The 124,078-nt window shown below is 37.4% G+C and overlaps 2 protein-coding genes, 1 long non-coding RNA gene and 1 pseudogene across 11 annotated transcripts in view; 1 reads left to right on the top strand and 3 right to left on the bottom strand.

The window, feature by feature from the left end:
* Positions 1 to 11,853: 11,853 nt before the first annotated feature.
* LOC129525041 (cofilin-1-like) lies at positions 11,854 to 15,378 on the bottom strand (annotated as a pseudogene).
* A 649-nt stretch (positions 15,379 to 16,027) lies between these two features.
* ATAD1 (ATPase family AAA domain containing 1) lies at positions 16,028 to 104,546 on the top strand. Of its 8 annotated transcripts, XM_019035318.4 has the most exons (11): positions 16,028 to 16,194; positions 32,517 to 32,665; positions 42,794 to 42,968; positions 64,628 to 64,726; positions 66,946 to 67,066; positions 72,694 to 72,894; positions 80,934 to 81,040; positions 86,611 to 86,700; positions 89,931 to 89,981; positions 100,739 to 100,872; positions 102,860 to 104,546. In XM_019035318.4, exons 3-11 carry the CDS (start codon positions 42,807 to 42,809, stop codon positions 102,978 to 102,980), a joined length of 1,086 nt encoding a protein of 361 aa, XP_018890863.1. In that variant the 5' UTR covers positions 16,028 to 16,194; positions 32,517 to 32,665; positions 42,794 to 42,806; the 3' UTR covers positions 102,981 to 104,546. The 8 variants fall into 8 exon arrangements, with proteins under 8 accessions (XP_018890863.1, XP_018890862.1, XP_055209188.1 ...); XM_019035317.4 differs by lacking the exon at positions 32,517 to 32,665 and having other exon boundaries at positions 16,029 to 16,194; XM_055353213.2 differs by lacking the exons at positions 16,028 to 16,194; positions 32,517 to 32,665 and adding an exon at positions 38,340 to 38,452.
* On the bottom strand, positions 32,080 to 39,136 carry LOC129525043 (uncharacterized). Of its 2 annotated transcripts, none has more exons than XR_010135091.1 (2): positions 38,976 to 39,136; positions 32,080 to 38,491 (listed from the first exon to the last, which is right to left on the bottom strand). It is a non-coding gene; the product is annotated as an uncharacterized lncRNA (long non-coding RNA). The 2 variants fall into 2 exon arrangements; XR_008669062.2 differs by having other exon boundaries at positions 38,679 to 39,120.
* A 5,393-nt stretch (positions 104,547 to 109,939) lies between the features above and the next one.
* Positions 109,940 to 124,078, bottom strand: part of PAPSS2 (3'-phosphoadenosine 5'-phosphosulfate synthase 2) — an 88,148-nt gene continuing 74,009 nt past the window's right edge. The window contains exons 9-12 of the mRNA XM_004049734.5: positions 116,292 to 116,427; positions 114,022 to 114,290; positions 112,429 to 112,658; positions 109,940 to 111,828 (exon numbers count right to left, since the gene is read on the bottom strand). Coding sequence (XP_004049782.1) covers positions 111,690 to 111,828; positions 112,429 to 112,658; positions 114,022 to 114,290; positions 116,292 to 116,427 — 774 coding nt within the window. The 3' untranslated portion in view covers positions 109,940 to 111,689. The remainder of the gene's footprint in view (positions 111,829 to 112,428; positions 112,659 to 114,021; positions 114,291 to 116,291; positions 116,428 to 124,078) is intronic.

Raw genomic sequence — 124,078 nt, 5'->3', positions numbered from 1 at the left:
GGGCACAGCTGGACAGGTAGGCTCCCCAGTGACATTAGCTAGGGTCAGACGTGCTTTATTCAGCTGTGAATTTGGCTGAGTCTGGAATGTCCAAGATAGCTTACCACATGTCTGGGACCTCAGCTAGAGTAGCTAAAAATGGTTAGGAGCCTCCTTTCTTTGTGTGGTTGCTCATTATTCAGTGGTCCAACCCAGGCTTCTTTATACAGTGCCTGGATCCCAAGAGGAAGACAGCAGAAAATACAGGGTCTCTTAAATCCTGGGTTCAGAAGTCCCAGAATGTCACTTCCACTGCATTCTCTTGGCCAAGCAAGTCACGAGGACAGCCCAGATTCAAAAGGAAGGGAAGGATACTCCTTGATGGAAGTAGCAGCTGGGATGAGAAATTGTTGCCAGTCAATTTGGGAAATAGTCTATCATGATCCATCCTCCAGCTACAACAGTATACATATGCACATATATGCACACACACACACACACACACACATGACATACAGAATACACTCACTCCCTTTCTCCAAAACTATTATTCTATATAGCATCAGTGTTAAACTTCAGGATCTAGTAATCTATACTAGGCCTAGATGTGGATGAGGCATTTCAGATGCAGCTTTTCTTCATCTGGAGACCTGTTAACTAAAAGACAAGTTACATACACAACATACAATGCTGAAAAAGGGATAGGATAACTGCAGTAGACACGCCTGTTTGAAAATGGCGGAAATGGAAGGCATATAGCAGTCATTAGTCCATAGCAATTCTGAAATCCAGCCAAGCACTGTTACCAGTCCTCTGAGGATCAAGTTCTCCATTAGTGCCTAGGTTGGCCTCCCTCAGAATAGTTTCCCAATGCATTGTTCTCAAGAGCTCTTAGTTCCACCCTCTGGGGTCTAGACTAGGAACTCTGAATCAATTTTCCTTTTTCATAAGAAACTGCCTTCCTTGAACAGAGGCTTCAGAAATAACACCACACATCTACAACCATCTGATCTTTGACAAACCTGACAAAAACAAGAAATGGGGAAAAGATTCCCTATTTAATAAATGGTGCTGGGAAAATTGGCTAGCCATATGTAGAAAGCTGAAACTGGATCCTTTCCTTACAACTTATACAAAAATTAATTCAATATGGATTAAAGACTTAAATGTTAGACATAAAAACTATAAAAACCCTAGAAGAAAACCTAGGCAATACCATTCAGGACATAGGCATGGGCAAGGACTTCATGACTAAAACACCAAAAGCAATGGCAACAAAAGCCAAAATAGACAAATGGGATCTAATTAAACTAAAGAGCTTCTGCACAGCAAAAGAAACTACCATCAGAGTGAACAGACAACCTACAGAATGGGAGAAAATTTTTACAATCTACCCATCTGACAAAGGGCTAATATCCAGAATCTAAAAAGAACTTAAACAAATTTACAAGAAAAAATAAAGCAACCCCATCAAAAAGTGGGCAAAGGATATGAACAGACACTTTCCAAAAGAAGACATTTATAGACATTTATGCAGTCAACAGACACATGAAAAAATGCTCATTGTCGCTGGTCGTCAGAGAAATGCAAATCAAAACCACTATGAGATACCATCTCACACCAGTTAGAATGGTGATAATTAAAAAATCAGGAAACGACAGATGCTGGAGAGGATGTGGAGAATAGCTTTTACACTGTTGGTGGGACTGTAAACTAGTTCAACCATTGTGGAAGACAGTGTGGCGATTCCTCAAGGATCTAGAACTGGAAATACCATTTGACCCAGCAATCCCATTACTGGGTATATACCCAAAGGATTATAAATCATGCTACTATAAAAACACATGCACACGTATGTTTATTGAGGTACTATTCACAATAGCAAAGACTTGGAACCAACATAAAATGTCCATCAATGATAGACTGGATTTAGAAAATGTGGCACGTACACACCATGGAATACTATGCAGCCATAAAAAAGGATGAGCTTCATGTCCTTTGTAGGGACATGGATGAAGTTAGAAATCATCATTCTGAGCAAACTATCACAAGGATAGAAAACCAGACACCACATGTTCTCACTCATAGGTGGGAATTGAACAATGAGAACACTTGGACACATGGCGGGGGATGTCACACAACAGGGCCTGTCGTGGGGGGGGATGGGGGAGGGATAGCATTAGGAGAAATACCTAATATAAATAACCAAGTTAATGGGTACAGCAAACCAACACAGCACATGTATACATATGTAACAAACCTGCACGTTGTGCACATGTACCCTAGAACTTAAGTATAATAAAAAAACAAAAACAAAAAAGTAGGTATAAATATAAGCGCAGAACTGCTTTTGAGCAGCTACGCCGGGCACATCGCTTGTGGGTTAGCCTGCTCTGCAGGGAGCAGTACCTCTGCTGCTGCACACTGCCGCTTCAATAAAAGTTACTAACACCACCAAAAAAAAAAAGAAAAGAAACTGCCTTCCTTCCTTTTACAGTTAAATAACTCTCTCAGCCTGCTTCCTGCCCGTAGGAAGTTGGGGGCTTGGAAGGTTTTTTCATTTTGAACTGTCTCTTCCTTAGTCCAAGCTGGTGCAATTTTATCCATATAACTCTCTTTAAAATTTTGTGACTCTTATTGGGGTTCACTTCTTGCCCGCAAAGCAACATCTATAATTCTTTCAAAAACAAACCTCTCTGCCTGTAGTCCTAGCACTTTGGGAGGCCAAGGTGGGAGGATTGCTTGAGGCCAGCAGTTTGAGACCAGCCTAGGAAACATAGCGAGACTCTGTCTCTGAAAAAAATTAAAAATTTAAATTAAAAATTTTAAAAACCTCTCTCTACTGTGGACCTGTAGAGGTGACTACTGTGGGACAACACGTAAGATTCTTAGAAGACCTTTTGTCTAGATGAGGGGCAATATCTTAAATATTTTAGAGGTCTTAGCACCAAGTCTCGATAAGATCTTTAACTTGAGGCCAATTCTACAGGCAGGCCCTTGAGGCCATTTCTTACTTTGAGAGTCTTTCTGGCATAAAGAGACTCTGCTTAAAAATGGGATAGTTCCTTTTTTAACACATCTCTGTCTCTTGTGATATCATCATACATCACTTGTGTATCTTCGTACATCCCTAAAAGAAGCCAACTGTCACTCTGAACATTCAGCCTGAATGTTGCCAAATCCACAAGTTTATTAGGTACACTTTCTGTCTTCTATGTTTTACCATACATCTGACCACAAGGGTTGTCAAACATCTTGCCACTACTAACACCATTTCTCCAACATTCAACAGCAATTTTCTCACTGCTCTTCCAGCTCTGTTAGAAGTCTTTTCCCCAGACTAAGGAGACATATCAACTAAGAGCAAGTAAGGGAACCTGGATTAAATCTTGGAACAGAAGAAGAACATCACTACAAAAACAAGTGAATTTCATATAAGGTTCGTACCTTGTACTAATTTCCTGGTTTTGATAATCGTTCTGTGGCTATTAATAAGTTATTGGCCAGGAACAGTGGCTCATGCCTGTAATTCTGACACTTTAGGAGGCTGAAGTGGGAGGATGGCTTGAACCCAGGAGTTCGAGACCAACCTGGGCAACATAGTGAGACCCCGTCTCTTGAAAGCAGGGAATTTTTTTTTTTTTTTTTTGAGGCAGAATCTCACTCTGTCAGCCAGGTTGGAGTGCAGTGGTGCAATCTCAGCTCACGGCAACCTTCACCTCCTGGGTTCAAGCGATTCTGTTACCTTGGCCTCCCAAGTAGCTGGGATTATGGGCGCATGCCACCACACACAGCTAATTTTTGTATTTTTAGTAGAGATGGGGTTTCACCATGTTGGCCGGGCTGGTCTTGAACTCCTAGCCTCAAGCGATCCGCCCACCTCGGCCTCCCAAAGTTCTGGGATTATAGGCGTCAGCCACTGTGCCTGGCCAAGACCCCCATCTCTTTAAAAAAAAAAAAAGTTATCAATACTAGGGCTGCTGGATAACAAGTATACGTAAACTCCACACCAGGCCAGGCATGGTGGCTCACTCCTGTCATCTTAGCACTTTGGGAGGCCAGGTGGGTAGATTGCTTGAGCTCAGGAGGTTGAGACCAGCCTGGGCAAAATGGAAAAACCATGTCTCTACAAAAAATACAAAAATTAGCTGGGCATGGTGGTGTGTGCCTATAGTCCCAGCTACTTGGGAGGCTGAGGTGGGAAGATCACCTGAGCCCCAGGAGGTCAAAGTTGCAGTGAGCAGTGATCGCACCACTGTACTCCAGCCTGGTGACAGTGAAACCCTGTGTCAAAAAAAAAAAAAAACCATACCATTTTTGCAACTTTTTTCTAAGTCTAGAATTTTTTCCAGGCCACACACGATGGCCCACGCTTGTAATCCCAGCACTTTGGGAGGCCAAAGCAGGCGGATCACTTGAGGTCAGGGGTTTGAGACCAGACTGGCCAATGTGGTGAAACCCCATCTCTAATAAAAATACAAAAATTAGCCGGGAGTGGTGGCGCACGCTTGTAATCCTAGCTATTTGGGAGGCTGGAGCAGGAGAATCGCTTGAACTCGGGAGGTGGAGGTTGCAGTGAGCCGAAATCGCACCACTGCACTCTAGTCTGGGCAACAGAGTGAGACTCTGCCTCAAAAAAAAATTCTTTTAAAATAAAATATTTAAAAACCAAATTAGCTAGGCATGGTGGCTCATACCTATAATCCCAGCATTTTGGGAGGCTGAGAGGGAAGAATCGCCTGAGGCCAGGACAACATAGCAAGACCCCAGTCTCTACAAAAAAATAATAATTAGCTGGGCATGGTGGCATGTGCCTGTAGTTCTAGCTACTGGGGAAGCTGAAAAAAGATTCAAGGGAGGGGAAACAGACTCCATCTCCTTTTGGTGGGAAGGGTGGCATGCGTGTAGAGGCATGGAGGAATTGTTGGTGGCCATCTTCCACAATGACCCTAGTCCTATCCCCTATAAATAACCCCCAAAACAGACCATTTTACATAGTCCTTCTCTCAGGTCAGTTCTGCCTAGAATATCTGTCATTTAAGAATCCTATCAGCTGACAATTTGATTAGCAACTGAATGTTTTCAGTTGTTTTCTATTTTGCTCCTTAATCTTCTAGTTTCTTAATGTGCTTACTCATCTATTTTACAGCATAATTCTACTCTAGGACTAATGTATTTCCCAAAAGATTCATTAAAATTCAATGAAATAAAACAAAAGTGATAATACATATATATATACATGTGTTTGCATAAATACATACAAATTATCTGGAAGAATAAACAAGAGATGAGATAACACATTCTCTCTGAGGGCAGGATAGAGAGGGAAGGCTTCCAAGGGAGATAAATTTCTCTTTTTATTTATTGCTTTTTATATGGTTCAAAGGTTCTTTACAATGATTATTATATTTATAAGGTAGAAAGGTGATTTCATCCATTAGAATTAAAACTAAAAATATATGTCTATTATCAAGAGAATATTAAATAACCAGGAAAGAAGCTCGATTCTAATTTTATTTTAAAATAAATGAGCACCCTAAAGAATTTCCAGAATTTAAGCATAAGGGTCTGTTTGGTGTTTGCTGGACAATAGAAATACATGGGAATATCTGCCATAAATGGTACATAGTAGAGATGTGTGGTAGACAGGCTGTATCTTATCCTGAATACCCTCTCTTCCCCAGATCAATGGTCTTGACCAGATCTATTTTTTACTCTTTGTACTATTTAATAACTTTTGCTGCTCAAAGAAAATGTCCTTGAAAAATAATCATATGACAGCACAGTACCCCCATCTTCTTCCATTCAAGAGAGTGGCAGACTGCTTTATCATCCAGTGCATAAGAGCTAGAAAAAACTTCATAGAGCCGCTAGTTTACCAATCTCATTTTACAAGTGAAGAAACTGAGGCCCAAAGGGTTTACATGCCCCAGATTACATAGCAACTCAGTGAGGGATCCTCAGTTGGAGCCTGGAGAATTCCCTGATATACCCTATCAGTGAATAAAGATGGTAAGAAAGTCTAGCTTGTATAGAAACCTAAATGAGTTAGTCAGAAATTTGACTAGAGATGGTTTTTAATGACATTTTCAAGGCTTGGAAAGGAGTGAACAAAGAAAACAAGGAGACTGCTTAAATAGAGATGATAAATAGGGTTTGGGATGGAGAAAAACAAAGGTAAGTGAATGAATGATTCCTGATGTTCACTCTCTAACCTTAAATGCCTTGAAATTAGCCCATGATGCTTAATACCTTAAGGATCAAACATCAAAACATGAATAGCCACATGTTGCAAATTTGTTTCTCCTCCTTAGTTCCTAAGATTACTGGGAGAGTGTCTTTCAGACAAGAATATAAAGGAGGCAGCCGTTACCTGTGGACCGCAGACAGAAAAGGGACTGTGAGGCCCGTGCTCTTTTGAAAGGTAGGAAACACCAAACCCACATGGAGCAAGGAGAACGCTGCCACCTGCCGAAGAGTTGGAGTCAATGAAAATGCTGCCATGCAGTTACTGTCAGCACCTTCATCATGGCTCAAAACCAGTTAGAAAACCTCTTTGCAGTCTGAGGCAGGTCAGTGCTGAGAGAAAGCTTAATTCTAGATTTCATCAGGCCAATGTGTGCTGGAGAAAGGTTAGTTTGTCTCTGGTAAGAGGTGGTAGAGGTCTGCATATCTGCTTCTCTTTCTTGCACAAATATTTATGCTTATTAGCTTTGAATTTTTTCCCAAAAGCTAAATCTCAAAATACTAACATATTCTTGGATGAGTCTAGATAAAAATGATATCAGAAAAGGCAATACAAGGAACTTTATTCAAGTAATGCATGCACTAAGTTAAAAATTCTCCAGGGCTCACCACTATCCTTCCCCAGATAAGTGGCTTCCCCCCACCCCCACCAGCTTTCCATTTCTTCCTCTTCTATTCATGTACAAATATACACACACACACCAAGGACAACTGCAAGAGAGGGCTGGGAGAAAGTTGCCAATCCTTTGTATAAGGCCTCAGTCTTTCCCTTTTCGTCCATCGTTCCACTCTCCTTTCTCCTGCCCTCTCTTGCCATTCTTTCTTCCGATCCCTATTTTTCTCCTCTTGACCTCTATCTTTCAAGATTCCCCTTATTAATATACAAGAAACTGATATGGCTGAGAGATCCCGTGGGAAGGTGATATATACAGGACTGCCAAGTTACACAACTGCAAGGGCCACAAGTGATATCATATGTGACGCTGTTGTTTTGTACCTTTTGATTTTTCAACCACATAAATGTGTAGTAGCTTTAATTTATATTTAATCTTTTTGAATCTGACCTTGGTCCCCAATGGTAGACCACTGTTTAATTTCATGGTTACACTAAATAATAAAATAAAGCAGTTCTAGGCCCTGCCCAGTTATAAGTCTCTTATTAAACAATGTTTTAAGATCAATAGAATACATTCAAAAAATACTCCTATTGTGATTTAGATTTTTCTCTCTTGTAGGAACTTCAGAAAGAATACCATAGAAAAACCTAATGTCAGAACTAGCTTAGGAGGGAAATTTTATCTTTTCTAAATATAATAGAACAGTTCCCTTTTGTAGATTTTTGTTACTTAATTGTACTAAATGTACTACTTTTTTTTTTTCTTTTTTGAGACGGAGTGCCCAGACTGGAGTGCAGTGGGGCAGTCTTGGTTCACTGTAACCTCTGCCTCCCGGGTTCAAGCGATTCTACTGCCTCAGCCTCCCAAGTAGCTGGGACTACAGGCACACACCACTATGCCAGGCTAATTTTTGTATTTATAGTAGAGACAGGGCTTCACCATATTGGCCAGGCTGGTCTTGAACTCTGAACCTCAAGTAATCCACCTGCCTCAGCTTCCCAAAGTGCTGGGACTACAGGTGTGAGCCACCTCACGCGGCTTAAATATTTACATTTATTAAAGAAGGTACAGGTTTGCATTGCAGGGAACCCTAAAGAAAAATGAAGTCTCTAAGTAAAGTCATGGTACTTGAAAATTAATCTGGGAATATTTCAAATCCTTAACATAAATTTTATGAAGTCAGGGAACTGGGAGAAAGCTAATGGATAGAAACCGACCATTTTCAGAGAAAAAAAAAAAACCTCATTTACATACATGGCTCTGAGCCATAAGTCATTTCTGAAATTTCTTTTCTGGACATGGCATCTTTGTCTTGGCTAGCTCCCAGGGTGCAGCCGCAGGCCATTGGCTGCTGCCACTCATGGGACCACTGTTTTCCTACATCACCTGTTGAAACAAGTAAGAGGGAGGACTTAATTAAGATGTGCTTTATTCTTGTGTTCTTGTAGACTTGTTCATTGTAAAATAGGGTTTTCTGCATTTCAGATCTTGTTTATTTTACAATGTTGTGGCATTTGTCCTATTAACTGGTCAACTTTTCCTTATGACTTGAATTTGGCACATTAAATGTTCTCACTCTTTTCAAGTAGAATTAAACTGAGTCCTGCTTGAGAATGGCCATTACTCTGTTTTTGAAATGTACTGTCCTTTGCAACTACATCCAGAAATCTGCAAACCAGAAAATGTTTGCCCTTATTCTTTTTTGTCCTTTACCTTATTCAGGGCAAACATTTTCTGGTTTGCAGATTTCTGGATGTAGTTACCTTAGTGGTTTAGTGGGCTTGAGTTTGTTTCAGAAGCTGAGTCAAGGAATCCTGACCCCTAGTTCTCCCAAACTGCATAAATTATTTCTAATAACCTTCTCCAGTAGACATCTGTTTATTTTGCAATTAATAGAGAGTAAAGAAGGCCTTAAAGGCATTTGTGCTTTAGGGCACTCAATGTAAATGAATTACGATGCTGTCTTTGTATAACATCTTGGTTGATGGTAGACTAATGATGCCCTTTAAAGAAAGAAATGTGGGAATCATGAATAAAAATACTTCCAGAAGTTGTCAAAAGCCACATTATAGAAAGAAATTTGGTGTCTCATAGAACACTGATGGATTACTACTCATTGCTCACCAGTTATTTAAATAAGGCGACCAAGGGATTTTTCCCAAATTTAGAAGATTGCTATGACTTACATATATGGACCTTCAGAGGGACTGTTCCTGAGTCCTTGAGAGGCACAGCAATGTCCTCAGTGATCTGACTTCAGTGAAACAGTTACACAGCTTAGGAGACTCCAACACAAGCAATTCCACTTTTGGGTATAAACATCAGAGTAGTGGTCTTCAAATAGGAGAAATAAGGTTCTTAGTTTCAAGAGAATCAATTCCATAACTTCCATATACACTTTCTCCTAAATCTGATGTGCCTCAGAACTAGTGTAGTCAAGTGGACCTAGTAGTTCCTTGTCCCCATTTCCCCTTTCACAGTGCCCTTTATCCCAATTTAAAAGAGAATGGAATACCCCTCTCCATCTGAATGCTGAAACGATGTACTGCCTGAAAGTGTAAAAACCTGCAAGGAGCTAAAGAGATCATCTGCAATAATGATATTGCTGCTAAGTAGCTGAATAATTTTACCAACAAACCCTTTTAAAAGTTAACCTGTTTAACATTAATTTTTTTTTTCTGGTAAATTGAAGGAGAACCTATTGAAACTATTCATTGAAAAATCATTAAAAATAAGATCACTAAGTGATGTATGACATATAATTTGGGAAGCTTTCAAATAAATGAGTAACACTGCTAAAACAATTCCTTTCACTCACCATCTACTTATGTGAATAATATTACTCAGTGTTTACAACATAAAAGCAAAAACTAGGGATAAATGATCTAATGCTGAACTTGTCTCCTTCTAGGAATATATAAAATTCATTTATGATATATAAACCAATTTTTTAAGCCCAGTTGATTTTTTTATATTTAATAATTATCAAAATTTAAAAGTATTTATTTGATTATACAAAAATATTAATGATAATTTGGAATAGTTTTTAACCCTGAGGAGCATTATGGTCCAGAAAATTTAACACAATTTAAATTTTTATAAAATTTGTGGCATGGAAATATGATACAGTCATCATCAATAAAAGATATTCACACATAATATATATTACATCCAAATAAAAATCTGTATCAGAATTGGAAAAAAAATTCAAGTTCAAAGAGAAAAAAGAATGATGTAAAATTTCCCATTGTAAAAAATGCTTGTTCGTTTTTTTAATGTTTTGATGGGCAATGGCAACAAATTACTATGGTATTTATGAATATTGGATACACTTAAGAATTCTACTTTAAATGTTACATAGGCCAGGCATGGTGGCTCACGCCTGTACTCCCAACACTTTGGGAGGCCGAGGCGGGTGGATCACCTGAGGTCAGGAGTTCAAGACCAGCCTGGCCAACATGGTGAAAACCCGTCTCTACTAAAAATACAGGTGAAACCCTGTCTCTACTAAAAATACAAAAAAAAAAAATTAGCAGGGCGTGGTGGCGGGTGTTTGTAATCCTAGCTACTCGGGAGACTGAGGCAGGAGAGAATCGCATGAACCCGGGAGGTGGAGGTTGCAGTGAGCCGAGATTGCGCCATTGTACTCCAGCCTGGGCAACAAGAGCAAAAACTCTGTCTCCAAAAAAAAAAAAAAAAAGTTACATAACTAGGAAATTACTTCCTTTTCACCTACTTAAACTTAGAATAAAAAAGTTCAATTCTAACTCTACCATGTGTATAGAGAAAAAGTTTTTCCAAATTGTTTGTGGGATAAGCTAACAAAAAAGTTTAAAGACCCCTACTCTAGCAAAACTTTCATATATTGAAAGCAGAAACATGTATAGGGAAATTCATGGAAATATTATTTAAAACAGCAAAAAATTAGAATCTAAATGTTCCATAGAGATAAATCAAATGTGATATTTTCATATGATAAAACATTATACAGCAGGTTAAACAAATAAATTAGATCAACTTATCAACATGGAAATTTTGCAAGCTTTATCAGACACTAGTTAAATCTGATTCTCAGAATTACATTGGGCTCATCCTTCTTTCATTTCCCATTCCTCTCACGACAGAGAAACACATCCAAAAAGTACAATAGGTGTGACATTGCCCAAACTTTGGCCCTGAAGCAGAGAACCCTGAGTGGGTATGTAAGATCATCATATCGCAGTTCTAATCATGAAGCCTCCATAGTTATGTAAGGTATTTTAATGACTACACTTGCTGGGAGTGGAAGGGAGATTAAACAGCTCAAATAACCAATTAGGAGGAAAAGGATTCCCTCATTATCTAGTGTTGCGTGACATAATGACGTTTCTGTCAACAACAGCCCGCATATACCAAGGCAGTCCCATGATTATAATGGAGCTGAAAAATTCCTATCGCCTTGTGAACCTAGCCATCCTAACGTCATGGAGTAATGCATTACTCACAGTTTGCGGTGATGCTGGTGCAAGCAAACTTACTGCACTACCAGTCATATAAAAGTATAGCACATTCAATTATGTACACTATGTAATACTTGATAATGATAATAAACAACTCTTACCACTGTATGTATTTACTATACCATATTTTTAATTGTTATTTTAGAGTGTACTCCTTCTACTTATTTTTTTTTAGTTAACTGTAAAACAGCCTCAGGCAGGTTCTTCAGGAGGTATTCCAGAAAACAGCTTCAATATGACAGCAGACGACAGCTCCGTGTATGTTACTAACTCTGAAGAGCTTCCAGTGGACAAAAGGTGGATGTGGAAGACACCGATACTGATGATCCTCACCGTGTGTAGGCCTGTGCTTACATGGGTGTTTGTGTCTTAGTTTTTAACAAAATAAGTTTAAAAAATTTTAAGAAATTAATTTAAAAATAGAAAAAAGCTTATAGGATATAAAGAAAATATTGTTGATATGTAATAATAATTTATTATTATTCACAACTTTATGTTATTTAATAGCTTATTATTGAAGAAATTTTTTTATAAATTGTAGCCTAGTGTGCAGTGTTTATGCAGTTTACAGTAGTGTACAATAATGTCCTAGGCTTTCACAGTGACTCACCACTCACTCATTGACTCACCCAGAGCAACTTCCAGTCCTGCAAGCTCTATTCATGGTAAATGCCTTATACAGGTATACCATTTATCTTTTATACCATGTTTTTACTGTACCTTTTCTATATTTAGGTATGTTTAGATACACAAATACTGACCATTATGTTACACTTGCCTACAGTACTCAGTATAGTAACATGCTGTACATGTTTGTAGCCTAGAAGCAACAGTCTATACCACATAGCTTAGCTGTGTAGTGGGCTACACCATCTAGGTTTGCGCAAGTACACTTTATCATGTTTGCACAAAGACAAAATTGTCTATGGATTCATTTATCAGAACAAATCCCTGTTATGTGACACATGGCTATATTTGGAACCTCTACTTGCCTGGAAAGAGGAAGTAAGGTACATATTTACTTACATATGAATGGTGGATAAAAGAAATATTAGTGATTTCGCAAATATCCAATGGCGAGATAAGCGAAAATGACTCTTAGCAAGCAATTAATTCTATACTAATAAAATCAGTTGTGGAGTTATTTTCTGTAGGAAAGCAAAATCCATAACATAATGCCCAGTAGTAACAATTAAATTGTTTGCTTATTCATATGAATTCTATTCTACTCTGTTTTGGGAAATCTGCTTAAACATTTGCGTATTATTTTATTGTATTTTCTTTTTTTAAAAATTAAAGGTCGCTTACTAGTCTGGTTTCCATTAGCGGCCATAACCAAGGGAGAGGAACCAGCTGGCATGGGAAGGGGCCATCTCCACAACATTCCATTTATACACAGAACTAAACAGACAAGCACAGAGTCACTGTTGTAGTTAGAAGTTGTAGCATGGGAAGGTGGAGGAACAGGTGGAGAGTGGGGTTGTTTTTAAAATATATATATAGGCCTTCCCCAACTGGGGTTCCTGGGAGAACTTGGTCTGCTTCAACCCAAGAGGAATCAGAAGATCCAAGCAGTTTGGGAAGGCCAGAACTGTCAGGGATGGAGAGAGGAGGAAAATCCAAGGAGTTGGGGGGCTGTTTGGCAATTGGGGTGAAGGGAGTGCCTTCCCTCTGCTGGGATTCCCCCAGCCCCTCCAGTCTGGCAGGAAGGGGGCAGCCTGCAATCCCTGAGGGCAGGTCTGGGACTAGTAGATTCTCCAGGAAGGGGGCTGGAGGGGATCACAGAGTTTGCCCTCCAAGAAGACGACAGTGCTGACCCCTAGCTGCTTCTTGATGACATCCTTGCAGCTGGCATAGATCATTTTGCTCTTAATGGATGCAGACTCAGAGGCCCAGAAGATAAACACCAGGTCCTTCTTCTTGCTGTCTTTGGTGGCGTCATAGGGGGCGTAGCAGCAGTCCTTACTGTCAGCATCTTGACAAAGGTGGCATAGGGATCATCAATGGTTTGGTCCACATTACTTACCAGGATCTTCTTGGCCTCCGCAAGGATGATGTACTTCTTATACTCACTCAGGCAGAAGAGCAGCAACTTCTTGCGCTTCTTCGCCTTTTCTAGTGTTGAAGACTTGCACACTTTCATGTCACTGAACACCTTGATGACATCATCAAAGACAGCCACATGGGAGCCCATGTTTCCAGAAGTGAAAAGGAGATGGCAAGGAGAGCCGCTGCAGCTGCTGCCAGGTCTGACTAGACATTTGAATATTTTGAGAATGAAGTCTTATTTTCTCACTGACCCCATTAAAAAATCAGTAATAACATAAAATGAGGCTGTAATAAGAACAATAATGATAATAACTATATTTATTATTACTAACATTTGTTGATAACACTTAATGGAGTCATTAAAGGGTATGTATGGTCTTATGAAGCCCTCTGGCATGTTTGCATTTTCTCCCCAGGTCTCTGCAAATATGTTTCTATAAAGGACAGTGTGGGGTGAGCACTGTCACACAAGTAATAATGAATATTTATTGATTGCATACTACTACTAAATGACCTACAGGCATGATCCACTTAAATACCTCTCATATATCTCTTAAAATTTGCTGCTACACTGCTTCTCTACCAAAAGTACTAAAGCTATCCTTCTCCTATAGCAGCTGAGGCTTTATTATAATTTCTGCAATTTTCTACCTTCAGGAGGAGTTTTCTCCCTAAGGTTTCCAGTATTCTGAAAGTACTTTCCTAGCAGACTCCTCCCATTGCTCACTAGACATGCCTAGACAAGTTCTAACCTCAATTGTGAATGCAGCCTTTATGTGAGTACTCTACCAGAGGAGGGAGAAAGGGAGAAAAGAAATGTTATCACAATAATTGTATTCATTAACCTTCATAATATATATGTGAAAGGAGGATGTAGTGGAATAAGGGTTGTGGCCATGCACATAACATTAAACTGGATTGCCATCTGTTCATAAAGATTTCCAATTTCTTGCTACATTTATTTTTATTTACTTTTTATTATTTTTTTAAGAGATGGGGTCTCACTATGTTGCCCAGGCTGGTCTTGAACTCCTGGGCTCAAGTGATCCTCCTGTCTCAGCCTCCCAAAATGCTGGGATTACAGGTGTGAGCTACTGCAGTGGCATCTTGCTACATTTAATACTTCACATTACTCCATTCTTTTCTTTGGAGCAGACTGAAGCATTCCTTTTTTTCTTCTTTTTCTTTTTTTTTTTTTTTTGAGACAGAGTCTCACTCTATTGCCTAGGATGGAGTGCAGTGGCACAATCACAGCTTACTGCAGCCTCAACCTCCCAGGCTCAAGTGATTCTCCCAACTCTCAGCCTCCCAAGTAGCTGGAACTACAGGCATGCGCCACAAAGCCCACCTAATTTTGGTATTTTCTGTAAAGAGAGGGTTTTGTCATGTTGTGCAGGCTGGTCTTGAACTTGGGCTCCAGTGATCCTCCTGTGTCAGCCTTCCAAAGTGCTGGGATTACAGGCATACACCCCTGGCCTCTGAAGCATTCCTTGAGTCAGATATGCTTGGTGTTGTTTACTCAACCTGAGTCACCTTTTGCTTCCCTGTTCACCATTACCTACTGCCTTACCCTGAAAGGGGAGGTACTTAGTATGTATACTTAGATCATAAATTCCTCAGGAAGCTATCATAAGGTTAAAAGGACAGTTTCTGGAACCAGATTGTTTGTTTTCAAATTTTGCTCTGCCACTTACCAGTTGTGAGATCTTTGGCAAGTTACTTAATCTCTATGTACCCATGTCCTCATCCGTAAAATGGGGATGATAATAGTAGCCACCTCATTGGGTTTTTAATTTTTTTTTTTTTTTTTTTGAGATAGAGTCTCACTCTGTTGCTCAGGCTGGAGTGTGGCGGCACGATCTCAGCACACTGCAACATCCACCTACCAGGTTCAAGTGATTTTCCTGTCTCAGCCTCTTGAGTAGCTAGGATTACAGGCACCTGCCACCATGCTTGGCTAATTTTTGTATTTTTAGTAGAGATGAGGTTTCACCATGTTGGCCAGGGTGATCTCGAACTCCTGACCTCAAGTGATCTGCCTGCCTCAGCCTCCCAAAGTTGCTGGGATTACAGGTATGAGCCACCGCACCTGGCCTCTCAGTGGGTTTTTATAAGGATTGAGTGAGGGAGTGTGTGTGTGTGTGTGTGTGTGTGTGTAAAATCACTTAGGACAAGCCTGGCACGCAGAAAGCACTATATAAGTGTTAGCTGTTATTGAGTGCAGGTACTCTATCTAACTCAATTGTACTCTCTTTGCTGCCCTCTCTGACACCTGGCATATTGTTTGATACATGATAAGCTTTCAGTAAAGGCTGATGAGCAATGAAGAGCTATTAACAGCTATTAACAAATAAAAGATAGGAGATAAGAAAATAAACATTTTCTTAGTCCTTTGAGATGTCCCAATAAAACAGTACTTTTGAAATAACTGTATATCTTTTATTAATTATAATTTTATGTCATACCAATGTTTTGGTTAAGAGTCTAAGAAGGCTGCATTTGCCTCTGAATCACTCTATGGTCAAGGCCTTGTATTGTGAGAACAGCCCAATCATATTGACCTGGCACATGCTTCTCTGAAGTCACATGTCCAGCATTGTGACATGAGCAAGAATGCAGGCAACCTCTTGATTCCACTCGTTCAGAGTTCTCTGTGGGGACTAGGTTCAGAAGATGTCATCTCCCCCACAGACTAGCTTCCCAGAGAATGTCGCCTGCAAACTAGAATGATGCTAGTCTCAGCTTAACTGTGCAAAGAGAAAACCAGAACGGGCTCCCCAGGAACCAGGTTCAGTTGTCAGAAGGTACAGTAACACTTAGAATCAAAACTTCATATAGGCTCTAGTGTAAAGCTTGACAACTCCTAACTATATCTTAGCTTTCACTACAGTGGAAGCAGTCCTGCTTCCACTGAAGTTTCTTAGAGATTAAAAAAAAAAATTACTAGGTAAATCTTTGTACCTTTGTACTTCTCATGCTAGCAGTTTTTTTACGTATCAGAGAGATGCTCAGTTAAGTACTCATAAGCTCCGTGACTAAAAGACTACATACTTTTTCAATTATAAACAAACATACAAATACAACTTATGAGCTGGATATAATATAGCCCTGAGATAAAAATATTATCATATATTACTTTACATTATCATGTCATGTTATGTTCTTTCTACGCTTTGGTGTGGGACATTATGTATGTTCTTTCTACACTTTGGTATGGGACATTATCTGGAAAGACCTTAATCACTATTTATATTTTATGTTTTCCAAAGGGAACATCAACAGAGGAAATGTCAGACTTAAGAAATATTCTGTTCCCTGAAGGGGGGAAAAAAGGGCTATGAGGCCTAGTTAATTACAAATCAAACATAGTAATATACCTGTTTCCTCAGTTGCAGTAGAAATAACGAAAATTCCCTCCAATGTGCACTCCTAATTTTGTTCAAGAAACTAATGTTTCTCCTTCAAACAAGTTCTGATGAAATTATCATTTTCTTTTTTCTTTTTCAGAGATAGGGTCTCACTCTGTCACCTAGGCTGGAGTGCAATGGTGCAATCATGGCTCACTGCAGCCTCAACCTCCTGGGCTCAAGTGATCCTCCCACCTCAGCCTTCAAGTAGCTAGAACTACAGGGGCACAGCACAACACTAGGCTAATTTTTTACTTTTATTTTTAGAGACAGGGTCTCACTATGTTGCCCAGGCTCATCTCAAACCTTTGGTTTCAAGCAATCTTCCCGCCTTGTCATCATGAAGTGTTGGGATTATAGGCATGAGCCACTGCATCCAGCCTGAAATTATCATTTTCTAATATTTTTCTTTTAATTTTCTCTAAGATGGAAGTAGCCAAACCACAATTAAGGTTTAATTTCACAGAGTATCCTGATTAACTCTGGAACAATGTAACATTTTAGTAAAATTATAGTGTGGGAGAGAAAAACTACAGTATTTTTATTCTAGAATTGAGGTCAGTAATAATCTTTTTATTCCTAAATGACTCAAACAGAGTTAATTCATGTCTCTGGCCACCACTGGCAGGGCTAAAGCCTGGCCATGAAGTGAAGGACAATATGGAAAGGTGGAACAGGAATAGGAAGGCAGCATACAAGGAAAAGATGGGAGGTGTTGACAGATTTTTAAAGAGGATCAAGATCAGCAGCTTTTTACAATCCCACTACTTCTTTAAATCTACTAATTCATCCAGGTTCACAGATATAAAAACTGTGAGGAAGAGAAAAAGAAGAAGGAATGGATGAGATGGAGAAGATTACTGGGGGTGGGGTGGGGGGGGGGAAGAAAGAAAGAGGCCCATTTGGTGGAAAGCAATAGAGCATAACATGAAATTGCCTTAGGTACAAAGCTCACTGATCTAGAGTCTTCGTCCCACTTGAGACAATAGCCTAGTTCTAGTCCAGTTCCACTCCAATTATAAGGACTTGTCCTTCTTTTTTGATGGTCAAGAATTACTCATGTTCTGTTTACTATTAGATAAAAATTTATTTAAAACTACTATCTGCAGAAGACAAGCAAATTGCTTTATCTTCCTTCTACTCATTTATATTCATTCAATACGATCCTCATTTCTTATAGTTTAACAGGATGTATGTGAAAGAAATGGACTGTTGGCTCCTAACCATAAGTTATCTTTGAGGCAAGCTTCTCAGAGATAAAAATAAAAATAATTGGCCCAAACAGGACCTAGGTCACCTAGCCTTGAGATTATTTACAGAGAAACATCAGGCAAATTTAGTCAAGCTGACTGAAGACCAAACAATTAAGCAATAAATTAATTCAAAAAAGACATACCAAAATCTATATATTTGAAGTGTTACAACTACATGGCACAAAATTATTGGATCTCTAAAGCTATCCATCTAGTGTTGGGGGATTTGTTTCTATTTCTGTCTAGAAATTCAGCTAAGTATAATTTGCTATAAATCTTGCAGAAAACATGTACAGGTAGAATTATAAAGAAAAGTAGTGACTGAATTGGGAAGAACGAGGCAATATGTAGCGCCAAGAATTTTTTCATGAATATGTTGGCAATTGTATTTGTCTGCTCAAGGTGCCAAAACAAAATACCATAGACTGGATGGTGAAAACAGCAGCAATCTACTTTCTCACAGTTTGAGAGGCTGGGAAGTCCCGAATCAAGGTGCCAGCTGATTTAACTCCTGGTGAGGCCTCTCTTTCTGGCTTGCAGACAGCTGCCTTCTTGCTATGTCCTCACAAAAAGGAGAGAGAGAGAGAGAGAGAGAATATGAATGAGCTCTTTGGTGTCTCCTCTTACAAGGGCACTAATCCCATCATGATGCCCCACTCTCATGACCTCATCTAATCCTAATTACCTCTCAAAGGCCTCATTGCTAAATACCATAACTTTCAGGGTTAGAGCTTCAACTTGTGCATTTTGAGGATACAAAAACATTCAATCCATAACAGCCATTTAAAGACAATGTTCCATTCCAGCCCTAGGTAAGATGGAGTAAGCACACTCCACCCTGTCTTTTTTTTTTTTTTTTTGAGATAGAGTCTCACTCTGTCACCCAGGTTGGACTGCAGTGGCACAATCTGAGGTTACAGGTGTGCACCACCACGCCCAGCTAATTGTTGTATTTTTAGTCGAGACTGGGTTTCAACATGTTGGCCAGGCTGGTCTTGAACTCCTGACCTCAGGTGATCCGACCACCTCAGCCTTCTAAATTGTTGGGATTACGGGCGTGAGCCACCGCGCCCAGCCCACCCTGTCTTTTTCATTAAATATAGTTATAAAACCTAGATAGAATGCATGAAACAGCTACTTGGGGACACTGAAAGATAAAAAGTACCAAGTGAATTGGGGAAAAAGACTAGAATTTAAAGTACTACTGAACAAGCAGTGAGTTTTCTGTTTTTGTTTTTTCCCTGTCAGAACCTCAGTCTAGAAATAAGGCAGTCTGAAACTCAGAATAGGCACAGACAGACAGAGCCCCAGGAGAAGCCCTCTAGTTCTGGCTCAAGGAGCAGGAAAAGCATCTCCTAATACTCAGAGAGTGTGGGAGAAATCTGCCAATTTCTTCTCTTTTGTTCTCCATTCTCTAGTGCCCCAGGCTCCTAGAAATCCTGCCAACCAAGCAGTGGTAATGACTGCAATGTCAGCAGGTGGTGACAAGCTCCAATATCTCTGAGGGAGGGGAACCTTCTTCCATGGAGAAGTTGGGGCCTCAGGAGGGTGGGATAAACACCAGTTGATTTTTTTCTTCTCTGTCCTTCCACTGCTGATCCCTGGACATAGTGTAGCCCCAGAAAGTACATACCACAGCAGGGTAACTAAAGCACTAGATTTCTGGCTGTGGGACTGAAAGAGGAAGTCCCAGGAATAAGAAAGTACTAGAGACCATGAAGAGGGAGGAACTCAGGGAAGTAGTAGTTAAGTTGATTATAACCTCCTAGACTCACCTTCAAGTTGCACAAGGATGGATCTGATCACAAACAGCATATGTACCAAAAAGACTTTGAGACTGAACTAAAGGAGAGTCTACCACACAAGTCCACCACCCTACCACTACTGACTGGTAGTACACATAGAGGATAGATCCAAATAGCATGGAAAGCAAAATATTCTTTTTGAAAACAGAATTGACATTGAAACTACAACTGACAGAAGGTTGCTTGGAACTTTTGACTTGAACCAAAACAGATCTATTACCTGCCAAAACAAAAATATCAGTATTCTCCATATGATTTAAACAAAACCCAGAGTCTTATAATATATTAAATGTCTGGGATACAATTCAAAACTAGTCAGCATACAAGAACCAGGAAAATCTCAGCTCACCTAGGAAAAGACAATAGAGGACAATGCCAGGATGCTATAGATGCTGGAATTAGCTGACTATAGCTTTAAAACAGTTATTAGAAAAGTGTACCAGAATGTAAGATTAAAAAGTTCCTGAAAGAAATGCAAAAAATAATAAAAAAATGAAATTGAAATTCAGAACTAAAAAATATAATAACAAAAATAAAGAACTAATTGTATAGGTTCAATTACAGAATGGAGATGAGAGAGGAAACAGTCAGTGAATTTGAAGATGAGGCAACAGAAATTATCCAATGTGAACAATGGAGAGAAAAAGTATTGGGGGAAAAAAGCTGTGCCTGAGGGACTGGTGGGACAACACCAAAATATCTAACATTTATGATATCGGAGATCCAGAAGAAGAGAGGAAAGAATACAATGTAGTACCAAATATTTGAAAGAATAACTAAAAATTTCTTAAATTTGGTAAAAAACATAAACTTACAGATTCAAGAAACTCAGACACCAAACAAGGTATAACCAAAGAAACTCATACCCAAACATATCATAATCAAACTGCTAAAAACCGAAACAAGAAAAATTCTTGAAAACTGGTAGAAAAAAAATGATACATTATTTACAGGGGAAAAACAGTGTGAATGACTGCAGATTTCTCATCAGAAACCATGGAGGCTAGAATGAAGTAGAACAACTTAAAGGGCTAAAAGTAAAAACCTGTCAACCCAGAATTCTATATTTAGCACAAATATCCTTCATGATTAAATTTGAAATAAACACATTCTTGGGGGAGGAAAACAAAGATAATTAGTTGTCAGCATACCTTGGTCTAAAGAATTACTAATGGAAGTTCTTCAGACAGACAGAAATGACATCATAGGGTAACCTGAAACACCAAGAATAAAGGAGGAGCCAGGCATGGTGGTAGTCTTAGCGACTCGGAAGCTGAGGTGGGAGGATCACTTTTAGCCCAGGAGTTTGAGGTTACAGTGGGCTATGATTGTGCCACTGCTCTCCAGCCTTGGTGACAGAGCAAGACCCTGACTCTAAAAAAACAAAACAAAACAAAACAAAAACAAGGAATAAAGAAGGAAAAACAGAAATGGTAAATATCTAGGTAAATAAAATAAACAATTCACCTCTTAAGTTCCTTAAAATTTGTTTCATGTTTTAAAGCAAAACTGATAACATTAATGGGGTTTTCAGTGTATGTAAATGCAATACATAAGACAACTGCAACATAAAGAGGGAAGGTAATAGGATCTAAATGATTATAACATTTCTATATCCCCCTTGAAGTGTTAAAATATTGATTCTAAGTAGGTTGTGTAAAATTAAATATTTATATTTTGATCCCAATCATTAAAAACTTTTTTTAACAAGGACACATAGTCAAAAACTAACAAAAACATGGAATTTTAAAAAATATACAAATGCCCCAAAAGAAGGTAGAAAAGAGAAAACAGATACATGAAAGAAAATAAAGGAAACAAATAGAAAACAAATAAATAAAATGGTAGGCCTAAATCTGAATATATCAATTATTACATTAAATGGAAAAACACCTAAATATGCCCACTGAAACAGGTTGGTAAAATGTACGCAAAAACATGACTGAGCTACGTATGTGTTGTAAAAAAGAACTCAATTCAAAATACATTTATATAGGTATGTTGAAAATAGAAAAATATATGCCATGTGAACACTAACCAAAAGGAAGCGAGAATAGTTATATTACTATCAGACAAAGTAGACTTCAGAGCAAAGAAAATTACTGGAGATAAAGAAGAGCATCATAAAATGTGTGAATCATAACCTGATAGAATTGAAAAGAGAAACAGACAAATCTACAATTATATTTGGAAACATCAATACTTCTCTCTCAGTGATGGATGGAAGTAGTAAAAAGAAAATCAGCAAAAATATAGAAAAATTGAACCATACCATCAACCCAACTGTACCTAACAGGTATTTATAAAATACTCCACCCAACAATAGCAGAATACATACTCTTTTAAATGTACATGGCACAGCACATTCATCAAAACATAATCCAGCCTAAAAAAAGAGTTGAAATCATATAAAATATGCTCTCTAATCATAATAGAATAAACTTAGAAATAAATAAAAGTAAAATCTCCAAACATTTATAAACATTATACTTCTAAGTAATCCATGGGTCAAAGAGGAAGCCAAAAGGAAAAAATACTTTGAACTGAATGAAAATGAAAACACAACATATGAAAATTTGTGGAATAGGATTCAGCTAAAGCAATCCTTAGAGGGAAATTTATATTTATAACATGAAATATTGACATTAAAAAAGAAGAAAGTTCTCACGTCATTGATCTTTAAGAAGCTAAAAAGTTAATAATAATAAAATAAACCCAAATCAAGCAGAAGGAAGAAAATTTTTAAAAGCTAGGAGCAGAAATGAATGAAATTGAAAACAGAAATCAATAGAGAAAAATTAATGAAACAAAAAACTGGTTCTTTAAGACCAATGAAATTCACAAATCTCTTGCAAGATTATGAAGAAAAGACACAATTTACCATATCAGGAATGAAAGAGAAGATATCACTACAAATGCAATGGTATTCTAAAAATAAGCAAATACTATGAACAACTCAACACACATAAGTATGACAACCTATGTGAAATAGACTAATTCCTCAAAACCAAACCATCAAAACTCACATAAGCAAATTTAAATAACCTGAAGAATCCTATACCTGTAAAGAAATTAAATTCATAGTTTAAAACCTGTCAAAAAATTTTCCAAGCCCAGATGGTTACACTGTCAAATTCTATCAATCATTTTAAGGTGAATTAATACCAATTCTACACAAATTCTTTCCAGAAAATAGAAGAGGAGAGAACATTTACCAATTTATTTTTATAAAATCAGCATTATTGATACCAAAGCCAGACAAAGACAGGACAAGAAAAAACCATACACCAATATCTGCCTTGGAACTTGACACAAAAATCTTCAACAAAATATTAACAAACTGAATCCAGCAGTATATAAAAATATTATACACCATGCCAAAATGAGGTTTATCTTGAAAATGAAAAGCTGGATCAATATTCAAAAGATCAATCAATGTAATCCACCATATTACTACAGTAAAGAGGAAAAGCTACATGACCATGCCACTTGATACAGAAAAAGCATTTAAGAGGCTGGGTTTGGTGGCTCATGCTTGTAATCTCAGCACTTTGGGAGGCTAAGGCAGGCAGATCACCTGAGGTCAGGAGTTCGAGAGCAGCCTGGCAAACATGGTGAAACCCTATCTCTACAAAAATTAGCCGGGTGTGGTGGCACATGCCTGTAGTCCCAGCTACTCAGAAGGATGAAGCAGAATTGCTTGAACCTAGGAGGCGGAGGTGGCAGTGAGCTGAGATTGTGCCACTGCACTCCAGCCTGGGCTACAGAGCAAGACTCCATCAAAAAAAAAAAAAAAAGGAAAGAAAGAAAGAGAGAGAGAAAGAACACTTGACAGACTTCAACATCCATTCAGTTTTAAAAAAAAAAATTCTCAGCAGACGAGGGTAGAAGGGGATTTCCACAACCTCATAAAGGTCATGTACAAAAAGCCAACATCTAATATATTATGTGGTGAAAGACTGAATTCTACCCCTTAAGGTCAGGAACAAGGTAAGAATGTCTTCACTCACCATTGCTATTTGACATTATATTGGAATTTCATTCAGTGTAATAAGGCAAAAAGATAAAAGACATACAGATAGGGAAAGAAGACACAAAAATGTCTCTATTTGCAGATGACATGATTGTTTACATAGGAAACCAAATAAGTGATTTAAAAAAAAACTCCTAGAACTGACTTTAGTAAGGTCAGAGGACAAAAGGTAAACACACATTCAAAATTTTACATCCATATACCAGCAATGAACAACTGGAAACTAACATTTTTTAAACAATACCATTTACAATAGCTCCAAAAATACTGAAATACTAAGGTATGAATTTAACAAAACATGAATAGAATATGTATGCTGAAAACTACAAAACATTAATGAAAGCAATCAAAGAAGATCTAACTATAAATAAATGGAGAGATATACTATGTTCAGAACTGGAAGAATACCAGGTACTCAGGAGTCTGAGGGAGGAGAAGTGCTTGAGCCCAGGAGCTCTGGGCTGTAGTTCACTATGCAGCTTGGGTGTTGGCACTAAGTTTGGCATCAATATGGTGACCTCCTAGGGGTGGGGTACTCCAGGTTGCCTAAGGAGGGGTGGACCAGCCCAGGTAGAAAAGGGAGCAGGTCACAATTCTCATGCTGATAGTAGCACAATCATGCCTGTGAATAGCCACTGCATTCTAGCCTGGGTAACATAGCAAGACTCTCATCTCTGGAAAGAAAGAAAACTGAAGACTCAACCCATGACACTATAGTTTAATTCAATTCCACTAAATATCTCAACAGAACTCACAAAACAAATTTGTAAAATATAGCAAGCTGATCCTAAAATTAATACAATTTTAAATTGTATTTTAAATTTTATATAAATTATAATTTAAAAATTTAAAATATAGCAAGCTTATTCTAAAATATAGAAATTTAAAATCATTAGAAAAGTCAAAATAAGTTTGAAAAAGAAAAATAAGGTTGAAGAATCAAACTACCTGATTTTAGGTTGTACTATAAAGCTAGATTAATCAACATAATCTAGTATTGGTGAAAGGGTAGACACTTAAGATCAGTGGAACAGAATAAACAGCCCAGAAACAGTCCCACACAAACACGGCCCACTGCAGCCATATATATTTTTTTTTTCTGAGATAGGATCTCACTCTGTTGCCCAGGCTGGAGTGCAATGGTACAGTTATGGCCCACTGCAGCCTCAAACTCCTGGGCTCAAGCGATCATCCCACCTCAGCTTCCCAAGTAGCTGGGACTACATGCATGGGTCACCATACTCTGATAATTCCTTTTTAATTTTTTGTAGACATGGGGGTCTTGTTATGTTGCCTGGTGTGGGGGTGCTGAAGCAGGAGGATCACTTGAGCCTAGGAGGTGGAGGCTGCAGTGGTCACTGTCACTGTACTCCAGTCTGGGTGAGAGAGCAAGACCCTGTCAAAAAAAAAAAAAAAAGCCATAACAATCTATGTAACAGAAAAATTTGGGAACAGAGCATAATGAGTACGAATACAGGTTCTAGAATTAGATAGCCCAGGTACAATCCTGGCTTTAGTACTTACTATTTGACCTTGAATGAGTTACTTAACTTCTCTGTGCCTCAGTTTCCTTATCTGAGAATAATTATAGTACTTACTACAGGTTTATGAGAATTACGTGAGTTGATACATGCAAAGCACCTAGAACAGTAGCTGGTATATATTAAATACTATATAAAGTGTTTGTTAAATAAAATGCACCAGGTTCTTAACCACTTGTCAGTCACAGTAACTTATGGGTATGCCATACGACATTATAACTGATTAAATAGCCAAATTACATTTGTTGTATCATAGGGAATTTAACATTTATTGATAAATATGCTACAAGTTAAATTGTAAGGCCCTGCACTTGAGTCTCTCCCTCAAAATTGTGACTGGTACAGCATGCAGGACCCAAACTCTAGTGAAGAATAGGCTTTATGAACAACAAATTCAGTAGGTATCAAAAGGGTGGTTACTAGCAAAAGGAAGATAGTTTGATCCTAAATTGTGATGAGAAATCTATAGTATCTACACTGGTCACACCACTCTTGAAGCATATATTCCATTCTAGTTTCACACTTAATTTAGTTACGTAGACTTAATCTGTGCAGCCTCACTGGCAAGAATGAGAATTGTGGATAAAAGTTCTAGGGGAAAATATTTAGGCTCAGTAAAGGGAAGACGTAACACTGAAGGGTTCTCTGAACATGGGGTGACAACTGAAGCAGTTAGTGAATCCTGTGTCACCAGAATGTTTAAATAAGTTCAATGACCACTTGGTGAGATAATTATGATGACAACAAACACAGTCATTTCTAAAATGTTTATGGTATCTATCCTAGTTCCTTTACGTAGCTTATCTCCAATCCTCTCCCCAACTCTATAATGTAGACACTATCCCTTTTTTATACATGAGAAAACCAAGGCTCAGAGAGGTTAAATAAATCACCCAAAATGTGCTGTCATTAAGTGGTAACGCTGTGATTTGATCCAGGACATCTAATTCCACAGCAAACATTCTTTCTAATCCAAATTGCCTTTGGTCAAAGACTCAATAACATTCAGTATTCCTTTTAATCCTGAGAGTCTGTGATTTATTGAAATTATATCTTTCTAAATATAGATATAGATCTTCCCTAGCCATTTCTATTCACTGGAACAAGTGTCTTTCTCAAGAAAAAAGAGGCATCATTCTTAAATTTGAAGTTGGTTTGTTACTTCCATGGGGGAAGTGTTACAAGCCAACACACTATTTACTATGTTAATAGACAATGGAATTAACAATAAATTGGATTATGCTGAATAGGTAAGGAGTTTCTTACTCCTGAATTTACTTTCTAGAGAGTGGTATTTAAAAACCAACAAAAAAGAGGTAAAATGTTATTATTCTTGATAAAAGTAGTAAATGAAAACACAAATAGAGATAAATCTATGTCCTTACTGCTCTACTCTCCCCTTAGCTAATTCTCAGTTAAACATGATTCATTCAGCACCAAAAGACGGGGAAAAAAAAAAACATGATTCATAAGAATCTATGTGAGTGTTTCAGAATTTGTTACAGTAATCTCTCACCAACTGAGAGTGGGGATGATTACATTCCTAAAAGGTGCCATGTTAGATAAAACCTCCATTGGCAAAATTCAAGAAAATATGGAACTTGTAAGATAGTAAAGCAAGAAAGTTGGTCATAAAGCAGAAAAGAATCTTCTCCTTCAGCTGTTCATGAGCTCATATTCTGAAAAATCATGATTGGTGTGAAAGATAGGATGTATTTATATTAACCACACTTCCTTTCTCAGCTTTTGATCTGGCCGTTACTATACTGCTATTTCATGCTGCTTGCATTTGCTTTCCCACTGGTATATCACATTTGCAAGCCTTGGCAACATTCTTAATGGTCAGCTGATCCTTCCACAAATGAAGGGCATGATTTTTCTTTAGGCCCAGTGTCCTACTGTTACTCCCCACTCATCATATGTGGAGGGTTGGGGGTAGAGGCAACATTTGACCCTTCCTTTCATAAAATATTTATCTGCAGTATGTGATGCTGTTTGATAGCATTTTACCCACAGCAGAACTTCTTTCAAGATTGCAGTAAATTTTCTCAAACACTGCCACTGCTTTATCAACTAATATTCTAAATCCTTTGTTATTTCAACAATGTTCACATTATCTTCACCAGGTGTAGATTCCATCTCAAGGAACCACTTTCTTTGCTCATTCATGAGAAGTAGCTCATCAAGTTTTATCAGGGGATAGCGGCAATTGAGTCACATCTTCAGACTCCACTTCTAATTTTAGTTCTCTTGCTGTTTATACCACATCTGCAGTGACTTCTCCACTCAAGTCTTGAACTCCTAGAAATCATGTACGAGGGTTGGACCAATTTCTTCCAAACACTTGTTAATGTTAATATTTTGACCTCCCATGAATTTTGAATATTCTCAATGGCATTTAGAATGGTGAATCCTGGCCGGGCGAGGTGGCTCATGCCTGTAATCCCAGCACTTTGGGAGGCTGAGGTCGGCAGATCATGAGGTCAGGAGATCGAGACCATCCTGGCCAACATGGTGAAACCCTGTCTCTACTAAACTACAAAAAATTAGCCCGGCATGATGGTGTGCGCCTGTAGTCCCAGCTACTCGGGAGGCTGAGGCAGGGGAATTGCTTGAACCCGGGAGGCAGAGGTTGCAGTGAACCGAGATCATGCCACTGCACTCCAGCCTGGGAGACAGAGTGAGACTCCATCTCAAAATAAATAAATAAATAAATAAATAAATAAATAAATAAATAATAAATAAAATAATGAATCCCTTCCAGAAGTTTCTCAATTTACTTTCCCCAGATTCCCCATCAGCAGAATCACTATCTATGGTAGCTATAGCCTTATAAAATGTATTTCTCTAGTAATAAGACTTGAAAGTTGAAGTTACTCTTTGATCCATGGACTGCAGAATGGATGATGTGTTAGTAGGCATGTAAACAAGATTCTGCTGTACATCTCCATCAGAGCTCTTGAGTGACCAGGTGCATTGTCAATGAGCAGTTAACATCTTGAAATGAATCATTTATTTCTGAACAGTAGGTCTCAATAGTGAACTTAAAATATTCAGAAAACCATGCTGTAAAAAGATGTGCTGTCATCCCAGCTTTGTTGTTCCATTTGTAAAGCACAGGCAGAGTAGATACAGAGTAACTCTTAAGTCCCTAGGATTTTCAGAATGACCAATGAGCATTGGTTTCAACTTAAAGTCATCAGTTGCATTAGCTCCTAACAAGAGAGTCAGCCTGTTTTTGAAGCTTTAAAGCCAGGCATCAACTTTTCTTCACTAGCTATAAAAGTCCCAGATGGCATTTTCTTCCAATAAAAGGCTGTTTTGTCTACATTGAAAATCTGTGTTTAGTGTAGCCACCTTCATCAATGATCTTAGCTAGATCTTCTGGGTAAATTACTGCAGCTTCTCCATTAGCACTTGCTGCTTCACCTTGCACTTACATGTTATGAAGATAGCTTCCTTCCTTAAACCTCATGAACTAACCTCTGCTAGCTTCAAATCCTTCTTCTGCAGCTTCCTTGCCTCTCTTAACCTTCACAGAATTGAAGAGAGGGATTTGCTCTGAATTAGGCTGTAGGAATGTGGTTGGTTAGATCTTCTACCCAGACCATCTAAAACTTTCTCCATGTCAGCCATTAGGATGTTTTTGCTTTCTTATTATGCATGTATTCACTGGAGTAACACTTTGAATTTCCTTTAAGAACTTTTCTAGGCCAGACACTGTTGCTGATGCGTGTAATTCCAACATTTTGGGAGGCCAATATGGGAGGATGCTTGAGACCAGGAGTTTGAAACCAGCCTGGGGAATAAAATGAGACCCCATCTCTGCAAAAAATTAAAAAAAAAAAAAATTAGCCAGGCTCAGTGGTGTGCGCCTGTAGTCCAAGCTACTTGGGAGGTTGAGGTGGGATTATTGCTTGAGCCTGGGAGTTTGAGGCCGCAGTGAGCTATGATCATGCCACTGCCCTCAAGCCTGGGCAACAGAGTAAGACCCCGTCTCTTAAAACCAATAAACGAACAACCAAAAAAACCCCACTTTTCCTTTGCATTCACCACTTGGCTAATTGTCTGACTCAAGAGGCCTAGCTTTTGGTCTATTTCAGCTTTCAACATACCTTTTTTCACTAAGCTTAATCATTTCTAGCTTTTGATTTAAAGTGAGAGATGTGTGACTCTTCCTTTCACTTAAACATTTAAAGGCCACTGTAGGGTTATTAATTGGCCTAATTTCAATATTGTTGTGTCTCAGGGAAAAGCAAGCCCTGAGGAGAGGGATAGGGACAGGAGAATGACTGGTTGGTAGAGCAGTCAGAACACAACATTTATTAATTTCACTGCCTTACATGGCTGTGGTCTGTGGTGCCCAGAACAATCACAATAGTAACATCAAAGATCCACTGATCACAGATCACCATAACAGATATAATAATTTAAATGTTTGAAATATTGCAAGAATTACCAAAATGAGACAGAGACACAAAGTGAGTACATGCTGTTGGAAAAATGGCACTGACACACTAGCTAGATGCAGGGTTGCCACACACCTTCCATTTGTAAAAATCATAATATCTGCAAAGCACAATAAAGGGAAGCATAATAAAATGAGGTATGCCTGTATTTTCATTTCAGAGGAGGAAACCCAGAAAGGCTACCTGACGTGTGACAGGCCACGGAGCTGGTACCTCTCATTGAGTACTGCCATAATTTAGAATTTCTCAAATACTGCATAAATACTGAAACAGAATTTTATTAAATTATTAAATATTTAGCATTATGACATTATATAAATAGTATCCTGATATTTAGTAACAGTAAATAATGGTATATTAAATACTGAATAAAACAGCCATAATCTCCATCCTGCATGCTTCAAACTACTTTGGCAGAGACTATATTTGTTCTTCACCTACCTGGCACTCTATGCTTGATAAATTTCCTGTGTTGGGTTCAGAAACAGATTTTGAGAATGATAATTAAAATGAAGTATCATGGACCCCATCTTCCTGTAGAATGAGGAAGAAATGGGGTACCACTAGAGAGACTTTTAGTTGTCTTCTCTTTTTGGCCTATGAGTGTGTGTTCAGGTGCTGCAAATCCTTATGATTGATTCAACTGAAGAAATATGATTAGTCATCAAAAATAAGACAAAATATGATCACTGTATTTCATGGCTTTAGACATCATTCATTTAAACTCTTTCACCTGTTTATTTCCAAGAGTCCCAAGGAAGGGGTGAGAGAGGGACAGAAGAGGTTTCTTAAATACTAGCCTGTGAGGACACTATGATGACTATATATGGAAAGCTAGTTTATGTAACATAAGTAGGATTAAGTGATGGAGGGACTGTAATGTGGAAGGTGGCACACGGTCCAGCCAGAGGTTCAAGAATATCTGGACAGAATTCTAAAGCTGCTTTTAGCCAGCCAAGAATTATTAGCATTTCTTCAGCTTTTTACAAAACACTATAGAAGAAGAAAACATGATTGGGGAGTTAGCCTCTTTGTCTACTCTCCTTTACTCTCCCCTTTTCTGATCTCTCATTCACCTGAGAACTCAGAAGGCACAAAGAAATGGGTAGGGGCATGCCTCTGGCACTGGGCCTTACTTGGGCATTCAAAGGTTTCAGAATTGCTGATATTTCAACTGAATAAGCAGCAGGCTAGAAAGTAGAAAGGTTTGTGAAAATCTATCAGGTATACTATTTTGAAGTTGAATGAGACTTTCATCCCTGCCAATTTAGTATACTTAGTTTCCTGTACTTCTATAAAACAAGTTATAGGCTTTGCTTTTTTTTCCCCCTTTGTTGTTGTTGTTGCTGCTGCTGTTTTCTGGTTCCAGAAACAATGACAACAAAAGGGGAAGATGGGAGATTTTTAACATCAGCTTGCCAGTGAACTGCTGCTGGGCCCCTCTAGGTGAAAGAAGGCCTAGTAGATATTTCATCCTTAAACACGTAAAATCAGCCAGCTTTGCCCTGGCCTTTGGAAGAAGTGCATTCAGTGTCTGGACAGGATATATCATTTCTTCTGCTCAGTAAAGCTCCCTCAACTTTGGGAATGTTTCTATGAATTACCCATAGTAAATTAAAAAAAAAATGTGTTGTACTTGGCTGGGCATGGTGGCTCCTGCCTGTAATCCCAGTGCTCTGGGAGGCCAAGCTGGGAGGATTGCTTAAGCCGAGGAGTTTGAGGCTGCAGTGAGCTATGATCCAGTCACTGCACTCCAACCTGGGCAACAGAGCGAGACCCTGTCTCTAAAAGTTAAAAAAAAGAAGTGTTGTGCTCAAATGAATTAAATTTTATATGTAGAATAACAGCTCTGATGCTGTGGTTGTCCCTGAGGTTAATAGGAAGGTTAGGATTTGTGGCCAGGCGCGGTGGCTCATGCCTGTAATCCCAGTACTTTGGGAGGCTGAGGTGGGCGGTTCATGAGGTCAGGAGATCGAGACCATCCTGGCTAACACGGTGAAACCCTGTCTCTACTAAAAATACAAAAAATTAGCCGGGTGTGGTGGCGGGCGCCTGTAGTCTCAGCTACTCGGGAGGCTGAAGCAGGAGAATGGCGTGAACCTGGGAGGTGGAGGTTGCGGTGAGCCGAGATTGCGCCACTGCACTCCAGCCTGGGCGACTGAGCAAGACTCCATCTCAAAAAAAAAAAAAAAAAAAGGTTAAGATTTGCAGAGAAAAGATAAGACATGCAAAGTATTGACTTCTCAAATCTCAAGGCTTGTTCAGCGTCTCACTTTCATCTACTAAATTAATTTATTTTTCTTGTGCAAAATCCACTCAGCAGTCTAAGTAAGGAAAAGTAAGCAAACCTCTAACTTAAAATCAACAGCTGTAGGAGGACTTGCATTTTTATAAGATGTTTCAATCTTTAGAAATTCATAAAAGCAAAGAATGTATACTCAATAAATGATTGTTACTTGACAGATGGGAATAACAGCCAATATTAATGATGGTCTTTGAACTGAGAAATATCCATACAGTTATTTTCATGGATCGATAAATACTTTAAACTTTATTACCTTTGGGTCATAGGGATGAAATCTTACAGGTTTTATATAACTATCATAAATGTTTTATAGACTACTGATCAGTAAGACTCAGCCAGAGGGGTGTATTAAGAATGGGAATGTGAGAACCAAGAGGTCAGCAGGACAGCGAGGCACAGCCTCTTCACAAGTCAGAGAAGATAAACATTTCAGACAAGATGCCATGGTTGAAAACTGAAGAGGTAAGGTCCTCATGCAAACACAGAGGAGATATGAAAAGATCATTGTCCTTACAGAATCTAAGAATGAGAGAATATCACCTCATCGTATAATGAAAATAACATCTGAGGTATTACACCAGCATGTTTACTGAGCACTTGCTAAGTGCCAGGCATTAAGCTCAGCACTGTACATGTATTGTCTCATTTAATTCTTAGTGCAAGTCCATGGCATGTGTACTGTTACTGTTCCCATATTAAATATAAGGAAACTGAGGCTTGAGAACATAAGTAACTTGTCCAAATTAACAGAGTCAGTATACAGTAGATCTTAAATTCAAACCCAGGTCTGTCAAGTCCACGTTCTTACACCCTATAGATACCAAGACTCCCCGATTGGACTAGTTTCTAATGGACACATCAGAATAGGGCAATCATATAATTATCATCAGTAAAATGGTTTGAATCATATGTCATACCTTTGGACCACTTGTCTTTTCTCCCCCCTTCCCTTTTTTATCCTCTTTAATCAGGTTAAATCTATACCTCTCCTACGTCCTAGGCATCCTCTTTTCTCTCTAGTCAGGTTAAATCTTGTTAAGCCTCTCCTATGTTCTAGGCATCCTCTTTTTTCAAGATGATAATATATTATAGGAGAATAAAGACTTCAACTATAATTCTGTGAGCTGAGTACTATGCCAGTGCTAAGCAAAGTGAATTACGGGAACTAACAGAATGGACACAGAGTTTAGTGTACTTGTGCTTAGAAGATAAAAGATCTCAAATTATTCTTGATCATTTTAGTTTCACATACGCTTCAAGGTTATCAGTTATTCTGGCTATTAGAGAAACGGGTGGGAGGAGGAAGGTTTTATGCGATCTTAATTTTTAAAATATTAAGTACCAGTACCTATTATTTTCTAAATACTTTCAAGGGCATTTTCCTAGAATCAGGTAAATGAGAGAAGGCAAATGACCTACTTACAGCAAAAATTGCTCTAGGTTATAAAGGATGGGAAGCCAAGTGCATCCTGAAAACCACAGCATCTGGTCTTGTTTTATGCCTCATCTATCAATCTGTTGTTACAGGAATTGAGAATTAACATTTCAACTATTGTTTCTTCTATTTTAACTAATGCATTTGTATCTTTGTTATTCTTACTCAATCTTTCCCTCCTCCTCCCCATTTAAGAAACCATAGGCAGGGGCATTATGAAGGTCCCAATTTAATCCTAGGGGGATCACTCTTTCATCTACGCCTTAAAACTTCTGCTAATGAGGCTACAGTAGGGTTAGACATCTGAAGCAATTCTGGTTTTGTTCAATCCTGATTTTTCACAGATAGTATCATTTGAACAGTACTGTATTAAAGCTAAATAAAATATTGTAGGTTGTAAATTTCCAAGTTCTAGAAAACATTTTTTGGTAGAAGTTTTTAAAAAGTACACTTGGCAATGCTGCTTGAGAAAAAGGTTACGTAGAAATGCAGATTGTGCCTTAGTATTACCCTGATAACACAAGAAAATTATATATAACTTCTTTTTATATACACTCATTTAAAATTATGTGTAAAGTTTAAAAACATAAAAGCATGGAAAGTAGATTTACAGCAATATGTTCTTTGAACTTTGCTGTTGTCTTTTTTTTTTTTTAGTTCTCTTCTTTTTACAGAATGGAGTTATCAATTCATCTTTCTACTTCTTCCAATCTTTTGAAATTTTAAATTTCCATTATTTTTTCCTTGATTCTATCTTATTCTTTCTTATTTTTATTTTTTAGTTTAGCTTTTTTTTCATTTTTTAAAAAAGTTTATGGGTACATAGTAGGTGTGTGTATCTATGGATTACATGATATATGCTGATACAGGCATACAATGTGTTATAATCACATCAGGGTAAATGAGGTATCCATTACCTCAAGCATTTATCATTTCTTTGTTACAGACATTCCAATTATACTCTTTTAGTTATTTAAAAATGCACAATAAATTACTGTTGACTGTAGTCACCTTGCTGTGTTATCAAATACTAGATCTTATTTTTTCTAACTGTATTTTTGTACCCATTACCATTCTCACTTCCCTCCTACCCCCCACCACTATTCTTCCCAGCCTCTGATAACCATCATTCTACCCTCTATCTCCATGAGTTCAACTGTTTTAATTTTTAGCTCCCACAAATGAGTGAGAACATGCAAAGTTTGTCTTTCTGTGCCCGGCTTATTTCACTCAACATCATGTCCTACAGTTCTGTCCATGTTGTTGCAAATGACAGGATCTCATTTTTTTAAATGGCTGAATAGTACTCCATTGTGTTCTATATTATCTTTCTATTGGAGCTTCAAGTACAGCTTCAGGTATAGCTTCATATTCTTGCTTTACTTTTCTTTCTCCATCCATTCTACTTAATTTACCTTGTCAAAATAATGGTTCATATGATTCAGAAGACATGATTTAAAAAATTAAAAAATAATGATTGAAATTATCCTTTTATGATATTTTTAAAACAACAAAGGTAACCAAGTGAATTATACTGGCATAATTACTGTTACATAATTTTACCTATTTGTTGAAGTTCTATTCTTTCTAAATCATTGTCAAGTGAATTATTTCTAATGAGCAATGAATAGAGTCAGGTTTACTGTGTTTACTTATTCAAAGATTTCAGATTTGTTTTTCCTTCCAAAGGCGTTCTATCCTGAATCTCATCATGAGGCTTCCTTGCCTTGATTTCTTGATGTATTCCAGCTGGATTAATGGTTCAGCTGACCAGATAGGCCTTTTAGGCTAAGGTAGTAGAGATTTTTGCAAAAATACATCTACAGTCTTCATTCACTAGGGCAGAGTTTCTCAAAATAGAGTCCAAAACTACCTATATCCCAATCAGCTCAGATGTTTGTTTACTGATTTACTGATAGGCTTAAACAACAGAAATTTATTTCTCCCAGTTCTGGAGGGTGGGAAATCCAATATACTGGCATATACTCTGTCTGGTGAGGGTATCCTTCCTGGCTTGCAGACAGACACCTTCTTGCATCCTCACATGGCAGAGAGCCCAGATGCTTACTGTAAAATGCAGATTTCTAGGCCAAAACCTACAGTAGTTGAACGGGAGTCTCTGAAGACTGGGAGCCAGGAATCTGCATTTTGCCAAGTTGTCCAAGTTAATCTATATACAATGAAATCTTAGAACACCTAATTTTTTTTTTTTGAGATGGAATCTCACTCTGTTGTCCAGGCTGGAGTGCAGTGGCATGATCTTGGCTCACTGCAACCTCTGCCTCCTGGATTCAAGTGATTCTCCTGCCTCAGCCTCCCAAGTAACTGGGATTACAGGTGCCCGCCACCACACCCAGCTAATTTTTGTATTTTTTTTTTTTGTAGAAACAAGGTTTCACCATGTTGGCCAGGCTGGTCTTGAACTCCTCACCTCAGGTGATCCACCTGCCTCGGCTTCCCAAAGTGCTGGGATTACAAGCGTGAGCCACTGCTCCCAGCCAAGAACACCTAATTTAAGGAATCCTTTCTTCCCACCAGGTGTCTAGTGCATTAACCTTGGTTGCAGAGCAAACTAGCTACACTCCATTTAATAACAAAAGTGGAAAATTCAGCACCTTGGGGGAGAACTGCCATAACTATTTTAAGAGTTACTGATACAGAAAACACACACACACAAAACCCAAAAACTTTCTAGAATAAAGTAATAATTATTTTTAATATCTTGATTCTAACAAAGAGCAAAGGCCCAGAAAGTCTGCAATCTGCTCTAATTTCTTGATTAATATTATATATATTGAATTATTTATTGAGCCCCTACTGTGGGCCAAATATGGTATTTTGTGTTGCCAGGGATTATATAAAGCTATCCTGGAATGAAAAGCATATGTTCACTCTGCTGTATTCTGGAAGAATCTCATTGATTTGATGATTTCTGAAAATGAATGTACTTGATGTCTTAGGCCCAGACATGGAAGGTTTCTTACGGATTTGCTAAATGAAAATATTAGGTCCAAAACATATAGGTGTAGGCATTTGGTTTCCAGTGGCTGAACCACTGGAAAGGGAGTGGGGTGTAGCACTTTTCGAGCTTGTAGACTCTTTATGGTCAGCCTCGATGACTTTATTCAACAGTTTCCCTTCCTGTGCAATCATCCCTCAGATATTAGGCAGATGAATTGAGACTAGATGTAACCATATTGGGAACTCCATTTCATTGTAGGATTCATTTAGGATGTCTCTAGTAGAGTGACTCATGATTTGCCTGAGACTTTGTCAGCCAGTTTTATATCCCAGCAAACCTTTTAGTCTCATGCAAACTGAAACTGGGTAGGCTGGTCACCCTGGTCCTTAGAAGAGGGCAGGTGAGGCTCTTAGTTGAACCAATTTCACTCAGTAAATGAATGAAAATCCATTACTATCTTGAATTTCTCAGCTCATTTTCCTTACCAGTGGATATAATTACCCTATTGGAGCACAAAACCTGTTTCTTTCCTTTAGTGACTCTCCCCCTTTTAGCCCTGCCAAACCATGTGTCCATTAGCCTCCCAAGCAATGATTCAACTTGGGATCATCCAAGGACCCAGTGGAGAGTCTCTTGAAATTCTGCTGAGCACTGATAGCCTCTGTTTGTTGTTGTTGTTGTTGTTGTTGTTGTTGTTTGTTTTTAATGAACATTGTCCTTGTCTCATAATCTTTCTGTTCTTCTCAAAGGTCTATCTCTGTAAATAGTCTAGTAATCCCAAACCTAGCTTCACATCAATTTTTTTTTTAAATTAGGAATGTAGGCATGCACATATATAAAGCCTTGAATACTAAACAGGCATGGGTGTATTAAATTCCATTCTGATTCCTGTCCATGAACTTAATCATAGTTTTCAACATTCATGCATCCCTTTCATCCCACCCTTTAAAGCCTTGTGATTTTGGCATTTCATGGTCTTACTTTCAACTAGATTTTAAAGTTTAGCTGGTATTAAATTACCATCTCAAAGAGAAAACGTAAAGTACAAGGTATGAATTAGACAGACCTATGTTCCAATGAAATTGTTGCCTTTATTTCCCAAGTATACGAACTTAGAAAAGTTTCTCTAAGGTTTAAGCTTTAAAATTTGCTCATTTGTAAAAACGGAGAAAATGATAGCTATTTTAGAGGATTTTGGGGGAGATATTTAGGTTATGCATGTAAAGCACATAGAAGCTTATTGCCCCACCCCAGCAGACATTATTAACTAGGTATTATCTTCACCACATTATTACAAGTTTGTAACTAGTAACATTCGTTAACAATCAGGCTGCAAAATTGTTATTATTATTGAGACAGGGGCTTGCTCTGTCGCCCAGGCTGGAGTGGAGTGGCTTGATCACTGCAGCCGTGATCTCCCACGCTCAAGCGATTCTCCCACCTCAGCCTCCCAAGTAGCTGGGACTACAGACATGCGCCACCAAATCCAGCTGATTTTTAGCTGGTTTTTTTTTTTTTTTTTTTTTTTTGTAGAGACGATTTCTCATTATGTTGTCCAGGCTGGTCTCGAATTCCTGACCTCAAGTGATCCTCTCGCTTCGGCCTCCCAAAGTGTTGGGATTACAGGCGTAAGCCACCGCGCTGGCCAAGCTGCAGAATTCTTTAGCCATCAAAGATCATGCCTCAAATAGAAAGGCACAAACTGCCTTCCTGAGGAACACAGGGAGAACTCTCATTACATCATAGTCTCACCGACTCTGTCTGAAGGAAGTGATGCTTCTCGTATCTCACGAGTGTCTAATGTCATCTGGCCCACCGGCAGTCTGTGTATTCAGGAGGCTCTGGCTTTCAGGTTTGCTCCCTTGGGACCTCTTGTGTCACGTCGCTCGTTCTGGAAAGGAAAAGGGGTAAAAGAAAAAGGGAAATCACCAAAATGCAAAATCTGTTACCAGATGCCCTATTCCGTCCTAACTACCGAGTCTGGTGGCGTGGGCTGCTAAATCTTTTCGCGGAAAGATTGTCAGGCGCCACCCCGAGGTGTTTGTCAGCACAGAGATGGGGGAGAAGGGTGAGCTCACCCGAGAATTGAAAGGCAGGTGGTGAGGGATGAGGGGTGAGGAGTGGAGGGTGGCCATAAGCTTCTGCGTTTTGGCTAAAGTACAGACACAAAGCCGCGGCGTGAGGGTTTGCACAGAGTGGTGGGAAGGAGAGAATGTATTTGCTGGGTACGCAGAGCATTTCTGCACTCTCAAGAAGGCTGCCCGATTTGTCAGGGTTGCGCCCCGAGCCCGCGAGAAGGGCAGGGACTTTTTGTGATAAGCGCCTTCCCAAATGTAGTGTCTGTTAAACGCAGAGCCTTAGCGAGTGCTGCTCACAGACACGCCGGCTTCGCAGAAAGTCTCAGTCCAGCAGGTAGCTTAAGAAAACATCAGGTGCGCGAATTTGCTCTCCCTCACTGTTTCTAAGTCTGGGAGCACGCCCCCTCCTCGCCGGCGACCGCGGGTCGCGCATGCTCCGTGGGAGGGAGTGCGCCGCGCCTCCCGCCGGAAGCGTTCTCTCCCAGGTTGCGTTTCCTTCCTGTGTGAGGCCGGCTGAGGGCACTTGCTCTTGCTGTTTCTGCCCGTGGGTGAGTAGCTGGTTCCCGTGGGGCCTCATGGGATGGTTGTCGTATCCTTCTGAGGTCCTTTAAGGACCGTCTTGGACCTGGGAACCCCCGGAGGAAAGGTCACCCCGGTCTTCTCCCACGCCCTACTTCAGTGCCGCCCCCAGGCGCCCCGCAGCCCTTCGTATCTAGAGGATTAACCTCCAAGGGCGTCCCGGGCCTCGCCTTGGCGTCCGGCCCGGCCTGGGCCCTTAGGGTCTGCTTAGCTGTTCCCCAAGACTCGTGCCATTCCCGAGGGAATCTTTGTCGGCATCCTGGTCACTGTGGGGGTTTGAGGTCGTCCCGGAAGACTTCAGAACCAGGCGAACCTAGACGAAGGCGGCTGGAATGAACCAGGTCTGATTGTCGCACAGGCGCGGCCACCACCTTGTGCAAAATCGAAGGTGGTTCTTCAGGGCCGGGCACGCTTTCACAAAAGATGGTGATGTTAATAATAACCTGCCCTCTTTGTGAAGATTGGCAGGCCTTCATTGTCATAGGCTGTATTCGTAGGGCCTTTATGGCTGCAAAACTGGGACTTTTGAGTTTGAGAAACGATTTGTGAAATACTGCAATGAATTAGGAGAGAAATACTACAGTGAATGCTATGCTATGAATGCTATACATGTCAATAAATTGCTCATAGATGAGGTAGTACGATTTCACGGTTTTCCACTCGGAAATGGAGAACTTAAAATGAAACGACCTGATACCATATTTGCCTAACAAATAACTCTAGGTTATAGTGTTTTAGGATGTTTCTTAGTTGCATACAGCACTATCATCGTATATGTACATATTTGTGTATTCATTTTGTTGAACCTAATGTTTATACAGGATTGAAATACACTCCCTGTTGTTGTATGCACATGCAGCTTTTATTGTATGTTCGCTGTGATGGTATTGCTGCTGTAACAGCCTTACATTTTAGGTATATCAATACCAAATGAATGATACGTGAGTGTACAATAAAGTATATATAGTTACAGTCTACAAAACAAGTTTCAGTTTCATTGAAGGATTTTGAAGTAATTTAAAAAGGTAGACTACTATTTTACAAGTGGCCTTAGTAGACCTAAATCTTTATTACATTAAAAATTTCAGAATTGGGAAGGATATAAACGGGTTTTGTGTCTTGACCTTTTATGGGATTAAAAGTTGTTACTATCTTGATGACTGGGATGTGTTCATAACAGCCCTAATTTGTTCATGTAGTTCAATGAATATCCAATAGATGACAGTTTTATCACTACCAACTCTAAAACGAAAACGTTTTACTGGAATGCCACTGCTTTTCACAGATTAGGTTAATAAAACCCTTATCTTGTCTAAATTATTTTCCTCTGTGAGTATACCCCACGTAGTGATATAACACGTTTCAACTGCATTTTCAACTTTGTGGAATAAAGACTAGAAAAGTCAGTTTTTTACTTCCTATGAGAAGTGAAATATTGTGTAACCCATTTTTTTTGGAATCCATGCTGATGGAAGATAGCACACTTTGATTTGTTCCATGAGGAGAGATTTCAGTTAGGTGCCTTCTCCTTTTTGGCTTCTTTTGCTTTCTTTATAATTAATATAATAGCCGGACAGTGTGTTCTTTGAATAAAGTGGTGATATCTTAACAATTATTGTATATCCAGTATGTAGTGGGCGTCATATATAGATGTTCAGTACATGCAAATTGAATGAATTAAGTCACTTACCATCCCTAGGCCAAAGTTTCTTCCTCCAAAATGAAGGCTTTCAGTTATTTAGTTGTTAAGTTTAAATTAAATCTAATTATTGTGAAGTGAATGGCTCCTAGTGGAGAAATGTGGAACCTTTTGGAAATCCTTCAGAAGTGACTGTTGCAATGATTGAATGGGAGATTTCCTTCAGTTACAATTTATCTGTTGAACAGATAATTTTTGAATAGCTTCTGTTTTGTGTGTGGCAATTATAAACGTCTGTTTTGTGTGTGTGACAGTTATAAAGGTAGATAAGATATACATCTTGTTTATAAGGATTTAAACTCTAGTCGAGTAGATATCTCAAAAGGTCAATAATAATTAAAAGCAAGACATTTTTTAAGATAGTGTAATAGGGCGAAATGAATAATACAGAAGAGTCATGTGATTTGAAAGGCTTTATGGAGCAAATAAAGTTGATTTTTGAAGTTAGGATAGAATTTGACTAATCCTAGGTGAATGAGGGTAAATGGCCCATGCAGGGTACTAGACAGATACACTGAAGGGAAAATATATGTGGGATTTTCAGATGGTAGTGACTCCAGCTATTTATAGAGTCCCTTTGAAAAGAGGTGAAAGAGAAAATGCTTACAATTGACTCTGGAGCTAGATTCTAGATTAGAATAGTTTTGAATGCTTGGGAAATGTATAAAGGAAATACTTTGGGGTCTTTTGATTAGAGAGAAGGAGTATATATCCTTGAGTGGAGGTGAGGTGTATAAAAGGAAATAAAAAATTTTTGGAGCTATTCTAGAGGGAGGAAGGTGAAGAGGCTCTTTAATTTAATAGTAGTGAGAGGAGAATTTTAGAGCTGGAAGGACCGTGGATATTAATCTATGCAGTACCTAACTTTTATCTGCTGAGCCATACAAATTCTGTTTTTTTCATGTTTATGTGAGTACAAATATATATTCTCTTTTTCTTATATATCCCATAGCATTCAGCACCCTCCTGTGCTGAGAGTATAATGGCGTATTTGAAGCTGAGATCCTATCTCCCAAAATGTGATAGTCATATCATCCCTAACAAGCTTATTCTTCTGGGTAGTTATTGCCTTTGACAGAGGAGTGTATGTCTTCTGTAAGCCTAGCTTTGATTGATGTAGCTGTTCAGGGATATATGCAAAAATAGGCACATTTATCTCATTTTTTTTCTCTTTAGCTTGGGTGAGTGCTGTATTCTTGTAGTAGTTGTCTCAGTTCAAGATTTTTCCAAGTTCTATTGCTTCCTACTTAGCCGGGTTGTTGGGAACAATAGTGTGGCTCAAAAAAATTAATACCACTTATTATTGAGGAAATGGCATGTTTAAATTTAAGCAGGCCTTGAAAACCTTTAAAAGTATGTATGAGGAAAAAGTGAGTCAGTTCACAATTTGAATTTCACTCAAAAATTACCTGGTATATGTTACAGTTAATAGAAGAAATTCTTACCGTCACATTAGTATTGTTGGGCTGCCTTTCTTCAGTTGGATTAGTGTTATAGTTGATACTTTCCTAGACTCTGAAATAGTTCTTTAAAGCTGTTTTGAGTAAATACCTTAAGATATTTACTGTATTTTTCAAATAAAATGATTAATTCTACTACCAAATAAATCTTAATTTCTAGTCTACTTCTAGTTTGCAAGAGGAGCTTTAAATGTATTTGTTTACTTAACATTTAAAAATCCATTTCTCCTTAAAATGAAACACTTTTTTTAAGGTAGGTAATATTTTAATTTGACTAGAAGTTAGTTTTTCTTTCTTAGTTTAAGCTACTTTGTTAGTCTTACAATTTTAATAAGTATAGTTATTACCTAGTGACATTTCTGTTTGTTTTTTTTAAGGTTAACAATCAAGATGGTACATGCTGAAGCCTTTTCTCGTCCTTTGAGTCGGAATGAAGTTGTTGGTTTAATTTTCCGTTTGACAATATTTGGTGCAGTGACATACTTTACTATCAAATGGATGGTAGATGCAATTGATCCAACCAGAAAGCAAAAAGTAGAAGCTCAGAAACAGGTATGATTGAAATGTTTGAAGATCATTTTTCTTGTGGCTAACAAGTATTTTCCCCTCAAACTAAAAATTTGTTAGAGTTCACAAATTAATGAGAAATTGTGTAAGACCCACATGAAAATGTATTGGTACTCATAGTTTTATTACTCTTACAAAGTACTAGTTTATTATGACATTATTTCAAGTCATTTTTTACTATATAAACAACTTATCAGAAGAAAAATGAATAAACAATAAAATATTGTGAACATCTTCATTAGAATATTTTTGTCAGCTTTGAAGGTAGGATCTAGATAAAAGTTTTTAGGCTAACCCAAAATATTTATCTTCAGTAATGATATGCCTTTTGCTGTGTATGACATCTGAAATGTGGATAATACTGAAACGCTCTCAGTCTTAAACTTATAAGCTACACTAAAATCTAATTAATGAATTGCTGTAAAAGTTGTTGATTATTAATATAAGCTGTAGTTTTTAACTTTTTATCTGCTGCCTCTTGTGTTCATTTCCTTTTAAAGGTGATTGGTTTCTGTTTGTCATCAAAACATAAAAACCTTAAAGGAGTCTTACAGATTTTTTGTGGTGTTAGGTGGCTTTTCCCTTCTGGCTCTTTTTTTTTAAACAAGAATTAATAACTAAAATATTTATGTCTTATTGAATATCTTATGGTATAATAACATAATTTATCTTAAAATAATTGAATAGGATATTCATGGATTTTTAGATCTGTCTTGTGAGTTGTGACAGATTTATTCAATAAACATTTATTGAGTTCCTATCAACTACTTGGTACCAAAGAAAAAGATGAATAAATCTTGTTCTTTCAAAATGCTATAGGCTATTGTGGGAAATAGGGATGTAAATAAATGACTGTTTTACAATGTTAGCCCTTAAATCAGTAAAAAGTGAAAACCACAATTTTATAAACACTGCAATAAGTATATATCTGAAAGGCACTTTGGAGAATTCTGAACTTTTTGCTTGAATTTTATTATAAAATAGTTGACTGAAGTTCTAGATGATATTATCAGCCTATTTGTAAGTCTCTGGGAAGTCTGACCAGGGTAGAATAAAAAAAAAAAAAAAGAAAAACTAGTTTGAGTATATCCATATGTCAACCTAAGTGTTGGGTTTTTTTCTCCCACCTGAATCATGAAAGTCAGTTTAAGTATGACGTCAAAATATTATAAGTTACATCGTTTCAGCATTTTAAAAAGCAGAGGTGTGACTTTTAAAGATAATTTTGTCCTTTTTTCCCCTTGGCTTCTAAGAACTCCTGGAATACACATATAGAAGACATACAGAAAGCTAAATATAGATGCTAAGTACTACAAGCCTTCATTGAAAATTATGTGTATAGTATTATTCTAAATATCAGGTATATGAAATATTAGATATTATGTCCTTCATAGTGCCCATGATAGGGAGAAAAGACTTGTTCATGATAATATAAATTATAATAGTAAGTAGCATATCCCAGTTGCTTATTGAGTAGTGTAGACAGAAACTGTGGCTCTTAGAGAAAATAGTAGTCACCAGTGATTGTGGTAGTTGAAGATGGCTTCATGAAAGAGCTTGGCCTCTAGGGTAGGCAAGGACAGTTTTAAATACAATGCATTACTTTTTCCTTCTTTGGTCCTTTTTGTTTTATTGGGTGGACTGAGGCTGATAAAAAATACACAGCATTTTAAAATCCATCATCAACTGAAAAGGAGGGATACTTTTTGCTTCTAGCATTATCCCATTCCACAGTAATTTACCAGTGTTTAAGACACTCAGGATGAAATGGGATTTGCTTGGCCAACGGCTATAGCTTCTTGGTTACCCCTCCTCTTCTCTTCCCTACATCTCTGACCAGCTATTAAACATGCTGTTGACTGGCCATGTGGTGGCTCACGCCTATAATCCCAGCACTTTGGGAGGCCGAGACAGGCAGATCACTTGAGGTCAGGAGTTGGAGATCAGCCTGGCCAACGTGGTGAAACCCCATCTCTAATAAAAATACAAAACATTAGCCGGACGTGGTGGTGCACACCCAGCTACTCGGGAGGTTGAGAATTGCTTGAACCCGGGAGGCAGAGGTTGCAGTGAGCCAAGATCACACCACTGCACTCCAGCCTCGGCAACAGAGAGAGACTCCGTCTCAAAAAAAAAATAAAAATAAATAAATATGCTGTTGACCAATTGAAGACTTCTGTAGGCTTAACTCATTAAATATATTTGAATGGGTGGGTGATATACAATGTTTTAAGGATAATTCACCTTATAGTAGTATGCAGAAGGAATAGGAGTCAAGAGGGACTAGAAGCAAGATCTGTTGGTGATAGACTGCAACATTCCTGGCAAAGACTTAGAATAAGAGGGTGACAAAAGGAATGACATGAGTGAAATAGACTAACACAAATGAATGCAGGAAGGACTTTGTGATGATGTGGGAAGAGGAAAAGGACATCTTAAAAACAAACCAAAGATTTGTCTGGATACCTCAAAGACTCGTAATATCTTTTATAGAGGTTTGGAAACTGGTAGGTAGGGCAAATTTATGAGAAGATGACATTTGATCTGGCCACGTTGGGTTTGTGTTGGTGGTAGGAATTCAGGAGGAAATGTTCATATAGCAATTAAAGTTGCAGGTCTGAATCTCAGAAAAAAGGTCAATCCAGAGGTATATTTCCTTATAGATGGTTATAAGTAGTTGAAGTCGTTAGAGCAGTGAGTCTCACCTAGGATAGAGTAGGCCATATGGTTATTCCTGTATGTGTAGATATCATTTGTAGAACTTTTCCCAAATTATTCCCCATCTCCCCTCACCACCATCAAGATTTATACATATATTTGTTGAGAAATTCTAATGTAATTGTCACTATAATAAATGGTAATGACTATACTAAGAATGATGAAGTCTCCAAAAGAGATGGTGTAATGCAGCATAATTCGTAAGCTGAAGCGTAAGCCTTGATACATTTCCTTTCTTTAGGGTATAGAAAGATGATGTGCAGCCAGTGAAGAGTGAATAGGTCAGTATGGGTAACAAGACTGACTTCTGCTGAAAACAGCTAAAGAAGCTTGATAATTTTTTAAAAATCTTGTTTTATTTATTTATTTATTTATTTATTTATTTATTTTTGAGATGGAGTCTTGCTGTGTTGCACAGGCTGGAGTGCAGTGGTACAGTCTCAGCTCACTGCACCCTGCTTCTTCCGGGTTCAAGTGATTCTCCTGCCTCAGCCTCCAGAGTAGCTGGGATTACAGAAGTGTGCCACCACACGTGGCTAATTTTTGTATTTTTAGTAGAGACAGGGTTTCACCATGTTGACCAGGCTGGTCTTGAACTCCTGACCTCAAGTGATCTGCCCGCTTTGGCCTCCCAAAGTGCTGAGATTACAGGTGTGGGCCAGCGTGTCTGGCCTAAAAATCTTAAAGGCATTCATGAGCTATCAACAAAGTAAAGAATGCAGGTTAAAAACTTAAGGCAAAAATTTCAGAAAGCTAAGGTGAACTTGATTGCCAGCCTATACCTTGAGAGAATTTGCTGAATTCTGTTTTTATGATTTCAGAGGGGCTCAGTACACAAAACATAGGGCCAATCTAAAGTAGGTAGTTTCATAGATGATACTCCTATAAATCTAGAACCCCAAAAGGCTATCTGTAGTATTTCAACTAAAGATAAAGACATAATGTTTTAAAGATGAATAGTTTAAAGAGAGAAATTTAAGCCATATGCTGGGTGAAGTAACACGTCTAAAATATAGATTCAGAAAGGTTGAAAGTAAAAAGATGGAAAATGTATGTACCACACAAATATAAGAAGAAAACTGGCTGGGCAAAAAGAAATTGTAAGGCAAAGATATTGGAGAAAATGTTTGCTACATAAATGATGAAAGATCCAATTCACCAATAAATATAACATTTCTATTTGTGTGTAACTATTGATGTAGCCTGAAAATACATAAAGCAAAAATATGATAGAACTACAGGGAAAAATAGACATCTCCATCAACATGGTGAGAAACTTTTAACACCTAATAACTGTTCAGATTTTTTTAAAATTAAGGATATAGAAGATTTAAATAAAAAATGGACATGTATAGTATATTGTCCCAAAATAAATGCAAAATACATATCTGAAGCACATATGATTTGTGAAAATAAACCGAATACTAGATAATAAAGCAAATCTCAAGTTTCATAATATTGGTAGCATATTTATTAACATTTTCTGGCTATGGTGCAGTACAGTAGAGATCATTAGAAAAATAAGTTTGGAAAGTATGAAATATTTTAAAATGACTCCTGGGTAAAAGAAAGCACATAATAATGAAATGAATGGAAATAATAACATAAGTTAACGAAATAGAAAGTGAATATACAGTAGAGAAAAATCAATAAAACCCAAAATTGTTTTTTTGAAAAGACATAAAATCAAGACTTGTCAAACCGACAAGAAAAAAGTTACCAATAAAATACTACCTGGAACAAAAAAGGCCTAATATTGCTGTAGATATTAAAAACAAGGGCCAGGCACGGTGGCTTACACCTGTAATCCTAGCACTTTGAGAGTCTGAGGCGGGTAGATCACCTGAGGTCAGGAGTTTGAGACCAGCCTGGCCAACATTGTGAAACCCTGTCTCTACTAAAAATACAAAATTAGCCGGGCGTGGTGGCACATTCCTGTAGTCCCAGATAATCAGGAGGAGAATCGCTTGAATCCAGGAGGCGGGGGTTACAATGAGCCGAGATTGTGCCATTGCACTCCAGCCTGGGCAACAAGAGAGAAACTCCATCTCAAAATAAATAAATAAATAAAATTAATAAATAAAATAAGGACTGTTCATAACTATAGTGGGCCCTTGAACAACAAACAACGTGTTTAAACTGCATAGGTCCACTCATAAGCAGATTTTTTTTTTTTTTAATGAAAGTTCAACTGAGTGTGCCCGTCTCTCCTGCCACTCCTTCCACCTTCACCTCTTTTACCTCTGCCAACCTGAGACAGAAAGACCAACCTCTCTTCCTCATGCTACTCAACATGAAGATGACGAGGATGAAGTTAATATATTTCCCTTTATGATTTTTTAAATAACATGCTTTCTCTAGGTTACTTTATTGCAAGAATACAGTATACAAACTATGTTATTAACTGTTTCTGTTAGTGATAAGGTCAACAGTAGGCTATTTTAGTAGTTCAGTTTGAGGGGAGTCAGAAGTTCTCTATGGGTTTTTGAGTGTGTTGGGGTCAGTATCCCAATCCCTGTATTGTGTAAGGGTCAACTGTTACGTCGATAAATTTGAGAACTTAGGTATGGGTAAACCCTTAGAAAAATATGCATTTCTAAAACTGACTTAAGAAGAAATAGAATACATGGTTAGTTCCATAACTATGAAATAAGTTAATAGTGAAAATATCTTTTTATAAAGAAAACTTCAGGCCCATAGAACTTTATAGCAAATTCTGCCAGTATTTAAGGAACAAATTAATAATAACCAATTTATGCAAATTCTTCTAGAATATAGGAAACGAGGGAACACTTCCAAACCTTTTTGTGAGGCTAGCATAACTACAGTTCTAAAACCTATAGTAGTCTGTAATTTCTCTCTCTCCCTTCTAAATTGGTATAAGAATCTTAAATGTCAGCAAGTTAAATTCAGCAATATAGAAAAAATATAATGCAACCAGTTGGATTTATCCCAGGAGTTTAAGCCTGGCTTCATTTAAGGGATGGGAAATCAATATAATATGCAACATTAACAGGTTAAAGAATAAAACCTGTATGATTCTCCCAAGACATGCAGAAAAGGCCTTAAGCATTCATTCATGGTTTTAGAAAAGCTTTTAATAAAATGGGAACAGAACATAGTGTTATTTTTGTTTTGTTTTGTTTTTTGTGTTTTCTTTTAGACGGAGCCTTGCTCTGTTGCCCAGGCTGGAGTGCAGTGGCATGATTTTGGCTCACTGCAACCTCCGCCTCCCGGGTTCAGGCGATCTTTAACTTGATAAAATGCATTTACTAAAACAAATGTATTTTATAGTGAAGAATTGGAAACATTCTCTTTATGATTAGGAGCAAGCCTGTTGTCTTTCATTACTTTTCATTACTTTTTTTTTTTTGGCTTTTCTTTGTTTACTTTGTTTACTTCTTTGTTTACTTTTACTTCTGTTTAACATTTTACTGAGTTACTAGCCACTGCCTAAGTCAAAAAGGTAGGGATTGGAAAAGAAGAAACTAAACAGTCATTATTAATGGATAATATGATAATCTACATAGAAAGCCAAAGAATGTTTACAAGCTATCAGGATTCATGAAAGTTTGATGGGTTTGCTGGATTTAATCAGTATACGAAAATCAGCTGTTTCTGTATACCCATCATGTTTTAAAATGTCATTTAAAAAAAGCATTATATAGTAGCATCAAAAATATAAAACAATGGACAAACATAAGACATACAACACATTCATAGAGAAAATTATAAAACTATTGAAAGTTTAGTTAAATTCAACATCAGTACAAAAATACTGGCAGATTTTCATTTTGTTGTATTTTTTCCAGAAATTCATGTGGAAGAACAAAAGTCTATAAATAGGGAAGGCAATCCTAAAACACAAAGTTTTATTTAACTACTTTGGGTCTTGAGTTTTCTTATCTGTAAAAGAAATAATAATAGCACTTACCTTGTTGGGTTGCTATTGAAATTAAATATATAATGTAAAATATAACAGTGCTGCATAAGTGTTTCCTATTATTTTTATAACTTAAAAGATTTGTACTGAGGACATATATAGAATGCACATGAATCAGTAAGAAAAAATAATAGAAAAATGGGCAAAGAAACTTAAATAGACACATTAAAAAAGAACAATCTCCAGTGGTCAATAAACATATGAAAAGATGCACAAACTGATTAGGAATCAAGGAAATGCAAATTAAAGTCAAATTGATATAACTTTTCACCCCTGCCAGGTTGTAAAGTTTTAAGTCTGTCAATAACGTGCTGGAGAGAATGTGGAACAGTAGGAACAAAAGTATTGCTGTTGGGAATATAAATTAGTATAACTATTTTGGAAAATAGTTCGGCATTATCTAGTAAAGTTGAAAATGTGCATAGTCAGTGATCCACAAGTTTTATTCTGGGCATATATCGAAGAACCAGGAGATACATACAAGAGTGCTCATAGCAGCCCTGCTTGTAATGGAAAAAAGCAGGAACCAATCTGAATATTTGTATAAATGTTGGTATATGCACATATAGTTGAGGAAAAACACTTCCTTCTATCCTTCTGAATTCTCATTTGGGCCTCTATAACAAAAGATAGATAAACAAGAGAAAAACAAACAAGTTTATTAACATGTATCAAGCATGCAACCAATAGGAGTACCAGAGATGAGTAACTCACAAGTTTGGTTAGAACTTGAGTGTATATAGTATCTTGGCAAAGAAACAAATTTTTAAAGAAGCGATCAGACAAAAGAAAAGGAGTCTCTAGGGGCAGCAAACTCTGGGAAACTAATGGTAGATGAAGACTAGTTGGTAAAGTTTGTTATGCAGATTCCTCTGGCTAAGTGTCTAAAGTTGTCTCCTTTGATTAACTTTCGTCCTTCCTCGTAAAGAGAAGAGGAGGGACACCTTTGTGAATTTATTGCTTTTAGGCAAGTAGGAGTAGGGCAGACAGCTTTTCTTGTATCTGTTTTTTTCTAAATTTCCCTCAACTCAAAATAATTCTTATGCCAGAGTGACATACTTTGGTCTGCACATGCCAGAGCATAATATTTGCGGAGAAAAGTGAATGAAATACAGATGCTCAACAACTCTAAGAAATAGTGAGATAAAAACGTCACAGAAGAGTACATATAGTGTGATCCCATGTAGACATTCTGAAACATGTAATACTAAACCTTAGGGAATCAAACATATGGTTAAGTTAAAGAAAAGCAAGAGATGATTTCAATTTAGGATTGTGATTTTTTTTTTTTTTTTCTGGGAGACGAGAAGATCTGTATCTGGAGAGGGCCTCACCGAAGGACTTGAAAGATAATAATAATGTTCTTGTTCTTAAACCTGGATTGGTATTGATTATATTGTGTTTCTTTATACTTCATCTAAACAGTCTAAGATATTATTTTATCTACCTAGTTATTAGTAAAAGCACTGTAAGAACTTAAAAAAAAAATGACCAGAGGAATGAGAATAAAACCAAGATGATGTTTAGGGTACTGGTGATAGTCTTTTCTACCTGAATACATCTGAAGTATACAGAGTACTGCAGACAGTCATAGTGGTTCACTGTGGCAGTGATTGTCAACTGAAACACTATGTTCTGCAAAGAAATAATCAGAATTTGGGGAAGTTTGTAGGGTGGCAAATATAATTTTTTAAAACCTCAGAGATTATTTGGTTATACCTCTTCTCACTTCTTTCCCACTGTCTGGGGAATCACTTGCATAAAGTCACCATAGCCAAAGAAGGAGAAGGTTGCAAAAGAGAATTGATTTTAAACGTGTTATAGAATGGTCAAGGAGAAGAAGAGGTCATGAGGAATATGATCTAAGAAAGTGATCAGTAAATTTAGTGAAATTAAGCTTGGAGAGAGTAATTTCCATTTGGTGGAGGCAGCAAGTATAATTTGAGGTAAAAGAACATGGTCATTCTAGAGTTGGGGGAAAAGAAGAAAAAAAAAAGGGAAAAGGTTAGTGGAGGAGGAGGAGGTAGAGAGGGGCTGCCTAAAAGGATATTTTATAGATGGAGGAAGGTCCCAGAAGAATCGGGAGGGATTGGGGTCAGTAGTTATGGGAACATTTTTAGGGTAGAGTTGTTTTATTTTTAGTAGCATGAAGGGGAGAGATTGTGACTAAAAGTGAGTGAGTGGAGGAGGTTGGGGGCCTATTTAGGTAAATATGTGATCAGTATTTAATGAGATTAAATCATTGTGGATTTTGAAATATTAGGGCATGGTTGAAGAAAGCATGAATTTATTGGGAACTCAATTGTTTTGTTACTATTCTCAAGCATTACTCAGCAACTTGGTGGCAGATAGAGTGAATGGTAGTGTTAAATTGGCATTGGGGATGGAGCTGACTGGTATAACAAGAAGTGTAAGGATTTCTAAGGAGCACATCATTGAAGTAATGACTGTGTGATTCAGGCCATTTAGAAAGTTAAGTATTACCAGATGGGAGATAATTTAGTTGGAGAATAGAAAAGAATTAAGGAATTAGAATACACATTAAAGGCAAGGATCAGGTGTGAATGTGGGAGGAGGAAGGTGTGACTTTTGTGGTCAGAATGAAAGAGGATTGAATCTAAAAGCTTAGATGTAGAACACTTTGAGTATACCAGATAATTAGTGGGCCCCATGTGATTTTAAAGGCAATATGGTTTTGAGATGAGAGGTAGAAGATGACATAGTTGCATCAAATCAGAAACAGTATCCTGGAAGTATACTGTTATGTTGGATTAAACAATGTATTTGTAAATTTCTAGACTTGAAGCCAGGAAAACCTTCAGTTTGTGAAAGGCAGGAGATTTAATTGGTAATGAGAGAGGAGATGGTTTCAACATGGTGTTGTACAGGGACTGGGATTTTTCTGGGCACATACTGCTGCTTGGATCATATTTAGATGTAGTAGAAGAGTTTTGATAAGCTATGTTTTTGATGAAAGGGTGGGTTAAGTTAGTTGAGATGTGTACTTTAATAGATTTAAAGTGCAGGATGAATATGTGTTAACTGTCTTGGGAATTTATAAATACAGTATTTTGTTTAGCATATTAATTAGACTACATAGGCTGGGCATGGTGGCTGATACCTGTAATCCCAGCACTTTGGGAAGCTGAGGCAGGTGGATCACCTGAGGTCAGGAGGTCAAGACCAGCCTGGTCAACATGGCAAAACCCCGTCTCTACTAAAAATACAAAAATTAGGTGGACATGGTAATGGGTGCCTGTAGTCCCATCTACTTGGGAGGCTAAGGCAGGAGAATCGCTTGAACCCTAGTGGCGAAGGTTGCAGTGAGCCGAGATCTCACCATTGCATTCCAGCCTGGGTGACAGAGTAAGACCCTGTCTCAAAATAATAATAATTAGACTATATAATTTTCTTGAAATTGTGGTTTAGTAGTCATCAAGGGCCAGGAAAGATTTCATACACGAGTTATACACAGAAAGTGACTTACTATGACGTTAATTATTTAACTTAATGTCTTCCTATTGTTAGTCCTATCATTACACTGTAGCCTTGAAAACTATTTCTGTTATTTTGAGAGAAGTAAGAGCTGAAGTTTTCTGTGAAGGAGTATACTGAAAAAACTTTAAAAACTTGGAACTCTCAACTGCCAGGAATTTTAAGAGCAGCTATCACAGAATGCCAACTTGGAAGAGCTAACATTTGTTAACCCCAGAAAGCTGTTGTGAACTCCATTGCCAGTCAAGTGGCTTTTAAACCCAAGATTTACTGGAGCTGAGTCTTATAAGACTGAGAAGCTGAAGTAAATAAAATTGAGATAGGAGTCAGTAAGGAACAAGCAGTTAGTGTTGCCTAGGTAGGTAAGGGAGTAGATAGAAGTGATGAGGAAAGAAAAGCAATAGGAGCTGGGAATCAGAGGAGAAAAAACTCTGCAGTATTGTTTTCTACACGAGCATAGTAGAAGAGCACCATAGTACTGCGAACCGCAAATATCTGAGACAGGTCTCAGTTAATTTACAAAGTTTATTTTGCCAAGGTTGAGAACATGCACCCATGACACAGCCTCAGGAGGTCCTGATGACATGTGCCCAAGGTGTTCAGAGCAGTTTGGTTTTATACATTTTAGGGATACATGAGACGTCAGTCAGCATATGTAAAATGAACATTGGTTCGGTCCAGCTGGAAGCAAAGGTGAGGCAACCTGAAGCAGGGAGGAGACTTCCAGGTCATAAGTAGATAAGAGACCAATGGTTGCATTCTTTTGAGTTTCTGATTAGCCTCTCCAAAAGAGGCAAGCAGATACGCATTTATCTCAGCAGAGGGGTGACTTTGAATAGAATGGAAGGCAGGTTTGCCCTAAGCAATTCCCAGCTTGACTTTTCCCTTTAGCTTAGTGATTTGGGGTCTCCAAGATTTATTTTCCTTTCACATTTCCTCCCTTTTAAAAAATCTTTTGGAGAAAGCATATTTAGAAGAAAATGAGTCTCTGGTCTCAAGTTTCGTCTGATCTCTCATGACTAGGATGGTTTATTCCTTGACGGATAGGTCCTGAGTTATTAGGAAAGCTCAATTTTAGCTGGTTGTGAAGTCTCATGTCCTGTGAAGAGAAAACAGGGAGGAAGGGAGAAAAACAACAAAAAACAAATCCTGGAAAATTTATATAGGCCACATTACCTGAAGTCCATATGTCAGTAGGCAGGTATTAAACTGGCTGATGTATGTAACTAAGTTGCTGTTCTTTTCTTCTGAAGTTTAAGTGTCTAGCTTCAGTTCTTAGGGCATTAAGAAAGCACAGCTTAGTTTTCAGTGACTCCAAATTAGGAAAAATGGGGGAAAAAAGAAGGGAAAGAAATTGAAAACATTATTTTGAAGACTTGTAGCCAAGAAAAGTTTGCATTCTGTCTAAACTATAGAAAATAATAAAAATTGAAAAATATTAGGCAGGACTAGAATCTAACAACAGGTATACTATAGTTTTTGAAACATAATTTCTCTGTCTCCGGTTTCTCATTTTCACTAAAGACAAATTATGGTAGGACTGATTTGCTTTCTTCTAATTGGCCAGATTGTTTGTATATAGTGCAGCAAGAATAATTATTTTGTTACATAGGCTTTTTTTTTTTTTTCGTGACATAGTCTTGCTCTGTCACCCAGGCTGGAGTGCGGTGGCGGGATCTCGGGGGTGATCTGCCTGCCCTGGCCTCCCAAAATGCTGGGATTATAGGCATGAGCCACTGCGCCCTGCCTACATAGGCTTTTAAATTGGCTTTGATGGAACTTTGTTCCATAGAAATAATCTCAGGTAAGACTTTTTAAAAGCCAAGCCCAGCCATGGATTTGTACCATCAAATACCTGTGAATTGGGTGAATTCCTCTCCTCTTGATTCCAAGATAAACTTGGGGCTCCTGGGCCTGTCAGAAAGTGACATTCTTTACTTAACAACAGGTCAGAAACCCTGTACAGGGACTGTGTAGATAAGGTGTGAGGCCAGTTTTCCCAAGGGGCTTTCCTTGGCTCTGTAAGTCAAGTTTGATTCCTTAAAGGAAAGCACACCATTCCAGTCAAAGCCTTGGTAAAATAACTAGTTTCTCCAATTGTGTCCTGTTACAAATGAAAACAGATTCTTATTGCACTTATGCAAATAACTGCATTGCCATAAATTAAGAATACTCACAAATAGTTTCCAAATTCTAGAGAAATCAGGTAGAGAGAAACAAATATGCTCCAAATTTTGTTCATAGGAGTCTACTGAATTGTTAGAAGCTGTCAGTAGTGCAAAAGAAAAGTTTCTTTGAAAAAAACAAAACAAAGGATCAGCAACATTTTAAGCAAAAAGTCAAAAAGATAACTTCAGTCTTCTGTTAATTCAGTCCATGCAGTTAATTCCTGTTCTGTTTGATATTCATGGATGTTCCAGCTCTCTGTGAGTCCTGGAAGTTTTTCTTCTATTTTGATGTCACAATCTCCAATCAGAAACATGCATTCAAGAGCACCTGTTAGAGTTTTATAGCTGATTATAAAACCACCTTCTAAAGAGGACCAAAAGAAGGTAACAATTGTCCATGGATGACAAAAGTTTTAGGGTAGCCAGAGTCAAAGACACAGTTGACAAGGAAATTTGTTACCTCTGTGGCACACAATAATTATAATTATTATTGATAATGTACATTAAGTCATATCAGAATTATAGGAGTTTCTCATAATTTTAGGACACATACTAATAACATCTCTACAAATACAGACCAAGAAAACCAAACACCATTTCTTATTTGAAAATGTTTCCTGTGTAATTTTTTTTACTAAATAAGCCAAATTATGTCATTTTTTGAACTTTATAGGGAACCTAATGTCTTAAAGAATTAATTAGGTCAAAAAAAGACATAATTTATCATTTGATTTTGGAAAGTTTGTCAAATATCAAAGGTTTAAAAAACTTCATACTACAGGTCATTGTAAAATAAGTCATTCATTTCACCAAAGTGATAACTCAGAAGAAGGTGAAAACCTTCATTCTTTGAGAGAGGAGACTTAATTCTCCAAACAATAAGGCCTAATAAAAACAGCATGAAGCCAATTCAATTTATTTTTAAAAGTTTATAAACAGTCTCCAAAATTTTAATCTTGACCATAAGATATAACTTCCTTAAGCCTTTCACAGCATTTATAACCTTTATTAAGGAGTCAGTTCATGCTTCAACAAAACCTTGTTAATCTGACACAGGGGCCCATACGTTGGTTTTGCATTAGTGTGCCTTTGATATGAATGATTAATTTATAGAGAAGCTGAACTTATTTTCTCTCTCAAAATTGGGCCTTCCAATTTCACATGCCCGCCTCTTCTGTGATAGTCCCTGGGCCTTGAGGAGTTGAATAGCTTTAATTTCTGGCCTTGTGTTTTAGAAATGCAGTTTATTTTGATTGGCATTTTCTACGGAGCCTGAAGATGAGGCTTTAATTGCTGTCAGTGTTTATGATTTAGTAGGACTTGGTGTCCTTTTTAGACCCAGAAATCAAAGCCATGTAACTCAATGGCACAGGTACTTTGAACATATAGAAAGATACATGAACGTTAATAACCTTAATTAAAATTTTTTTTTTAATTTCAGTTTTTTCCCCAAGCAAACCAAACTGAATCATAATGGCATAGAATTGTTTCGATAAACCATAAAATCTGTTAGACCAGTTACTAAAAGGCAACAGAAAAGACCTGCACTGCCAGAATATTATGTTGGAAGAAAACATCTCCTTTGGATATTCATGAAAACATTGTTAGCATCAGGCCATAACAAACAGAACTCGAGGAAAAAACCTTATATGAGCTGAAAATGAGTTGAAAGAGAGTGTTACAATTTCACACCCTTTAAAAGGAGAAAGAAAACTGAAAACAGTGAGATGCAATAAAAGTTGAAGTTTGGGTTAGAAAAAAATTAAAATCTCTTATAATTTATTAAACGTGAATCAATAACTTAAGAAAATTTCATTGTTTTAACCAGTGATTTAGTGTGTGTGTGTATATATATATATAGACATAATTTTTTTTACATCAAGTCCGATCATCTCTAGAAAGACCATTTTAATTTCCCTTTAATTATATAAAAGTTCCTTTGTTCTTTTTTTTTTTAAATAAATCCTCTTATTGTGTCTTAGACCATTCATGACATGCTTGGACTCTGTGGTTTGTCCTGACCATCCTCTTTCTTAAGCAGTCATTTTATTGTAGGACTAAATTTACCATATAAGAGTCTTTCTCATTATTTCTTTTTAAGCTTTCTTACCAACACAACCCTCTTTATTTTTACAACTTTCTTTACATGTCTCTTACTTCCTGGTTCCTTTTACCTTCTTTTATACATGACCTAAATAAGCATTGAATTAGACAAAAATTGTTCACCTTTTTAAAAAGGACACACTTTTTTTAAAAAAAAATTTTTTTCTACAATATATTTTATTGAAATATTTATTATTTTAGTATAACTTTAGATTCTAAATTATGATGAGTTTGTCTACAATTATCCCATTGCATTTACCTAATTATTTTAATTGTTTACCTAGATTATTTATGAAAACTGTAATGGTCATCATTTAAAGTTACAGAACCACCATTGCAAAATCATAACTGAGACAGTGAAAAAGATCTGACCTAACTCACCCCATCTTGCTTCTAACCTCCAAGCTGTCCTCATTCATTCCTGGGCATAGGCTGAACTAACTTCGGGAGGAACTTGGTTTATAGTTTAGCTTTGAAACAAAGGCAATAACAGCCTTTTCCCAAAACAAACCTTACTGCCTATGGTCTAGACTGCCTAAAGCCACAAGATTAGAAGTTATGATAATCTTACTAACTTCAAGATGTAGCTATTTTCATTAAACCAATATCAATGTCTTATTTATTAACAATTACGCAAGCAAAGATCATTCTGTTTGGGGCTGAATTTATGGTTTTTAATCCCTATGCCAAATTTTGACATGTTAATAGTATTTTGCAGGGATAAGTATGAAATTTCTTGATTAATAAATGCAAGCAAAAATATATTTTGGCAATTCTTAAGATATTTCTGATATTACTTTACCAGTAATTTTAAAGCTAGCTTATTTATTAAAGATTTTATTAAATTATGTAAACTTGAAAAAGCATTTGACGAGTCTTCTCTTTTTTCCTGATGAAGTATTTGATTCAAGCATTTTTATTTTCTTAAGCCAATTAGTTAGAGCTCTTTTATATATTTTCAGTAGTGAAACATTGTGTACATAACACATAAATACATAGACATATTAGGCATGCTGATAGAAGTACATATTATAGATTCATAAAAATTTTAATTTCCTACCTTAGACTTCAAATTCTTAATAACCTTTTTCACTACCCTAGGCAGTTGTCAGCTAAATAGCCTTTAATTTGCATGTTAAAGGAAACAACTCAGGTGAAAATCAGATAGCAAAATTTACACCATAAAGTGTGGAAAGAAAACGTCTAGTGTGCTAAGAGGGAAATTAAAATGGATTTAATTGCCAGTTAAACATAAAGCTATGGAAATTATAAAGGCATTTTAAATACACACACACACACACACACACACACACACACAGATCCTATAGCTTTTACTTTGGAACTTTACCCATGAGATAAATACAAATTCACTGGCTCGCAAAAAACAAAAAACCTGTTAGATCCAAACAGTGGTTTTTATCTTAGTAGAAAAATAACAGCAGATGTAAAGCAGCCAGAAATGAAAGACACAGAAAGAGAACGTAGCAACTCTGTAGTTTGTAAGTCGACCTTAGGGTTCTTTTTCTTTAATGTAAATGTGCACAAAGACCATGTTACTTCCGTTTTACATAAACTCTGGCAAGTAGTGGTGCCATAAAACCTATGGAGTGCTTGAAAGGGGATCATTCTCCTCATTCTTAGAATGTTTCCCACTTTTTCTTAAAAGGAGGAACTGAGTTGTGGCCTAGGGTTTTTATGTGTGGATGGATGTGTGCTGCTTGTGGGCAGGACTCCACAGTGTGTCACCACTGAGTTGTTTCCGCCCTCTTACGTGTCTTGGTTTCTCTCTCCAGAGGTCCATGACCTCTGAGAGGGCTCAAAACATGGGATGATCAGGACTTATGTGTGTTTCCTGGACGAGCCTTTTTAAAAATTAATTTTTGTTGGGGATTTTCTTGTAAGGCCACTGCACGTTGAGGGAGGTTAACCCCCTGTACACTCCCATTAGGCCCCCGGTCACCCAGGGGCACCTTTTGGCTGGGGGGAGCAAAACACCCTTTCTCTTTGGAGCTGAGAAAACTCAATCTGTCATTTACCTGCAAAAACAACAGTTCAGTTCCTCACACAAATGTGCGCAGAAAAGCCAAACAGAGATTAATTTTGGTAGAAAAGGCAATAGAGAAGACCCTTTAGAATGCATCTCTGAAGTAGAATCAGGATCTTTAACAACTTCGTAGGAGAAAAAACAGCCAAGACCACTTCCTGTAAACTGTGCTCAGCCACCCCTAACTTGTAGCTCTCATTCACCATTACACACACCAAGGTCAAATCCTCTCGTGGTATAAGATAATCTCTGGTACCCCCAAGCCAAAGAAGTCAGGTCATGGAATAATATGGAAACAGAGGTTTAGACTTAAGAAGAATCTGCCCATGACTCTTGAAACTCCACAAGGAAAACAGAACACTCTAAAAGGGGTGAGTGGTGTCTTTGTTCTGAATTCTTTTAATGGGTTCAAGTCATTAGAAACGTTCTCTAGATTTTTTGGTACTACAGATGGCAAAGGGGGAAGGAGGTATAGGGTGGAAGAAAAGTAAATGAAAGAACATTTGTTTTTTTAAGACAGTAAGCAAACACAGAAACCAAGCGCATGGATTTTTGTTTTTGTTTTTTTTTTTCTTTCCTCTTTTGCAGCTGCAAGGAATTTTAGCCAAATTAGAGAGGTTTTGTTACCCATAATTTGGAATTCTCAGATTTGACCAAGTCACGTAGAGTTTGTCCAATCTGATGGGAGAAAGACCAGAACAAACAAACAACAAAAAACCCAACAATATGATCACTGACTGCGCTAATGGTAAGGAGAAATTAAGACCAGCTAGCTGTTAAACTTTAGCCAAGACAAAACCGCAATTCAGGTACTTAACCCAGGGATAGGTCTCAGGCTGAAGACTGCTCTCTACATCCTAGAAGCAGGAAAAAAGTCAAACTCATCTTCCCTGCTAGGAGTGAGCTCAAACTCTGTAAAGGAGTTACCTTCTGTCCATCGCTATGTAAGCAGGAAATCTTGCTTTCCTTGTTGGAAGCAAGTGAAACTCCAAAAAAAAGGGAGTTGTATTGCAAAATAAACTTTAGGTCTCCACCAAATTTTGGGAGATCAGGTTTTATCTGGAGGGGATACTCACAGACATCAGCAAATAGTACTATTGGTTTGAGCCATAAAGTTAGCTCATGCTGGTATCAAGCTCCGATAGGAGATTTGTCAAAGGTCAGGGTCACCTCCACTCAGAATCCCTTCATGGTCACCAAAATGTGAACCCCACATATCTGAGACAGGTCTCAGTTAATTTAGAAAGTTTATTTTGCCAAGGTTGAGTACACGGGCCCATGACACAGCCGCAGGGGGTCCTGAGACATGTGCCCAGAGTGGTCAGAGAACAGTTTGGTTTTATACATTTTAGGGAGACACGAAACATCACTCAACATATGTAAGATGAACATTGGGTTCTGTCCAGAACTGGAAACAAAGGCAGGACAACTTGAAGCAGGGAGGGGGCTTCCAGGTCATAGGTAGATAAGAGGCAAATGATTGCATTCTTTTGAATTTCTTACTAGCTTCTCCAAAGGAGGCAGTAAGATATACATTTATCCCAGTGAGCCAGAGGGGTGACTTTGTATAGAATGGGAGGCAGGTTTGCCCTAAGCAGTTCCCAGCTTCACTTTTCCCTTTAGCTTAGTGATTTGGGGCCCTCAAGATTTATTTTCCTTTTACAGTACAAAGCCATCTTACCCAAGAACTTTCAGAATACATAATGGTAAAATGAGAGGAAAGAGGTATAAGTACACTAACCCTAAAAGAGGGTCACTGTTTCCACATGTGTAGAAGATGTTTTTCCAGAGTTTTAATGTAAGTTTGTAATAAATGATTATATCTATTATATAAAGATACTTACATACTCAGACTCCTTGTTAGTTCCCTTTTAAATGCATTTTTAAAAAGCTTTATATCAGTGATTCGTCTGCATACACTTAAATTGGAACACTTCAGCTGTGACCTTGGTAAAAAGATCAGAGGTTGTCCTTGTTTCTAACTTAAGTTTAATTCGTTCATCTCTGATTTTTCACTCTTGTTAATGACATGTCCAACTTTCTAAACTGATTCTTCCAAAAGGACAATTTTATGAATCTTTAGAACCTGAATGAAATGAGTGTTAGCTCATAAGTATTTTCTTCCTGCTGCTTGTCCCCATTTCTGCCTTCCCTACTCCAGGCAAAAATATTAGTTTAATATTTCCTATTCCACTTCTTAATCTTTTTGAAAAAATAATACTTTACATGGAGAAAAAAATGAAATAGCATGAAAGGGTAAAAAATAGTGTGAAAGGGTAGAAAATCATTTGGAACAGTCAAAAATATGGGTATACAGTAAAAGGTAAGTTTTCCTCTTTCTTTTGGCCCCCACACACTCCCCATCCAACTCATTTTCCCTCCACAGAAACAACAACCACTTGGAGAGACCTACTTTAAAAAAAAAAAAACAACAAGCAAACCATGGTGATCAGAAAATATAACTTTCATTAAGCTGTAAACAAGAAAGTGTGCATAAACATAAGCCATTTTTACAGTAGTCCAATCATAATTTTGTTTTTCTGCTTATCTAGTGGCTCACTTAAAAGTGTCAAAACTAGGCAATTGTATAACTTCTTCCTGGGACACAGTTTGTTTGGTGGCAGTTTTGGTGTGTTTTTTGGTGTGTTCCATTTATTTGCCAGCCATGTTCTGCTCTCCCAAATGAAGAATATTAGTGTTTCAGCAAAATATGGGATTCGAAATTAGACAAATCAGTATTTGAGCTCTGTTAATGTCACTTCTTAGCTGTATAATCCTGACATTTCTTTTAATTTCTCTGACCTGTAAATTCCTCATCTAAATAATAAGGATAATAATAGTTACTTCTCAGGTTAATTTTAAGGGTTGATTGTAAATTACCTAGCACAGTGCTAGATATGGTAGGTGCTCAATGAAAACATTAGTTCCTTTTCCCTTTCCTTTTAATGATATATTGTGAATACAATCTGAAGAGATTGTTGAAGTGGGACCGCTGTTGCAGGAAAGAGATCTTAGGTAAACTTGAAAAGATAAAATTTTCTGTCTCTATGTAAACTAAACATTATTCATTTGTCATTTTTTATTTAGGAAGTTCCAGATAGAAATAAAGGCTATTCTTTAAATCAAGAGGCAATTTTAAAAGCTTTATTTAGGCATAGAGTAAAATTTTCAGGGCAACTAGCTAATAGGGAATAAAACAGGGTTTCTCAGATCAGGCATTGTTGACATTTTGGGCCAATAATTATTTAGGATGGGGAAAGGGAGGCTGTCCTGTGCCTTGTAGAATGTTCAGTGGCATCTCTACCTCTACTGACTAGATGCTGGTATCACCCTACCCCCAAGTGTGACAACCAGAAGTATTTCCAGACTTTGCCAAATGTCCCCTGGGAAAACCACTGTCTTCGAGCATTGCTTAAAAAGAACACATGTGGGAGGGTTTCACATTTACTGTAGCATAATGAAAATGAAGAGTAAATGTTATTCAGATGCTAAAATAGGATACCTTTTTTAACTGACATGTAAATGACTTATGGCAGTAAAAGAGAAGGTATTTACAAGCGACAAAGGAATCTACAAAAGATTATCTATTGATTCAGTGACTTTACAGGGGCAAGATAAATAGGAGATGTATCCTGTTTGATTATGTGATGTGGTTCATAGCACTTTTTAAAAATTCTTATGAGACAAGATTTGTCTCTTGTCCAGGCTGGAATGCAGTGGCATGATTATGGCTCACTGCAGTCTTGATCTCCAAGGCTCAAGTAATCCTCCTCCCTCAGCCTCCAGAGTAGCTAGGACTACAGGCGTGTACTATCACATACAGCTAAGTTTTGATTTTTTGTAGAGATGGCGTCTGTGTTGCCCAGGCTGGTCTCGAACTCCTGGGTTCAAGCAATCCTCCCAACTCAGCCTTCCAAAGTGCTGGGAGCCCCCATTCCTGGCCCCCATAGAACTTTTTTTTTAAAGCTATTAAACACATTTATCCTAACCTCCTAGCTATTCTATAACTAAAATGCTGTGTGATGTGAATTTCCTTTTAGAGCAGTCATAACCCTGCATAGACAGCAAGATTCTATATAATCAAATGCATTTTAGGAAAATGTAATAACCAAAACTTAGGTAAACATGATTTACCAGAGTCCCTTCATTTCTAAAATGTTCACTTAATTGAAATTTGAATTTGTTATGTATAGATTTTTAAAGACTCTTTCATGGTTATAAACTCCAATCTTAAAATGGAAGAAATCAGGGCAAATATGTGTGGTAGTCAAGTGTGGACTCTAGTGTTGGACTCCTTGAATTCATATCTTGTTTCTTCTCTTGGCTAACTTTTAACCAAAGGCAAATTACTTAATCATGCTAAACTTCAGTTTCTTTTCTGTGATTGGGAAAATATTATGACTATCTCATAGTATTGGCTCTTAGGATTCAATAAGTTAATCCTTTTACTGTATTTTGGCATAATATTTGGCACACTCAGTAAATGTTTTTCATTATCTTTATTTTAATTGAAAGCTTTGTTGTATTGCTAGAACTCATAGGTTTAATGCTGGTTGTGCCCTGCTTTGAGAGTATACACAAATATACTTCTAATTTAGAGTTATTTTTATTATAACTCTGGTTGCCTAGTCCCAGGAATTGTCTTCTACCTAAAAGGGACAGCATAACAGAGCAATTTAAAATGGGATATGTATGGCCATCTATTGTAGATACCTGGATTAATTTGAAGGAAGTTGGACATCTGTTTCAGATACTCAGTTTAAAGAAACTTCAGTTATACATTTCTTGCCCTCCTTAACTCCTCTGTCTTTCATCTTGAGATTTCACCTTTGCCAGTCATGATAGTCCTGTTAGGAATGAGAAACTAAGCTGTATCCTAGAGTCTCATTGAAACAATGGGAGCCCCTCTTGGAAGTGTAAGATCTCTTCAGTCACATACCCTATTTTCTCATTTCCTGAAAGGTGGTTAAATTTCCCTGATTTATGTGGAATAGAGCCTCAAATCGTTACCTGAGGGCTCACAATGGAGAAGGCTAAGATCAAGGGGCCTAGAATATCCTTGGAAATTTCTTGTATATCTGTTCATTGCTCTTTAGACTTCACATATATCTATTTCGAAGTGCCAGTATCTAAATATCAAATCAAAGCAGGTTGCTTGTTCTTTTCGTTCTAGGCAGAAAAACTAATGAAGCAAATTGGAGTGAAAAATGTGAAGCTCTCAGAATATGAAATGAGTATTGCTGCTCATCTTGTAGACCCTCTTAATATGCATGTATGTATCTTTAATCTTATTTAAGATTTTTTTAGAGGTGGGGGTGGGTTCTAGCATTTTGTGTCAGGGGTCTTAAAGATCACGGCCGGGTTCTTTGATTCTCTAGGCTGAATCATAAGACTCGGCATATAGTTGTATTCCTGTATATGATTTATTACACTGAAAAGATACAAAGCAAAATCAGCAAAGGGAAGGGGGCATGGGATGAAGTCTGAAGGAAGCCAGGCACAAGATTCCAAGTGGAGTCACATAGTGCTTAATTAGTGCATCAAGTTGTGACAACACATGTGCAGTATTGTCACCAGGAAAGCTCACGGGAGACTCAGTCCCCAACATATTTATTGGGGGCTGGTTATATAGCTTTCCTCTTCCCTTAAATGTACCAAAATTCTAGACTCCCAGAAGGAAAATGGATGTTTCACCATAAACCATATTGTTTGCACAAACAGTTTAGGCACAGTGAGCTGTTCTTGTCAAGAAATTGTGGCACTCTTCTGAAATCTAAGTTTCCACATGCCAGCCAAGGGCCAATCTTGCAAATATGCCTTTCTAAGGACAACAGTCTCAGGCCTACTTTGTTAACTCTTTTCTGTACACATTTGTTTAGTAAAACTTTTATGTATTTGCCTTTGTGGTATATAAAGCGTTCTGCTTTAAGTCACGTGGATTTTTGTTTTATAGAGTTTAAACCTTAATTTTCATAATATGGTATGATAACACAGGATACTAAATCCCAGGTTTTCCATTAATGGCCTTGGCAAATGATTTCCTCTTTGAGTCTCAGTTCCCTCATGTATAATCTAGAGCTAATAATACCTGCTTTACCTACTTCATAAGGATTATTTTGAGGATGAGATTGATGTAATGTATAAGATCCTATATCAATATTTTGTAACAATAAGTATACATTTATAAATTCTATAAATAGGAAATATTTGCCTAATACATTAATGTTATATTGCTATAAATAAATAGAATGAAATAGTCCCATCTCCATATCTAGAAAATAAAAGTCTGCAATGTCTTAATACCTGTGTATACAGAGACATACACACACCCTAGAATTAAGCCTGCATTTGAATTTGGTTTATAGATTTACAATGGTACCTTCTTGGAACCCTGCCTATATTAATTTCTGAATAAATCTGTACTAACAGACTTAGTTTTTTGTTGCTGTTACAATGAAAGTTATTTTTTTTTTCAGATCTGGCTGCTGGTTTGCACCTTCCCTTTTGATCATTTTTTTTTTACATTTTGAAGGAAATGAATCTATTGTAAAGTATTGCTTCTGATTGGCCCCAACTCCAGCTCCTTTCAGGACAAGTGCCAGTCCTTTCAGGACAAGTTGAATCAGGTTTTTCTTGTCTATTTTGAAAATACGTATGCCCTGTTTTTATTTATAAAGATACTTCCTTAAGTTTGAACATAGATGTAATTTTTTTTTTTTTTTTTTTGAGACAGAGTCTCACTCTGTCACCTAGAATGGAGTGCAGTGGCATGATCTTGGCTCACTGTAACCACCGCCTCCCAGGTTCTGGCAATTCTCCTGCCTCAGCCTCCCAAGTAGCTGGGACTACAGGCACACACCACTACACCTGGTTAATTTTTCTTTTTTTTTTGTAATTTTAGTAGAGACGGGGTTTCACCATGTTGGCCAGGCTGGTCCCGAACTCCTGACCTCAAGTGATCCGCTCACCTTGGCCTCCCAAAGCGCTGGGATTACAGGCGTGAGCGACCACACCTGGTCCATAGGTTTACTTTTGATGGATAAAATTCAGAAGCTATGTTTTGTAAGACCTTATTTCTAAAATTAATTTCTGTGATGCTTGACAACATCCTGTATAAAATAGGTACATTCCTGATGAGCTCTTTCCCATCAGCCAGTGCTAAGTTATGTCTCAGCTGGTTCTCAGTATTCTTGGGGCAGAGTATTTCCTCCTTACAAGTGGAATGAATTTAGCTTATTAGACCTTTGCAGATTTTTGAGTACCTGACTTACAGATTTTTAATAGTAGATAGTTGACTATTAAATTCCTTTTTCCAGTTTCATAGCAGTTGATTTCATTACTGCTTGGAAAAGTCTTTACTTATGTTAATATATGATTTTAACTTATTTATGTATAATTATCAGATTAACATTTGTAATTTTGGGAGCGTTCTTTTTACTTTAATGAGTGTACATTTGTAGTAAAATTCATGTTGACCTTAACTTTTGCCAGGTTACTTGGAGTGATATAGCAGGTTTAGATGATGTCATTACGGATCTGAAAGACACAGTCATCTTACCTATCAAAAAGAAACATTTGTTTGAGAATTCCAGGCTTCTGCAGCCTCCAAAAGGTATGGTAAAGGTATATATTCGCCTAAAGCATTAAAATCCTAGAAAACATTGAAACTTTCTGCCATTGTAGAACTAGTTTTTGTGAAATCAGATTCTCAAGAGGATGCTGAGATCTAGGTGAACAGTTTCTTAAAATAATTGCTCATTCTTCAGCTTCTGAAATTGAGATAAACTTTTTCCCTGTATTTACATGTTAAAATACTTGTTAAAATAATCTCCTTCAATTTCTTTTCTCTTACTTCCAAGTAAATTAAAATTTGGAAAATCAAGATTAAAGAAAGATTCAAAGTCATAATACAAGTTTTTTGTTTTGTTTTGTTTTGTTTTCAAGCCAAGACATTTTTTTCTTGTTTCACAGCTCCAACGATCTTATTTTTAGAATGTAATGATTCTTTTTCAGGAAATATTTATCTGCAGATGAACTAGAAATTAAATATTTAACTTTGATGGAGATGTTTGCTTATTCAAAATCACTTTGAAAGTCTTGGAACTCAAGAATTGAATGTGCTCATAACTGCATCATTAAGTGTAATTCTTGTTCATTCAAATATTTCTTTTTTTTCTTTTCTCTCTTTTCTTTTATTTTTGAGATAGGGTCTCACTGTGTCACCCAAGTTGAAATGCAGTGGCATGATCTTGGCTCACTGCAACTTCCGCCTCCCAGGCTCAAGTGATCCTCCCACCTGAGCCTCCTGAGTAGCTGGGACCACAGGCATGTGCCAGCACGCCTGGCTCTTTTTTTATATTTTTGGTAATGATGGTGTTTCACCATGTTGCTCAGGCTGGTCTTGAACTCCTGAGTTCAAGTTCTTCACCTGCGTTGGCCTCCTAGGGTGCTGGGATTACAGGCATGAGCCATTGTGCCCAGCTAGTGCAAATATTTCTGTCATGCTTAAGGCTTGTTAAAGGTGATTCGGATGGAGTGTACATAATTTACAGTGAGAGATATATGTGTGTGTTACTATGGCGTTCAGATCCAAATTTCACAAGATAGCTTATTTTCATCTAGCAGAAACTCTTATCTAATGCATTGCCAAAACTATATGGGTTTGATATGTTGTTAGTCAAGACTTAAATTATTAGTCACATTGATTTTTCAAAAAAGTGGATCTTTAAAAATATCAAAATAGCATTATGTATGTTTAAATTATAATGCTTATAATCTTTCTAAATTTGCAGCTATATCAATAAAGTGCATTAATTTACATATCAAAGGTAACTGAAGCCTGTACCTGTGCATTTTTATGAACTACATAATTTTTGTTTCTGGTAAGTGGAGGATGACAGTTAACAGCAAAAATGACATGTTCTTTTATTATTAAAACAACAAAGCTATTAGGTATTTCTTTTTGTTCTCTGAAATAACAACACTGCTTATAGTTTTTCGTAACAAAACACTTAGTTTATTGTGATTTCCCTCCTGCCCCCAAAAAAACTTTGAATGATTGTTTGAGCCCAGATCAAAAATGTATGGCTATAGTTGGATTAGTTAAGTCTTTACTACCCTCTTCCAGGTTATTTGTAGTCTGAACAAAAAATGACTTTTCTGCATTTTTAGTTCTCAATTTGACAATGCTAGTGAATTTAGGAAAGTAAAATACCTTTTATATGCTGTTGGAGAAAGCTTCTTTTTTTATCAGTGTTATCTTAGACCAGGTAATTGGGTGATTTCTCCAGTTGGACTTGGTTTAAAGACCCATTTAGCAGAGTGGATACCAAATTATGCAGGGAATACTTCAAAAGTTATATGTAAATTTGCTTCTTATTTGAAAGCATTGTCCAATTTAAAAGTTACATGAATATTTTCTGATTATATAAAGTTTTGCTATTTGAACTTTTTTACCTTTATGTCTGGACAATTTTTAATCAAGAATAACAGTTTTGAAGATCATTAATTTACTTTTTGACCCTCAACATAAATTGGATATTGGTGTATAGAAGCAGAGTGTAAAATCAGATGCATCCTTATTTGTTCCATTTTGGGACTGGAACTAGGTTACCTAGGTTAGAGTTATTGACAATTTTATGTTATCCTTAGACAGTTTATTGCTATCTGAGCTGAAAGTGATCACTGCTTCACACAGACTACAAAAAGATAATTGGAGAGTGACTGCAGTATCCATGCAGTGCATGAGGTCATATGTAACTATTGTGTATAGATATAAAGTTGAAGCTAATGCACACCATGATGCAGCTAATTGGTGACAGGGAAATGGGGGCACACATAAGATATTGACGGTTATATTAAAAAAGTGATTTTTTTCCCTCAAACGTCTAAAAATTTACAACAGTTAAAATTCCAGCAAAATCCATCTGAATACCATATGGCTTCCTCTGTAAACTTTCTGAATTCTGTATTGTTATTTTGGTATATAAATTTTATTATATTTGTGAATGTTATACTTCATGTTTTGGTGCATTCTTTAAATTGTGAATAACCTAAGGAAAAAAATAATTTTAAAAATAGATTTTCTGTTATAAAGACCCATATTCTTCTCAAGTACTTTATATTTAAGTAGATTTAATTTATATAGATGTGTATTTTTGCACCATTTGGATAAATTTTATATTAAAGCCAATAAACAGTTGTCCAAAAAAGAAAAATAGTCACTATTAAGGTGGAATATTTGTCACAAATGAGGATTATCTCAAATTTAGATTTGTGTATCCCAATACTTTTTTTGTTCCTTATCCTTTTTTTTGGAGACAGAGTCTTACTGTCACCAGGCTGGAGTGTGTAACCATAGCCCACTGCTGCAGCCTCCTGGGCTCAAATGATCCTCCTGCCTCTGGGTCCTGAGTAGCTGGAACTGCAAGGCATGTACCACCATGCCTGCCTAATGTTTTAATTTTTTGTAGAGACAGGGTCTCACTTTGTGGCCCAGGTTGGTCTTGAATTCCTGGGCTCGTTATCCTCCTGCCTCGGCATCCCAAAGTGTTGAGATTACAGGTGTGAACCACTGTGCCCATCCTCTTCCTAAATCTTTTATTTGCATATAGCACTTACTAAGTAAAGCCATTACCAAAAACATCCGTCTTAAAAAGGGGTTTAAATTTTTAAGCCTCTATAAAGCTTAAGATAATAAACACAGTTTTTATTTGTTGAAGTTGGTTATAAAAGTATCAGATTAAGCTCAAAGAACTAATTTAAAGGTTGCAAAGCTAATAATAAAAGCTAAATGCCTCACATTCATTGCAATACTCATTTGTCACCCATCATAATTATTATCACTGTGGAGACCATTTTAGGAAAGTATATAGACAAGGTGCCACTCTAAATAACGTTATCTGTAGACTCACTGATAATTTGTCAGACAAGCCAATCTGAATTTTAGTGTAACTTTTTTTTTTTTGAGACGGAGTCTCGCCCTGTTGCCCACCCCGGAGTGCAATGGTGCGATATCGGCTCACTGCAACCTCTGCCTCCTGGGTTTAAGAGATTCTTCTAACTCAGCCTCCCGAGTAGCTGGGATTACAGGCGTGCACCACCATGCCTGGCTAATTTTTTATATTTTGGTAGAGTCGGGGTTTCACCGTATTAGCCAGGATGGTCTCGATCTCCTCACCTCGTGATCTGCCCATCTCGCCCTTCCAAAGTGCTGGGATTACAGGCGTGAGCCACAGGAATGGGGATAAAGCAGTTTACTGAATAACTATAAGGCTAACACACTTATGTAACTACTACCCAGGTCAAGAAGGGAATATTGACAGCTTGTGTACCTTCTCTGTTACAGCCTGTCCCCAGAAAGTTAGGATAGCCAAAAGCTTTCTTCGCATATTTAATCTTTAGGCACTCCAGACACTCATAACTGCTCAGTTAATAACACTAATTGTAATCCTTGAAGAGGAAAAACTTAATCCTGCTAAGAAGTAACAAAACCGAACTACTAGAAGGGAAATATTCCAAGTGATAGATGAATAATTTGAATCAAACACAACATTCTAAAATCTCTGAATATGTTTATGAAGTGGTAGAGTAGCCACAAAGTCAACAAAATATGGAGGCTTTTCCATAAATACTTTGTTCTAAAAACCTTGAAATTTAGTTTTTAAGAAAGTACCAAGTGTAACAATATAAAAGCCCAGAGATTTAAGTAACATGTGTATAAAAGTTTTATAATGGATATGCATTCTATATTAAATTATGTGATCAAAATGATGAAATTAGTAATTCCAAGTATCTGCAAACAGGTGGTTTTAGATTACTATTCTTTATTGTTTCATATGAGCCATCCAAAAGAAAAGTGTCATTAGAAGATTCAAATTATAACTGACTTAACCAAATTTTAAGCACCTAAGTGAACTTAATTAAAATTTGCAGAATGCTTGAAAATACAATTAACATGTATTGGTAAAGCTTATGGATTTAAATTTAAAAGTCAGCTTTAGAAAAGTTTAGTTTCAGATGATTAAACTTAGATTAGTTGCTGTTAGAACTTGAATCTTCAAGAATTATAAAGACCAGTAGAAAATTCTATGTATGCTTGAGGAAGAGCTTGAACATTATTTTGAAGTGTTTGATGTGAAAAATAAAATTGCTAGAGTTATGGAATCAGGTGCAGATTTTTTTTTTTTTAAATTGAGATATTTTTGGGAATTTTCATACAAAATTATTTTTCCTCTCATTTTGAATTTTATTTTTATTATATATAAGAAAATTTTGGACTCCTCCAGATCCCTTCCAGTTCACCCTAGCATGCCATCTATATAGATGGCATTTTAAAAAATAATGTTTCATAGGAAAAGTTGAGCTTTGAATTAAATATTTTCAGAGGTCTGCCTATTACAGTTTTTGTTAGGGCTGTCTGTAGATGGTTTATTTTAATAACCATCTTAGTACTAAGTTTAGGTGCCAAATCATGTAGTACTGAGTTTAGTAATTTGGTAAAATTATAATTTTAGTATTATATATTTAGTATTATATATTTAATATTATTAAATTTAGAAAATGCTATCTCATTTTAGTTGAGAAACAGTTGGTGGTGGTTCCCAAAATGTTCAAGATCCCAACCTCTAGATCCCTTGTATTAAAAGTGTTACCTTAAATTGTATTTAGCAGCAAAATGCTGTTAATGGAGACCATAGGTTAATAATACAGTTTTATTCTTTGGAAATTAAAACATGAGTGACTGATAATTTGTTTCTTTTAGGAAAAGATTGTTTGGAAAAAGGCACATGTCCTTTGGCTAAAACTTAATCTGTGAGCAACAGCAAAACAGTGTTTGCCACAATCTGTTTTGAAGTTGTTTACCTTCTGTAGGCTAATATCAAAGCACTATGGTGCTTTGTTTGCTTGTGAAGGTGGAGGGCCTTAGATGATTTTGTTTATCAACTGTTGATAAAGTGGTATGAATTTGGATGTCAAGGTGAGCATTTAAACTGAACCTTTTCATGAAGGGAGAGGGCACAGGATGCTGTAATCCCCAAATACATGCTCTTAACTGACACTGAGCTTAGAACATGGCATCTTCCTTTCTTCTATCTTACCTACTATAAACAAGATTAAATAAAAGCAGAATTGAATATTGGGAAAGTTTTTTGTGGAAGGAATTACTATTCTATTGATTATCATATAAATTAAAGCAAATATCCCCTTAAAGGTAATAAATAACATGTTCATTTCCAGGTGTTCTTCTCTATGGGCCTCCAGGCTGTGGTAAAACGTTGATTGCCAAGGCCACAGCCAAAGAAGCAGGCTGTCGATTTATTAACCTTCAGCCTTCGACACTGACCGATAAGTGGTATGGAGAATCTCAGAAATTGGCTGCTGCTGTCTTCTCCCTTGCCATAAAGCTACAACCATCCATCATCTTTATAGATGAAATAGGTATGCTATGTTTTCTATATGAGTATTTTTAAAGGCCATTTTTAGAGATATTTAGATAACCAGATTTAGTTTTTAACATTTATTAGGCCATGTTAATAAAACAAAGAACGTAACCAACATCATAATATGCTATGTATAATTTCTGTGTTGTAGAATGAACCATAGACTATATACTCCCCTGCTTGACAGATAGGTTTTTCTGTCTTTTCTCTGTTACAAACAGTATGCAGTAGATATCCATGTACATGTTTTCTCATGTATATATGTTTGCCCGGGAAAGATACCTAGAAGTTGAATCATTTGGTTGTGTGATGTATCTATCTTCAACCTCACTAGGATTACCAGTTCTTTAGTTATTATACCTATTTATGTTTTCCTGCTTGGTAGTAAACTTGGGCATCTTTTAGCATGTTGATTAGCCATTTGGGTTTTCTTATTTGTGAATTGTCAATATTTCTTTGGAGTTATTTGTAGTTTTCTTTTGTTGATGTTTATTATGATTACACCTATTTTCTAGTCTTTTTTCTGATAGTTTTTTTTTTACAGTTTATTATTTGGCTGTAGTCAGTATTTTTCCTTTGTGGTTTATACTTTTTGTATCTGGTTTACAAATACCTTCACTATCCCCATAAATGTTCTCTTTTTAAAAATTATATATAACATGAGATAGGAATCTAATTTCATTCTTTTCCAAAAAGACAGCAAACTAGACTATCCTTTGCTGTATGTCATGACTTTTATATTAACGGACTCTTGCTATATTTTATGGATCAATATTTTTGTTCTGTTCCTGGTATAATGTATATATAAATATATATAGTTATACTAATACAGTATTATTAGTATTGGGATATATATATAGCTTTATTACTGTAGTTTTGAATTATATTTTATTATAGTTAAATTTAGTATGATAGGCTATGTAAATATGTAGAGAGAAAAATAGATACAAATATGTAGTATAGCTTTGTTTTGGTTACTTGTTTGCTTTATGTATCTTTTCTCATCAATTTACTCCAGTTATTTTGGTGTTTTGGTGTGCATCTTGAACAGAGGAATATATAGCTAGTTTATTTTGTTTTTTTTTTTTTTTAAGACAGCATCTCACTCTGTTAACCCAGGCTGGAATGCAGTGGCGTGATCATGGCTCACTGCAGCCTCAACCTCCCCAGGCTCAAGTGAACCTTCCACCTCAGCGTCCTGCGTAGCTGGGACCACAGGTGTGTGCTACCACACACCACTAATTTTTGTAGAGTCAGGGTTTCTCCATGTTGCCCAGGATGGTCTAAAACTCTTGGGGCCAAGCAATCTGCCCTGCCTTGGCCTCCCAAAGCATTGCGATTACAGGTGTGATCCACCACATCTGGCCTATTAGCTATATTGTCTAAACATTTTAATCTAAGCTTCTCTTTAACTGGGAAGTGTGATTAGTTTGATTTTGTTATGATAGCTGAGATAATTCAGATTTCCTTTTTTTTTTTTTTTTCACGCTCTGTCATGGCTGGATTGCAGTGGCACAATCATGACTCACTGAAGCCTTGACCTCCCCGGCTCAAGTGATCCTCCTACCTCAACCTTCCAAGTAGCTGAGAATACAGGCGTGTGCCACCATGCCCTGCTAATGTTTTAATTTTTTTGTAGAGACGAAGTCTCACTATGTTGCCTTGGTTGGTCCCCAACTCCTGGGGTCCGGTGATCCTCCTGCCTCAGCCTCCTAAAGTGCTGGGATTATAACACCTAGCTGATTTATTTCTGCTATATTATTTTTTGCTTTTAATTTACCAGTCTAGTAGACTTTTTTGCTTTATTCCCTTTTTCTTGCTACAGGTTTAGAAGTTATACGTTCTCTTACTTTAGTGAAACGTTTAGAATATCAACTTAAAAGTCAAAGGTAATCTCTACCTTCCTTCCAAATAATTCACAGAGAACTTAGAACTCTTAGGTAATAATAATATCTCATCTCTTACATGTTATTGTTAAACATTTTATTTTTCTTCTACCTTCGATATTAATTGCTATTTTATACTGGCGTTGCTTGTTTAGTGCCACGTTTGCTAGGTTTTTTGCTCACCATTGCTTCTTTGATCTTGTCTTTTCTGGATTTAACTTTGTTTTTACTGAAGTCTTTCAAAGTTCTTTCAGCAAAGGTTGTACAAAGAGTAGATTCTTTCTGTGTGTGAACATGTGTTAATTCTACTTTCTCTCTTAAATGATACAGAATCACATTCAGCGTCTTAAAGCTACAATTCCATTGCATTCTAATCTTTTTAATCTTGTTGCTTTTGAGAATTCTCCTTATTGCCCTGTATTTGTAAGTAATCTATCCTTTCTCTCTAGTTGCTGTTAGATTTTCATGTCATTCTGCTATTTAAGTATGGTTTTTTTCTAGGTCTGCATTTATTTTCATTTAGCCTGCTAAGCCTTACGGTAGTTTATCTGAGGATATGTGACTTTCATTAATTCTGGAGGATTTCTCAGCCATTGTATATATTTGCATGTTGCAATGTTCCCATTAAAAAAAAACAATTCTCAGGCCAGGTGTGGTGGCTCACATCTGTAATCCCAGCACTTGGAGAGGCCAAGGCAGGAGGTTTCCTTGAGTCCAGTAATTTGAGACCAGCCTGGACAACGTGTGAGACCCCATATCTACAAAAAAAATACAAAAATTAGCCAGGTGTGGTAACGCATGCCTCTAGTCCCAGCTACTTGGGAGGCTGAGGTGAGAGGATCACTTGAGCCCAGGAGATTGAGGGTATTCAGTGAGCATAGGTCATGCCACTGCACTGCAGCCTGGGCAACAGAGCAAGACCCCATCTTCAAAAAAAAAAAATTCTTCATCTCTTCCATTTTGAGTCATTTCTACAGTTTGTCATTTAGTTCTGTACAGTATTTCATCAATTCTAAGACATACTGTTTTGTTTTTTACATTTTAACATCTTCGAAATTAGGATAGCATGTTACAATTGAGTTGACAGCATTTTAAGTTTCTTGTTGGTACACAAAATAATGGTACAACTTAAAAATAATTCAATTTTTGAGTAGATTATAAAGGCAATTCTTTCCCTGGCTATATTTAATCTTTCAACTATTGGGTTTGTTTTTTGTTGATTATATTTGAACTTTAGAAGTTCTGTTTGGTTCTTTATAAAATGTTTCCCTTTTTTTACTGTAGCTTGTTATTTTAGAATTTCAATCCCTTTTATATCTTTAGAATTTTAAACGTACTATTTTTGTATAGTTTTTGAATTGCTCTTTTCTGAAATTCTAATTTTACTTTATGTTGACTTTTTTTAAATAGTGGTTTGTTTCCTTGTGTCATTTGTAACATTAGATGGCTTTAGGCTTGTTTTTATATGAGAATTCTTTTTTGCGTAAGAAGATCCAGAGTACTTTTTCTGTCCTCAGCTTAGAACTTCAGGGGTCTGATCGTTCAAAACCAATTTTAGATAATTTCTCAGTTTGTGTGTTCCCAGACTGAATGGTGGTACAAATTTAGACTTCATACCTGAAAGAGACTCCCCATGGTCCTAGTTTTTTGTGTAAGGAGGACGTTTTTACCCCTCAGAGCCCAGGCAAAGATGGACAAGTTTCCTTGTACAGTGATGAGCAAAATTTTTTTTTCTTGTCTACACTTTCTGTGAGTGTTAATCCTTCCAAGCATCCTGGCTTCAGACTGTATGTGGATGTTAACAACAAAGCAGAACCTTTTGATGCTGTATATGTCTATATGCATACCTGCTGTGTATACAAACACAACAGACGGTAGCATAATCACATCAAGGTTTTCCAACTCTTATGTTCAGTTCCACTTTTTTCTGAACTCTGGGATTTTTTTTCTTTGTTTCTTGCAACCTCATATCTTCATTAACCTTTTCTAAAATACATTAATAGTCTTTATTTTTAATAATGGTTTTAAGTTTGCAGAATTGAGCAGAAATCATATAGAGTTCCCATATGCCCCCCAGATATATAGTTTCTCCTAGTATTAATACTAGCATGAGACATTTAATAATGAACCAGTATTGATACATTGTAATTAACCAAAGTCCATAGTTTAAGGTTCATTCTTTGTGTTGTACAGTTCTTTGGGCTTTGACAAAGCATAATGTTTTTTATTTATCATTACAGTCTCACACACAATAGTATCAAATATTTGTCCTTCCCTTTTCCTCCCAAACTGCTAGCATCCGCTGATCTGTTTTTACTGTCTCTATAGTTTTACCTTTTCTGTAATGTTACAGTTGGAATCATACATTATGTAATCTTTTCAGACTGGCTTCTTTCCCTTAGCAATATGCATTTAAGTTTCCTCCACATCTTTTCATGATTTGATAGCTTATTTTTATTGCTAAATAATATTCTATTATGTAGATGTACCACGGTTAGTTTTTCCATTCGTCTATTAAAATGACACCTTGTTTTGGGCAATTAGGAGTAATGCTGCTGACAGCATCATGTGTAGGTTTTCCTGTGGACACAGGTTGCATCTCAACTGGGTGAAATACCTAAGAGTACCACAGCTTGATCACATGGTAAAACAATGTTTAGTTTTGTAAGACACTAGCAAACTGTCTTCCAAAGTGGCTGTACCATTTTGCATTTCCACCAGCAATAACTGAGGTTCCTGTTGGTATACATCTTCTCTAGCATTTGGTTTTATTAATTTTGGGGATTTTAGCTAATGTAATAGGTATATAGGTATCTAATAGTTTCCCATTTTTAAAATTTGCATTTTCGTAATGACGTGATGTTGAACATTGTTTCATATGCTTATTTGTCGTCTGTGTGTCTTTGTTGAGGTGTCTGTTCAAATCTTTTGCCCATTTTGAAACAATTGTAATATTTTTTATTGTTTGATTTTTTAATTTTTTATTGATACATAATAATTGTACATATGTATGAGGTACCTATGCAATGAGCAAATCAGGCTAATTGGAATATCCATCACCTCAAAGATTTATCATTTATTTGTGTTGGGAACAACAATTAGGTTATTATCTTATTGTTGAACTTTAAGAGTTCTTTTTATATTTTGGGTACAAGTCCTTTACCAGGTATGCGTTTGCAAATATTTTTTGCCAGTCTGTGGCTTGTCATTTCATTTCCTTAGCAGTATCTTTCACATAGCACGAATTTTATTTTATTTATTTTGTTTTATTTTATTTTATATATTTTTTGAGACAGAGTTTCACTCTTGTTGCCCAGGCTGGAGTGCAGTGGCGCGACGTCAGCTCTCTGCAACCTCTGTCTCCTGGATTCAAGTGATTCTCCTGCCTCAGCCTCCCAAGTAGCTGGGATTATAGGCATTCGCCACCATGCCCAGCCAATTTTGTATTTTTAGTAGAGATGAGGTTTCACCATGTTGGTCAGGCTGGTCTCAAACTCCTGACCTCAAGTGATCCACCCACCTCGGCCTCCCAAAGTGCCACCATGCCCAGCCAGGAATTTTAAGTCCAACTTACACATTTATTTTTGATGGATCATGCTTTTGGTGTTAGACATAAAAATTAATCAAGTCCAAGGTCACCTAGATTTTCTTCTATATTATTTCCTAGAAGTTTTATAATTTTGTGTTTTACATGTATATTCGTGATCCATTTTGTGTTAATTTTTGTGAAAATTACAGTCTGTGTTGGTCCGTTTTTTTGCCGATGAATGTCCAATTGCTCCAGCACCATTTGTCAGATGTGTATTTACTTTTATAAAAAAAAAAAATCTATCCAATTTTTTGTTTGTGTTTGTAGATACAGATTGAACATCTGTAATCCAAAAATCCAAGATACAAAGTACTCCAAAATTTGAAAGTTTTTGAGCACCAACATGATGCCACAAGTGGAAAACTTTCATGCCTGACCTCATATAACAGATTGTGGTCAAAACTCAGTCAAGACTTGTTTCATGAACAAAATTATGTAAAATGCTGTATTAAATTACCTTCATTCTATGTGTATAAGGTATATATGAAACATAAATGAATTTCATATCTGGACTTGGGTTCTATCCCCAAGATATCATATCATTATGTATATGCAAATATTCCAAAATCTGAAATTTGAAACACTTCTGGTCCTCAGCATCTTGGATAAGGGAGGGATACTCAACCTGTGTCATTTTCTATTTTTTGATCATTCCGAGTCCTTATATTTATAGTATGTTTCTTGTAAGCAAGCATATAGTTGTTTTAAAAAAATTTTTTTTTGAATAGAGGAGGGGTTTTGCCATGTTGCCCAGCCTGGTCTTGAACCCCTGGCTTGAGTGATCTGCCTGCCTTGAGTTTTTTTTTTTTTTTTAATTTATTCTAATATCTTAGTCATGTATTTGGAGACTTTAATCCACTCACACTTAATTTAATGATGGATGTAGTTATTTATACATATCTAGCATTTTTTCATATTATTTTAAGTAACCATCTTGCCAAAACCACTTAGTGAAGATTAGGAAGATTAAGTAGGCAGTTGAATTTTAAAATTTATCTTTAAAAATTAGGCAGTTTTAAAATGACTGGTTTTTCCACCTTCAGAATAGATGGGTTAGTTTGAATTATAGTCCAATGATAGGACAGATTTTACAAAATTAAACTTTAAATAAATCTAGGATATATGTTTGCCATTGCAGGACTCTCATATGTCATGGTAATGTGTTTTTGCTGAAATTACTTTTTATAAAAAATACTTTTTTGAAGTGTGGACATAGCACATTACAAGATATTTTTGTGCCACTTGCATGTATGATCGACAAAGTTTGTGTTGTAGTTTCAATGCTAAAATGTAATAGTTATTCAGAAATAAGTGATTTATAGGGATATAAGACAAAACATTTGAAATGGGAATTGTACTAGAAAATCCTAGATTTATTTTTACTGTTTTTTTTAATTATTAGGATGTAGCACCTTTCAGTCTTATATTCTAAAATAAAATTGTTTTCCCCGTTTTTTAAAAAAGCATTTCATGTTCATTGTAGATAATTTGGAAGACAGAAAATAATTTAAAAGAGAAAGTTAAACTTGTCCTTAAATCCATCCCTGAGCTATAATACAACGTAATTAGCATTTTGGTATATTTCCATAAAAGCTTTTTTTACCTTGTATAACATATGTATGTACATTCCAGCATATATGTTTTAAATCATTTTCTGTCCTACATTTTTTGGCTTAATAGTGTTTTGCTCATTTTTCCATGTCGTTTTTATTTATTACCAGGAAACTGCATGAGAAAAAAGTATGCAACATAACTAAGAGCACATAGGGTTCAGGTGACCTAGAAAGTTAGAGGCAAAACACACAGGCTTTCATCTGAGATTCCACGTAACTCTTCCAGCCTCTCAGTACTAGATCCTTCATTTTTCTTACATATGTTGTCATGAATGTATTTTTAGAGAAGAAACGAAAATTATGAATGATTGTGTTTTAATTTGCCTAATAATTTACCAAGTTTATTGTATCAGAATGTCTAAAACACATAGCCCAATTTTTTTGTAATCTTTCATAAAGTTTTCAGCTTTAAAACAATTTTTTTCTTTTCATTTTTCTTAATTGACATAATAATTGCACGTATTTATGGGGTACAGAGTGACATTTCAATGATCACTATAGTATATAGTGATCAGACCAGGGTAATTAGAATACCCATCATCTAAAACGTTTATCATTTCAGTATGTTAGGAACATTTGAAATTACATAAAGAGTAAATAAAATAAGGCTAGGCATGGTGGCTCATGCCTGTAATCCCAGCACTTTGAGAGGCCAAGGCAGGAGAATCACTTGAGGCCAGGAGTTCAAGACCAGCCTTGACAACATAGTGAGACCTGTCTCTACAGAAAATAAAAAAAAAATTAGCTCGGCATGGTGGTATGTACCTGTAGTCCTAGCTACTCGAGAGGCTGAGGCAGGAGGATCACTTAAGCCTGGGAGTTTGAGGTTGCAATGTGCTGTAATTGCGCCATTGCACCCCAGCCTGGGCAACAGAGTGAGACCCTGTCTCAAAAAAAAGGGTAAATAATTAATTCTTAATTTCTAAGGTTAAGGACCTTTTACTTCTAGACTCCTTTCTACGAAACCGTTCAAGTTCTGACCATGAAGCTACAGCCATGATGAAAGCTCAGTTTATGAGTCTCTGGGATGGATTGGATACTGATCACAGCTGCCAGGTATTTGAATAAAATCTGCCCTCAACTTGTGTTGGTTTTTTTGTTCTTAATAGAAAATTTGCTGGGCTACTTACTATGCTTTTGTACAAACTTTTTTTCATAATTATTTACACTTATGACTAAGTGATAAGGATCCAAAAGAATATGGTTTGTATAAACTTTATCCAATTTGAGGACTTCGTGTTTACCAAAACATTAGTAGATTGCCTAAATGCCTGAAACAGACGCAGCAGAAGAGAAAACACCAGAGTAAAGCCTGTCCTTGGAATTTTCAGAACCTACAGTGCTAAGGAGAGGAAGTGACTAGTGTCCGTGGGTATTGTGTACATTTTTTTTTTTTTTTTTTTGAGACGGAGTCTCGCTCTGTCGCCCAGGCTGGCGTGCAGTGGCGCGATCTCGGCTCACTGCAAGCTCCGCCTCCTGGGTTCACGCCATTCTCCTGCCTCAGCCTCCCGAGTAGCTGGGACTACAGGCGCCCGCCACCACGCCCGGCTAATTTTTAGTATTTTTAGTAGAGACGGGGTTTCACCGTGTTAGCCAGGATGGTCTCAATCTCCTGACCTCGTGATCCACCCGCCTCAGCCTCCCAAAGTGCTGGGATTACAGGCGTGATGTGTACATTTTTTAAAAAAACTGTTCTCTTTTCCTTGATTCTTACTTTTGACTTTTACCATAATTCCTTATACTGTCAATTCTTAGTCACTTCCCTGATTTTCATTTGACAGAGTTCATTAGTAGCTGAAACTGGCAACACTTTCTCACTTCCTGTCACCTATGCCTGTCTTTAGGATCCCAATTTTATACGAGACAGACTTGTATCCTAGGCTTTTCCTCTTCCTCCTGTATGGCTGTGAAACCATAGCTTGTTCCCTGTTATGTGACCAAAGAGAAAGCTTTATTTTTCAGTTTTCCTCTTCAGGTTCCCAGTTTTCATTTAGTTTTTGGCCTCTGAATATTCTGTGCTTTCTTGTCAGCTTAGTGGTTTAAAAGAAAGTTAAAAAGAAGTTAATCTGGCATGTTTGTTTTTTCAGCCAGATTGCTGGAAATAAACATCCTAGAACCATTTTCCCTTTTTTTTATTTTTATTTTTAATGAATCACTTACTTATATCTCATGGAAAAGTTAACAGTGTTCTTTTGTTGTTTTAACTTTAGTATTTTCTCTTTTTTTTTTTTTTTTTTTTTTTGAGATGGAGTCTCGCTCTGTCGCCCAGGCTGGAGTACAATGGTGTGATGTCGGCTCACTACAACCTCCGCCTTCCGGGTTCAAGCGATTCTCCTGCTTCAGCCTCCCAAGTAGCTGGGGTTACAGACGTGCACTACCATGCCCAGCTAATTTTTGTGTTTTTAGTAGAGACTGGGTTTCACTATGTTGGCCAGGCTAGTCTTGAACTCCTGACCTCAACTGATCCACCCACCTCACCCTCCTGAAGTGCTGGGATTATAGGCGTGAACCACTGCGCCCAGCCAACTTTAGTATTTCCTATTTTGTAATCTGTTTTTGCCTTTTTAAAAAAAGTATTATATTTAGAATTATTTAAAATTCAGTTATTATTTCTTCAATTATTGTTCTCCATGTTTTGTCTCCTTCTGGAATGCAAGTTGGATATATGTAGGACCTTATTTCTATTTCATGTTTTGTTTTGTTTTGTTGAGACAGGGTCTCACTCTGTTGCCCAGGTTGGAATGCAGTGGCGTGAACATGGCTCTCACTGCAACCTCAACCTCCTGGGCTCTAGCGATTCTCCTGCCTTAGCACCCCAAGTCTCTGGGACTACAGGTGCACGCCACCACACCTGGCTAATTTTGGTGTTTTTTTTGTAGAGACAGAGTTTCATTATCTTGCTCAGGCTGGTCTTGAACTCCTGAGCTCAAGCAATCTGCCCGCTTTGGCCTCCCAAGTTTGGCTGGCATTACAGGTTAAGCCACTGTGCCTGGCCTATTTCATGTCTTTTTAAACGTCTCTTTCATATTTTCTATCTTTCTGTGCTATGTCCTGGATAATTTCTTTTCCTTTCTTCTGGTTCATTTGAAGCTCTTCTACTATCTGACTCTTTCATTGAGCTTATTATTTCAAGTATTATATTTTTCAGTTTTAGAAATTCTTAGATTGTTTTTCAAATCTACCAGGTCAGTTTTGATAGGCTCTTGCTTATTACTCATGTTTCTAATTGGATTAGAAAATCAGAACCCTGGCATCAACAAGCTGTGTAGCCTTGGCCAAATTTTATAATCACTCTGTATCTGTATAGAGGGAATAATATCTATAAAAAGGGAGGAATAGTACCTACCTCAGAACTGTTATGAGGAATTAATCTGAGTTAAGTACATAGGCTTTACCTCCAGCCTTAGCTTAATTCGTTTACTTCTTTGCAAAATTGTAGATTAATTTATTTGAGTCTTCTAAATATTTTCTTTTTGAGGCCAGAGGGTTTAAGGATCCCTTAAGCCCACCGCATTAGCATAAGTCAAAAGTCTGAACAACATCGTTCTCAAGAAGAAAATTAAGCCACATGTCCTCCTTCTACATTATGTTTGTGAAAGTGTAGTTTTATTATGAGGAAAACAGCCTTTAGCTTTTGTTGAATGGTTCGAGAAAAAACATAACATAGATAAATTTAGGTAACATTAATAGAAACATTTTTCATTAATAATTGGTTTTGATAAATCTATGCGGTTTATCAATGGGACTCATGTACAGGTTGCCAAAAACTAATTATTCTCCCTGAGAAATAATACTTAAAGCACTTAGACAATTGGATAGTTAGCCCATGTAAGAGAAAATATCTTAATATTATGTACCCTGTCAGAGCATAGTGTTCAACTGTTTTCAGCAGGGGATATAGAGGCAATTGGATGAAGTATTCTCCAGAGCCACTTCATCTATAGCTCCACAGTATGATTCTGGTACAGCATAACTTAAAACAGAGTTTTCAGAACCAAAATTCCTTATTGCACTAATAGCAATTACTGTTTTCATTGTGATGAGTTTTGATTTGACAGAGCAAATGATGCTGCTTTTTTATTAAACTGCGGTCACTTTTTAACCTTTATTGTATTTTGGGGGCGGGAGTTAAAGTTGATATTGTTAATTTTGAGTAATAGTTTTACACATATTCTACTTTCATATGAACCAGTTAGCTCTTCTCTAGAATTGTCTTTTCTATGATTATGAAGAGAGCCCAGTACCCTAGCTAGCTTTCTTGTAATATGGTCACCAAGGAAATAGAAATAGAGAACGGCTCAATGAAACCGGTCACTGTTTCTGGAAACCTTGGTAACTGATGACATATTCTTCATCTTGAGAGACATGAGACATAAAAGATAGTGTTTTTAGGGTATTCATTGATGAAGTTAAAGTTTTGGGATGTAAATTTAGGTCTGATTATTTTAAATGTGAAATGATAAAAAAAATTATCTTCATGTTTTGTTTTAAAGAGTTTTTTTTAAACTTTTATTTTAAATTCAGGGGTATATGTGCAGGTTTGTTACATAGATAAATTTGTGTCTTGGGGAGTTCGTTGTACAGATTATTTCATACCCAGGTATTAAGCCTAGTATCCATTAGTTATTTTTCCTGATCCTCTCCCTCCTCCAGATGAAGCTGGAGGCCGTGATTCTTAGCAAATGAATGCAGGAACAGAAAATAAAGATTTTTTAAAAGTTTGAACAACTAACACATAAAAGGAGCATTGATTTTGTTTCTTAAGTAGTAAAAAATTACTGTCACTTCCTGTTTTAAATTTTAGCTCATTTGTATTGAATTAATATATATGAAAAGTTTCTCTGCTTTTGCTGCTTAAAATTACTCCTTAGAATTTGCTTCTTTATGTGAAACTACACGTGATTTCAATCACTTTTGCTTTTTCATAAGTATCTGTTATACATACTCAATAGGCCATGTTTTACTAGTTTTATTTGGATTCCTTGATTCTATTTTTTAGTATTCCATCCTCTATACTGGCTTTTAAATTTTGTTTTGCTTTGTCCTATGTTTCTTCAAATGCTGCCCATTTCCCTTTTTCCCCCCCAAATATTGACTTAACCACAGTGTCTTTTGTGATGTTTTTTCCTTATACTCATTCATTATCTTATGCTTTTAGTTCATTCACCCACTTTTAAGATTTGTTTGTTTTAAATTTGGAAGAAATTTTTTCTTTTTTATTAATTTTATTGAGTTGTAGAAAGTCAATAAAGAGGCTGGGTGTGGTGTTTCACATCTGTAATCCCAGCACTTTGGGAGGCTGAGGGGGGAGGATCGCTTGAGCCCAGAGGTTTCAGACCAGCATAGGCAACATAGTGAGACCTTGTCTCTACTAAAGACGGAAAAATCAGCTAGGCACAGTGGCATGTGCCTGTAGTCCCAGCTACTTTCTGTCTTCAAAAAAAAAAAAGAAAGAAAGAAAGAAAGAAAATAAAGAAAAATAAATATGAGCATTAATATTTTGATTTTAGGACCACTTAACACAAATACAAACTTGCATTATGTTGTGTTGTGGAACTAACATTTTTCAAATTTGTGTTTATATTTTCTTCCTCTAGGTGGCAAACTCTCACAGTTAATTGAAAGTAATTGGGCTCTGAGGCTCCTGAATGTCATTCAATGTAGAGTAGAAGTAGGATATAAGATTTGGATTATTTCAGAAATGTAAAACCTCTTAGGGAGAAATAAGGTAATGTTAGAGAAATGTGTTTCCATGGAATACCAATAAATTTCACTTTGGATAGCAGATGTGTATTGTTACTGGGTTATACTGAAGTATCAACAGTAAAGGTAATATTGATGTCCTTCAGAAATTAACTTGTTTTATATATCTTTGTTTTTATTCATGTTTATTTTTAAAGTTCTTTTTTTTTTTTAATCTCTACATCCTTTATAAATAAGTGACATAGACCCAGAGGTTGGCAGGGCTGCCAGCATTTTTAAAAAGAGTTCTTCCCAGCATTTTGATGTTTGCTTATACTCTGTTATCTTTGTTTAAAGTTGGATTACTTGAGACTTTATTTCGCATTGAGAAGCTGTCACCTGCAGTGCTGATAGTACCATGAGATGATGATGTGAAATATAGAGAAAAAGTACACAGTATCTATTACAGTTACCAGAATCTTCAGACTTATTAAGGGGAAATGATTCTCTCCATAATATTATTTAAGGACTTGAATTATCCCCTTATACTCCCAAACTGTATACCCAAGCTATAACATAATGACTTTTAGTCATTCAACATGTATTCATTAAGCAACCGTATTTTGCAAAATACAATAGTTTTTTAAAAGCAAATTTTAATAATTTTTCAGTGGCTATTTGCAACTGAACATTACATATTTTAATTTCTAGAAAGACATGAACTGAAATGCATTAGTTTTCCAGTTTTGCTAATATTTGATTTATTTAGGATTAACTTCAATTTATACCTGTAAATAGTTGAATAATAGTGATTTAAAATCAGATTTCTTACAAAGGATTTAGTTAAAATACCACTTAATTTTTAAAACTAAGCCCTAGTAATAACATTCTCAGAGGAGTATAATTGGTAGATTTAATACCTTCTGTCTTCTTTATACACTTAGGTCATAGTAATGGGAGCTACCAATCGTCCTCAGGACCTTGACTCGGCTATAATGAGAAGAATGCCTACAAGATTTCATATCAACCAGCCTGTAGGTGGTCTTGATTGATATTATGAAGAGTTAAATACTCACCTTTTTATAGGTCTTCACCTTTAATTTTAAGAAGGGAATATTTTGTCATATAGGGCTGCTTATGACAGGGAAGGAATGGGGCAGAAACCCTGACAGTAGCTTCTTTGTCCTTTCCACTCTCTTTATTTCTATCCTAAGATTAGTGTTACTTGCTTCTCTTCAAAGTATATATGTGTAGTTATCTCAAGTTTGCCTGGCTATTTTAGTGATTTACTTTAGGATATAGGAAGTCATCTATACAGGAAGATACATAAGAAAATCTAAATTATAGTTTTGGTTTAGCATAGAATAGAATTGGAGAAATTTGGCTTGAAAAATTGTTCTATTCAGAAGGCCTGCCATGAACAACAACAGGGATTTATTTGATTGAGTATTGGCAGATGTAGTCAGTGCTTCCCTGATAGGATTAATGATTCCAGTAGATATCATAGTTTACCTTAAGAATGCAAATGCTTAGATGGTGTTAAACCAGTTCTGCCTTCTTTCTAGCATTTTTTGTTAGTTAAAAAGTACCCCTCTAGTAGATGATTATGACTTACCAGTACACTATAATTTTGGCACAGATCTTCAAATCTTGAATTCTGTCTGCCTTCAGATTGCAAAGGAAAGAAAAAACAGGTTTTACTAGTAGAAAATATGTTCCATACAATCAGCATGTTACATGTGTTGCCATTTAGAGGAACTTACTCTAATTCCATTTATAATCTGGCTAAAAATCATTTGTCCCATTTATATTCTGTAATTTATCAGATTGGTTTTTGGTAGTAAACATGATCTCTGAAAGATTGATGGTTATGGACTCTATAAAATTACTCTGATCAACTCTTTACTATAGCTACAACTGTAATAAAGTGGTTAAGTGTGTGCACATCCTTAGAAAATTTACCCAATGAATCAATGAAAAGATTTTTAAACTTAATTTAGGAGACTATAAAATTTATTTAGTATGACTGATTTTTTTTTTTTTCTTTGAGACAGAGTCTTGCCTGTCACCCAGGCTGGAGTGCAGTGACGTGATCTTGGCTCACTGCAATCTCTGCTTCCCAGGTTAAAGCGAGCCTGCCTCAGCCTCCCAATAAGCTGGGATTACAGGCGCCCACCACCATGCCCCGCTAATTTTTGTATTATTAGTAGAGACGGGGTTTCACCATGTTGGCCAGGCTGGTCTCGAACTCCTGACCTCAGATGATATGCCTGCCTCAGCCTCCAAAAGTGGGATTACAGGCGTGAGTCACCGCACCCAGCCTAGTATGACTAATATTTATTGAGCATTAATATGTGTCAGAGACCTGCTAGGATCTGGTGAATGGGACATGGGCCTGGTCCTTGAAGAATTCTGTTTTGGAGAGGCAGACACAGAAATAAATAATGTAAAATATGCTTTATGAAGGTATGTTTAAAGAGCTATGAGAGCCTGAGATGTTGATGAAAACTAATATTCTGTCAGGGAAGTCCATGGAATTTACAGAATCCAGCTGGACCTTGAAGGATGGTAGGAATTTGACAGGTAAATGAGACAAGGAAGGGCTTTCCTGCCAGAATGAACAAAGTCAAGAATTTGTGGAAGCACTGTTTAATGGTGAGTTCTGAGGGTAGTTTGGTGAGCGCAGCACCAAGAAATATAGATGGAGAGGAGGCTGAAAAGGTAGACTGCTTCTGGGTTTAGGTGAACTTTATATGCTTTGCACAAGAGTTTTGATTTTGTAAGCAAGACATCAGAACACTTTTTTAAAAATTTGTTTACCTAATTGGTTCTGAAGATAATTTATAGAATCTCTATCACTAATCCAATAGTTAGTACAATGGACAGTTAAGGGTTTTTTTTATTTTTATTCTGTTTTTAAAGACAGAGTCTTGCTCTGTCAGCCGTACAATTATAAATTATAGCCCACTGCAGCCTTGACTCGGGCTCAAACAGTCTTTCCACCTGAGCCTCCTGAGTAGTTAGGACTATAGGCATGCACCACCACGTTTGGCTAATTTTTGAATTTTTTTACAGACGGGTCTCACTATGTTGCCCAGGCTAGTCTCAACTCCTGGCCTCAAGGGACCCTCCTACCTTCACCTCCCAAAGTGTTAGGATTACTGGTATGAGCCACTGTGGCTGGCCAGCTATGGTTTTTGATGTACAGTACAATAGAACATAGGATACAGTAGCATGGAAAGTAGTCACAATTAAAGTTGTAGATTTAATATGTCGTGTGAGTAATCAAAATGGGTTGTAACAGGTTTTATCAAATTTATTATAAATTTATATAGTGTTAACATAGAAATGGAAATTTGTAACCTCCATTTTATTCCATTTTAGTGAATACGCTTTATAGGTTAGTTTTTTTTCTTATGTAATATGATGTAAAGTGTATGGTTAATCTTAAAACTTTTCTCCAAGTGAAATGTTTAACAGAGTATTTATTGGTGATCACATGACATATCAAATTAACCTTCCTACTTGACACACTTAAATTACAGAAAGAGCAGAGTTTGGTTTGTTTTTCAAGTAATTTGATTTGGTAGTCATTGTAACCAGCTCTGCTTTGTCGATGTTTGTGGGAATAGGGATAAATTCAGCCATGATAGTTTTAAGAAGCATCTATATTGACTGTATAGCTGAGGGATTCTATAAAAGGAGCTAACTGTAGTTTGTATTTATTGTATGGTATAAAAATAGGAATTGTCACTGGGGGAAAAGCATACAGACATGTAAACAAATATATCATCAGCACTAAATTAAAATTCACTAATATAAATTAGTGGTCAAAGAAGGAGAAGGAAATGGAGGAACTGAGAAGTTACTGGTGCCATCTCTTTAAATTACTGATAATAAATTTTATGGTGAGTTTTCATGAGTTTCCTGCATGAAGGGAAAAAAAATGAAGATTGCTGAACTATAGAGGGAAGACATTATAGTCATAGATATTCATTTACTCATTAAAGATTAAAGGTGTGTTATTTCCCAAACATTGTACTAGGCGCTGGGGATGACAGTAAGAAGATACAGTTCAGTAGGAGAACCAGAGATAATTACTCTAGAGCCTTGAATCTAGTTGCTTTGACCTCTTCAAAGTTTCTGTCGTCTCCTTATAAGTATTGAGAGAGACTTTAGAAGGGACAAAATATTAGGAACACTACTTGATCTTTTTAAAAAAATAAAAAATAAAAATGCTAACTGGAAATTATCCTGCTTTTAGGCTTTAAAACAGAGAGAAGCAATCCTGAAACTCATCTTGAAAAATGAAAATGTAAGTAGAAAATAAAAATTTCTTCCCCGTCCTATAAATCTGATGTTCATAAAGTTATTTTAGAGAAAAATGAGGAAGGAATCTGAGAATGATATACCCCAAGGATCTCCAGCCCCTGCAGCCACAGACCGGTACTGGTCTATGGCCTGTTAGGAACTGGGCCGCACAGCAGGAGGTGAGCTGTGGGCTAGAGCTCCACTTCCTGTCACATCAGCAGCGGCACTGGATTCTCATAGGATTGCAAACCCTACTGTGAACTGTGCATGCGAGGGATCTAGGTTGCTCGCTTCTTATGAGAGTCTGATGATAAATGTAATGCACTTGAATCATCCCCAAACTATGCCCCCCTCCTCCACTTCTCCAGGTCTGTGGAAAAATTGTCTTCCACAAAATTGGTCCCTGATGCCAAAAAGGCTGAGGCACTGATACACCTTTGAACTTGACCTGAATCCTCTTGGTTGCTTATGTAACTCAGTAACTATGGTATATGTGAGTTAAAGTTACTTTTCTTACATTTTTAGAGCCATGTGTTTTTGTATCTGTGCATTAAAATGCTCTGATATTTTTCAGACTATTGTCTGATTTTATGTAAGATACATTTGTTTTTCTACAGAAGTTTTTGTCGTTGTTTTTTACTTAATTGCATTTTTTTAACCTTTCCTGTGGTGCTGAAAATTGCAATATTTTTTGAAGTTAAAATTTAAATTTAAGAAGTTGTGGTAATCAAAATTTTCAATAGCTTTTGTGTTTAAGGTTTTTTTGGTCACATGTTTCAAAAATTAAAAGTATGTATATTTAATAATACACGGAGAAAAATCTTCTCTTTTTTCCTGTATATATTTTTTTCTTTTCTTTCTTTTTTTTTTTTGAAGCAGAGTGTCACTCTGTAGTCCAGGCTGGATTGCAGTGGCACGATCTCGGCTCACTGCAACCTCTGCCTCCCAGGTTCAAGTGATTCTCATGTCTCAGCCTCCTGAGTAGTTGGGATTACAGGTGTGTACCACCACACCTGGCTAATTTTCGTATTTTTACCATGTATTTTTTGCATTTTACCATATATTTTTACCATGGTTTCACCATGTTGGCCAGGCTGGTCTCAAACTCCTGGCCTCATATGTTATTTCTCCTTTTATTTACTTATTTTTTATATAAACTATCAATAACACATACACACTGTTCTGTGCATTGCTTTTTTTTACTTATCATTGAGATCTTTCCATATTAGCATCTAGTTTCCTTATTCTGTTGTCTCTCTTTGTTTTTACACTACATAGGATTCCACTGTATGGACATTCTGGTATTTAGTGAATCAATGCCACATTGAAGGACATTTGGATTGACTCTGGTCTTTCACTATTATAAAAATTCTACATTTAATAACCTTGTGTGTATGTCATTTCATACTTGTACAGGAATATTAGTAAAGTAAATTATCCAGGAGCGGAATTGCTAGATCAAAGGTTAGAGTGTTTATAATTTTGGTAGCTATTGCCACATTGTTACGGTTTACTCATATTCCTGTGATAAAGAGTGCCTCTTTTCCTATAGTCTTGCCAACAGAATGTTATGGAACTTCATGCCAACATGATAGATAGAAAATGGTTATCTCTCTGTTTTTTTGTTTTTGTCTTTTTTCTTTTTTGTGACATGGTCTCTCTCTGCTGCCTAGCCTGAAGTGCAGTGGTGTGATCAGGGCTCACTGCAGCCTTAAACTCCTGGGCCCAAGTAATCTTCCCGCCTCACCCTCCCAAGCAGATTACAGGCATGTACCAGCAAGCCTGGCTAACTCTTTTTATTTATTTATTTATTTATTTTGTTGAGATGGTATCTTGCTGTGTTGCCCAGGCTGGTGTTGAACTCCTGGGTTCAAGCAATCCCCCCGCCTTGGCCTCCCAAGGCTGGAATTATAGGCATGAACCACCACAGCTGGTCAAAAATGGTTATCTCATTAAAGTTTTAATTTGCATTCTTTAGGGATGGAATGAATATTGTACGTTTAAGAAGCATTTGAATTTTTTTCTGTGAACTGTATATTCATATATTTTGCCCATTTTTCTATTGCAGTGCTCCTTTTCATAATAAATCTGTAGGAACTCTGTGTATTATGGAGATTTGCCCTTTGTATGATTTGAAAATATTTTTTTCCAAGTTGTCTTCCGATTTTATTGGAGTTTTCTTCCCCCCCCACCTACCCCCCTACGGCTTCTGGATTTTGAATATAAATTTAAAGGCCTTTCCTACTCCCAAGTTTATAAAGTAATTTTCCACACTTTCCAAACTCTTGCTACCTGTTTTCCCAAAACTCGATAACTGCATATAATTGAATAACGTGGTATTCCTCTTTATCCCAAACTTGATATCTAAACTGTTAGAACTCACTGTATAAACTAATAAATCAAATAGATTCTGATAGTGAATGAACCTTAGTAGAGATGCTACTTTTATCAAAATACTTGTATTTGTATGGCTTCCCTCCTTCCTTGAACTACCAGAAACCCCATGGCTAATTCTTCTCCAGCCATGCCCTACTTCCACACTTCCTATTTTTTCCCATTATATCTCACCCATAAATGTTTTAGTTGTATCTCTAAAAGAAAAGGATTCTTTTTTTTTAACCTAGCCTCATTGCCATGTTATACCTATTAAATAATTGACAGTAAGTCATTATTTTCATTATCTAGTCTATGTACAAGTCTCTGGTTATTGTTTTCTAAATGCCTTTTTTTAAACCATGTATTTGACTCAAGATCATATGAATTTCCTAATTTGCAATTCTTTGATACTTTCTATGTCTCTTTTAATTTATAGGTTATAGGTTCTTCCCTTATCTTGCTTCCCCCCCACACACCCAACCTTTTAAAATTATTTACTGGGGAAACTAGGTTGGGTTTGTCCTAAGTTGTCCACAGTCTGGGTTTTGCCGATTGCAGAGGAGTAATTGTTGCTCTAATATTGGTAGTTGGATCAAGAGACTGGATGAGGTTCAGGTTGGTGGGGAGGAGACACAGGACAGGACAGCACAGCTTCATAGGTAGAATTATGTTCTTCCATCAGGAGAAACATAGTATCTCAGTGGCTTGTACGTTTTACATTTAAATCTTTATCATATTTGGAATTTAGATAGATGATACGCAGTATGAATCCAACTTTGGTTTTGTTTTTCTAGATGGATACCTAGTTGTCCAACACCGTTTTTTTGTTTGTTTTTGTGACGGAGTCTTGCTTTGTCACCCAGGCTGGAGTACAGTGGCATGATCTCTGCTCAGTGCAACCTCTGCCTTCCAGGTTCAAGTGATTCTTGTGCCTCAGCTTCCCGAGTAGCTGGTATTACAGGCACGTGCCACCATGCCTGGCCAATTTTTTGTATTTTTTCATAGAGACAGGGTTTCATCATATTGCCCAGGCTGCTCTCGAAGTACTGAGCTCAAGTGATCCACGTGCATCGGCCTCCCATAGCAGTGGGATTTCAGGCGTGAGCCACTGTGCTCGGCCCATTTTTTTTTTATAGCCACTACAGATGCCACTTTTACCAAATCTCATATGTATTATCTCTGTTTCTGGACTTTAAATTCAGGTCTTGGTCTTTCGTGTCTTTATGCACTAGCATTAATACTGTTTTAATTATTGAGGCTTTGTAAGTTTTAATATCTGGTAGAACTATATATCCCTTGTTGTCCCCAAACCCCAAGGTTATTTTAATTCTTTTTCTCTGCATAAATTTTAGAATCAATTTGTCTTACATAGGAAAAAAACAAGCATTAATATTTTTGGTGGATTCTCATTTAAGATAATCTTTTTGATGTTGAATCTTTCTGCCCAAAGGCATGTATGTCTTTCTGGGTTGTTTACCTTTGTGTCTTTCAGTTGTGTCCTAATGATTTATTTATTTTTTAAAGAGATCGGATATCTTATCAAGCAGAGTTCCATGGAACTTACAAAAAAAAAGAGAGGAGAGATAGAGTCTCACTCTGTTTACCCAGGCTGACGTGTTGTTTTTTTAGGGTCTCACTGTATTACCCAGGCTAAAGTGCTGTGATATGATCATAGTGCACTGCAACCTTGATCTCCTGGGCTCAAGCAATCCTCCCACCTCAGTCTCCCAAGTAGTTAGGACTGCAGGCATGCTTCACCATGCACAGCTAGTTGTTTTTTGTTTTTTAAAAATCTTCTTGTAGAGAAAGGGTCTCGCTATGTTATCCAGGCAGGTTTTGAACTCTTGACCTCGAGGTATCCTCCTGCCCTGGACTCCCAAAGTGCTAGGATTATAGGCATGAACCACCATTCTCGACCTATTGCCTTAAAACATATCAAAATAACATAGTGTATGCAAAAGCTTAACCTAGCAAATTACAAAGATTAGGATCAGTGGTTATGAATCATTTTGGGGGGAGCATGTCATAGAGCCCTTTAAGAATGAGATAAAAGTAGTCTTTTCTAAGAAAGCTACATATGTACATGAAATATGTACAGTTTCAGAGAAATTCCTAAAATTCTCCATGTTTTTTAGGTAAGGAACTTTGGTCCTAGATAAGAAATCAGTAAATTATATTTTGCCTTTTTTTTTTTTTTTTTTTTTTTTTTGAGACAGAGTCTTGCTCTGTCGCCCAGGCTGGAGTGCAGTGGCATGATCTTGGCTCACTGCAACTTTCACCTCCTGGGTTCAAGCGATTCTCCTGCCTCAGCCACCTGAGTAGCTGGGATTATAGGCGCGCGCCACCACACCCGGCTTATATATATATATATATATTTTTTTTTTTAGTAGAGACGGGGTTTCACCATGTTGATCAGGCTGGTCTCGGACTCCTGACCTCATGATCCGCCCGCCTCAGCCTCCTAAAGTGCTGGGATTACAGGCATGAGCCACCGTGCCCCGTTGACTTTTAATTGAATTTTTGATAACTGCTTTCAAAAAAACATTGTGTAATCCTGGCACTTTGGGAGGCCAAGGCAGGCAGATCACCTGAGGTCAGGAGTTCGAAACCAGCCTGGCCAACATGGTGAAACCCTGTCTCTACTAAAAATACAAAAAAAATTAGCTGGACATGGTGGCTGGCAACCGTAATCCCGGCTACTTGGGAGGCTGAGGCAGGAAAATCACTTGAACCCCGGAGGCAGAGGTTGCAGTGAGCCGAGATCGCACCACTGCACTCCAGCCTGGGTGACTAGAGTAAGACTCTGTCTCAAAAAAAAAAAAAAAAGTGTAGTTGTAGTATGGTTTAGATAAAACACAATTGGTAAACCTTTAACAGTGATAGACACCAGTGAAAAGTTTAGAGAAGAAAATAAAGGGGATAGTTAATAAGTTCCTTTGAATTAGGATGGCCATGGTGTGGCTAGAAATTTAACAGATACTAGAAGGTAGTTACAATTTTGGAGACTTCAAGTTAACCAATACAGTTATTTAATTTAAATCATTTTAATGAAGGATCGTTTTGCATGACTGGAAGTTTATAACATTTTTGAAATATAGTGTGGTCTAGTGTAGCTGGAGATGATGCAGATGATTTACATATAGCTGATTAATATGAGTACAAGTGATGAAATTTAAGCCCTTGTAACAGAGCCATAATTTACACAGGTTATTTAGTTTCACATTTAAACTTAAGAAGTTACTCATGTCAACACTGGGCATGGTGACTCATGCCTGTAATCCTAGCACTTCTGAAGGCCATGGTGGGAGGATCACTTGAGGCCAGGAGTTTGAGACAGGTCTGGGCAACATGATGAGACCTCACCTCTACAAAGAAATTTTAAAATTTAAATGGGTCTGCCTAGTTACTCGGGAGGCTGAGGCAGGAGGATCACTTGAGCTTAGAAGTTCAAGGCTGCAGTGGATGCACCACTGCATTCTAGCCTGGGTGACAGAGCAAGATCCTGTCTCTAAAAAAAAAATAAGAGGAAGAAATTATACATGTCTCTTAATTTTAGTATTCAGTATTCTGCTTTCTTAAACAGTACTGTCTTTGGAAATTCTTTTAGGATTATATTTTTCATGGCTACAGGGAATTTTTTTTTTTAGATGATCTCTGCTTTGTCACCCAGGCTAGAGTGCAGTGGCACAATCTCAGCTCACTGCAGCCTCCCTGGGCTCAAGTGATCCCCCCGCCTCAGCCCCCTGAGTAGCTGGGACTATAGGTGCATGCACCACACCCAGCGAATTTTTTGTATTTTTAGTAGAAATGGGGTTTCGCCATGTTGCCCAGGCTGGTCTAGAACTCCTGAGCTCAAGAGATCCACCCATCTCAGCCTCCCAAAGTGCTAGGATTACAAGCATGAGCCATCCCACCCAGCAGATACAGGGAATTTTTAGCAATTCTGTTATTCATAAAACCACAAAGTATAGTCTCTAATCAGTTTTATGTTGCAAAATACGAATGCTCTCTGGATAATTGCTGACATGAGAACATCTCGTCATTTCCCACTGGTTGGTATTTATATGCTGAAGGATTACTGCTACTTCAATAAAATCTGAAGAAAATTCATTTAATTTTGTTAAAGATGCCTCAAATCAGTAGCACATATATTTATTTGGTAAACTGAGCACTGTCATGCTTATACATTGTGGAGCTAAATAAGGGTTTTTTGTTGGTTTTTTTTTTAATTCACATGAACTTCCAGACTTTGAGTTTGTCTTCTCTGAATAAAAGATTGAAGCTTTTGAAATGATACTGTGTTCTACTCTTTTACAATTATTTTATTGATAGGTATTCCTTAACATGATTCGCTTATTTTAAAAAGATAGTGTAGTGATTTTGGCTTAAGGTTTTAAGTATAAAAAGAATTAGCACTGATAAAATTTATACCCTATAAAAGTATTTCGTCTGACTTTAAGGAGGTAGCTTTTTTCCCTATACAAACTGACCTGAAATTACTTTTATATGATATAGCAGGAATAGTTTTTGTTTTTTGTTTTGAGACAGAACTGACAGTCTCCTACATTCTAGCTGACCAGCCTCGTCATTCTAGCCAGACTGGAATGCAGTGGTGTAATCCTAGTTCACTGCAGCCTTGAACTCCTTGGCTCAAGTGATCCTCCTGCCTCAACCTCCTGAGTAGCTAGACACACCCAGCTAGTTAACAAAATTTTTTTTGTTGAGATGGGGTCTGTGTTAGCCCGTTCTCAAACCGCTATAAAGAACTACCTGAGACTGGATAACTTATGAAGAAAAGAGGTTTAATTGACTCACCGTTCCACAGGCTGTACAGGAAGCATGGCTGGGAGGCCTCAGGAAACTTAACAATCATGGTCAAAGGTGAAGGGGAAGCAAGCATGTCTTACCATGGCAGAGCAGGAGTGGGAGAGAGTGAAGGGGGAAGTGCCACACACTTTTAAACCATCAGATCTTGAGAGAACTCACTCACTATCATGAGAACAAGGGGGAAGTCTGTCCCCATAATCCAATCACTTCCCACCAGGTCCCTCCCCCTAACACTGGGAATTAAATCCAACATGAGACTTGGGTGGGGATACAGAGCCAGACCATATCAGGGTCTCATCATTTGCCCCAGCTGGTCTTGAAATAAAATTATAAGTGTAAAATGCTTAGAGTACATAGATGTTATTTACAAGTATACTATTAATGGTGGATATAATAATAAACAACTGCATAAGTATCATTCTTTCAAGCTATTTTAGAAGTCTGTTAACTTATTCTGCTGTTGCTGCCTATACTCAAGACCTTTTTAACTTGGGAATTGCCTTCAGAGTTGCCTAATGAAAAGAGTTCTCATTATTTCGTGGTTTATCTAAAAGCTATTATCTTAGAACAAAATGAGCTACTTTTAGAGTGCTTGCTATGTGCCAAGCATTTTGGTGAGCTATACATTGTTTTATTTAATCCTCATTTATCTAAGGAGTACATATTAGTCCTATTTTACAGCTGAGGAAACTGAAACCCAGAGAAGTTTTGTAATAACTTGCCCAGGATTACACAAAGAAGTGATGGAGCCTACTCTTAACCATTAGGGTATGGTACCTCTTAATTAAATCTTGCTCCCCCAGTGACTGGAATCTTCTTTTCTTTGTTTTCTTATACTTGGTTGGTTCATCTTTCTAACTGTATCATCTTATCAGGCACAAGATTTGTGAGTGGTTAGAACATAGGGTGGCCCAACAATGGAGTGGTCAAAAGACAGGAGGAAGTGTTGGATGTTTAATTTTTAACATCTCAGAGTATAGTTTGGAAAGCTCTTTAAAGTAGTTTGTTAAATGTATGAAATATTTCAAACATATAAACAAATAGCCCCATTATCTCCCACCCATATTTAACAGGCAATTTTAATATATTTCCACATTTGCTTCATATTTTTTTTTAATTAAGTACAGCCTTAAGCAACCACTGGCCACTTCCCATTATCACCATCATTGGTAACCTGCTGTCCAGGAGTTGATAGAGTTTATCAATCCCATGAATATATGTGAACAGATACCTAATGCATGTGTATAGTTATATGTTATTTTTATTCTTTTTACAAACAGTAGAAAAATTAGATCCTTGTATGTGTCTGTTTCTTAAGGACACGAGAAGAGTTTCTCAATTCGCAAAAAATTAAAAACTACAAAGGAAAGAGAATAGAGAAGTCTGACTGTAATCAGACTTAAAGCTTCTGTATCACGGGATAACGTGAACAAAGTGAAAAAACAAGCCACAATGAAAATATTTGCAACCCTATAACCATCAAAGGACTAAGATCTAAATTATATACATGTATGTACATGAGATCACAGGTGCTGTCACCGGTCCTAAGAACTCACTGATGTGGCAGTACATGAGACATAAGTTAAAAATCTTCCAGTATTGTGAATTTGCCCATTTTTATATGTAATTATGTAAATTTTTGCTGTATATGTTTTGAGGCCATGTTACATGTATGTCTACAAGGGCAGAATTGTTGTATTTTTCTGGTGAATTTTTTTTATCATTATATAATGACTTCTCAATTATGCATTTTGAGTAAAAATCTGATGTAACTAGAACCACGTTAGCTTTCTTTTTATTAATAGTTGATGTCTTTCAGCCTTTTACTTCCTGCTTTTCTTTGTTTTTATTTCAAATGTAACACAAAGCCTGTTTTTTTCCCTTTAGCGTAAGTATTGTCTATTATAAACCTCAAATAGCTACATTTTGGGTTCTTTTGTATAAAATCTTTTACCAGCCAAGTTTAGTCTATTTGCATTTATGGTAATTACTCATAAATTTGGATTCATTCATTATTATTTTAATGCTTTCCATTTATTATGCTTTTTCTTTGCTTATTTGTCCCAACCCTCTAGTCCTGAGTTTGTTAATACTGCTCTTGTATTCTTTATTCTGTTTTTCTCCCTTCCTCTATTGGTTTGGAAATTATACATTCTCTTTCTTCCTTTAGTGTACCCTTTCTATCCTTTAGTGGTACCTATGTATTTTGACATACATAAATAAAGTCTAAGTTAATAATATCTGTACCCTCTTTTTAATGCTTTAATTGTAACACTTTAGAGTACCTTAATGTAGATGTCTCCTCTGCCTTACATGTCCTTATTGTACAGCATTTTAGCTCCACTTTGTTTTTGTACCCCAAATGATTATGACTACTATAATAACTATTATTACTACTATTTATATAGCTAAAGTTTATTTAGATTTATCCATGTATTTACCATTTGCTTTGCTTATCATTGCTGCTTGCACTCCTGCCCTCTGGGTTCAGTTTCTTTTTATCAAAAAACATGATTTATCTTCATGTAACCCTCACGTTTAGGAATGAGAGCACTGTCATGTGAGGTCACAGTTGCAGAGCTGGCAGTGTTGTCTCACCTTCAAGTCTCTTGTCCTTGTGTAGAGTTGCTGTTCTTCCTAAAACACTGTGTCTTCCATGTATACAAATGGGAATTTAGTAAATATAATACAAATACAAATGGGAATTTAGTAACTATAAGGTGTCATTTCACATCAGTGGGGGAAAGTAAATGTTGCTGTAACAAGTGATGAGCTAAACGGGAAAGATACAGCTGGACCTCACTATATTGTATTCAGATCCTGGCTCTGACCGTGTTTACCTGTCCAGGTCTCATGATTCTTATCTGAAAATGAAATTGATAGTTTCTGAGAAGATTAAATGAGAATAATACATGCAAAGTGCTTACCCCAGTGAATGAGACATAAGAATCATTTACTAGATGGTAGTTATAGATTTTTTTCTTGCTTATTTTCTCTTCTTAATCTGTACATAAGTTTAGTATGATTAGACTATCTCAAGTCTGTTATGTGGCTAGGACAGTCACTTAATTGGCTTGACTATAAGCTTAGCTTGAGGAGCAAAAGTATAGGTGCTAAATTCATGTTGAGATAATAGAATACCAAGCATTACAATTAAAAGGAATGTTGAGTGGTTTTTTTTGTTTTTTTGTTTTTTTTTATAATGGACTCTGGAGTTAATGATGTAGGTTATTTGCCAAGTACTGTATGTTGAATGTATTACAGAAAAATGTCACCTTGGTACCTTCTTGAGAGATATCAAAGCAAGTCCAATATCCGTTCTTCCCCATCACTCTACAGTGTATCTAGTAATAATTATTTGTCTTAATCATAAGGACAAATAATGAAAATTATATTTCAAATTTCTAAGCTTTCATGGTTAAAAAAGCTTCTAGAAACTATTGTTTCTCCTCCCATGCAGTTATAATATGCTTAACTTTCTTTAAGATGGGTGTTTGGTAGTATCATTTACAATATATTTATTTTTGTTTTTTAAGCATGTTTTTATATTTGTTTAAGGTGGATAGGCATGTAGACCTGCTAGAAGTTGCCCAGGAAACTGATGGGTTTTCAGGAAGTGACCTAAAAGAGATGTGTCGAGATGCTGCCCTCCTCTGTGTTAGAGAATATGTTAATTCTACATCAGAAGAAAGGTATGTTATTTTGACTTGATTTTTAACACTTGTCAAAACCTTTTAGAGCTTTTAGGTTAGTTTCTTTTATTTTGCTTTATATTAGAAACACCGCTTATGAAATAAAAGGTAAATTTGGATTATCACCCCCTGCAACTTTATTTATTGCCATTTTTCCAAAGCAGAATTCTGAAAATGAAGGAGGGCAGAATTGTGGGAAGGGTCTAGAATGAAGGAGAAAAAAGGTGAATTTCTTCTGATGATCCGTGGAAATTTCACATGTAAATGTGAGGGGAAATTTCCCATGTAAATTGGAGATATTGAAGACTAGACCTCAATTTGTTAACAAAAATGTATTTACTGAACAAAGAAACCATTTATCACTGCAGCAATTTTACTTGGAACCAGTTCCAAAGTATAGTGAAGTTGAGAATCCAATTTTTTTAACAGCCTTATTTCAGCAAAGATACTAATGAACTGGAATAGTTCAGCCCTGGTGAACCATGTCCTAAAGGAAGTTTCCTAAAATGCCACTTGCCTGGAACCAGTATTATACTGCATTTCTTTTCAGAATATCAACCTTCTAACAATTTCTGTGATTCTTGGTGAACTCCAGTGTACTTTTGGGGGTTGTGTTAAAGGAATTCTCCAACTCTTGTCTCTTTGTCTCTTGGTCTCCCTTCCTCACCTTCCTAGGGTTTTCACTCCTTGCCTGTGGTATTCATATATTTAATTGCAGTGTGTTGCCATAGCAAACTTCAGCAAAAAAATGTTTTGCGAGCTTTGATATAGAAAGGTCTGCATGAAAGCTACTCTGTCAACTGGTAGCTGTATATGCAGTGGCTCTGGACTCATCATCGTTAGTGCACCCTCAGAATCTACCTTCCAAAGGTTTTTATTCTTTTTTTTGAGACGGAGTTTCGCTCTTTTGCCCAGGCTGGAGTGAAGTGGTGTGATCTCGGCTCACTGCAACCTCTCTCCCCAGGTTCAAGCGATTCTGCTGTCTCAGTCTCCCGAGGAGCTGGGATTATAGGCGCCCATCACCATGCCTGGCTAATTTTTGTATTTTTAGTAGAGACGGGATTTCAACATGTTGGCCAGGCTGGTCTCGAACTCCTGACCTCAGGTGATCCACCTGCCTTGGCCTCCCAAAGTGCTAGGGTTACAGGTGTGAGCCACCGCTACTGGCCAGGTTTTTATTCTTATATATAAGATTAAGAGGAGAAATAACCAACCAGTTCGTAAATTTTGCTTAGGTAAATTACACTAATAATGAAAGATCTATTTTTTTGCTGCCTCAAAGCCCTGAAAACTGTATTTCAGTATGAAAAGTCTGGCTAATTTTATATTTCCTGAATTTCATATTTTATAATTTTATATTTCAGTATGAAAAATCTGGATGGACTTGGGTTATAACTTTTTCCTGAATGTTTTTCCCTGAATATCTGTAAATTACAAGGGAGCCATAATATTCTGGACTTTGTTTCTCATTGAAGTAGGGAGGATTTGGATTAGTTGATTTTTACTGATAGTGAAGAATTTTACTCTCAATTTGTAAAAAGCAAAACATGCGTGTAAGTATATACCTAGAAATGCTACTTTTTAATTACAGTTTTCATGGGAATAATGTGATTTTTTAAATTGGAATTATATTCCCATTTCAATAAACTATATAACATTTTTTACCTTATGGTAATATTGTGTACTTATAGATGTGAAGTCTTTGTAGCTATTTTAGCTTCCTACTTCTTAGCACTCAGTGCTTTTAAAAAATTCCTTATGATTTCTCTATGTGTAGATAATTCCTGGAAGCATTTACATGAAGCTGTTCATTGTGGTTGTCTTTGGGGTCTTGAATGGTAAAGAGATTTCATTTTTATACCCTTTTCTACAGTTGAAAACAAAATTTTTTTTTACCACATGCATCTCTTTTAAATCTTGGTAAAATATTTTAGGGAGGCATATTCTAAAGTTATTTGAGTATTTGATGGTTTTGTTTGCATTTTAGCCATGACGAAGATGAAATTCGGCCTGTTCAACAGCAGGACCTGCATCGGGCAATTGAAAAGATGAAGAAATCAAAGGATGCAGCATTTCAGAATGTTTTAACACATGTTTGTTTAGATTAAGAGTAAAGATCATTTGTACAGTTCAGTGATCTAGTTTGGTGTGTCCTCTTATCAGTTAGTGGAAATAGAACGGAAAGAGTGCTCTTTAAACAATGAGGGAGCTCAGTGTTTATGGTTTTATACTCTGAATTCTAAGTTATTGAGATATAGTTGTTACATAGGTGGTATTACTGTTGGTCAAAAATCATGAGGAGGAACAGTTGAATCCAGCCTGAACGTGGGTGCTTGTGTTTGACCTTTTCAGCCATATATTGTACAGCCTTATAGAATCTAAGCTGGTCTTAAAGTCATAAATGATTCATTGGGTCATTAGTGAGAAACGGGGATGTGGTTAGGTGCTGGTTCCTAGACATGTGAGTATGCGTTTGTGTGTGTGTGTATATGTATGTGTATATTAAATGTATATATCCACACATTTTATATTGACATTCTGTAGATATGTTTGAATATAGAAACTTTTTTTACCCCAACTACTGAATCCAGGAGTACCAAATAATATATAGTAAAACTAAGATTTAAGGTTGTGTCAAAAAGGTACAGTGATTCAGCCATTTCCATTTGTCATTTGTTTCAACCTTTTTTAAGTTGAGTGTTTTTATTTCTGCAGTTATTAGTTGGATCCTCCACATCTTGCATATATACATGGGCTCAATTATTATGTTTGTCAGGATAATCAAATGAAAATACTAGTTCAGTGATCAGCATCGAATGGTTGTTAGGCAGCCATGAGCTCAACACTGATTTCACCTCTTGAGTATAAACTTTTTAAGTTTAAATTGGTTTACATGAAAGTGGATTAAAAGGCCTTTCAAAAGAATGGGTTTGAAAAACCTCAGTACCCTTTAATACATGTACATTTCTTTCCTTTTCTCATTTAATGTAACATGTCTGTTGTAACTATGTTTCTTAAATATTATTTTAAGGTTATGTGTTCTTTAATTATGGTCAAATATAATTTGGTCACCAAAAATGAAATATTAGTTTAAAACAAGTAGCTGTTACTAAGTGTGCTAAAAATACTCATTTTGTAATTAATTTTAGTTTTCTTAGTATATTATAAATTGTGCCCTGGTCAGGTACAAATGTACACATCAAAATGCCCATATTGTATCTATCTGTAATCGTTTAATGTGAATTATATGTGAATTTTTTTCAAAATTTTACTAACCAGAATTCTGTTATAGGCACCTAACCACGCAGCATGAGGAAAACGGCACAACACAATCTTGAGGTGCCTTCTGAATCATCAGATTAAATTATGCTTCGTATGTTTTTGCTTTTACTGTATTTCTTTTAAAACTCTAAATCTTTATTCATGTGTTATTGGATTAATTTATCTGATAATGTGCCTCACAAGAATCTGTTAGATCGTTTATTCTTCAGTTGTACTTTGAATGGTGGGGTGGAAGTTTCAGGTGAACAATGAATAACAAAAAGCAAGTTATGGAAGATTGTGAAGAGGATGGAAAAATTGAATACAAGATACCAAAAATGAAAAAAAGTGTCCCATTTTTAATAACTATATTCTATTATTTTATAAATGTGTAATAAAGGGGTCCCTCTTTATTGGTTGTTCTCCACTTAATCTTTGGTCTTTTTCAGTAATTTTAAGTTTTCTGGGATTTTTTTGGTTTATAAAACTTGTGTTTAGACTTTATCTTGCTATGGAGTTTTCACACTTCTATAGCACATATCCTAGTATCTAGTCATTTCTGTTTTAATATGAATTTCAGTAATTTAATTTTAATCTGGTGACATATTAATCGAAAATAAGGAGTAATGTATACCTCCACATGTCCTTTCTTTTTGTCTTCTCTTAAATTCACAATATCCAGTAGGAGTGGTTATTCAATTTCTCATCAAATGAAGTTAGAGAAGTATACTAATCCCAGCAACTATGACTCATCTAGGCATGTTAAGACCATAAAGTAATTCAGGAAACTATTTTCCTGATTTTTAAATAACTTTTAGTGTTACGTAACATCTATCCTTCTGTTTTAGACATGCATTTCACATATGTAGTTGAATTCTAGATTCTAAGATAATTCATTTTGGGTAATACTTAAGAGTACTGGATCTAGAATCAGGCTTCCTGAATTTAAACTCAGGCTCCCCATTAACTAACTGTGTGTCTGTGAGCCCCAGTTTCTCATCTGTAAAATGGGGCAACAGTGGCACTCATCTTAAAGGGTTGGATAATAAAATAATGCATGTAAGGCCCTCAGCATAGTGCCTAGCACAGAATTACTGCTCAAATGTTAGCTATCATATTAATATTGTCACTTTTGCACACTGATGTACATTTCCTGTTGACCAGGCTCATTCTTTAAGCATTCTCCGTGCTTAAACCAGTTCCATAATCCCTAGGCCTGTACTCCAGGGATTGAGACTGAAAGGATCATTTATGCCATGTTTCTCTAAAAGCATCATTGCTGGAAGACTTTTGATAAGTCTGATGTGTCTCAAGCTATTCTCAGGCCTTTTTATGTAGAGTTTAGAAATGAAGTATTTGAATCAATTTAGTATCTCCTTTACTATGTCTCTCCTTTTAATCTCAGCCAACCCCCTACCTGCAGGTAAACCCAGCACTCATGATATTAAGAGCTGGGTTGGGGTACTCTATTCTGTATGCATAATAATAGCTTAACATTATTTAGTAGCTGTAACTTACAGGTTTAATGCTAGATGAGGATGTCTCAAGCCGTGAGTGTGCTTGTGTAAAAATGGTGGCAACATCATCTCGTTGGTAGGAAATTTTTACTTGAATTGTTATTTTGGGAAAATGTTAACAGATTTCTTCTGGATAAAGAAAATAAATTGGATGATGTATATTTTATGTTTCTTTTTAGCTTCTCTTAAAATCAGAATATTGAACAGAATTCTGATACGCTGAATATATATAGTGCATGGCTGAAACTCCAGCACCAACTGGGTGCTTCAAATGAAGTCATAGAATAATTCCATTTAGAGCTGACAGAAATCTTTTCAGAGCCTTCATTATTAAATTTGTTATAGATTTAGTTATCAAAGATAGAGTTCTGTAATCTTTTTTTTAAAGCTAAAGTTCTCTTTATTTACATGTATAGGAAAACATTCTGCCTAAATCATGATGTTAATGAAAATCATATTGAGGAGAACTTGAACCTTATTAAATATGAGCTTCTAACGTAATTGACTAAAATGTGATTGTCATATATGACACAGATGCTGTGTGCAGATGATATCAAACCTAAAACCACTTAGCAATGTGAGAAGAAACAGAAAACATCCCAGTTACCCCGGTGTAAAGTTTACACTATTTATTAATGGCCCATAAGGGTCTCATTACTAAAACACTGAAGTGGGATTATATTTTTGTAATCGTCTAATATTTACAGTCATAAACCTGCATGAGAATACTTTCAAATACTAGCTTTTGTGCTTTTAAAATAGGTAACAGTGAATGTTAGTATTGGGTGTGGGATGCATCAGGGACACAGGTTTGTAAACCATGACAATTCAGTTGTAAAACTAAAGCCAAGTGCACCTGTAGTCCCAGCTGCTGGGGAGGATCACTTGAGCCTAGGAGGTGAAAATTGCAGTGAACCGATATTGTGCCATTGCACTCCAGACTGGGTGACATAGTGAGACCCTGTCTCTACAAAAAATAAAAAAAAAACCCTAAAGCCAAAACGTTGAAATAAGTTACTGACATGCAAATTTGGAACTGAAACTAGAACACAGTGGTGTATATCTCACTGTTCTGAAAATACACAGCTTCCAGAAATTCTAAGAATGGCCAAGATAACTCAAATAGGGGATTGGCTATATCCAGTAAAGCAAAATCACTTGCAGTCATGTCTAAGGGAGATGAGGGTCATCTGTTAGGCCATAGTCATAGACTTATAAAGAATACCAGTTAGGATTCTGTTTGTAGCAACCAACTCTAGCTAACCTAAGCAATAAAGAATTTATTTGAAGGATATAAGATCAAACGGAAGCTAAAGAACCAGACTCAGGATAGAACTTAGCTCCCAAAGATTTTTTTAAGCAGAAATTGCTCAATAATCTTGCTTTTATTCATCATGGATTAAATTAACTCCAGCTGCTTAAAATGCCCATTCAAGATTTAAATGCCTGGACGTGAGTGTGCAAACCTAGGTCAGAAATCACCCCTGGCAGTCTTGGAGCTTTGAGAGGACTCTACAGGAACTACTTGGGCTTAAATGGTTTGAGGCAAAGCAGCTGGGTTTACTGATTCATCAAGACTAAATGTGAAAGGAGAGGTAATTTATTCAAAGGAAATTGTGGAAAGACTGTTAGACAAACAAAATCTGACAAATGACCAGGTGGTTATTTGAAGCCCTAACATTGAAATATGTTGGGTGTTGGGTATATACTAAATGAAGGGCAATATTATAACAAGTGGACATGCTGGAGGTATGAGCAACTTACGTATGTAGTTTGGACGGGCCTTTAGGGACTGCTTCTTCAGATCCCATAAGCTCCACTTCCACTTGATGATGAATGCTGCTTGGCTTGCCCCACTCTGCCTAGATGGATGGTGAGCAACTTTGCATGGTAAGCAAAGGCTGTCTTGTGCAAATGAAATCTCTTAGGCAACAGCTATCAGAAGAATAGGTGACTGCCTGTGGTAGTCTCTGTTTTAGGGAGGTGTCAGAGCTTTATCTTTCTTTAGGCAGATAAAGGGGCTTCAGAGAGAAACCTCTGCTTGCATCCTCTGTTTACTTTAGTGAGGTAGATAGATGTAAATTTCCTTTAGAAATGGACAGCTTTTCAGAGCTATTCCTGCCTGCAGTTCTCAGAATAATCAACTTGAAATACGTCAAAGAAGTATATTCTGAGGTGGCATATTGTGGCTTCCCCTCATTCCATCAAACCTTTAGACATAAGAACAATTGACTGACCTGGTGCCTATCCAGTTTGCTGGTTTCCTGCCTATAAGGAAAGTTATGTTGCAGATCAGTGGTAGACCTGAAAGTCAAATAATAGAAAAAAAGGAGGATAAGGAGAAAATGAATTGCTGTTCCCAAGTAATCGAGATTTGTTTCTTCTTGCAGGGAAGATGATCGGGAAAATATTGTGACCTGATAAAAGTGTTGATACATTTAATAAGGGTTTGCCACCATCTGACTAAATGATAACATATGCCTTTCAGAGTCTTTTCTGAAAAATATCCTGAAACAGTTTGGCATACTCCCTCAGCAACACTGACATCTTCATGTGTTTACATAGACATATCCCGCCACTTTGCCGTACTAATTGGCACTAGGAGCCACCAAGTAACGTGGGGAGAAAAAAGGGGGCTACAAATGGCAGCTTTGAATTGGCTATTTACACCAGTTTTATTTGGGGTGAGGATCAGCAGCAAAAAGATGCATGAAGCCTTCAGGATAGAAGGGAAGGAGGGGCTCAACAGAAAAAAGCTGCAGGCCTGAAGGCTGCTGAAAGTTTTGGTGGGAACAGGTAACCCTTTCTGCATTAATAGAGGTACAGGGATTGCTGAGAGAAAAACCCAACTGCTTCCAGCCCTACTGGTGAAACTCCTTAGGGGCACTTAGAGAATAAGATCTGTGCCTTTGAAGTAAAGGGAACAAAGTAGCTTCATCTGAAAAAACAAAAAAAAAACACCTGCGATGAAGTTCTGGGCTGAGGAGGCCGCTGGGCAACCCAGCAACTACCGAAAATGTCATTAAGTGCTTGGCTGAGACCATGTATCTTACACATCTAGAGCACAATTTAGAATATGACAAGAATAGGCTGGGCATGGTGGCTCACATCTGTAATCCCAGCACTTTGGGAGGCTGAGGCAGGCAGATTGCTTGAGCTCAGGAGTTCAAGACCAGACTAGACCACATGGCGAAACCCCGTCTCTGCCGAAAGAAAAAAAAACAAAAATTAGCCAGGTGTGGTGGCGCACACCTGTAATCCCGGCTACTCTTAAAAAAAAATTCTTCTAAAAAAAAAATGGATACATGTGCAGAACATGCAGGTTTGTTTCATAGGTATATGTGTGCCATTGTGGTTTGCTGTACCTATTGATCCGTCCTCTATGTTCCCTCCCCTCACCACCCCGCAACAGGCCCCGGTGTGTGATGTTCTTCTCTGTGTGTCCATGTGTTCTCACTGTTCACCTCCCACTTATGAGTGAGAACATGCAGTGTTTGGTTTTCTGTTCCTATGTTAGTTTGTTGAAGGTGATGGCTTCCAGCTTCATCCATGTCCCTGCAAAGGACATGATCTCATTCCTTTTTGTGGCTGCATAGTATTCCATGGTGCATATGTACCACATTTTCTTTATCCAGTCTATCATTGATGGGCATTTGGGTTGGTTCCATGTCTTTGCTATTGTAAACAGTGCTGCAATAAACGTGTACATGTGTCATTATAGCAGAATGATTTATATTTCTTTGGGTATGTACCCAGTAATGAATCCCAGCTACTCCTGCTTGAACCCAGGAGGCAGAGGTTGCAGTGAGCCAAGATTGCGCCACTGCACGCAAAAAAAAAAAAAAAGAAAAATGGCAGGGTGCAGTGGGCTTGTAATCCCAGCACTTTGGGAGGCCGAGGCAGGTGGATCACAAGGTCAGGAGTTCAAGAACAGCCTGGCCAACATGGTGAAACCCCATCTCTACTAAAAATACAAAAATTAGCCTTGCATGATGGTGCATGCCTGTAATCCCAGCCACTCAGGAGGCTGAGGCAGGCGAATCACTTGAATCCAGGAGGTGGAGGTTGCAGTGAGCCGAGATCGTGCCACAGCACTCCAGCCTGGGTGACAGAGCAAGACTTCGTCTTTAAAAAAATAAAAAATAAAAAAGACATGAATAAGGGTAAATAATCTCAATTATGATGTTCAAGAGAGTTGCTGCTATCTCACTCCAATTATACAAAGTCACAAAGCCCTTAAGTTGTGTGGTCAACCCACACCCAATGGTACAGGCAGAAAAAACTCAGCCTTCACTCTGATAAATTTATTAAAATAAGAACAAGCATCAGTTGTACATAGAAATAATCATTTGCACTAAGCATGGTACTAGAGCAGAAGAGCAGTTTTAAATGTATTTTTTAAATCACAAAATATATCGGTTAAGGCACTATAATCCTGTCTCATGTTTTCAATAAATATGCTGGTTTTTTTTTTAAAGGCAGTAGTGAGTAACCGATTACATGAGTATAGGCACTATACTATTAAAGACAAACTGCTGTGGCCATTGTGTGTAATTTATTCTCAAAAGAACCTTTGTTAGTTAAGATTAGTGTTTTTTAAAAATGAGAATATGAAAATTGTCACAGTTTTCTCTTTCCAATTTAGGTCTCTTCCAGAGAGACCTATATATTAAAAGGTGCTGTTTCTTCACATATTCCTTGGCAACAATGAATTATGCATAAAGTAAAAACATTGCCTCTCAGGAAGTAAAGCTATCAGAAGATGTCTCAGAACAGCTTGAAATCTTTGGAATAGCTTTTTTTTTTTTTTTCAACTGCAATAAAATCAGTGCAGTTCAGAAAACTCGACCTTTCAGTATCCGAGAAGGCAGCTTTGTAAGCACTTTCTGTTCAAGGAATTTTGTTAAGCAGCTGAGGGGAATCTGACCCAGCTCCTGTGTTGTCTGGTGTAGACAGGGCACCAGACTGGGAGTCAAGTGGCCTGGGTGCTTCTTCACTGCCACCAGCACTTCCTAATAATGGCAAATTTACATTTTGTTATGGTGCTCACAGCTTACAAAGCACATACATGTGCATCATCACCGTTTGTTCACCTGTAAGATGAAAGGGTTGGATTCTTTGTTTTCTGTGGTCTTTTCCAGTTCTAGTGCCTTGCTAGTCTGATAGTGTGAATTATTTTTTATTACAGCTGGCGCTGCTGCTGCATCAGGGCCATCCTTTCTGCAAGACACAATGACCACAGCAAAGAGCGGGAAAGATAACTTTCCACGACATCGCCACATTGTTTGACGTCCTTTCATCAAATCACTGTATGCTATTAAAAGTCACCGTGTAACTGGAGTTACATTATTCACAGAGGCCATTAAGACTTCTCTTCTTATTAGACAATATAACTTTTGTGACAGAAATAGGCTGCACAGATCTCTAAGATAAAATTCATGTTATTGCACATTTTGTTTCTCCAGTCAGGTCTTCAACACGTAAGATATGATTACAACATTAAGGCTTTGTACAGCATGAGGTAAAATATCAGGAAGAATCTTGATGTGAGCCACACCTCTTTTAGAGTGAGAAAAAAAATTTTTTTTTTTTTTTGTCAATTGTACAGAAGAGGACACTTAATCTGATATATTTTACAACTGATAAATGACATTGGAAGAGTACAGGTTGTCAAGACATGCTGGAAAATATATTCGCTTTTCAGCAAGTAAGTAGACACATGGTCAAACAAAGCCTTAAGAAATCTGGGACCTGCCTGCTCAGGTGCAGTAGAAAATACATAGAGCTAATTTTATTATGAAATGTATAAGAATATTGCTTTTACCTGCTAAGATTTGGTCTTCAGTTTGAATTTGTATGTATATGTGTGTGTGTGTATATATATATATATATTTTTTTTAAATTATAGACACAACTTTTACTTCATTATAAAAGATTAAAATGCATCATTGAGAAGCAATTTAATACAAAGCATCTAATCATAAAAATAGAAAAGGTAATCAAAGAGCACTTCAGAAAGAAACTCTGGAGCCAAAGGCATTAGTTCTTCTCCAGGGACCTGTAATAATCTGTCAGGACCTTCCATGCTTTGGGGGCCATGAAGCCATCTGGGGGATTCTCTCCTTCCCGGGCGAGCTTCCTCATTCGAGTTCCTGAGATGAAGTCAAACTCATTGTGCCTGTTACAGGGTGGCAACAAAGAACTCAGTGTAGGTAAATGATATCTGCCTTAAGGATTCCTGGAGTAGGTTATGGTTTTTGAGACCCATGTTCCTTCTGTAAAATGCTGCATCTTCAAAAGTGGGCAGTCCTCTAAATCTTCAGGAACTTGCAGAAGAGAAGGGAAATAATGGCAGCTATCCATTTAGTATTTACCATGCGCCTATACTGTTCCTGGGAAGTGTCTTGAGCCCAGAGTCTGTCTTCTGTTTCTCTGCCTACTTCTGTGAACCCTCAGCATGGGGAGCAAGTGCGCCATAAATATTCATTGCAATCTCTTTCTATGTTGCTTCCTTTCACTTAGTGTGCCAGGCACTCCGTGCATGCTCAAGAATGCATGTTGAAAGAGAAATATTTATGGACCATCTACTATATGCAGAAGACTGTAGTACAATTTTAGGGGACATAAAATTTATAAGACCACGTCTTGACTCTCAAGGGACTCAGTCCACTTAGGAGCATGTGGCAATGCACTGGAGAGTTTTCCAAAGGGCCCAAATTCTGCCTCATCATTTCTATTATACAGATGTTGATAAAAGAATTTTCCTCTGAAAACCTACCTTGCTGGATCATAGAAGTCCATGGCTTTTTTGGCTTTGTTGTAGGCAGCCACTCGGAATGGAATGATTTCCACAGAGGTGAGGCCAGGGGCCATGCTCAAGACCTTGCCCCCATGAGTGGGTTCATACAGATCCTTCTTGGTTTCAGGATGGGGCATTCCTGCAGGGTCCCTCCCCACAATGTAGAAATTGGCACCCGCAATCATCCGGGACCTGCAGTGCCACTGGACCTAGAAAATGTCCATAAGGGACATGCTGGTCATTGTGGGTCAAATCTGTAGGTCATGGTTTATGGAGACACCTTTATTCTGCTTTAAAAGTAATTCAGCAATGTGAGTCAACTAAGAATTGCAAGAAAATCACTGAGGTTCTAAGACTCCATGCACTCTTCATGCTTTGTTATATTAGGTAGGATAGGAGCTCTAAAGATAGGATTCCTCCCTCATAACTCAAGGTTGTATTTCCTCATCTCTTCTCCAAACAGGCTAGCCGGACAAGAACACTCAAATCTTACTATTCTACAGAACTATGTGGATTTTACTTTCCAGTGCCTCCCTATTCACAATAAATTGCAGTTTAAAGGAAATTACAAACTCCAGTATCTCATTATCTGACTGCCATTAATGAGCTAATTACCTTTCACATGCAAATGCTGATTTCAGTTCAACATAACACTTGCCCTCTTTAAAGCTCAGATAGCAATACAAAGGATGGAAAGGAGAGCTAGGGGCCTGGAACTTTTATCTGATTGAAGAGAATTAATTCATTAAACTCAGTTTGGGGCATTCCAAAGGGTTGAGACCCTTTCTATTCATCATACTTGCAGCCAGCTCGTTCAAATCCACTACACTGGTGGTGCAGTGGGACAAAGAAAATCTCTGTTTGATAAGCTCACTGTGTTATGATAAAAGGGTGACATTTATCTTTTAAAGATATCCTTTCCTAATGAAGCTCACAGGGCATGGAGAGTAACTGGAACTTCTGAAATTGAATATTAGGTTACATACAACTTGCCCTATAACCCAGTTAAGTTTCATTAGCCACCTCATTCACTTGCCAACTTCCATATTCTCAAAGGCAATGTATAATAGGTTTGATTTGATGTTTCTAGCATCTTTCTTTTTTTTTTTTTTGAGACGAAGTCTCGCTCTGTTGCCCAGGCTGGAGTGCAGTGGCATGATCTCGGCTCACTGCAACCTCCACCTCCCAGGTTCAAGCGATTCTCCTGCCTCAGCTTCCCGAGTAGCTGGGATTACAGGGGCATGCCACCATGCCCGGCTAATTTTTGTATTTTTAGTAGAGACAGGGTTTCATCATGTTGGTCAGGTGGCCTCGAACTCCTGACCTTGTGATCTGCCCACCTCGGCCTCCCAAAGTGCTGGGATTACAGGTGACAGCCACTGCGCCTGGCCTTCTAGCACTTTTCAAATACTAAGTGGAAACATAATTAAGCTGGATAAAGAAGAGACACCAGAACATTCCAGAATCTGCTCATGAGGAAGCAGAAAGGATCCCAGAGACTCATTTACTCTTCTATGTAAAGTCTGAGTCTGAATTCCTGAGTCTCAAAGCCCAGCTCTGGGAATTGCTCACCTCTGTGGGGCCAGCATATAACATGGGAGACGGAAAGATGGCAACAATGGTTGACTTGGGATCCAGGACCCCTTCCTCGAGCACAGCCGCGTGCTGCTTCATTCGCCAGTCTAGAGGCACATCGTCATCCTTGGTCCAGCCGCCCAGAGGGTGTAGTAGGAGGACCGGGTGCTTGTAGCCCCTCTCTAGGAGCCTGCGGCGAGTGTCCTGCATCAACAGGGCATGGCCATTGTGGACAGGATTGCGCAACTGGAATGCAAACACCGCATCTGGGAGAGGAAAGCAGAAGAAGGAAGGTCACAGAAACACATGGTGTCATTTCTCCACAAGAACAGAAAGGACACAGCTATGTTTATTGTTCTGTGCATTCATTATCCACTGGCTTTTTTTTTTTTTGAAAGAGTCTCACTCTGTTGCCCAGGCTGGAGTGCAGTGAGCAATCTCAGGTCACTGCAACCTCCGCCTCCAGGATTCAAGCGATTCCCCTGCCTCAGCCTCCTGAGTAGCTGGGATTACAGGCGTGTGCCACCACACCTGGCTAATTTTTGTATTTTTAGTAGACTCAGGGTTTCACCATGTTGGCCAGGCTGGTCTCGAACTCCTGACCTCAAGTGATCCGCCTGCCTCAGCCTCCCAAAGTGTTGGGATTACAGGTGTGAGCCACTGCACCCAGCCTATCCACTGGCTTCTGATAATCAGCTGGAGAATACACCTGGGTCTTTAGAGGTGTTAATCCAGCACTAACCAACACCAGATAGCTGAGACAGGGATGAGATGCAGAGGCAGGAAGCTGCTTAGGGAGAGCCTAACTCAGGAATGAAAGATTTGTTGCCAGGACCTTTCCTGTACACCAAGGTTCAGGCAGGGCCGGTGTTAATTAGTCCTCTTGTACCAGGAAGCCTAGAGGGAGGTGAATAATTGTAACGAATGTTTTCTGGGGCCTGTGCAAGGGGCAACAATCTAAAGATATAAAAAAATTTTGCTTTCGCTTTAAAGAAATCTCCAAAACTACTCCACTTAGTGATGGACTCCTGAGAGCCTTAATTTTTTTTTCCGATAATGAAATAATTTTTATGTCTATAGTATTGAAAATGAATACTTTCAATATTATAACGAAAAACTTGAGAAATACAGAAAAGCCCAAAATAGAATATAAAAATCACCAATCCTATTATTACTTTTTCTCCCTCTTTTTCAAAATGTATACAATAAAGAGTAAAAATCTCTTAGTCCAAACTCCATCCCCAAGAGGTAGCCACTGTAATCTGCAGTTTGGGGCATGTGCTGCCAGAGACTTTTCTGCCACTATACACAGAAGTAGGTTATGGATTTTAGAATTATGATGATATTTTATTTTGTTTTCCAGAACATGATTATGCTCTACATATTGTTCTGCAATTTGCTTTTTCACTTAATAAATACACTTCAGCTATCTCTATCAGTGAATATTTTAAACTGTTGAATAGTGTTCTAATATATGGTTCTAGTATATAGCACAACTTTATAAAACTGTTTCCATATTATAGACATACCAATAGAAGATGTTTTCAGGTTATTTTTAACTATAAAACTGCTGAAGCCAGGCATGATGGTGGCTCATGCCTGTAATCCCAGCACTTTGGGAGGCTGAGGCGGGGAGATTGCTTGAGCCCAGGAGTTCAAAACCAGCCTGGAAAACATAGTGAGACCCATTTCTACAAAAAAATATAAAAATTAGCAGAGTATGATGGCATGTGCCTTGTAGTCCCAGCTACTTGTGAGGTTAAGGCTGGAGAATTACTTGAGCCCAGGAGGTTGAGGCTGCAGTGAGCTATGGTCATGCCACTGCACTCCAGCCTGGGTGACAGGGTGAGTGAGACCTGTCTCAAAAAAAGAAAATGCTGACTCCTGGTATCCTTAATTCTTTAATCAGAGGGTGGTAAGGGAATATTAATAAATGCACTAGGGGCCGGGTGCAGTGGCTCACATCTGTAATCCCAGCACTTTGGGAGGCCAAGGTAGGTGGATCACCTGAGGTCAGGAGTTTGAGACCAGCCTGACCAACATGTTGAAACCCTGTCTCTACTAAAAATACAAAAATTAGCTGGGCGTGGTGGTGGGCACCTGTAATCCGAGCTACTCAGGAGGCTGAGGCAGGAGAATTACTTGAACCTGGGAGGCAGAGGTTGCAGTGAGCTGAGATCGCGCCATTGCATTCCAGCCTGGGTGACAGAACAAGACACCGTCTCAATAAATAAATAAATAAAATGCACTAAGGACAGCTTACATACCAGCATTCATTTCTTTACATTTCTGTTTGAGCTCCAGAGGTGTCAGACGGTATTGGTCCAGCCCATCATTCCATCTTATTTTCTCCAGGACCTGAAGGTCTCCACCAACCAGCCAGTCCCCACTTTCCATCACCATCTAGAAAGAACATTGTTATGATTGCTAATGATTAATTGTGATTTCTATTTTATCTGAAAAGTTTTCTCCTTTTAGACAAATCTCGGGTTACAGTTAAAGAACTGCCTTCAGTTCTTTAGTATTTCTGGCACAGTATTTCTCAAACTTTTTGGTCTCTAGAACCCGTTATGCTCTTAAAAAATTATTGAGTACCCCCCACCATAAGCTTTCATTTTTGTGGGTTATAGCTATCATTACTTTTCATATTAGAAATTTAAACTGAGAACCTTTAAAAATATTTATCAATCCATCTAAAGCTAACATTAATAAACCTATATTGCCTGTTAACATATATAACATTTTTAGTGAAAAATAAGCATTTTCCTCCCCAAATGTAGGGAAGTATGGTATTGTTTTACATATTTGCAATCTTTTTAATATCTGACTTAATAGAAGACAGCTGGATTCTCATATCTATGTCTACATTTAATCTGTAGTAACACATTGTTTTGGCTGAAGTATAAAAAGGAAGTCCAACTATAGGTAGGTAGCTGGAAAAGAGAAGAGGATTTGGATAGCCTTTTAGAGGATTTGGATAGCCTTTTTGCACAATTATGGATATTCTTATTTGATACTACACCAAAACTCAACAAGTGTCAGTTTCTTAAAGGTTTAAGTTGGACTGTGGAATGGGAAGCCATATTAATGCACTTTTCATACTCTGTTACATTAAAAATCCATTGTGCTTTGGATGAATCATTTATCCATGAATGATTTTGCAATATTATATATTGGCCAATTAGAAACTATTAGTTCACTGTGCTTTGGATGAATCATTTACCCATGAATGATTTTGCAATATTGTATATTGGCCAATTAGAAACTATTAGTGCACTGAGTTTGTAAGTCTTCCAAGTGTTGACGTATTTCATTACAGGATTTTTAAACACACATATGTGTTAATATCACTACTAGTCTCATCACACATGTGTTAATATCACTACTAGTCTCATCAAAAAGTTTTCTAAGTACTGGGAATCTGCCAAGCTTATGGTGGTGAATAAAAATTTTCCAAAAATATTTTGCTTGAAACCTTAAGATTTATCATTGGCAATGAATACTCTCAGCTGTTTTCCTTGAATTATCAGGTTCCCTTTGTCCATTTTGAAAAATATCTACCGAATAGTCATATCTGAATAACCATAGTTTATCACTCATGCTTTCAAGTAGACATGGTGATCCATGAAAAAAAATAGTGGCTAGTATTGCTTGTAGCACAAACCACTGTGCAAGTACTTTTCCTTAAGACAACCATTGTACATTGGTATATGTAGCAGAAGTACTTTAATGTGTACTTCCTCTTTTGTAATGGAATACTAAAAAGACGGGGACTCAAGGGCCAAGATTTAATAATCGCTTTTACAGCTTCATCAAGAACACTCTTAGGTGAAGCTAGCATTCCTTTTACTGCAAGTGCATGATGATGAATAGTGCAGTGACTATGGACATAGTTGTCATTGTCTCGAGTCTAAAGTTACGGCAGTTTTAACCACTATTGCTTTTGTACCAGCAATTCAAATGTCAACACAGAGAAAAAGGCAAAGAATGTCTTAGTATTATGAACACAGTTTTGAGCTTGGGGATTCTCTAGAAAGGTCTTGGGGACCCTCAGTTTTGTAAACCATACTTGAGAACTGCTGCTAGTACATTCCTAATACAGTCTGATGTATCTTAGACTATTTCCAGTAAAGACCTAAATTAGAGACCCTGGAGGAAAAATCGGACAACTTGTTTTCTTCCAGTTAATTATTGTTGGGCACAATTTCTATGGAAATTCTCAAAAGAAGCATCCTTCTTCAATTATATCTGATTTTAAAACAAAAGGAAATCTCCAAAGCGCAGCAAAATGTAGCCAAATTCACATCTAAGGCTAAACATAGACTATTAGCTAAAACCCTATTTTTAAAAATAATCTTTGACAAGTGTACCAGGACCACTCAGTGGGGGAAAGGACAGTCTCTTCAACAAATAATGTTGGGAAAACTGGATATCCACATGCAAAGGAATGAAGTTGGACCCTTATCTTACACCACATACAAAATTGAACTCAAAATGAATGAAAGACCTAAAAGTAAGACATAAAACTATTAAACTCTTACAAAAAATATAAGGGAAAAACTTTATGATATTGGAGTTGGAAATGATTTATTAGACATGACATCTAAAACATGGGCAACAAAAGCAAAAAAAATTGCAACTACTTCAAACATATGTGCATCAAAGAACACAACAGTGAAAAAGCAAGCTATAGAAAGAGAAAATATTTGAAAATCATATTTTCTGATAAGAGGTTAATATCCAGAATATATAAAAACTCCTACAACTCAATGACAAAAAAATTAACCCAATTAAGAAATAGGCAAAAGACTTGAATAGACATAACTTGAGATGATCTACAAATGGCCAAAAGCATGTAAGATGCTCAGCATCATTAATTATGAGAAATGCAAATCAAAACCACAATGAGATATCATCTCCCATCCATTAGGATGGCCACTATTAAAAAACAGAAAATGGCTGGGCACAGTGGCTCACGCCTGTAATCCCAGCATGAGCCAAGTTGGGTGGATTGCTTAAGCCCAGAGTTTGAGACCAGCCTGGGCAACATGGTAAAACCCCATCTCTTCATAAAATATAAAAATTAGTCTGGCCTAGTGGTGCACGCCTGTAGTCCCAGCTACTCAGCAGGCTGAGGTGGGAGGATCACCTGAGCCTGGGAAGGTTGAGGCTGCAGTGAGCCATGATTGCGTCACTGCACTTCAGCCTGGGTGACAGACACACACACACACACACACACACACACACACACACACACACACACACACACACAGAAAAGAAAAAAAACAAGTGTTGGTGTTGGCGAGGATGTAGAAAAATAAAAATTGGAACCCTTGTACACTGTTAGTGGGATTGTAAAAGGTGCAACCACTATGGAAAACAGTATGGAGGTTCCTCAGTGAATTAAAAATGGAACTACCATATGATCCAGCAATCCTACTTATGGGTGTATATTCAAAGGAAATGAAAGAGTCTTGAAGAAATATTTGTATCCTCATGTTCATAGCAGCACTATTCAAATAGCCAAGAGGTGGAAGCAACCCAAATGTGCATAGACGGATGAATGGGTAAATAAAACGTGGTATGCACATACAAGGGAAGATCATTCATCCTTTAAAAGGAAGGAAATCCTGTCACATGCTATAACATGGCTGAACCTTGAGGACATTAGGCTAAGTGAAATAAGCCAGTCACAAAAAAGCAAATATTACATGATTCCACTTATACGAGGTATCTAAAGTAGTCGAATTCATAGAAACAGAGAGTGCAATGGTAGTTACCACGGGCTGGAGGAAGGATGGTAGTTACCAGGAGCTGGAGGAAAGAAGAAGAGGGGAGTTGTTTTTGCTTTTGTTTGAGATAGGTCTCACTCTGTCACCAGGCTGGCATGCAATAGCTCACTGCAGCCTCTACCTCCGGGGCTTATGCAGTTCTCCCACCTCAACCTCCCAAGTAGCTGGGACTACAAGCACGCCACCACACCTGGCTAATTTTTAAATTTTTTTTTGTAGAGACAGGTTCTCACTATGATAACCAGATAGGTCTCAACCCCTGGGCTCAAGCAGTCCTCCAACTTCGGCCTTCCAAAGTGTTGGGATTACAAGCGTGAGCCACCATGCCTGACCGCGGGAGTTGTTTAATGGGTATAGAGTTTCCATTTTGCAAGATGACAAAGTTCTGGAGATTTGGTTCACAACAATGTGAATATGCTTAACATTACTGAGTTGCACACTTACAAGAAGGTTAAGATGATAATTTTTATGTTCTGTTTTTTACCCTAATTTTTTTTTTTTTTTTTTTTTAGAGGAACCACCGTTTTTTAACTCACTGAGGATTTCACTGAGGTTAGAAGCAATCACTTTTCTATTCCCAGTCTCAGCTGAAAATGTGACTTCAGGAAAGGGTGGGTGTCAAGAGCACCTGGAGACCTGTAGAAGAACCATCTTCATAGTGTCCCACACGTTAGATGGCCCAACTCTGGCCCCCTTTGGTTGTGTCTATCTCATAAAGGCAAGGAGACCCTTGGTGGGAAGACCCACCCAGAGTCATCACCTACTCTTTTGATCATAATCAGGGTACCCAGAACTCTAGAATTTCCTGCCCAATCAACTCTGAGCTTGCTGCTAGGCCTGGGAGAGCTTCATCTCCCAACCTGTCTTTCCAGGGTGGATCACACACTCAGAGCAGCCCTACTTCTGAGGGCGGGCCAAGCAGGGAGGGTCTGCAGAGGTTGTGGAGAGAGCTCAGCCATGCAGCCTGGGGTGCCCACAAATCAATCCAGAGGACCCACATAGCATAGGAAGAGGCCAAGCATAGAAGGAGAAGGGAGAGTTGGTGAAAGGCCAAAGGCCAACTCTCCACACACTACCATATTCTGATGCAGAACCCAGAAGTCTATATTTGAACCTGGCTTTCCAGTTTGTGATCAAGGCATAGTTGTCAAAGTAGAAGGATCAAACACATTTTATTTAGCAGTTTGTTAGTTATACAAGTAACTTTTAAATATGATGTATGGCTCTCCATTTGTATTCTTGCTCTGGGCCCCACAAATGTTAGGGGTGAGCCAGGGTTGAAGAATGGTCAAACTAATGAAAAAGAAAAACATGGTCGGACATGGTGGCTCACTCCTGTAATCCCAGTACTTTGAGAGGCTGAGGTGGGTGGATCATGAAGTCAGGAGTTCAAGACCAGCCTGGCCAATATGGTGAAACCCTGTCTCTACTAAAAATATAAAAAATAGCCAGGCCTGGTGGCGGGCACCTGTAATCCCAGCTACTCAGGAGGTTGAGGCAGGAGAATCACTTGAACCTGGGAGGTGGAGGTTGCAGTGAGCCGGGGTCTTGCCACTGCACTCCAGCCTGGGCAACAGAGTAAGACTCTGTCTCAAAAAAAAAAAAAAAAAAAAACAACAACAACAAAAAACAAAAAAAGAAAAGAAAAACATGGCAACCTTTGTTTTTTTTCTATAAGTTTAAATATTTTCCATCTGGTATTGAAGTATAATCAATTACAGAGCTGTGTCTCTCCTAGACACTGACACAAATACTTACAGCCAATCTCATTCCTCAGTCAAACATGTAATGGTTTTACAATCCTTCCCCTAATCAAACCCCAAGTACCTTTCACCACTTTCCAAACACAACTTGGTTACCTGAAATGTTAGCAGAGAAGAGGGAGGCAAGAGTGAGTGAGAGAAAGCTGATTTGAAACACCTAGTAGGAAGACACGAAGATAGTGATGGTGGACCTGGTTCACAGTCCCCATTATGGCCAGATATTGGGGTTTACCATGACCTGCATTCCAGAGAGGTTCAGAGAGTGGGGGATTGGGATAGAGCAGTGGCTCTAAACAGAGGCTGATTTAGTCACTCCTGGTGACATTTGACAATATCTGAAGATAATTTTGACTGTGATGACTGAAGTGCTATTGGCATCTGGTGAACAGAGGCTAGGGATGCTACTAAACATCCTACATTGCACAGAACTGCCCTCTCAGTGAAGAATTATCTAGTCCAAAATGTCAACAGTGCTGAGGCTGAGAAACCCTGGGGTAGACAGAAGGCAATTATGCAAGGTTTTTGGTTGTGTTTTCATGGCCTCTTTTCTAAACTCTGTGCTCAGTCAGATAATTCAACAAGAATATTTTCAAATATCCATACCTATACATCTACTTTCTCCTCATTGCTTAGAGTTGGACACAGCACAATTTTGAGAATTGACCTCCAAACCCCTGAGGATGCAGTAATTTATTCTGGACACTAGGGGTCCACCGTATATTGCTCTATCTATTGGTGAAGGGCGCATCAAACCAAATTCATCCACCATCCAGCCTAAAAACCTGTCTGTCTGAAGAGAAATGTTAAAATTATGTGTTTGGCATTTCTGGGATGGGGAGGGACAAGGGGCATCTCTATCCCTAAGGTGGTCCAATTATCTCCAGAACTGTGTCCAGCTGTCAGGAAGGGAGATCCAGAGGCTCTGCTTAATTTCCCAAGGCTTTGTGGCCTAGAAGTCCCCACCCCCTTCCAAGCTTCCTGCCAAAGACAGCAGGGGGGGCACAGCTAGAGGATTTGCAGAACTAGATGCGCCAAAAGGAATGAGGAGCAGGCTTCAGGAGCCCAGTGAAGTAGCAAATAGGGAATTGGGCTCAAAATTACACACAAGAATGCATAAAGGAGAGGATAAGCTCAACCACTAGCGTAAAGACTAAGAAAGCTATGACAAATAGGCTCAAAGAGGCCAAGGAGAGGAAGACTCAAAAGAAACAATCTGGAGATGAGGGAATGCACTAATTGGAAAGGGAGGAGCAGCTGAGGTTGGGAAGGTGAAAAAGAATGCAAAAAGGGAGCAGAGAGAAGGGAAAGAAACCAGAAAGAAGGAAGGAAATGGTGGATTCAGCAAGATAAGGTCATGATGAAAGGGTGCAGAGAACAGAATCAAAGAGAAGAAAAACTAATGCCTACAAGAGGAGAATATATACATATATATATATATGTACACACACATTCATTTCTGTGATATCAGTCATAGTCACAGAATCTGGGGCTTTAAGGAACCTGGAGGTAATGTAGATTTAATGTCCTCATTTTCAGAAGAGAAGGCAGTTTTACAGAGGGGAAGTGGCAGAGTTCAAGTGCACAGAGCTTTCTTACCAAAGCCAAGACCCAAATCTCAGACTCCTGCAAACCAGATTCTTCTCACCACTGCACCCACTGCCTCTCATCAGTGGCCCCCATATTGACATTTCAGCTTCACCTGTCACAGGTATGAAAGGGGCAAGTCCAAATTACTCTGGGAGGACAAAGAAGGGGCACTCAGTTATGCTCATGTGTCATAGGAGTCAGTGCTGACTTCTGAAAGGAGGTAATAAGGTCCGGAGGCAGAGGTGGAAGAAACAGTGTGCCAGGTTGAAGGATGAGTATGTGCAAAAGTCAGAGAGTGCATGATTGAATGACCAGCTCTGGAAGGACTGGACGAGGGAATGTGTTGGCTGGTGGTGGCAAGAGGCTTTGCGGTAAATTGTATCTTAATAAAGGGGTTTCCAAAGAAAAGTTGAATAATTCACTCTAGCTAAAGAGTGGGAGATTAGGGGGGAGTAAGACAAGAGAGAGGAAAGAATTGAAATGTCCTGACCCGAGATGGAATAGAAGAGGAGTGAATGAATCAAGCAATACCTGAAAGCTACATTTGGCAAGACGTGGTGACTGAATGGACAAGGGAAGAAGAGAGAAGCAAGAATGGCATCCAGGTTTTGGTCACAGGCCACCATTTGGATGGTGAAGCTGTCACTAAGATAGGAGACATAGTAGGGGGAACAGGCTTGGGGGGAGGTTAAACGTGTTGAGTTTGAGGTACTTGCAGGATATATGCAGGTGGGGCCCTAAAGAAAATAGCTCCAAACAATTATCTAACTCAATAGTTCACAACCTTCACAGCATATTAGAATCACGGGGAGCTTTAACTACCCACCCCTCCATAATCAGATCTGACTCAAAGCCAATTAAATGAGAATCTGTGAGGATGGGATCCAGTCATGGGTGATTTGTAAAGCTCCT

This window comes from Gorilla gorilla, chromosome 8 (genome assembly GCF_029281585.2).
Source record: "Gorilla gorilla gorilla isolate KB3781 chromosome 8, NHGRI_mGorGor1-v2.1_pri, whole genome shotgun sequence".
In the NCBI taxonomy this organism is placed as follows: domain Eukaryota; kingdom Metazoa; phylum Chordata; class Mammalia; order Primates; family Hominidae; genus Gorilla; species Gorilla gorilla.
The sequence above is the reverse complement of the archived record's forward strand: the minus strand, read 5'-3'. Positions and strand labels throughout refer to the sequence as shown.

Bases quoted from the DNA above. Each gene is read 5' to 3' on its own strand.
- ATAD1 (XM_019035318.4), top strand. From the start codon at position 42,807: ATGGTACATGCTGAAGCCTTTTCTCGTCCTTTGAGTCGGAATGAAGTT. The intron at 81,041-86,610 runs GTATTTGAATAA...TTATACACTTAG, and splicing joins ATACTGATCACAGCTGCCAG to GTCATAGTAATGGGAGCTAC. The intron at 89,982-100,738 runs GTAAGTAGAAAA...TATTTGTTTAAG, and splicing joins TCATCTTGAAAAATGAAAAT to GTGGATAGGCATGTAGACCT.